Source organism: Corythoichthys intestinalis, chromosome 20 (genome assembly GCF_030265065.1).
Source record: "Corythoichthys intestinalis isolate RoL2023-P3 chromosome 20, ASM3026506v1, whole genome shotgun sequence".
In the NCBI taxonomy this organism is placed as follows: domain Eukaryota; kingdom Metazoa; phylum Chordata; class Actinopteri; order Syngnathiformes; family Syngnathidae; genus Corythoichthys; species Corythoichthys intestinalis.
The window spans coordinates 40,415,258-40,559,436 of NC_080414.1; positions in this window are offsets into that span (position 1 = coordinate 40,415,258).

Sequence of the window (144,179 nt, forward strand, 5' to 3'; positions counted from 1 at the left end):
GATCTCACTGTGAAAAGGCTTAAATGGCTTTTTTGACCTAAGTTTGAGGATTGCGCTCAAATCAAATGTCCTAGAACCAAATTTCCACATGTAACTACTAGATTGTGATACAATACATTAATGGGTGAAGTTTGGTTTACTTCTGCGCAGCGGTTTGGGAGTTAACATCAAAATTACATTTCTCGGCCATATCGCATAGATCTCACTGTGAAAAGGCTTAAATGACTTTTTTAATTAAGTTTGATGATTGCGTTCAAACAAAATGTCCTAGAACAAAATTTTCAAATGTAACTACTAGAATGTGATACAATACACTATTGGGTGAAGTTTGGTTTACTTCTGCGCAGCGGTTTGGGAGTTAACATCAAAATTACATTTCTCGGCCATATCGCATAGATCTCACTGTGAAAAGGCTTAAATGGCTTTTTTGACCTAAGTTTGAGGATTGCGCTCAAACAAAATGTCCTAGAACAAAATTTTCAAATGTAACTACTAGATTGTGATACAATACACTATTGGGTGAAGTTTGGTTGACTTCTGCGCAGCGGTTTGGGAGTTAACATCAAAATTACATTCCTCGGCCATATCGCATAGATCTCACTGTGAAAAGGCTTAAATGGCTTTTTTGACCTAAGTTTAATGATTGCGCTCAAACCAAATGTCCTAGAACGAAATTTTCAAATGTAACTACTAGAATGTGATACAATACACTATTGGGTGAAGTTTGGTTGACTTCTGCGCAGCGGTTTGGGAGTTAACATCAAAATTACATTTCTCGGCCATATCGCATAGATCTCACTGTGAAAAGGCTTAAATGACTTTTTTAATTAAGTTTGATGATTGCGTTCAAACAAAATGTCCTAGAACAAAATTTTCAAATGTAACTACTAGATTGTGATACAATACACTATTGGGTGAAGTTTGGTTGACTTCTGCGCAGCGGTTTGGGAGTTAACATCAAAATTACATTTCTCGGCCATATCGCATAGATCTCACTGTGAAAAGGCTTAAATGGCTTTTTTGACCTAAGTTTGAGGATTGCGCTCAAATCAAATGTCCTAGAACCAAATTTCCACATGTAACTACTAGATTGTGATACAATACATTAATGGGTGAAGTTTGGTTTACTTCTGCGCAGCGGTTTGGGAGTTAACATCAAAATTACATTTCTCGGCCATATCGCATAGATCTCACTGTGAAAAGGCTTAAATGACTTTTTTAATTAAGTTTGATGATGGCGTTCAAACAAAATGTCCTAGAACAAAATTTTCAAATGTAACTACTAGAATGTGATACAATACACTATTGGGTGAAGTTTGGTTTACTTCTGCGCAGCGGTTTGGGAGTTAACATCAAAATTACATTTCTCGGCCATATCGCATAGATCTCACTGTGAAAAGGCTTAAATGGCTTTTTTGACCTACGTTTGAGGATTGCGCTCAAACAAAATGTCCTAGAACAAAATTTTCAAATGTAACTACTAGATTGTGATACAATACACTATTGGGTGAAGTTTGGTTGACTTCTGCGCAGCGGTTTGGGAGTTAACATCAAAATTACATTCCTCGGCCATATCGCATAGATCTCACTGTGAAAAGGCTTAAATGGCTTTTTTGACCTAAGTTTAATGATTGCGCTCAAACCAAATGTCCTAGAACGAAATTTTCAAATGTAACTACTAGAATGTGATACAATACACTATTGGGTGAAATTTGGTTGACTTCTGCGCAGCGGTTTGGGAGTTAACATCAAAATTACATTTCTCGGCCATATCGCATAGATCTCACTGTGAAAAGGCTTAAATGACTTTATTAATTAAGTTTGATGATTGCGTTCAAACAAAATGTCCTAGAACAAAATTTTCAAATGTAACTACTAGATTGTGATACAATACACTATTGGGTGAAGTTTGGTTGACTTCTGCGCAGCGGTTTGGGAGTTAACATCAAAATTACATTTCTCGGCCATATCGCATAGATCTCACTGTGAAAAGGCTTAAATGGCTTTTTTGACCTAAGTTTGAGGATTGCGCTCAAATCAAATGTCCTAAAACCAAATTTCCTAATGTAACTACTAGATTGTGATACAATACACTAATGGTTGAAGTTTGGTTGACTTCTGCGTAGCGGTTTGGGAGTGAACATCAAAATTACATTTCTCGGCCATATCGCATAGATCTCACTGTGAAAAGGCTTAAATGACTTTTTTTAATTAAGTTTGAAGATTGCGCTCAAATCAAATGTCCTAGAACTAAATTTCCAAATGTAACTACTAGATTGTGATAAAATACACTATTGGGTGAAGTTTGGTTGACTTCTGCGCAGCGGTTTGGGAGTTAACATCAAAATTACATTTCTCGGCCATATCGCATAGATCTCACTGTGAAAAGGCTTAAATGACTTTTTTAATTAAGTTTAATGATTGCGCTCAAACCAAATGTCCTAGAACGAAATTTTCAAATGTAACTACTAGAATGTGATACAATACACTATTGGGTGAAGTTTGGTTAACTTCTGCGCAGCGGTTTGGGAGTTAACATCAAAATTACATTTCTCGGCCATATCGCATAGATCTCACTGTGAAAAGGCTTAAATGGCTTTTTTGACCTAAGTTTGAGGATTGCGCTCAAATCAAATGTCCTAGAACCAAATTTCCACATGTAACTACTAGATTGTGATACAATACACTAATGGGTGAAGTTTAATTGACTTCTGCGCAGCGGTTTGGGAGTTAACATCAAAATTACATTTCTCGGCCATATCGCATAGATCTCACTGTGAAAAGGCTTAAATGACTTTTTTAATTAAGTTTGATGATTGCGTTCAAACAAAATGTCCTAGAACAAAATTTTCAAATGTAACTACTAGATTGTGATACAATACACTATTGGGTGAAGTTTGGTTGACTTCTGCGCAGCGGTTTGGGAGTTAACATCAAAATTACATTTCTCGGCCATATCGCATAGATCTCACTGTGAAAAGGCTTAAATGACTTTTTTAATTAAGTTTGATGATTGCGTTCAAACAAAATGTCCTAGAACAAAATTTTCAAATGTAACTACTAGATTGTGATACAATACACTATTGGGTGAAGTTTGGTTGACTTCTGCGCAGCGGTTTGGGAGTTAACATCAAAATTACATTTCTCGGCCATATCGCATAGATCTCACTGTGAAAAGGCTTAAATGGCTTTTTTGACCTAAGTTTGAGGATTGCGCTCAAATCAAATGTCCTAGAACCAAATTTCCACATGTAACTACTAGATTGTGATACAATACACTATTGGGTGAAGTTTGGTTGACTTCTGCGCAGCGGTTTGGGAGTTAACATCAAAATTACATTCCTCGGCCATATCGCATAGATCTCACTGTGAAAAGGCTTAAATGGCTTTTTTGACCTAAGTTTAATGATTGCGCTCAAACCAAATGTCCTAGAACGAAATTTTCAAATGTAACTACTAGAATGTGATACAATACACTATTGGGTGAAGTTTGGTTGACTTCTGCGCAGCGGTTTGGGAGTTAACATCAAAATTACATTTCTCGGCCATATCGCATAGATCTCACTGTGAAAAGGCTTAAATGACTTTTTTAATTAAGTTTGATGATTGCGTTCAAACAAAATGTCCTAGAACAAAATTTTCAAATGTAACTACTAGAATGTGATACAATACACTAATGGTTGAAGTTTGGTTGACTTCTGCGCAGCGGTTTGGGAGTGAACATCAAAATTACATTTCTCGGCCATATCGCATAGATCTCACTGTGAAAAGGCTTAAATGACTTTTTTTAATTAAGTTTGAAGATTGCGCTCAAATCAAATGTCCTAGAACTAAATTTCCAAATGTAACTACTAGATTGTGATAAAATACACTATTGGGTGAAGTTTGGTTGACTTCTGCGCAGCGGTTTGGGAGTTAACATCAAAATTACATTTCTCGGCCATATCGCATAGATCTCACTGTGAAAAGGCTTAAATGACTTTTTTAATTAAGTTTAATGATTGCGCTCAAACCAAATGTCCTAGAACGAAATTTTCAAATGTAACTACTAGAATGTGATACAATACACTATTGGGTGAAGTTTGGTTAACTTCTGCGCAGCGGTTTGGGAGTTAACATCAAAATTACATTTCTCGGCCATATCGCATAGATCTCACTGTGAAAAGGCTTAAATGGCTTTTTTGACCTAAGTTTGAGGATTGCGCTCAAATCAAATGTCCTAGAACCAAATTTCCACATGTAACTACTAGATTGTGATACAATACACTAATGGGTGAAGTTTGGTTGACTTCTGCGCAGCGGTTTGGGAGTTAACATCAAAATTACATTTCTCGGCCATATCGCATAGATCTCACTGTGAAAAGGCTTAAATGACTTTTTTAATCAAGTTTGATGATTGCGTTCAAACAAAATGTCCTAGAACAAAATTTTCAAATGTAACTACTAGATTCTGATACAATACACTATTGGGTGAAGTTTGGTTGACTTCTGCGCAGCGGTTTGGGAGTTAACATCAAAATTACATTTCTCGGCCATATCGCATAGATCTCACTGTGAAAAGGCTTAAATGGCTTTTTTGACCTAAGTTTGAGGATTGCGCTCAAATCAAATGTCCTAGAACCAAATTTCCACATGTAACTACTAGATTGTGATACAATACACTATTGGGTGAAGTTTGGTTTACTTCTGCGCAGCGGTTTGGGAGTTAACATCAAAATTACATTTCTCGGCCATATCGCATAGATCTCACTGTGAAAAGGCTTAAATGGCTTTTTTGACCTAAGTTTGAGGATTGCGCTCAAATCAAATGTCCTAAAACCAAATTTCCACATGTAACTACTAGATTGTGATACAATACACTAATGGTTGAAGTTTGGTTGACTTCTGCGCAGCGGTTTGGGAGTTAACATCAAAATTACATTTCTCGGCCATATCGCATAGATCTCACTGTAAAAAGGCTTACATGACTTTTTTAATTAAGTTTAATGATTGCGCTCAAACCAAATGTCCTAGAACGAAATTTTCAAATGTAACTACTAGAATGTGATACAATACACTATTGGGTGAAGTTTGGTTGACTTCTGCGCAGCGGTTTGGGAGTTAACATCAAAATTACATTTCTCGGCCATATCGCATAGATCTCACTGTGAAAAGGCTTAAATGGCTTTTTTGACCTAAGTTTGAGGATTGCGCTCAAATCAAATGTCCTAGAACCAAATTTCCACATGTAACTACTAGATTGTGATACAATACACTAATGGGTGAAGTTTGGTTTACTTCTGCGCAGCGGTTTGGGAGTTAACATCAAAATTACATTTCTCGGCCATATCGCATAGATCTCACTGTGAAAAGGCTTAAATGGCTTTTTTGACCTAAGTTTAATAATTGCGCTCAAACCAAATGTTCTAGAACGAAATTTTTAAATGTAACTACTAGAATGTGATACAATACACTATTGGGTGAAGTTTAATTGACTTCTGCGCAGCGATTTGGGAGTTAACATCAAAATTACATTTCTCGGCCATATCGCATAGATCTCACTGTGAAAAGGCTTAAATGGCTTTTTTGACCTAAGTTTAATGATTGCGCTCAAACAAAATGTCCTAGAACAAAATTTTCAAATGTAACTACTAGATTGTGATACAATACACTATTGGGTGAAGTTTGGTTGACTTCTGCGCAGCGGTTTGGGAGTTAACATCAAAATTACATTTCTCGGCCATATCGCATAGATCTCACTGTGAAAAGGCTTAAATGGCTTTTTTGACCTAAGTTTGAGGATTGCGCTCAAATCAAATGTCCTAGAACCAAATTTCCACATGTAACTACTAGATTGTGATACAATACACTAATGGGTGAAGTTTGGTTTACTTCTGCGCAGCGGTTTGGGAGTTAACATCAAAATTACATTTCTCGGCCATATCGCATAGATCTCACTGTGAAAAGGCTTAAATGGCTTTTTTGACCTAAGTTTAATAATTGCGCTCAAACCAAATGTCCTAGAACGAAATTTTTAAATGTAACTACTAGAATGTGATACAATACACTATTGGGTGAAGTTTAATTGACTTCTGCGCAGCGGTTTGGGAGTTAACATCAAAATTACATTTCTCGGCCATATCGCATAGATCTCACTGTGAAAAGCCTTAAATGACTTTTTTAATTAAGTTTGAGGATTGCGCTCAAACAAAATGTCCTAGAACAAAATTTTCAAATGTAACTACTAGATTGTGATACAATACACTATTGGGTGAAGTTTGGTTGACTTCTGCGCAGCGGTTTGGGAGTTAACATCAAAATTACATTCCTCGGCCATATCGCATAGATCTCACTGTGAAAAGGCTTAAATGGCTTTTTTGACCTAAGTTTAATGATTGCGCTCAAACCAAATGTCCTAGAACGAAATTTTCAAATGTAACTACTAGAATGTGATACAATACACTATTGGGTGAAGTTTGGTTGACTTCTGCGCAGCGGTTTGGGAGTTAACATCAAAATTACATTTCTCGGCCATATCGCATAGATCTCACTGTGAAAAGGCTTAAATGACTTTTTTAATTAAGTTTGATGATTGCGTTCAAACAAAATGTCCTAGAACAAAATTTTCAAATGTAACTACTAGATTGTGATACAATACACTATTGGGTGAAGTTTGGTTGACTTCTGCGCAGCGGTTTGGGAGTTAACATCAAAATTACATTTCTCGGCCATATCGCATAGATCTCACTGTGAAAAGGCTTAAATGGCTTTTTTGACCTAAGTTTGAGGATTGCGCTCAAATCAAATGTCCTAGAACCAAATTTCCACATGTAACTACTAGATTGTGATACAATACATTAATGGGTGAAGTTTGGTTTACTTCTGCGCAGCGGTTTGGGAGTTAACATCAAAATTACATTTCTCGGCCATATCGCATAGATCTCACTGTGAAAAGGCTTAAATGACTTTTTTAATTAAGTTTGATGATTGCGTTCAAACAAAATGTCCTAGAACAAAATTTTCAAATGTAACTACTAGAATGTGATACAATACACTATTGGGTGAAGTTTGGTTTACTTCTGCGCAGCGGTTTGGGAGTTAACATCAAAATTACATTTCTCGGCCATATCGCATAGATCTCACTGTGAAAAGGCTTAAATGGCTTTTTTGACCTACGTTTGAGGATTGCGCTCAAACAAAATGTCCTAGAACAAAATTTTCAAATGTAACTACTAGATTGTGATACAATACACTATTGGGTGAAGTTTGGTTGACTTCTGCGCAGCGGTTTGGGAGTTAACATCAAAATTACATTCCTCGGCCATATCGCATAGATCTCACTGTGAAAAGGCTTAAATGGCTTTTTTGACCTAAGTTTAATGATTGCGCTCAAACCAAATGTCCTAGAACGAAATTTTCAAATGTAACTACTAGAATGTGATACAATACACTATTGGGTGAAATTTGGTTGACTTCTGCGCAGCGGTTTGGGAGTTAACATCAAAATTACATTTCTCGGCCATATCGCATAGATCTCACTGTGAAAAGGCTTAAATGACTTTATTAATTAAGTTTGATGATTGCGTTCAAACAAAATGTCCTAGAACAAAATTTTCAAATGTAACTACTAGATTGTGATACAATACACTATTGGGTGAAGTTTGGTTGACTTCTGCGCAGCGGTTTGGGAGTTAACATCAAAATTACATTTCTCGGCCATATCGCATAGATCTCACTGTGAAAAGGCTTAAATGGCTTTTTTGACCTAAGTTTGAGGATTGCGCTCAAATCAAATGTCCTAAAACCAAATTTCCTAATGTAACTACTAGATTGTGATACAATACACTAATGGTTGAAGTTTGGTTGACTTCTGCGCAGCGGTTTGGGAGTGAACATCAAAATTACATTTCTCGGCCATATCGCATAGATCTCACTGTGAAAAGGCTTAAATGACTTTTTTTAATTAAGTTTGAAGATTGCGCTCAAATCAAATGTCCTAGAACTAAATTTCCAAATGTAACTACTAGATTGTGATAAAATACACTATTGGGTGAAGTTTGGTTGACTTCTGCGCAGCGGTTTGGGAGTTAACATCAAAATTACATTTCTCGGCCATATCGCATAGATCTCACTGTGAAAAGGCTTAAATGACTTTTTTAATTAAGTTTAATGATTGCGCTCAAACCAAATGTCCTAGAACGAAATTTTCAAATGTAACTACTAGATTGTGATACAATACACTATTGGGTGAAGTTTGGTTAACTTCTGCGCAGCGGTTTGGGAGTTAACATCAAAATTACATTTCTCGGCCATATCGCATAGATCTCACTGTGAAAAGGCTTAAATGACTTTTTTAATTAAGTTTGATGATTGCGTTCAAACAAAATGTCCTAGAACAAAATTTTCAAATGTAACTACTAGATTGTGATACAATACACTATTGGGTGAAGTTTGGTTGACTTCTGCGCAGCGGTTTGGGAGTTAACATCAAAATTACATTTCTCGGCCATATCGCATAGATCTCACTGTGAAAAGGCTTAAATGGCTTTTTTGACCTAAGTTTGAGGATTGCGCTCAAATCAAATGTCCTAGAACCAAATTTCCACATGTAACTACTAGATTGTGATACAATACACTAATGGGTGAAGTTTGGTTTACTTCTGCGCAGCGGTTTGGGAGTTAACATCAAAATTACATTTCTCGGCCATATCGCATAGATCTCACTGTGAAAAGGCTTAAATGGCTTTTTTGACCTAAGTTTGAGAATTGCGCTCAAATCAAATGTCCTAGAACCAAATTTCCACATGTAACTACTAGATTGTGATACAATACATTAATGGGTGAAGTTTGGTTTACTTCTGCGCAGCGGTTTGGGAGTTAACATCAAAATTACATTTCTCGGCCATATCGCATAGATCTCACTGTGAAAAGGCTTAAATGACTTTTTTAATTAAGTTTGATGATTGCGTTCAAACAAAATGTCCTAGAACAAAATTTTCAAATGTAACTACTAGAATGTGATACAATACACTATTGGGTGAAGTTTGGTTTACTTCTGCGCAGCGGTTTGGGAGTGAACATCAAAATTACATTTCTCGGCCATATCGCATAGATCTCACTGTGAAAAGGCTTAAATGACTTTTTTAATTAAGTTTGATGATTGCGTTCAAACAAAATGTCCTAGAACAAAATTTTCAAATGTAACTACTAGATTGTGATACAATACACTATTGGGTGAAGTTTGGTTGACTTCTGCGCAGCGGTTTGGGAGTTAACATCAAAATTACATTTCTCGGCCATATCGCATAGATCTCACTGTGAAAAGGCTTAAATGGCTTTTTTGACCTAAGTTTGAGGATTGCGCTCAAATCAAATGTCCTAGAACCAAATTTCCACATGTAACTACTAGATTGTGATACAATACATTAATGGGTGAAGTTTGGTTTACTTCTGCGCAGCGGTTTGGGAGTTAACATCAAAATTACATTTCTCGGCCATATCGCATAGATCTCACTGTGAAAAGGCTTAAATGACTTTTTTAATTAAGTTTGATGATTGCGTTCAAACAAAATGTCCTAGAACAAAATTTTCAAATGTAACTACTAGAATGTGATACAATACACTATTGGGTGAAGTTTGGTTGACTTCTGCGCAGCGGTTTGGGAGTTAACATCAAAATTACATTTCTCGGCCATATCGCATAGATCTCACTGTGAAAAGGCTTAAATGGCTTTTTTGACCTAAGTTTGAGGATTGCGCTCAAATCAAATGTCCTAGAACCAAATTTCCACATGTAACTACTAGATTGTGATACAATACATTAATGGGTGAAGTTTGGTTTACTTCTGCGCAGCGGTTTGGGAGTTAACATCAAAATTACATTTCTCGGCCATATCGCATAGATCTCACTGTGAAAAGGCTTAAATGACTTTTTTAATTAAGTTTGATGATTGCGTTCAAACAAAATGTCCTAGAACAAAATTTTCAAATGTAACTACTAGAATGTGATACAATACACTATTGGGTGAAGTTTGGTTTACTTCTGCGCAGCGGTTTGGGAGTTAACATCAAAATTACATTTCTCGGCCATATCGCATAGATCTCACTGTGAAAAGGCTTAAATGGCTTTTTTGACCTAAGTTTGAGGATTGCGCTCAAACAAAATGTCCTAGAACAAAATTTTCAAATGTAACTACTAGATTGTGATACAATACACTATTGGGTGAAGTTTGGTTGACTTCTGCGCAGCGGTTTGGGAGTTAACATCAAAATTACATTCCTCGGCCATATCGCATAGATCTCACTGTGAAAAGGCTTAAATGGCTTTTTTGACCTAAGTTTAATGATTGCGCTCAAACCAAATGTCCTAGAACGAAATTTTCAAATGTAACTACTAGAATGTGATACAATACACTATTGGGTGAAGTTTGGTTGACTTCTGCGCAGCGGTTTGGGAGTTAACATCAAAATTACATTTCTCGGCCATATCGCATAGATCTCACTGTGAAAAGGCTTAAATGACTTTTTTAATTAAGTTTGATGATTGCGTTCAAACAAAATGTCCTAGAACAAAATTTTCAAATGTAACTACTAGATTGTGATACAATACACTATTGGGTGAAGTTTGGTTGACTTCTGCGCAGCGGTTTGGGAGTTAACATCAAAATTACATTTCTCGGCCATATCGCATAGATCTCACTGTGAAAAGGCTTAAATGGCTTTTTTGACCTAAGTTTGAGGATTGCGCTCAAATCAAATGTCCTAGAACCAAATTTCCACATGTAACTACTAGATTGTGATACAATACATTAATGGGTGAAGTTTGGTTTACTTCTGCGCAGCGGTTTGGGAGTTAACATCAAAATTACATTTCTCGGCCATATCGCATAGATCTCACTGTGAAAAGGCTTAAATGACTTTTTTAATTAAGTTTGATGATTGCGTTCAAACAAAATGTCCTAGAACAAAATTTTCAAATGTAACTACTAGAATGTGATACAATACACTATTGGGTGAAGTTTGGTTTACTTCTGCGCAGCGGTTTGGGAGTTAACATCAAAATTACATTTCTCGGCCATATCGCATAGATCTCACTGTGAAAAGGCTTAAATGGCTTTTTTGACCTACGTTTGAGGATTGCGCTCAAACAAAATGTCCTAGAACAAAATTTTCAAATGTAACTACTAGATTGTGATACAATACACTATTGGGTGAAGTTTGGTTGACTTCTGCGCAGCGGTTTGGGAGTTAACATCAAAATTACATTCCTCGGCCATATCGCATAGATCTCACTGTGAAAAGGCTTAAATGGCTTTTTTGACCTAAGTTTAATGATTGCGCTCAAACCAAATGTCCTAGAACAAAATTTTCAAATGTAACTACTAGAATGTGCTACAATACACTATTGGGTGAAGTTTGGTTTACTTCTGCGCAGCGGTTTGGGAGTTAACATCAAAATTACATTTCTCGGCCATATCGCATAGATCTCACTGTGAAAAGGCTTAAATGGCTTTTTTGACCTAAGTTTGAGGATTGCGCTCAAACAAAATGTCCTAGAACAAAATTTTCAAATGTAACTACTAGATTGTGATACAATACACTATTGGGTGAAGTTTGGTTGACTTCTGCGCAGCGGTTTGGGAGTTAACATCAAAATTACATTCCTCGGCCATATCGCATAGATCTCACTGTGAAAAGGCTTAAATGGCTTTTTTGACCTAAGTTTAATGATTGCGCTCAAACCAAATGTCCTAGAACGAAATTTTCAAATGTAACTACTAGAATGTGATACAATACACTATTGGGTGAAGTTTGGTTGACTTCTGCGCAGCGGTTTGGGAGTTAACATCAAAATTACATTTCTCGGCCATATCGCATAGATCTCACTGTGAAAAGGCTTAAATGACTTTTTTAATTAAGTTTGATGATTGCGTTCAAACAAAATGTCCTAGAACAAAATTTTCAAATGTAACTACTAGATTGTGATACAATACACTATTGGGTGAAGTTTGGTTGACTTCTGCGCAGCGGTTTGGGAGTTAACATCAAAATTACATTTCTCGGCCATATCGCATAGATCTCACTGTGAAAAGGCTTAAATGGCTTTTTTGACCTAAGTTTGAGGATTGCGCTCAAATCAAATGTCCTAGAACCAAATTTCCACATGTAACTACTAGATTGTGATACAATACATTAATGGGTGAAGTTTGGTTTACTTCTGCGCAGCGGTTTGGGAGTTAACATCAAAATTACATTTCTCGGCCATATCGCATAGATCTCACTGTGAAAAGGCTTAAATGACTTTTTTAATTAAGTTTGATGATTGCGTTCAAACAAAATGTCCTAGAACAAAATTTTCAAATGTAACTACTAGAATGTGATACAATACACTATTGGGTGAAGTTTGGTTTACTTCTGCGCAGCGGTTTGGGAGTTAACATCAAAATTACATTTCTCGGCCATATCGCATAGATCTCACTGTGAAAAGGCTTAAATGGCTTTTTTGACCTACGTTTGAGGATTGCGCTCAAACAAAATGTCCTAGAACAAAATTTTCAAATGTAACTACTAGATTGTGATACAATACACTATTGGGTGAAGTTTGGTTGACTTCTGCGCAGCGGTTTGGGAGTTAACATCAAAATTACATTCCTCGGCCATATCGCATAGATCTCACTGTGAAAAGGCTTAAATGGCTTTTTTGACCTAAGTTTAATGATTGCGCTCAAACCAAATGTCCTAGAACGAAATTTTCAAATGTAACTACTAGAATGTGATACAATACACTATTGGGTGAAATTTGGTTGACTTCTGCGCAGCGGTTTGGGAGTTAACATCAAAATTACATTTCTCGGCCATATCGCATAGATCTCACTGTGAAAAGGCTTAAATGACTTTATTAATTAAGTTTGATGATTGCGTTCAAACAAAATGTCCTAGAACAAAATTTTCAAATGTAACTACTAGATTGTGATACAATACACTATTGGGTGAAGTTTGGTTGACTTCTGCGCAGCGGTTTGGGAGTTAACATCAAAATTACATTTCTCGGCCATATCGCATAGATCTCACTGTGAAAAGGCTTAAATGGCTTTTTTGACCTAAGTTTGAGGATTGCGCTCAAATCAAATGTCCTAAAACCAAATTTCCTAATGTAACTACTAGATTGTGATACAATACACTAATGGTTGAAGTTTGGTTGACTTCTGCGCAGCGGTTTGGGAGTGAACATCAAAATTACATTTCTCGGCCATATCGCATAGATCTCACTGTGAAAAGGCTTAAATGACTTTTTTTAATTAAGTTTGAAGATTGCGCTCAAATCAAATGTCCTAGAACTAAATTTCCAAATGTAACTACTAGATTGTGATAAAATACACTATTGGGTGAAGTTTGGTTGACTTCTGCGCAGCGGTTTGGGAGTTAACATCAAAATTACATTTCTCGGCCATATCGCATAGATCTCACTGTGAAAAGGCTTAAATGACTTTTTTAATTAAGTTTAATGATTGCGCTCAAACCAAATGTCCTAGAACGAAATTTTCAAATGTAACTACTAGAATGTGATACAATACACTATTGGGTGAAGTTTGGTTAACTTCTGCGCAGCGGTTTGGGAGTTAACATCAAAATTACATTTCTCGGCCATATCGCATAGATCTCACTGTGAAAAGGCTTAAATGGCTTTTTTGACCTAAGTTTGAGGATTGCGCTCAAATCAAATGTCCTAGAACCAAATTTCCACATGTAACTACTAGATTGTGATACAATACACTAATGGGTGAAGTTTAATTGACTTCTGCGCAGCGGTTTGGGAGTTAACATCAAAATTACATTTCTCGGCCATATCGCATAGATCTCACTGTGAAAAGGCTTAAATGACTTTTTTAATTAAGTTTGATGATTGCGTTCAAACAAAATGTCCTAGAACAAAATTTTCAAATGTAACTACTAGATTGTGATACAATACACTATTGGGTGAAGTTTGGTTGACTTCTGCGCAGCGGTTTGGGAGTTAACATCAAAATTACATTTCTCGGCCATATCGCATAGATCTCACTGTGAAAAGGCTTAAATGACTTTTTTAATTAAGTTTGATGATTGCGTTCAAACAAAATGTCCTAGAACAAAATTTTCAAATGTAACTACTAGATTGTGATACAATACACTATTGGGTGAAGTTTGGTTGACTTCTGCGCAGCGGTTTGGGAGTTAACATCAAAATTACATTTCTCGGCCATATCGCATAGATCTCACTGTGAAAAGGCTTAAATGGCTTTTTTGACCTAAGTTTGAGGATTGCGCTCAAATCAAATGTCCTAGAACCAAATTTCCACATGTAACTACTAGATTGTGATACAATACACTATTGGGTGAAGTTTGGTTGACTTCTGCGCAGCGGTTTGGGAGTTAACATCAAAATTACATTCCTCGGCCATATCGCATAGATCTCACTGTGAAAAGGCTTAAATGGCTTTTTTGACCTAAGTTTAATGATTGCGCTCAAACCAAATGTCCTAGAACGAAATTTTCAAATGTAACTACTAGAATGTGATACAATACACTATTGGGTGAAGTTTGGTTGACTTCTGCGCAGCGGTTTGGGAGTTAACATCAAAATTACATTTCTCGGCCATATCGCATAGATCTCACTGTGAAAAGGCTTAAATGACTTTTTTAATTAAGTTTGATGATTGCGTTCAAACAAAATGTCCTAGAACAAAATTTTCAAATGTAACTACTAGAATGTGATACAATACACTAATGGTTGAAGTTTGGTTGACTTCTGCGCAGCGGTTTGGGAGTGAACATCAAAATTACATTTCTCGGCCATATCGCATAGATCTCACTGTGAAAAGGCTTAAATGACTTTTTTTAATTAAGTTTGAAGATTGCGCTCAAATCAAATGTCCTAGAACTAAATTTCCAAATGTAACTACTAGATTGTGATAAAATACACTATTGGGTGAAGTTTGGTTGACTTCTGCGCAGCGGTTTGGGAGTTAACATCAAAATTACATTTCTCGGCCATATCGCATAGATCTCACTGTGAAAAGGCTTAAATGACTTTTTTAATTAAGTTTAATGATTGCGCTCAAACCAAATGTCCTAGAACGAAATTTTCAAATGTAACTACTAGAATGTGATACAATACACTATTGGGTGAAGTTTGGTTAACTTCTGCGCAGCGGTTTGGGAGTTAACATCAAAATTACATTTCTCGGCCATATCGCATAGATCTCACTGTGAAAAGGCTTAAATGGCTTTTTTGACCTAAGTTTGAGGATTGCGCTCAAATCAAATGTCCTAGAACCAAATTTCCACATGTAACTACTAGATTGTGATACAATACACTAATGGGTGAAGTTTGGTTGACTTCTGCGCAGCGGTTTGGGAGTTAACATCAAAATTACATTTCTCGGCCATATCGCATAGATCTCACTGTGAAAAGGCTTAAATGACTTTTTTAATCAAGTTTGATGATTGCGTTCAAACAAAATGTCCTAGAACAAAATTTTCAAATGTAACTACTAGATTCTGATACAATACACTATTGGGTGAAGTTTGGTTGACTTCTGCGCAGCGGTTTGGGAGTTAACATCAAAATTACATTTCTCGGCCATATCGCATAGATCTCACTGTGAAAAGGCTTAAATGGCTTTTTTGACCTAAGTTTGAGGATTGCGCTCAAATCAAATGTCCTAGAACCAAATTTCCACATGTAACTACTAGATTGTGATACAATACACTATTGGGTGAAGTTTGGTTTACTTCTGCGCAGCGGTTTGGGAGTTAACATCAAAATTACATTTCTCGGCCATATCGCATAGATCTCACTGTGAAAAGGCTTAAATGGCTTTTTTGACCTAAGTTTGAGGATTGCGCTCAAATCAAATGTCCTAAAACCAAATTTCCACATGTAACTACTAGATTGTGATACAATACACTAATGGTTGAAGTTTGGTTGACTTCTGCGCAGCGGTTTGGGAGTTAACATCAAAATTACATTTCTCGGCCATATCGCATAGATCTCACTGTAAAAAGGCTTACATGACTTTTTTAATTAAGTTTAATGATTGCGCTCAAACCAAATGTCCTAGAACGAAATTTTCAAATGTAACTACTAGAATGTGATACAATACACTATTGGGTGAAGTTTGGTTGACTTCTGCGCAGCGGTTTGGGAGTTAACATCAAAATTACATTTCTCGGCCATATCGCATAGATCTCACTGTGAAAAGGCTTAAATGGCTTTTTTGACCTAAGTTTGAGGATTGCGCTCAAATCAAATGTCCTAGAACCAAATTTCCACATGTAACTACTAGATTGTGATACAATACACTAATGGGTGAAGTTTGGTTTACTTCTGCGCAGCGGTTTGGGAGTTAACATCAAAATTACATTTCTCGGCCATATCGCATAGATCTCACTGTGAAAAGGCTTAAATGGCTTTTTTGACCTAAGTTTAATAATTGCGCTCAAACCAAATGTTCTAGAACGAAATTTTTAAATGTAACTACTAGAATGTGATACAATACACTATTGGGTGAAGTTTAATTGACTTCTGCGCAGCGGTTTGGGAGTTAACATCAAAATTACATTTCTCGGCCATATCGCATAGATCTCACTGTGAAAAGGCTTAAATGGCTTTTTTGACCTAAGTTTAATGATTGCGCTCAAACAAAATGTCCTAGAACAAAATTTTCAAATGTAACTACTAGATTGTGATACAATACACTATTGGGTGAAGTTTGGTTGACTTCTGCGCAGCGGTTTGGGAGTTAACATCAAAATTACATTTCTCGGCCATATCGCATAGATCTCACTGTGAAAAGGCTTAAATGGCTTTTTTGACCTAAGTTTGAGGATTGCGCTCAAATCAAATGTCCTAGAACCAAATTTCCACATGTAACTACTAGATTGTGATACAATACACTAATGGGTGAAGTTTGGTTTACTTCTGCGCAGCGGTTTGGGAGTTAACATCAAAATTACATTTCTCGGCCATATCGCATAGATCTCACTGTGAAAAGGCTTAAATGGCTTTTTTGACCTAAGTTTAATAATTGCGCTCAAACCAAATGTCCTAGAACGAAATTTTTAAATGTAACTACTAGAATGTGATACAATACACTATTGGGTGAAGTTTAATTGACTTCTGCGCAGCGGTTTGGGAGTTAACATCAAAATTACATTTCTCGGCCATATCGCATAGATCTCACTGTGAAAAGCCTTAAATGACTTTTTTAATTAAGTTTGAGGATTGCGCTCAAACAAAATGTCCTAGAACAAAATTTTCAAATGTAACTACTAGATTGTGATACAATACACTATTGGGTGAAGTTTGGTTGACTTCTGCGCAGCGGTTTGGGAGTTAACATCAAAATTACATTTCTCGGCCATATCGCATAGATCTCACTGTGAAAAGGCTTAAATGGCTTTTTTGACCTAAGTTTAATGATTGCGCTCAAACCAAATGTCCTAGAACGAAATTTTCAAATGTAACTACTAGAATGTGATACAATACACTATTGGGTGAAGTTTGGTTGACTTCTGCGCAGCGGTTTGGGAGTTAACATCAAAATTACATTTCTCGGCCATATCGCATAGATCTCACTGTGAAAAGGCTTAAATGACTTTTTTAATTAAGTTTGATGATTGCGTTCAAACAAAATGTCCTAGAACAAAATTTTCAAATGTAACTACTAGATTGTGATACAATACACTATTGGGTGAAGTTTGGTTGACTTCTGCGCAGCGGTTTGGGAGTTAACATCAAAATTACATTTCTCGGCCATATCGCATAGATCTCACTGTGAAAAGGCTTAACTGGCTTTTTTGACCTAAGTTTGAGGATTGCGCTCAAATCAAATGTCCTAGAACCAAATTTCCACATGTAACTACTAGATTGTGATACAATACATTAATGGGTGAAGTTTGGTTTACTTCTGCGCAGCGGTTTGGGAGTTAACATCAAAATTACATTTCTCGGCCATATCGCATAGATCTCACTGTGAAAAGGCTTAAATGACTTTTTTAATTAAGTTTGATGATTGCGTTCAAACAAAATGTCCTAGAACAAAATTTTCAAATGTAACTACTAGAATGTGATACAATACACTATTGGGTGAAGTTTGGTTTACTTCTGCGCAGCGGTTTGGGAGTTAACATCAAAATTACATTTCTCGGCCATATCGCATAGATCTCACTGTGAAAAGGCTTAAATGGCTTTTTTGACCTACGTTTGAGGATTGCGCTCAAACAAAATGTCCTAGAACAAAATTTTCAAATGTAACTACTAGATTGTGATACAATACACTATTGGGTGAAGTTTGGTTGACTTCTGCGCAGCGGTTTGGGAGTTAACATCAAAATTACATTCCTCGGCCATATCGCATAGATCTCACTGTGAAAAGGCTTAAATGGCTTTTTTGACCTAAGTTTAATGATTGCGCTCAAACCAAATGTCCTAGAACGAAATTTTCAAATGTAACTACTAGAATGTGATACAATACACTATTGGGTGAAATTTGGTTGACTTCTGCGCAGCGGTTTGGGAGTTAACATCAAAATTACATTTCTCGGCCATATCGCATAGATCTCACTGTGAAAAGGCTTAAATGGCTTTTTTGACCTAAGTTTGAGGATTGCGCTCAAATCAAATGTCCTAGAACCAAATTTCCACATGTAACTACTAGATTGTGATACAATACATTAATGGGTGAAGTTTGGTTTACTTCTGCGCAGCGGTTTGGGAGTTAACATCAAAATTACATTTCTCGGCCATATCGCATAGATCTCACTGTGAAAAGGCTTAAATGACTTTTTTAATTAAGTTTGATGATTGCGTTCAAACAAAATGTCCTAGAACAAAATTTTCAAATGTAACTACTAGAATGTGATACAATACACTATTGGGTGAAGTTTGGTTGACTTCTGCGCAGCGGTTTGGGAGTTAACATCAAAATTACATTTCTCGGCCATATCGCATAGATCTCACTGTGAAAAGGCTTAAATGACTTTTTTAATTAAGTTTGATGATTGCGTTCAAACAAAATGTCCTAGAACAAAATTTTCAAATGTAACTACTAGATTGTGATACAATACACTATTGGGTGAAGTTTGGTTGACTTCTGCGCAGCGGTTTGGGAGTTAACATCAAAATTACATTTCTCGGCCATATCGCATAGATCTCACTGTGAAAAGGCTTAAATGGCTTTTTTGACCTAAGTTTGAGGATTGCGCTCAAATCAAATGTCCTAGAACCAAATTTCCACATGTAACTACTAGATTGTGATACAATACACTATTGGGTGAAGTTTGGTTGACTTCTGCGCAGCGGTTTGGGAGTTAACATCAAAATTACATTCCTCGGCCATATCGCATAGATCTCACTGTGAAAAGGCTTAAATGGCTTTTTTGACCTAAGTTTAATGATTGCGCTCAAACCAAATGTCCTAGAACGAAATTTTCAAATGTAACTACTAGAATGTGATACAATACACTATTGGGTGAAGTTTGGTTGACTTCTGCGCAGCGGTTTGGGAGTTAACATCAAAATTACATTTCTCGGCCATATCGCATAGATCTCACTGTGAAAAGGCTTAAATGACTTTTTTAATTAAGTTTGATGATTGCGTTCAAACAAAATGTCCTAGAACAAAATTTTCAAATGTAACTACTAGAATGTGATACAATACACTAATGGTTGAAGTTTGGTTGACTTCTGCGCAGCGGTTTGGGAGTGAACATCAAAATTACATTTCTCGGCCATATCGCATAGATCTCACTGTGAAAAGGCTTAAATGACTTTTTTTAATTAAGTTTGAAGATTGCGCTCAAATCAAATGTCCTAGAACTAAATTTCCAAATGTAACTACTAGATTGTGATAAAATACACTATTGGGTGAAGTTTGGTTGACTTCTGCGCAGCGGTTTGGGAGTTAACATCAAAATTACATTTCTCGGCCATATCGCATAGATCTCACTGTGAAAAGGCTTAAATGACTTTTTTAATTAAGTTTAATGATTGCGCTCAAACCAAATGTCCTAGAACGAAATTTTCAAATGTAACTACTAGAATGTGATACAATACACTATTGGGTGAAGTTTGGTTAACTTCTGCGCAGCGGTTTGGGAGTTAACATCAAAATTACATTTCTCGGCCATATCGCATAGATCTCACTGTGAAAAGGCTTAAATGGCTTTTTTGACCTAAGTTTGAGGATTGCGCTCAAATCAAATGTCCTAGAACCAAATTTCCACATGTAACTACTAGATTGTGATACAATACACTAATGGGTGAAATTTGGTTGACTTCTGCGCAGCGGTTTGGGAGTTAACATCAAAATTACATTTCTCGGCCATATCGCATAGATCTCACTGTGAAAAGGCTTAAATGACTTTTTTAATCAAGTTTGATGATTGCGTTCAAACAAAATGTCCTAGAACAAAATTTTCAAATGTAACTACTAGATTCTGATACAATACACTATTGGGTGAAGTTTGGTTGACTTCTGCGCAGCGGTTTGGGAGTTAACATCAAAATTACATTTCTCGGCCATATCGCATAGATCTCACTGTGAAAAGGCTTAAATGGCTTTTTTGACCTAAGTTTGAGGATTGCGCTCAAATCAAATGTCCTAGAACCAAATTTCCACATGTAACTACTAGATTGTGATACAATACACTATTGGGTGAAGTTTGGTTTACTTCTGCGCAGCGGTTTGGGAGTTAACATCAAAATTACATTTCTCGGCCATATCGCATAGATCTCACTGTGAAAAGGCTTAAATGGCTTTTTTGACCTAAGTTTGAGGATTGCGCTCAAATCAAATGTCCTAAAACCAAATTTCCACATGTAACTACTAGATTGTGATACAATACACTAATGGTTGAAGTTTGGTTGACTTCTGCGCAGCGGTTTGGGAGTTAACATCAAAATTACATTTCTCGGCCATATCGCATAGATCTCACTGTAAAAAGGCTTACATGACTTTTTTAATTAAGTTTAATGATTGCGCTCAAACCAAATGTCCTAGAACGAAATTTTCAAATGTAACTACTAGAATGTGATACAATACACTATTGGGTGAAGTTTGGTTGACTTCTGCGCAGCGGTTTGGGAGTTAACATCAAAATTACATTTCTCGGCCATATCGCATAGATCTCACTGTGAAAAGGCTTAAATGGCTTTTTTGACCTAAGTTTGAGGATTGCGCTCAAATCAAATGTCCTAGAACCAAATTTCCACATGTAACTACTAGATTGTGATACAATACACTAATGGGTGAAGTTTGGTTTACTTCTGCGCAGCGGTTTGGGAGTTAACATCAAAATTACATTTCTCGGCCATATCGCATAGATCTCACTGTGAAAAGGCTTAAATGACTTTTTTAATTAAGTTTGATGATTGCGTTCAAACAAAATGTCCTAGAACAAAATTTTCAAATGTAACTACTAGATTGTGATACAATACACTATTGGGTGAAGTTTGGTTGACTTCTGCGCAGCGGTTTGGGAGTTAACATCAAAATTACATTTCTCGGCCATATCGCATAGATCTCACTGTGAAAAGGCTTAAATGACTTTTTTAATTAAGTTTGATGATTGCGTTCAAACAAAATGTCCTAGAACAAAATTTTCAAATGTAACTACTAGATTGTGATACAATACACTATTGGGTGAAGTTTGGTTGACTTCTGCGCAGCGGTTTGGGAGTTAACATCAAAATTACATTTCTCGGCCATATCGCATAGATCTCACTGTGAAAAGGCTTAAATGGCTTTTTTGACCTAAGTTTGAGGATTGCGCTCAAATCAAATGTCCTAGAACCAAATTTCCACATGTAACTACTAGATTGTGATACAATACACTATTGGGTGAAGTTTGGTTGACTTCTGCGCAGCGGTTTGGGAGTTAACATCAAAATTACATTCCTCGGCCATATCGCATAGATCTCACTGTGAAAAGGCTTAAATGGCTTTTTTGACCTAAGTTTAATGATTGCGCTCAAACCAAATGTCCTAGAACGAAATTTTCAAATGTAACTACTAGAATGTGATACAATACACTATTGGGTGAAGTTTGGTTGACTTCTGCGCAGCGGTTTGGGAGTTAACATCAAAATTACATTTCTCGGCCATATCGCATAGATCTCACTGTGAAAAGGCTTAAATGACTTTTTTAATTAAGTTTGATGATTGCGTTCAAACAAAATGTCCTAGAACAAAATTTTCAAATGTAACTACTAGATTGTGATACAATACACTATTGGGTGAAGTTTGGTTGACTTCTGCGCAGCGGTTTGGGAGTTAACATCAAAATTACATTTCTCGGCCATATCGCATAGATCTCACTGTGAAAAGGCTTAAATGGCTTTTTTGACCTAAGTTTGAGGATTGCGCTCAAATCAAATGTCCTAGAACCAAATTTCCACATGTAACTACTAGATTGTGATACAATACACTAATGGGTGAAGTTTGGTTTACTTCTGCGCAGCGGTTTGGGAGTTAACATCAAAATTACATTTCTCGGCCATATCGCATAGATCTCACTGTGAAAAGGCTTAAATGACTTTTTTAATTAAGTTTGATGATTGCGTTCAAACAAAATGTCCTAGAACAAAATTTTCAAATGTAACTACTAGAATGTGATACAATACACTATTGGGTGAAGTTTGGTTTACTTCTGCGCAGCGGTTTGGGAGTTAACATCAAAATTACATTTCTCGGCCATATCGCATAGATCTCACTGTGAAAAGGCTTAAATGGCTTTTTTGACCTACGTTTGAGGATTGCGCTCAAACAAAATGTCCTAGAACAAAATTTTCAAATGTAACTACTAGATTGTGATACAATACACTATTGGGTGAAGTTTGGTTGACTTCTGCGCAGCGGTTTGGGAGTTAACATCAAAATTACATTCCTCGGCCATATCGCATAGATCTCACTGTGAAAAGGCTTAAATGGCTTTTTTGACCTAAGTTTAATGATTGCGCTCAAACCAAATGTCCTAGAACGAAATTTTCAAATGTAACTACTAGAATGTGATACAATACACTATTGGGTGAAGTTTGGTTGACTTCTGCGCAGCGGTTTGGGAGTTAACATCAAAATTACATTTCTCGGCCATATCGCATAGATCTCACTGTGAAAAGGCTTAAATGACTTTTTTAATTAAGTTTGATGATTGCGTTCAAACAAAATGTCCTAGAACAAAATTTTCAAATGTAACTACTAGAATGTGATACAATACACTATTGGTTGAAGTTTGGTTGACTTCTGCGCAGCGGTTTGGGAGTTAATATCAAAATTACATTTCTCGGCCATATCGCATAGATCTCACTGTGAAAAGGCTTAAATGGCTTTTTTGACCTAAGTTTGAGGATTGCGCTCAAATCAAATGTCCTAAAACCAAATTTCCACATGTAACTACTAGATTGTGATACAATACACTAATGGTTGAAGTTTGGTTGACTTCTGCGCAGCGGTTTGGGAGTGAACATCAAAATTACATTTCTCGGCCATATCGCATAGATCTCACTGTGAAAAGGCTTAAATGACTTTTTTTAATTAAGTTTGAAGATTGCGCTCAAATCAAATGTCCTAGAACTAAATTTCCAAATGTAACTACTAGATTGTGATAAAATACACTATTGGGTGAAGTTTGGTTGACTTCTGCGCAGCGGTTTGGGAGTTAACATCAAAATTACATTTCTCGGCCATATCGCATAGATCTCACTGTGAAAAGGCTTAAATGACTTTTTTAATTAAGTTTAATGATTGCGCTCAAACCAAATGTCCTAGAACGAAATTTTCAAATGTAACTACTAGAATGTGATACAATACACTATTGGGTGAAGTTTGGTTAACTTCTGCGCAGCGGTTTGGGAGTTAACATCAAAATTACATTTCTCGGCCATATCGCATAGATCTCACTGTGAAAAGGCTTAAATGGCTTTTTTGACCTAAGTTTGAGGATTGCGCTCAAATCAAATGTCCTAGAACCAAATTTCCACATGTAACTACTAGATTGTGATACAATACACTAATGGGTGAAGTTTGGTTGACTTCTGCGCAGCGGTTTGGGAGTTAACATCAAAATTACATTTCTCGGCCATATCGCATAGATCTCACTGTGAAAAGGCTTAAATGACTTTTTTAATTAAGTTTGATGATTGCGTTCAAACAAAATGTCCTAGAACAAAATTTTCAAATGTAACTACTAGATTCTGATACAATACACTATTGGGTGAAGTTTGGTTGACTTCTGCGCAGCGGTTTGGGAGTTAACATCAAAATTACATTTCTCGGCCATATCGCATAGATCTCACTGTGAAAAGGCTTAAATGGCTTTTTTGACCTAAGTTTGAGGATTGCGCTCAAATCAAATGTCCTAGAACCAAATTTCCACATGTAACTACTAGATTGTGATACAATACACTAATGGGTGAAGTTTGGTTTACTTCTGCGCAGCGGTTTGGGAGTTAACATCAAAATTACATTTCTCGGCCATATCGCATAGATCTCACTGTGAAAAGGCTTAAATGGCTTTTTTGACCTAAGTTTAATAATTGCGCTCAAACCAAATGTCCTAGAACGAAATTTTTAAATGTAACTACTAGAATGTGATACAATACACTATTGGGTGAAGTTTAATTGACTTCTGCGCAGCGGTTTGGGAGTTAACATCAAAATTACATTTCTCGGCCATATCGCATAGATCTCACTGTGAAAAGGCTTAAATGGCTTTTTGACCTAAGTTTAATGATTGCGCTCAAACAAAATGTCCTAGAACAAAATTTTCAAATGTAACTACTAGATTGTGATACAATAAACTATTGGGTGAAGTTTGGTTGACTTCTGCGCAGCGGTTTGGGAGTTAACATCAAAATTACATTTCTCGGCCATATCGCATAGATCTCACTGTGAAAAGGCTTAAATGGCTTTTTTGACCTAAGTTTGATGATTGCGCTCAAACAAAATTTCCTAGAACAAAATTTTCAAATGTAACTACTAGATTGTGATACAATACACTATTGGGTGAAGTTTGGTTGACTTCTGCGCAGCGGTTTGGGAGTTAACATCAAAATTACATTCCTCGGCCATATCGCATAGATCTCACTGTGAAAAGGCTTAAATGGCTTTTTTGACCTAAGTTTAATGATTGCGCTCAAACCAAATGTCCTAGAACGAAATTTTCAAATGTAACTACTAGAATGTGATACAATACACTATTGGGTGAAGTTTGGTTGACTTCTGCGCAGCGGTTTGGGAGTTAACATCAAAATTACATTTCTCGGCCATATCGCATAGATCTCACTGTGAAAAGGCTTAAATGACTTTTTTAATTAAGTTTGATGATTGCGTTCAAACAAAATGTCCTAGAACAAAATTTTCAAATGTAACTACTAGATTGTGATACAATACACTATTGGGTGAAGTTTGGTTGACTTCTGCGCAGCGGTTTGGGAGTTAACATCAAAATTACATTTCTCGGCCATATCGCATAGATCTCACTGTGAAAAGGCTTAAATGGCTTTTTTGACCTAAGTTTGAGGATTGCGCTCAAATCAAATGTCCTAGAACCAAATTTCCACATGTAACTACTAGATTGTGATACAATACACTATTGGGTGAAGTTTGGTTGACTTCTGCGCAGCGGTTTGGGAGTTAACATCAAAATTACATTCCTCGGCCATATCGCATAGATCTCACTGTGAAAAGGCTTAAATGGCTTTTTTGACCTAAGTTTAATGATTGCGCTCAAACCAAATGTCCTAGAACGAAATTTTCAAATGTAACTACTAGAATGTGATACAATACACTATTGGGTGAAGTTTGGTTGACTTCTGCGCAGCGGTTTGGGAGTTAACATCAAAATTACATTTCTCGGCCATATCGCATAGATCTCACTGTGAAAAGGCTTAAATGACTTTTTTAATTAAGTTTGATGATTGCGTTCAAACAAAATGTCCTAGAACAAAATTTTCAAATGTAACTACTAGATTGTGATACAATACACTATTGGGTGAAGTTTGGTTGACTTCTGCGCAGCGGTTTGGGAGTTAACATCAAAATTACATTTCTCGGCCATATCGCATAGATCTCACTGTGAAAAGGCTTAAATGGCTTTTTTGACCTAAGTTTGAGGATTGCGCTCAAATCAAATGTCCTAGAACCAAATTTCCACATGTAACTACTAGATTGTGATACAATACACTAATGGGTGAAGTTTGGTTTACTTCTGCGCAGCGGTTTGGGAGTTAACATCAAAATTACATTTCTCGGCCATATCGCATAGATCTCACTGTGAAAAGGCTTAAATGACTTTTTTAATTAAGTTTGATGATTGCGTTCAAACAAAATGTCCTAGAACAAAATTTTCAAATGTAACTACTAGAATGTGATACAATACACTATTGGGTGAAGTTTGGTTTACTTCTGCGCAGCGGTTTGGGAGTTAACATCAAAATTACATTTCTCGGCCATATCGCATAGATCTCACTGTGAAAAGGCTTAAATGGCTTTTTTGACCTACGTTTGAGGATTGCGCTCAAACAAAATGTCCTAGAACAAAATTTTCAAATGTAACTACTAGATTGTGATACAATACACTATTGGGTGAAGTTTGGTTGACTTCTGCGCAGCGGTTTGGGAGTTAACATCAAAATTACATTCCTCGGCCATATCGCATAGATCTCACTGTGAAAAGGCTTAAATGGCTTTTTTGACCTAAGTTTAATGATTGCGCTCAAACCAAATGTCCTAGAACGAAATTTTCAAATGTAACTACTAGAATGTGATACAATACACTATTGGGTGAAGTTTGGTTGACTTCTGCGCAGCGGTTTGGGAGTTAACATCAAAATTACATTTCTCGGCCATATCGCATAGATCTCACTGTGAAAAGGCTTAAATGACTTTTTTAATTAAGTTTGATGATTGCGTTCAAACAAAATGTCCTAGAACAAAATTTTCAAATGTAACTACTAGAATGTGATACAATACACTATTGGTTGAAGTTTGGTTGACTTCTGCGCAGCGGTTTGGGAGTTAATATCAAAATTACATTTCTCGGCCATATCGCATAGATCTCACTGTGAAAAGGCTTAAATGGCTTTTTTGACCTAAGTTTGAGGATTGCGCTCAAATCAAATGTCCTAAAACCAAATTTCCACATGTAACTACTAGATTGTGATACAATACACTAATGGTTGAAGTTTGGTTGACTTCTGCGCAGCGGTTTGGGAGTGAACATCAAAATTACATTTCTCGGCCATATCGCATAGATCTCACTGTGAAAAGGCTTAAATGACTTTTTTTAATTAAGTTTGAAGATTGCGCTCAAATCAAATGTCCTAGAACTAAATTTCCAAATGTAACTACTAGATTGTGATAAAATACACTATTGGGTGAAGTTTGGTTGACTTCTGCGCAGCGGTTTGGGAGTTAACATCAAAATTACATTTCTCGGCCATATCGCATAGATCTCACTGTGAAAAGGCTTAAATGACTTTTTTAATTAAGTTTAATGATTGCGCTCAAACCAAATGTCCTAGAACGAAATTTTCAAATGTAACTACTAGAATGTGATACAATACACTATTGGGTGAAGTTTGGTTAACTTCTGCGCAGCGGTTTGGGAGTTAACATCAAAATTACATTTCTCGGCCATATCGCATAGATCTCACTGTGAAAAGGCTTAAATGGCTTTTTTGACCTAAGTTTGAGGATTGCGCTCAAATCAAATGTCCTAGAACCAAATTTCCACATGTAACTACTAGATTGTGATACAATACACTAATGGGTGAAGTTTGGTTGACTTCTGCGCAGCGGTTTGGGAGTTAACATCAAAATTACATTTCTCGGCCATATCGCATAGATCTCACTGTGAAAAGGCTTAAATGACTTTTTTAATTAAGTTTGATGATTGCGTTCAAACAAAATGTCCTAGAACAAAATTTTCAAATGTAACTACTAGATTCTGATACAATACACTATTGGGTGAAGTTTGGTTGACTTCTGCGCAGCGGTTTGGGAGTTAACATCAAAATTACATTTCTCGGCCATATCGCATAGATCTCACTGTGAAAAGGCTTAAATGGCTTTTTTGACCTAAGTTTGAGGATTGCGCTCAAATCAAATGTCCTAGAACCAAATTTCCACATGTAACTACTAGATTGTGATACAATACACTAATGGGTGAAGTTTGGTTTACTTCTGCGCAGCGGTTTGGGAGTTAACATCAAAATTACATTTCTCGGCCATATCGCATAGATCTCACTGTGAAAAGGCTTAAATGGCTTTTTTGACCTAAGTTTAATAATTGCGCTCAAACCAAATGTCCTAGAACGAAATTTTTAAATGTAACTACTAGAATGTGATACAATACACTATTGGGTGAAGTTTAATTGACTTCTGCGCAGCGGTTTGGGAGTTAACATCAAAATTACATTTCTCGGCCATATCGCATAGATCTCACTGTGAAAAGGCTTAAATGGCTTTTTGACCTAAGTTTAATGATTGCGCTCAAACAAAATGTCCTAGAACAAAATTTTCAAATGTAACTACTAGATTGTGATACAATAAACTATTGGGTGAAGTTTGGTTGACTTCTGCGCAGCGGTTTGGGAGTTAACATCAAAATTACATTTCTCGGCCATATCGCATAGATCTCACTGTGAAAAGGCTTAAATGGCTTTTTTGACCTAAGTTTGATGATTGCGCTCAAACAAAATTTCCTAGAACAAAATTTTCAAATGTAACTACTAGATTGTGATACAATACACTATTGGGTGAAGTTTGGTTGACTTCTGCGCAGCGGTTTGGGAGTTAACATCAAAATTACATTCCTCGGCCATATCGCATAGATCTCACTGTGAAAAGGCTTAAATGGCTTTTTTGACCTAAGTTTAATGATTGCGCTCAAACCAAATGTCCTAGAACGAAATTTTCAAATGTAACTACTAGAATGTGATACAATACACTATTGGGTGAAGTTTGGTTGACTTCTGCGCAGCGGTTTGGGAGTTAACATCAAAATTACATTTCTCGGCCATATCGCATAGATCTCACTGTGAAAAGGCTTAAATGACTTTTTTAATTAAGTTTGATGATTGCGTTCAAACAAAATGTCCTAGAACAAAATTTTCAAATGTAACTACTAGAATGTGATACAATACACTATTGGTTGAAGTTTGGTTGACTTCTGCGCAGCGGTTTGGGAGTTAATATCAAAATTACATTTCTCGGCCATATCGCATAGATCTCACTGTGAAAAGGCTTAAATGGCTTTTTTGACCTAAGTTTGAGGATTGCGCTCAAATCAAATGTCCTAAAACCAAATTTCCACATGTAACTACTAGATTGTGATACAATACACTAATGGTTGAAGTTTGGTTGACTTCTGCGCAGCGGTTTGGGAGTGAACATCAAAATTACATTTCTCGGCCATATCGCATAGATCTCACTGTGAAAAGGCTTAAATGACTTTTTTTAATTAAGTTTGAAGATTGCGCTCAAATCAAATGTCCTAGAACTAAATTTCCAAATGTAACTACTAGATTGTGATAAAATACACTATTGGGTGAAGTTTGGTTGACTTCTGCGCAGCGGTTTGGGAGTTAACATCAAAATTACATTTCTCGGCCATATCGCATAGATCTCACTGTGAAAAGGCTTAAATGACTTTTTTAATTAAGTTTAATGATTGCGCTCAAACCAAATGTCCTAGAACGAAATTTTCAAATGTAACTACTAGAATGTGATACAATACACTATTGGGTGAAGTTTGGTTAACTTCTGCGCAGCGGTTTGGGAGTTAACATCAAAATTACATTTCTCGGCCATATCGCATAGATCTCACTGTGAAAAGGCTTAAATGGCTTTTTTGACCTAAGTTTGAGGATTGCGCTCAAATCAAATGTCCTAGAACCAAATTTCCACATGTAACTACTAGATTGTGATACAATACACTAATGGGTGAAGTTTGGTTGACTTCTGCGCAGCGGTTTGGGAGTTAACATCAAAATTACATTTCTCGGCCATATCGCATAGATCTCACTGTGAAAAGGCTTAAATGACTTTTTTAATTAAGTTTGATGATTGCGTTCAAACAAAATGTCCTAGAACAAAATTTTCAAATGTAACTACTAGATTCTGATACAATACACTATTGGGTGAAGTTTGGTTGACTTCTGCGCAGCGGTTTGGGAGTTAACATCAAAATTACATTTCTCGGCCATATCGCATAGATCTCACTGTGAAAAGGCTTAAATGGCTTTTTTGACCTAAGTTTGAGGATTGCGCTCAAATCAAATGTCCTAGAACCAAATTTCCACATGTAACTACTAGATTGTGATACAATACACTAATGGGTGAAGTTTGGTTTACTTCTGCGCAGCGGTTTGGGAGTTAACATCAAAATTACATTTCTCGGCCATATCGCATAGATCTCACTGTGAAAAGGCTTAAATGGCTTTTTTGACCTAAGTTTAATAATTGCGCTCAAACCAAATGTCCTAGAACGAAATTTTTAAATGTAACTACTAGAATGTGATACAATACACTATTGGGTGAAGTTTAATTGACTTCTGCGCAGCGGTTTGGGAGTTAACATCAAAATTACATTTCTCGGCCATATCGCATAGATCTCACTGTGAAAAGGCTTAAATGGCTTTTTGACCTAAGTTTAATGATTGCGCTCAAACAAAATGTCCTAGAACAAAATTTTCAAATGTAACTACTAGATTGTGATACAATAAACTATTGGGTGAAGTTTGGTTGACTTCTGCGCAGCGGTTTGGGAGTTAACATCAAAATTACATTTCTCGGCCATATCGCATAGATCTCACTGTGAAAAGGCTTAAATGGCTTTTTTGACCTAAGTTTGAGGATTGCGCTCAAATCAAATGTCCTAGAACCAAATTTCCACATGTAACTACTAGATTGTGATACAATACACTAATGGGTGAAGTTTGGTTTACTTCTGCGCAGCGGTTTGGGAGTTAACATCAAAATTACATTTCTCGGCCATATCGCATAGATCTCACTGTGAAAAGGCTTAAATGGCTTTTTTGACCTAAGTTTAATAATTGCGCTCAAACCAAATGTCCTAGAACGAAATTTTTAAATGTAACTACTAGAATGTGATACAATACACTATTGGGTGAAGTTTAATTGACTTCTGCGCAGCGGTTTGGGAGTTAACATCAAAATTACATTTCTCGGCCATATCGCATAGATCTCACTGTGAAAAGGCTTAAATGACTTTTTTAATTAAGTTTGATGATTGCGCTCAAACAAAATGTCCTAGAACAAAATTTTCAAATGTAACTACTAGATTGTGATACAATACACTATTGGGTGAAGTTTGGTTGACTTCTGCGCAGCGGTTTGGGAGTTAACATCAAAATTACATTCCTCGACCATATCGCATAGATCTCACTGTGAAAAGGCTTAAATGGCTTTTTTGACCTAAGTTTAATGATTGCGCTCAAACCAAATGTCCTAGAACGAAATTTTCAAATGTAACTACTAGATTGTGATACAATACACTAATGGGTGAAGTTTGGTTGACTTCTGCGCAGCGGTTTGGGAGTTAACATCAAAATTACATTTCTCGGCCATATCGCATAGATCTCACTGTGAAAAGGCTTAAATGACTTTTTTAATTAAGTTTGATGATTGCGTTCAAACAAAATGTCCTAGAACAAAATTTTCAAATGTAACTAATAGATTGTGATACAATACACTATTGGGTGAAGTTTGGTTGACTTCTGCGCAGCGGTTTGGGAGTTAACATCAAAATTACATTTCTCGGCCATATCGCATAGATCTCACTGTGAAAAGGCTTAAATGGCTTTTTTGACCTAAGTTTGAGGATTGCGCTCAAATCAAATGTCCTAGAACCAAATTTCCACATGTAACTACTAGATTGTGATACAATACACTAATGGTTGAAGTTTGGTTGACTTCTGCGCAGCGGTTTGGGAGTTAACATCAAAATTACATTTCTCGGCCATATCGCATAGATCTCACTGTGAAAAGGCTTAAATGACTTTTTTAATTAAGTTTAATGATTGCGCTCAAACCAAATGTCCTAGAACGAAATTTTCAAATGTAACTACTAGAATGTGATACAATACACTATTGGGTGAAGTTTGGTTAACTTCTGCGCAGCGGTTTGGGAGTTAACATCAAAATTACATTTCTCGGCCATATCGCATAGATCTCACTGTGAAAAGGCTTAAATGGCTTTTTTGACCTAAGTTTGAGGATTGCGCTCAAATCAAATGTCCTAGAACCAAATTTCCACATGTAACTACTAGATTGTGATACAATACACTAATGGGTGAAGTTTGGTTGACTTCTGCGCAGCGGTTTGGGAGTTAACATCAAAATTACATTTCTCGGCCATATCGCATAGATCTCACTGTGAAAAGGCTTAAATGACTTTTTTAATTAAGTTTGATGATTGCGTTCAAACAAAATGTCCTAGAACAAAATTTTCAAATGTAACTACTAGATTCTGGTACAATACACTATTGGGTGAAGTTTGGTTGACTTCTGCGCAGCGGTTTGGGAGTTAACATCAAAATTACATTTCTCGGCCATATCGCATAGATCTCACTGTGAAAAGGCTTAAATGGCTTTTTTGACCTAAGTTTGAGGATTGCGCTCAAATCAAATGTCCTAGAACCAAATTTCCACATGTAACTACTAGATTGTGATACAATACACTAATGGGTGAAGTTTGGTTTACTTCTGCGCAGCGGTTTGGGAGTTAACATCAAAATTACATTTCTCGGCCATATCGCATAGATCTCACTGTGAAAAGGCTTAAATGGCTTTTTTGACCTAAGTTTAATAATTGCGCTCAAACCAAATGTCCTAGAACGAAATTTTTAAATGTAACTACTAGAATGTGATACAATACACTATTGGGTGAAGTTTAATTGACTTCTGCGCAGCGGTTTGGGAGTTAACATCAAAATTACATTTCTCGGCCATATCGCATAGATCTCACTGTGAAAAGGCTTAAATGGCTTTTTTGACCTAAGTTTGAGGATTGCGCTCAAATCAAATGTCCTAGAACCAAATTTCCACATGTAACTACTAGATTGTGATACAATACACTAATGGGTGAAGTTTGGTTTACTTCTGCGCAGCGGTTTGGGAGTTAACATCAAAATTACATTTCTCGGCCATATCGCATAGATCTCACTGTGAAAAGGCTTAAATGGCTTTTTTGACCTAAGTTTAATAATTGCGCTCAAACCAAATGTCCTAGAACGAAATTTTTAAATGTAACTACTAGAATGTGATATAATACACTATTGGGTGGTTTAATTGACTTCTGCGCAGCGGTTTGGGAGTTAACATCAAAATTACATTTCTCGGCCATATCGCATAGATCTCACTGTGAAAAGGCTTAAATGACTTTTTTAATTAAGTTTGATGATTGCGTTCAAACAAAATGTCCTAGAACAAAATTTTCAAATGTAACTACTAGATTGTGATACAATACACTATTGGGTGAAGTTTGGTTGACTTCTGCGCAGCGGTTTGGGAGTTAACATCAAAATTACATTTCTCGGCCATATCGCATAGATCTCACTGTGAAAAGGCTTAAATGGCTTTTTTGACCTAAGTTTGAGGATTGCGCTCAAATCAAATGTCCTAGAACCAAATTTCCACATGTAACTACTAGATTGTGATACAATACATTAATGGGTGAAGTTTGGTTTACTTCTGCGCAGCGGTTTGGGAGTTAACATCAAAATTACATTTCTCGGCCATATCGCATAGATCTCACTGTGAAAAGGCTTAAATGACTTTTTTAATTAAGTTTGATGATTGCGTTCAAACAAAATGTCCTAGAACAAAATTTTCAAATGTAACTACTAGAATGTGATACAATACACTATTGGGTGAAGTTTGGTTTACTTCTGCGCAGCGGTTTGGAAGTTAACATCAAAATTACATTTCTCGGCCATATCGCATAGATCTCACTGTGAAAAGGCTTAAATGGCTTTTTTGACCTAAGTTTGAGGATTGCGCTCAAACAAAATGTCCTAGAACAAAATTTTCAAATGTAACTACTAGATTGTGATACAATACACTATTGGGTGAAGTTTGGTTGACTTCTGCGCAGCGGTTTGGGAGTTAACATCAAAATTACATTCCTCGGCCATATCGCATAGATCTCAATGTGAAAAGGCTTAAATGGCTTTTTTGACCTAAGTTTAATGATTGCGCTCAAACCAAATGTCCTAGAACGAAATTTTCAAATGTAACTACTAGAATGTGATACAATACACTATTGGGTGAAGTTTGGTTGACTTCTGCGCAGCGGTTTGGGAGTTAACATCAAAATTACATTTCTCGGCCATATCGCATAGATCTCACTGTGAAAAGGCTTAAATGACTTTTTTAATTAAGTTTGATGATTGCGCTCAAACAAAATGTCCTAGAACAAAATTTTCAAATGTAACTACTAGATTGTGATACAATACACTATTGGGTGAAGTTTGGTTGACTTCTGCGCAGCGGTTTGGGAGTTAACATCAAAATTACATTCCTCGGCCATATCGCATAGATCTCACTGTGAAAAGGCTTAAATGGCTTTTTTGACCTAAGTTTAATGATTGCGCTCAAACCAAATGTCCTAGAACGAAATTTTCAAATGTAACTACTAGAATGTGATACAATACACTATTGGGTGAAGTTTGGTTGACTTCTGCGCAGCGGTTTGGGAGTTAACATCAAAATTACATTTCTCGGCCATATCGCATAGATCTCACTGTGAAAAGGCTTAAATGACTTTTTTAATTAAGTTTGATGATTGCGTTCAAACAAAATGTCCTAGAACAAAATTTTCAAATGTAACTACTAGATTGTGATACAATACACTATTGGGTGAAGTTTGGTTGACTTCTGCGCAGCGGTTTGGGAGTTAACATCAAAATTACATTTCTCGGCCATATCGCATAGATCTCACTGTGAAAAGGCTTAAATGACTTTTTTAATTAAGTTTGAGGATTGCGCTCAAACAAAATGTCCTAGAACAAAATTTTCAAATGTAACTACTAGATTGTGATACAATACACTATTGGGTGAAGTTTGGTTGACTTCTGCGCAGCGGTTTGGGAGTTAACATCAAAATTACATTTCTCGGCCATATCGCATAGATCTCACTGTGAAAAGGCTTAAATGGCTTTTTTGACCTAAGTTTGAGGATTGCGCTCAAATCAAATGTCCTAGAACCAAATTTCCACATGTAACTACTAGATTGTGATACAATACACTATTGGGTGAAGTTTGGTTGACTTCTGCGCAGCGGTTTGGGAGTTAACATCAAAATTACATTCCTCGGCCATATCGCATAGATCTCACTGTGAAAAGGCTTAAATGGCTTTTTTGACCTAAGTTTAATGATTGCGCTCAAACCAAATGTCCTAGAACGAAATTTTCAAATGTAACTACTAGAATGTGATACAATACACTATTGGGTGAAGTTTGGTTGACTTCTGCGCAGCGGTTTGGGAGTTAACATCAAAATTACATTTCTCGGCCATATCGCATAGATCTCACTGTGAAAAGGCTTAAATGACTTTTTTAATTAAGTTTGATGATTGCGTTCAAACAAAATGTCCTAGAACAAAATTTTCAAATGTAACTACTAGAATGTGATACAATACACTATTGGTTTAAGTTTGGTTGACTTCTGCGCAGCGGTTTGGGAGTTAATATCAAAATTACATTTCTCGGCCATATCGCATAGATCTCACTGTGAAAAGGCTTAAATGGCTTTTTTGACCTAAGTTTGAGGATTGCGCTCAAATCAAATGTCCTAAAACCAAATTTCCACATGTAACTACTAGATTGTGATACAATACACTAATGGTTGAAGTTTGGTTGACTTCTGCGCAGCGGTTTGGGAGTGAACATCAAAATTACATTTCTCGGCCATATCGCATAGATCTCACTGTGAAAAGGCTTAAATGACTTTTTTTAATTAAGTTTGAAGATTGCGCTCAAATCAAATGTCCTAGAACTAAATTTCCAAATGTAACTACTAGATTGTGATAAAATACACTATTGGGTGAAGTTTGGTTGACTTCTGCGCAGCGGTTTGGGAGTTAACATCAAAATTACATTTCTCGGCCATATCGCATAGATCTCACTGTGAAAAGGCTTAAATGACTTTTTTAATTAAGTTTAATGATTGCGCTCAAACCAAATGTCCTAGAACGAAATTTTCAAATGTAACTACTAGAATGTGATACAATACACTATTGGGTGAAGTTTGGTTAACTTCTGCGCAGCGGTTTGGGAGTTAACATCAAAATTACATTTCTCGGCCATATCGCATAGATCTCACTGTGAAAAGGCTTAAATGGCTTTTTTGACCTAAGTTTGAGGATTGCGCTCAAATCAAATGTCCTAGAACCAAATTTCCACATGTAACTACTAGATTGTGATACAATACACTAATGGGTGAAGTTTGGTTGACTTCTGCGCAGCGGTTTGGGAGTTAACATCAAAATTACATTTCTCGGCCATATCGCATAGATCTCACTGTGAAAAGGCTTAAATGACTTTTTTAATTAAGTTTGATGATTGCGTTCAAACAAAATGTCCTAGAACAAAATTTTCAAATGTAACTACTAGATTCTGATACAATACACTATTGGGTGAAGTTTGGTTGACTTCTGCGCAGCGGTTTGGGAGTTAACATCAAAATTACATTTCTCGGCCATATCGCATAGATCTCACTGTGAAAAGGCTTAAATGGCTTTTTTGACCTAAGTTTGAGGATTGCGCTCAAATCAAATGTCCTAGAACCAAATTTCCACATGTAACTACTAGATTGTGATACAATACACTAATGGGTGAAGTTTGGTTTACTTCTGCGCAGCGGTTTGGGAGTTAACATCAAAATTACATTTCTCGGCCATATCGCATAGATCTCACTGTGAAAAGGCTTAAATGGCTTTTTTGACCTAAGTTTAATAATTGCGCTCAAACCAAATGTCCTAGAACGAAATTTTTAAATGTAACTACTAGAATGTGATACAATACACTATTGGGTGAAGTTTAATTGACTTCTGCGCAGCGGTTTGGGAGTTAACATCAAAATTACATTTCTCGGCCATATCGCATAGATCTCACTGTGAAAAGGCTTAAATGGCTTTTTGACCTAAGTTTAATGATTGCGCTCAAACAAAATGTCCTAGAACAAAATTTTCAAATGTAACTACTAGATTGTGATACAATAAACTATTGGGTGAAGTTTGGTTGACTTCTGCGCAGCGGTTTGGGAGTTAACATCAAAATTACATTTCTCGGCCATATCGCATAGATCTCACTGTGAAAAGGCTTAAATGGCTTTTTTGACCTAAGTTTGAGGATTGCGCTCAAATCAAATGTCCTAGAACCAAATTTCCACATGTAACTACTAGATTGTGATACAATACACTAATGGGTGAAGTTTGGTTTACTTCTGCGCAGCGGTTTGGGAGTTAACATCAAAATTACATTTCTCGGCCATATCGCATAGATCTCACTGTGAAAAGGCTTAAATGGCTTTTTTGACCTAAGTTTAATAATTGCGCTCAAACCAAATGTCCTAGAACGAAATTTTTAAATGTAACTACTAGAATGTGATACAATACACTATTGGGTGAAGTTTAATTGACTTCTGCGCAGCGGTTTGGGAGTTAACATCAAAATTACATTTCTCGGCCATATCGCATAGATCTCACTGTGAAAAGGCTTAAATAACTTTTTTAATTAAGTTTGATGATTGCGTTCAAACAAAATGTCCTAGAACAAAATTTTCAAATGTAACTACTAGATTGTGATACAATACACTATTGGGTGAAGTTTGGTTGACTTCTGCGCAGCGGTTTGGGAGTTAACATCAAAATTACATTTCTCGGCCATATCGCATAGATCTCACTGTGAAAAGGCTTAAATGGCTTTTTTGACCTAAGTTTGAGGATTGCGCTCAAATCAAATGTCCTAGAACCAAATTTCCACATGTAACTACTAGATTGTGATACAATACATTAATGGGTGAAGTTTGGTTTACTTCTGCGCAGCGGTTTGGGAGTTAACATCAAAATTACATTTCTCGGCCATATCGCATAGATCTCACTGTGAAAAGGCTTAAATGACTTTTTTAATTAAGTTTGATGATTGCGTTCAAACAAAATGTCCTAGAACAAAATTTTCAAATGTAACTACTAGAATGTGATACAATACACTATTGGGTGAAGTTTGGTTTACTTCTGCGCAGCGGTTTGGAAGTTAACATCAAAATTACATTTCTCGGCCATATCGCATAGATCTCACTGTGAAAAGGCTTAAATGGCTTTTTTGACCTAAGTTTGAGGATTGCGCTCAAACAAAATGTCCTAGAACAAAATTTTCAAATGTAACTACTAGATTGTGATACAATACACTATTGGGTGAAGTTTGGTTGACTTCTGCGCAGCGGTTTGGGAGTTAACATCAAAATTACATTCCTCGGCCATATCGCATAGATCTCACTGTGAAAAGGCTTAAATGGCTTTTTTGACCTAAGTTTAATGATTGCGCTCAAACCAAATGTCCTAGAACGAAATTTTCAAATGTAACTACTAGAATGTGATACAATACACTATTGGGTGAAGTTTGGTTGACTTCTGCGCAGCGGTTTGGGAGTTATCAAAATTACATTTCTCGGCCATATCGCATAGATCTCACTGTGAAAAGGCTTAAATGACTTTTTTAATTAAGTTTGATGATTGCGCTCAAACAAAATGTCCTAGAACAAAATTTTCAAATGTAACTACTAGATTGTGATACAATACACTATTGGGTGAAGTTTGGTTGACTTCTGCGCAGCGGTTTGGGAGTTAACATCAAAATTACATTCCTCGACCATATCGCATAGATCTCACTGTGAAAAGGCTTAAATGGCTTTTTTGACCTAAGTTTAATGATTGCGCTCAAACCAAATGTCCTAGAACGAAATTTTCAAATGTAACTACTAGATTGTGATACAATACACTAATGGGTGAAGTTTGGTTGACTTCTGCGCAGCGGTTTGGGAGTTAACATCAAAATTACATTTCTCGGCCATATCGCATAGATCTCACTGTGAAAAGGCTTAAATGACTTTTTTAATTAAGTTTGATGATTGCGTTCAAACAAAATGTCCTAGAACAAAATTTTCAAATGTAACTAATAGATTGTGATACAATACACTATTGGGTGAAGTTTGGTTGACTTCTGCGCAGCGGTTTGGGAGTTAACATCAAAATTACATTTCTCGGCCATATCGCATAGATCTCACTGTGAAAAGGCTTAAATGGCTTTTTTGACCTAAGTTTGAGGATTGCGCTCAAATCAAATGTCCTAGAACCAAATTTCCACATGTAACTACTAGATTGTGATACAATACACTAATGGTTGAAGTTTGGTTGACTTCTGCGCAGCGGTTTGGGAGTTAACATCAAAATTACATTTCTCGGCCATATCGCATAGATCTCACTGTGAAAAGGCTTAAATGACTTTTTTAATTAAGTTTAATGATTGCGCTCAAACCAAATGTCCTAGAACGAAATTTTCAAATGTAACTACTAGAATGTGATACAATACACTATTGGGTGAAGTTTGGTTAACTTCTGCGCAGCGGTTTGGGAGTTAACATCAAAATTACATTTCTCGGCCATATCGCATAGATCTCACTGTGAAAAGGCTTAAATGGCTTTTTTGACCTAAGTTTGAGGATTGCGCTCAAATCAAATGTCCTAGAACCAAATTTCCACATGTAACTACTAGATTGTGATACAATACACTAATGGGTGAAGTTTGGTTGACTTCTGCGCAGCGGTTTGGGAGTTAACATCAAAATTACATTTCTCGGCCATATCGCATAGATCTCACTGTGAAAAGGCTTAAATGACTTTTTTGACCTAAGTTTGAGGATTGCGCTCAAATCAAATGTCCTAGAACCAAATTTCCACATGTAACTACTAGATTGTGATACAATACACTAATGGGTGAAGTTTGGTTTACTTCTGCGCAGCGGTTTGGGAGTTAACATCAAAATTACATTTCTCGGCCATATCGCATAGATCTCACTGTGAAAAGGCTTAAATGGCTTTTTTGACCTAAGTTTAATAATTGCGCTCAAACCAAATGTCCTAGAACGAAATTTTTAAATGTAACTACTAGAATGTGATACAATACACTATTGGGTGAAGTTTAATTGACTTCTGCGCAGCGGTTTGGGAGTTAACATCAAAATTACATTTCTCGGCCATATCGCATAGATCTCACTGTGAAAAGGCTTAAATGGCTTTTTTGACCTAAGTTTGAGGATTGCGCTCAAATCAAATGTCCTAGAACCAAATTTCCACATGTAACTACTAGATTGTGATACAATACACTAATGGGTGAAGTTTGGTTTACTTCTGCGCAGCGGTTTGGGAGTTAACATCAAAATTACATTTCTCGGCCATATCGCATAGATCTCACTGTGAAAAGGCTTAAATGGCTTTTTTGACCTAAGTTTAATAATTGCGCTCAAACCAAATGTCCTAGAACGAAATTTTTAAATGTAACTACTAGAATGTGATATAATACACTATTGGGTGGTTTAATTGACTTCTGCGCAGCGGTTTGGGAGTTAACATCAAAATTACATTTCTCGGCCATATCGCATAGATCTCACTGTGAAAAGGCTTAAATGACTTTTTTAATTAAGTTTGATGATTGCGTTCAAACAAAATGTCCTAGAACAAAATTTTCAAATGTAACTACTAGATTGTGATACAATACACTATTGGGTGAAGTTTGGTTGACTTCTGCGCAGCGGTTTGGGAGTTAACATCAAAATTACATTTCTCGGCCATATCGCATAGATCTCACTGTGAAAAGGCTTAAATGGCTTTTTTGACCTAAGTTTGAGGATTGCGCTCAAATCAAATGTCCTAGAACCAAATTTCCACATGTAACTACTAGATTGTGATACAATACATTAATGGGTGAAGTTTGGTTTACTTCTGCGCAGCGGTTTGGGAGTTAACATCAAAATTACATTTCTCGGCCATATCGCATAGATCTCACTGTGAAAAGGCTTAAATGACTTTTTTAATTAAGTTTGATGATTGCGTTCAAACAAAATGTCCTAGAACAAAATTTTCAAATGTAACTACTAGAATGTGATACAATACACTATTGGGTGAAGTTTGGTTTACTTCTGCGCAGCGGTTTGGAAGTTAACATCAAAATTACATTTCTCGGCCATATCGCATAGATCTCACTGTGAAAAGGCTTAAATGGCTTTTTTGACCTAAGTTTGAGGATTGCGCTCAAACAAAATGTCCTAGAACAAAATTTTCAAATGTAACTACTAGATTGTGATACAATACACTATTGGGTGAAGTTTGGTTGACTTCTGCGCAGCGGTTTGGGAGTTAACATCAAAATTACATTCCTCGGCCATATCGCATAGATCTCAATGTGAAAAGGCTTAAATGGCTTTTTTGACCTAAGTTTAATGATTGCGCTCAAACCAAATGTCCTAGAACGAAATTTTCAAATGTAACTACTAGAATGTGATACAATACACTATTGGGTGAAGTTTGGTTGACTTCTGCGCAGCGGTTTGGGAGTTAACATCAAAATTACATTTCTCGGCCATATCGCATAGATCTCACTGTGAAAAGGCTTAAATGACTTTTTTAATTAAGTTTGATGATTGCGCTCAAACAAAATGTCCTAGAACAAAATTTTCAAATGTAACTACTAGATTGTGATACAATACACTATTGGGTGAAGTTTGGTTGACTTCTGCGCAGCGGTTTGGGAGTTAACATCAAAATTACATTCCTCGGCCATATCGCATAGATCTCACTGTGAAAAGGCTTAAATGGCTTTTTTGACCTAAGTTTAATGATTGCGCTCAAACCAAATGTCCTAGAACGAAATTTTCAAATGTAACTACTAGAATGTGATACAATACACTATTGGGTGAAGTTTGGTTGACTTCTGCGCAGCGGTTTGGGAGTTAACATCAAAATTACATTTCTCGGCCATATCGCATAGATCTCACTGTGAAAAGGCTTAAATGACTTTTTTAATTAAGTTTGATGATTGCGTTCAAACAAAATGTCCTAGAACAAAATTTTCAAATGTAACTACTAGATTGTGATACAATACACTATTGGGTGAAGTTTGGTTGACTTCTGCGCAGCGGTTTGGGAGTTAACATCAAAATTACATTTCTCGGCCATATCGCATAGATCTCACTGTGAAAAGGCTTAAATGACTTTTTTAATTAAGTTTGAGGATTGCGCTCAAACAAAATGTCCTAGAACAAAATTTTCAAATGTAACTACTAGATTGTGATACAATACACTATTGGGTGAAGTTTGGTTGACTTCTGCGCAGCGGTTTGGGAGTTAACATCAAAATTACATTTCTCGGCCATATCGCATAGATCTCACTGTGAAAAGGCTTAAATGGCTTTTTTGACCTAAGTTTGAGGATTGCGCTCAAATCAAATGTCCTAGAACCAAATTTCCACATGTAACTACTAGATTGTGATACAATACACTATTGGGTGAAGTTTGGTTGACTTCTGCGCAGCGGTTTGGGAGTTAACATCAAAATTACATTCCTCGGCCATATCGCATAGATCTCACTGTGAAAAGGCTTAAATGGCTTTTTTGACCTAAGTTTAATGATTGCGCTCAAACCAAATGTCCTAGAACGAAATTTTCAAATGTAACTACTAGAATGTGATACAATACACTATTGGGTGAAGTTTGGTTGACTTCTGCGCAGCGGTTTGGGAGTTAACATCAAAATTACATTTCTCGGCCATATCGCATAGATCTCACTGTGAAAAGGCTTAAATGACTTTTTTAATTAAGTTTGATGATTGCGTTCAAACAAAATGTCCTAGAACAAAATTTTCAAATGTAACTACTAGAATGTGATACAATACACTATTGGTTTAAGTTTGGTTGACTTCTGCGCAGCGGTTTGGGAGTTAATATCAAAATTACATTTCTCGGCCATATCGCATAGATCTCACTGTGAAAAGGCTTAAATGGCTTTTTTGACCTAAGTTTGAGGATTGCGCTCAAATCAAATGTCCTAAAACCAAATTTCCACATGTAACTACTAGATTGTGATACAATACACTAATGGTTGAAGTTTGGTTGACTTCTGCGCAGCGGTTTGGGAGTGAACATCAAAATTACATTTCTCGGCCATATCGCATAGATCTCACTGTGAAAAGGCTTAAATGACTTTTTTTAATTAAGTTTGAAGATTGCGCTCAAATCAAATGTCCTAGAACTAAATTTCCAAATGTAACTACTAGATTGTGATAAAATACACTATTGGGTGAAGTTTGGTTGACTTCTGCGCAGCGGTTTGGGAGTTAACATCAAAATTACATTTCTCGGCCATATCGCATAGATCTCACTGTGAAAAGGCTTAAATGACTTTTTTAATTAAGTTTAATGATTGCGCTCAAACCAAATGTCCTAGAACGAAATTTTCAAATGTAACTACTAGAATGTGATACAATACACTATTGGGTGAAGTTTGGTTAACTTCTGCGCAGCGGTTTGGGAGTTAACATCAAAATTACATTTCTCGGCCATATCGCATAGATCTCACTGTGAAAAGGCTTAAATGGCTTTTTTGACCTAAGTTTGAGGATTGCGCTCAAATCAAATGTCCTAGAACCAAATTTCCACATGTAACTACTAGATTGTGATACAATACACTAATGGGTGAAGTTTGGTTGACTTCTGCGCAGCGGTTTGGGAGTTAACATCAAAATTACATTTCTCGGCCATATCGCATAGATCTCACTGTGAAAAGGCTTAAATGACTTTTTTAATTAAGTTTGATGATTGCGTTCAAACAAAATGTCCTAGAACAAAATTTTCAAATGTAACTACTAGATTCTGATACAATACACTATTGGGTGAAGTTTGGTTGACTTCTGCGCAGCGGTTTGGGAGTTAACATCAAAATTACATTTCTCGGCCATATCGCATAGATCTCACTGTGAAAAGGCTTAAATGGCTTTTTTGACCTAAGTTTGAGGATTGCGCTCAAACCAAATGTCCTAGAACCAAATTTCCACATGTAACTACTAGATTGTGATACAATACACTAATGGGTGAAGTTTGGTTTACTTCTGCGCAGCGGTTTGGGAGTTAACATCAAAATTACATTTCTCGGCCATATCGCATAGATCTCACTGTGAAAAGGCTTAAATGGCTTTTTTGACCTAAGTTTAATAATTGCGCTCAAACCAAATGTCCTAGAACGAAATTTTTAAATGTAACTACTAGAATGTGATACAATACACTATTGGGTGAAGTTTAATTGACTTCTGCGCAGCGGTTTGGGAGTTAACATCAAAATTACATTTCTCGGCCATATCGCATAGATCTCACTGTGAAAAGGCTTAAATGGCTTTTTGACCTAAGTTTAATGATTGCGCTCAAACAAAATGTCCTAGAACAAAATTTTCAAATGTAACTACTAGATTGTGATACAATAAACTATTGGGTGAAGTTTGGTTGACTTCTGCGCAGCGGTTTGGGAGTTAACATCAAAATTACATTTCTCGGCCATATCGCATAGATCTCACTGTGAAAAGGCTTAAATGGCTTTTTTGACCTAAGTTTGAGGATTGCGCTCAAATCAAATGTCCTAGAACCAAATTTCCACATGTAACTACTAGATTGTGATACAATACACTAATGGGTGAAGTTTGGTTTACTTCTGCGCAGCGGTTTGGGAGTTAACATCAAAATTACATTTCTCGGCCATATCGCATAGATCTCACTGTGAAAAGGCTTAAATGGCTTTTTTGACCTAAGTTTAATAATTGCGCTCAAACCAAATGTCCTAGAACGAAATTTTTAAATGTAACTACTAGAATGTGATACAATACACTATTGGGTGAAGTTTAATTGACTTCTGCGCAGCGGTTTGGGAGTTAACATCAAAATTACATTTCTCGGCCATATCGCATAGATCTCACTGTGAAAAGGCTTAAATAACTTTTTTAATTAAGTTTGATGATTGCGTTCAAACAAAATGTCCTAGAACAAAATTTTCAAATGTAACTACTAGATTGTGATACAATACACTATTGGGTGAAGTTTGGTTGACTTCTGCGCAGCGGTTTGGGAGTTAACATCAAAATTACATTTCTCGGCCATATCGCATAGATCTCACTGTGAAAAGGCTTAAATGGCTTTTTTGACCTAAGTTTGAGGATTGCGCTCAAATCAAATGTCCTAGAACCAAATTTCCACATGTAACTACTAGATTGTGATACAATACATTAATGGGTGAAGTTTGGTTTACTTCTGCGCAGCGGTTTGGGAGTTAACATCAAAATTACATTTCTCGGCCATATCGCATAGATCTCACTGTGAAAAGGCTTAAATGACTTTTTTAATTAAGTTTGATGATTGCGTTCAAACAAAATGTCCTAGAACAAAATTTTCAAATGTAACTACTAGAATGTGATACAATACACTATTGGGTGAAGTTTGGTTTACTTCTGCGCAGCGGTTTGGAAGTTAACATCAAAATTACATTTCTCGGCCATATCGCATAGATCTCACTGTGAAAAGGCTTAAATGGCTTTTTTGACCTAAGTTTGAGGATTGCGCTCAAACAAAATGTCCTAGAACAAAATTTTCAAATGTAACTACTAGATTGTGATACAATACACTATTGGGTGAAGTTTGGTTGACTTCTGCGCAGCGGTTTGGGAGTTAACATCAAAATTACATTCCTCGGCCATATCGCATAGATCTCACTGTGAAAAGGCTTAAATGGCTTTTTTGACCTAAGTTTAATGATTGCGCTCAAACCAAATGTCCTAGAACGAAATTTTCAAATGTAACTACTAGAATGTGATACAATACACTATTGGGTGAAGTTTGGTTGACTTCTGCGCAGCGGTTTGGGAGTTATCAAAATTACATTTCTCGGCCATATCGCATAGATCTCACTGTGAAAAGGCTTAAATGACTTTTTTAATTAAGTTTGATGATTGCGCTCAAACAAAATGTCCTAGAACAAAATTTTCAAATGTAACTACTAGATTGTGATACAATACACTATTGGGTGAAGTTTGGTTGACTTCTGCGCAGCGGTTTGGGAGTTAACATCAAAATTACATTCCTCGACCATATCGCATAGATCTCACTGTGAAAAGGCTTAAATGGCTTTTTTGACCTAAGTTTAATGATTGCGCTCAAACCAAATGTCCTAGAACGAAATTTTCAAATGTAACTACTAGATTGTGATACAATACACTAATGGGTGAAGTTTGGTTGACTTCTGCGCAGCGGTTTGGGAGTTAACATCAAAATTACATTTCTCGGCCATATCGCATAGATCTCACTGTGAAAAGGCTTAAATGACTTTTTTAATTAAGTTTGATGATTGCGTTCAAACAAAATGTCCTAGAACAAAATTTTCAAATGTAACTAATAGATTGTGATACAATACACTATTGGGTGAAGTTTGGTTGACTTCTGCGCAGCGGTTTGGGAGTTAACATCAAAATTACATTTCTCGGCCATATCGCATAGATCTCACTGTGAAAAGGCTTAAATGGCTTTTTTGACCTAAGTTTGAGGATTGCGCTCAAATCAAATGTCCTAGAACCAAATTTCCACATGTAACTACTAGATTGTGATACAATACACTAATGGTTGAAGTTTGGTTGACTTCTGCGCAGCGGTTTGGGAGTTAACATCAAAATTACATTTCTCGGCCATATCGCATAGATCTCACTGTGAAAAGGCTTAAATGACTTTTTTAATTAAGTTTAATGATTGCGCTCAAACCAAATGTCCTAGAACGAAATTTTCAAATGTAACTACTAGAATGTGATACAATACACTATTGGGTGAAGTTTGGTTAACTTCTGCGCAGCGGTTTGGGAGTTAACATCAAAATTACATTTCTCGGCCATATCGCATAGATCTCACTGTGAAAAGGCTTAAATGGCTTTTTTGACCTAAGTTTGAGGATTGCGCTCAAATCAAATGTCCTAGAACCAAATTTCCACATGTAACTACTAGATTGTGATACAATACACTAATGGGTGAAGTTTGGTTGACTTCTGCGCAGCGGTTTGGGAGTTAACATCAAAATTACATTTCTCGGCCATATCGCATAGATCTCACTGTGAAAAGGCTTAAATGACTTTTTTAATTAAGTTTGATGATTGCGTTCAAACAAAATGTCCTAGAACAAAATTTTCAAATGTAACTACTAGATTCTGGTACAATACACTATTGGGTGAAGTTTGGTTGACTTCTGCGCAGCGGTTTGGGAGTTAACATCAAAATTACATTTCTCGGCCATATCGCATAGATCTCACTGTGAAAAGGCTTAAATGGCTTTTTTGACCTAAGTTTGAGGATTGCGCTCAAATCAAATGTCCTAGAACCAAATTTCCACATGTAACTACTAGATTGTGATACAATACACTAATGGGTGAAGTTTGGTTTACTTCTGCGCAGCGGTTTGGGAGTTAACATCAAAATTACATTTCTCGGCCATATCGCATAGATCTCACTGTGAAAAGGCTTAAATGGCTTTTTTGACCTAAGTTTAATAATTGCGCTCAAACCAAATGTCCTAGAACGAAATTTTTAAATGTAACTACTAGAATGTGATACAATACACTATTGGGTGAAGTTTAATTGACTTCTGCGCAGCGGTTTGGGAGTTAACATCAAAATTACATTTCTCGGCCATATCGCATAGATCTCACTGTGAAAAGGCTTAAATGGCTTTTTTGACCTAAGTTTGAGGATTGCGCTCAAATCAAATGTCCTAGAACCAAATTTCCACATGTAACTACTAGATTGTGATACAATACACTAATGGGTGAAGTTTGGTTTACTTCTGCGCAGCGGTTTGGGAGTTAACATCAAAATTACATTTCTCGGCCATATCGCATAGATCTCACTGTGAAAAGGCTTAAATGGCTTTTTTGACCTAAGTTTAATAATTGCGCTCAAACCAAATGTCCTAGAACGAAATTTTTAAATGTAACTACTAGAATGTGATATAATACACTATTGGGTGGTTTAATTGACTTCTGCGCAGCGGTTTGGGAGTTAACATCAAAATTACATTTCTCGGCCATATCGCATAGATCTCACTGTGAAAAGGCTTAAATGACTTTTTTAATTAAGTTTGATGATTGCGTTCAAACAAAATGTCCTAGAACAAAATTTTCAAATGTAACTACTAGATTGTGATACAATACACTATTGGGTGAAGTTTGGTTGACTTCTGCGCAGCGGTTTGGGAGTTAACATCAAAATTACATTTCTCGGCCATATCGCATAGATCTCACTGTGAAAAGGCTTAAATGGCTTTTTTGACCTAAGTTTGAGGATTGCGCTCAAATCAAATGTCCTAGAACCAAATTTCCACATGTAACTACTAGATTGTGATACAATACATTAATGGGTGAAGTTTGGTTTACTTCTGCGCAGCGGTTTGGGAGTTAACATCAAAATTACATTTCTCGGCCATATCGCATAGATCTCACTGTGAAAAGGCTTAAATGACTTTTTTAATTAAGTTTGATGATTGCGTTCAAACAAAATGTCCTAGAACAAAATTTTCAAATGTAACTACTAGAATGTGATACAATACACTATTGGGTGAAGTTTGGTTTACTTCTGCGCAGCGGTTTGGAAGTTAACATCAAAATTACATTTCTCGGCCATATCGCATAGATCTCACTGTGAAAAGGCTTAAATGGCTTTTTTGACCTAAGTTTGAGGATTGCGCTCAAACAAAATGTCCTAGAACAAAATTTTCAAATGTAACTACTAGATTGTGATACAATACACTATTGGGTGAAGTTTGGTTGACTTCTGCGCAGCGGTTTGGGAGTTAACATCAAAATTACATTCCTCGGCCATATCGCATAGATCTCAATGTGAAAAGGCTTAAATGGCTTTTTTGACCTAAGTTTAATGATTGCGCTCAAACCAAATGTCCTAGAACGAAATTTTCAAATGTAACTACTAGAATGTGATACAATACACTATTGGGTGAAGTTTGGTTGACTTCTGCGCAGCGGTTTGGGAGTTAACATCAAAATTACATTTCTCGGCCATATCGCATAGATCTCACTGTGAAAAGGCTTAAATGACTTTTTTAATTAAGTTTGATGATTGCGCTCAAACAAAATGTCCTAGAACAAAATTTTCAAATGTAACTACTAGATTGTGATACAATACACTATTGGGTGAAGTTTGGTTGACTTCTGCGCAGCGGTTTGGGAGTTAACATCAAAATTACATTCCTCGGCCATATCGCATAGATCTCACTGTGAAAAGGCTTAAATGGCTTTTTTGACCTAAGTTTAATGATTGCGCTCAAACCAAATGTCCTAGAACGAAATTTTCAAATGTAACTACTAGAATGTGATACAATACACTATTGGGTGAAGTTTGGTTGACTTCTGCGCAGCGGTTTGGGAGTTAACATCAAAATTACATTTCTCGGCCATATCGCATAGATCTCACTGTGAAAAGGCTTAAATGACTTTTTTAATTAAGTTTGATGATTGCGTTCAAACAAAATGTCCTAGAACAAAATTTTCAAATGTAACTACTAGATTGTGATACAATACACTATTGGGTGAAGTTTGGTTGACTTCTGCGCAGCGGTTTGGGAGTTAACATCAAAATTACATTTCTCGGCCATATCGCATAGATCTCACTGTGAAAAGGCTTAAATGACTTTTTTAATTAAGTTTGAGGATTGCGCTCAAACAAAATGTCCTAGAACAAAATTTTCAAATGTAACTACTAGATTGTGATACAATACACTATTGGGTGAAGTTTGGTTGACTTCTGCGCAGCGGTTTGGGAGTTAACATCAAAATTACATTTCTCGGCCATATCGCATAGATCTCACTGTGAAAAGGCTTAAATGGCTTTTTTGACCTAAGTTTGAGGATTGCGCTCAAATCAAATGTCCTAGAACCAAATTTCCACATGTAACTACTAGATTGTGATACAATACACTATTGGGTGAAGTTTGGTTGACTTCTGCGCAGCGGTTTGGGAGTTAACATCAAAATTACATTCCTCGGCCATATCGCATAGATCTCACTGTGAAAAGGCTTAAATGGCTTTTTTGACCTAAGTTTAATGATTGCGCTCAAACCAAATGTCCTAGAACGAAATTTTCAAATGTAACTACTAGAATGTGATACAATACACTATTGGGTGAAGTTTGGTTGACTTCTGCGCAGCGGTTTGGGAGTTAACATCAAAATTACATTTCTCGGCCATATCGCATAGATCTCACTGTGAAAAGGCTTAAATGACTTTTTTAATTAAGTTTGATGATTGCGTTCAAACAAAATGTCCTAGAACAAAATTTTCAAATGTAACTACTAGAATGTGATACAATACACTATTGGTTGAAGTTTGGTTGACTTCTGCGCAGCGGTTTGGGAGTTAATATCAAAATTACATTTCTCGGCCATATCGCATAGATCTCACTGTGAAAAGGCTTAAATGGCTTTTTTGACCTAAGTTTGAGGATTGCGCTCAAATCAAATGTCCTAAAACCAAATTTCCACATGTAACTACTAGATTGTGATACAATACACTAATGGTTGAAGTTTGGTTGACTTCTGCGCAGCGGTTTGGGAGTGAACATCAAAATTACATTTCTCGGCCATATCGCATAGATCTCACTGTGAAAAGGCTTAAATGACTTTTTTTAATTAAGTTTGAAGATTGCGCTCAAATCAAATGTCCTAGAACTAAATTTCCAAATGTAACTACTAGATTGTGATAAAATACACTATTGGGTGAAGTTTGGTTGACTTCTGCGCAGCGGTTTGGGAGTTAACATCAAAATTACATTTCTCGGCCATATCGCATAGATCTCACTGTGAAAAGGCTTAAATGACTTTTTTAATTAAGTTTAATGATTGCGCTCAAACCAAATGTCCTAGAACGAAATTTTCAAATGTAACTACTAGAATGTGATACAATACACTATTGGGTGAAGTTTGGTTAACTTCTGCGCAGCGGTTTGGGAGTTAACATCAAAATTACATTTCTCGGCCATATCGCATAGATCTCACTGTGAAAAGGCTTAAATGGCTTTTTTGACCTAAGTTTGAGGATTGCGCTCAAATCAAATGTCCTAGAACCAAATTTCCACATGTAACTACTAGATTGTGATACAATACACTAATGGGTGAAGTTTGGTTGACTTCTGCGCAGCGGTTTGGGAGTTAACATCAAAATTACATTTCTCGGCCATATCGCATAGATCTCACTGTGAAAAGGCTTAAATGACTTTTTTAATTAAGTTTGATGATTGCGTTCAAACAAAATGTCCTAGAACAAAATTTTCAAATGTAACTACTAGATTCTGATACAATACACTATTGGGTGAAGTTTGGTTGACTTCTGCGCAGCGGTTTGGGAGTTAACATCAAAATTACATTTCTCGGCCATATCGCATAGATCTCACTGTGAAAAGGCTTAAATGGCTTTTTTGACCTAAGTTTGAGGATTGCGCTCAAATCAAATGTCCTAGAACCAAATTTCCACATGTAACTACTAGATTGTGATACAATACACTAATGGGTGAAGTTTGGTTTACTTCTGCGCAGCGGTTTGGGAGTTAACATCAAAATTACATTTCTCGGCCATATCGCATAGATCTCACTGTGAAAAGGCTTAAATGGCTTTTTTGACCTAAGTTTAATAATTGCGCTCAAACCAAATGTCCTAGAACGAAATTTTTAAATGTAACTACTAGAATGTGATACAATACACTATTGGGTGAAGTTTAATTGACTTCTGCGCAGCGGTTTGGGAGTTAACATCAAAATTACATTTCTCGGCCATATCGCATAGATCTCACTGTGAAAAGGCTTAAATGGCTTTTTGACCTAAGTTTAATGATTGCGCTCAAACAAAATGTCCTAGAACAAAATTTTCAAATGTAACTACTAGATTGTGATACAATAAACTATTGGGTGAAGTTTGGTTGACTTCTGCGCAGCGGTTTGGGAGTTAACATCAAAATTACATTTCTCGGCCATATCGCATAGATCTCACTGTGAAAAGGCTTAAATGGCTTTTTTGACCTAAGTTTGAGGATTGCGCTCAAATCAAATGTCCTAGAACCAAATTTCCACATGTAACTACTAGATTGTGATACAATACACTAATGGTTGAAGTTTGGTTGACTTCTGCGCAGCGGTTTGGGAGTTAACATCAAAATTACATTTCTCGGCCATATCGCATAGATCTCACTGTGAAAAGGCTTAAATAACTTTTTTAATTAAGTTTGATGATTGCGTTCAAACAAAATGTCCTAGAACAAAATTTTCAAATGTAACTACTAGATTGTGATACAATACACTATTGGGTGAAGTTTGGTTGACTTCTGCGCAGCGGTTTGGGAGTTAACATCAAAATTACATTTCTCGGCCATATCGCATAGATCTCACTGTGAAAAGGCTTAAATGGCTTTTTTGACCTAAGTTTGAGGATTGCGCTCAAATCAAATGTCCTAGAACCAAATTTCCACATGTAACTACTAGATTGTGATACAATACATTAATGGGTGAAGTTTGGTTTACTTCTGCGCAGCGGTTTGGGAGTTAACATCAAAATTACATTTCTCGGCCATATCGCATAGATCTCACTGTGAAAAGGCTTAAATGACTTTTTTAATTAAGTTTGATGATTGCGTTCAAACAAAATGTCCTAGAACAAAATTTTCAAATGTAACTACTAGAATGTGATACAATACACTATTGGGTGAAGTTTGGTTTACTTCTGCGCAGCGGTTTGGAAGTTAACATCAAAATTACATTTCTCGGCCATATCGCATAGATCTCACTGTGAAAAGGCTTAAATGGCTTTTTTGACCTAAGTTTGAGGATTGCGCTCAAACAAAATGTCCTAGAACAAAATTTTCAAATGTAACTACTAGATTGTGATACAATACACTATTGGGTGAAGTTTGGTTGACTTCTGCGCAGCGGTTTGGGAGTTAACATCAAAATTACATTCCTCGGCCATATCGCATAGATCTCACTGTGAAAAGGCTTAAATGGCTTTTTTGACCTAAGTTTAATGATTGCGCTCAAACCAAATGTCCTAGAACGAAATTTTCAAATATAACTACTAGAATGTGATACAATACACTATTGGGTGAAGTTTGGTTGACTTCTGCGCAGCGGTTTGGGAGTTATCAAAATTACATTTCTCGGCCATATCGCATAGATCTCACTGTGAAAAGGCTTAAATGACTTTTTTAATTAAGTTTGATGATTGCGCTCAAACAAAATGTCCTAGAACAAAATTTTCAAATGTAACTACTAGATTGTGATACAATACACTATTGGGTGAAGTTTGGTTGACTTCTGCGCAGCGGTTTGGGAGTTAACATCAAAATTACATTCCTCGACCATATCGCATAGATCTCACTGTGAAAAGGCTTAAATGGCTTTTTTGACCTAAGTTTAATGATTGCGCTCAAACCAAATGTCCTAGAACGAAATTTTCAAATGTAACTACTAGATTGTGATACAATACACTAATGGGTGAAGTTTGGTTGACTTCTGCGCAGCGGTTTGGGAGTTAACATCAAAATTACATTTCTCGGCCATATCGCATAGATCTCACTGTGAAAAGGCTTAAATGACTTTTTTAATTAAGTTTGATGATTGCGTTCAAACAAAATGTCCTAGAACAAAATTTTCAAATGTAACTAATAGATTGTGATACAATACACTATTGGGTGAAGTTTGGTTGACTTCTGCGCAGCGGTTTGGGAGTTAACATCAAAATTACATTTCTCGGCCATATCGCATAGATCTCACTGTGAAAAGGCTTAAATGGCTTTTTTGACCTAAGTTTGAGGATTGCGCTCAAATCAAATGTCCTAGAACCAAATTTCCACATGTAACTACTAGATTGTGATACAATACACTAATGGTTGAAGTTTGGTTGACTTCTGCGCAGCGGTTTGGGAGTTAACATCAAAATTACATTTCTCGGCCATATCGCATAGATCTCACTGTGAAAAGGCTTAAATGACTTTTTTAATTAAGTTTAATGATTGCGCTCAAACCAAATGTCCTAGAACGAAATTTTCAAATGTAACTACTAGAATGTGATACAATACACTATTGGGTGAAGTTTGGTTAACTTCTGCGCAGCGGTTTGGGAGTTAACATCAAAATTACATTTCTCGGCCATATCGCATAGATCTCACTGTGAAAAGGCTTAAATGGCTTTTTTGACCTAAGTTTGAGGATTGCGCTCAAATCAAATGTCCTAGAACCAAATTTCCACATGTAACTACTAGATTGTGATACAATACACTAATGGGTGAAGTTTGGTTGACTTCTGCGCAGCGGTTTGGGAGTTAACATCAAAATTACATTTCTCGGCCATATCGCATAGATCTCACTGTGAAAAGGCTTAAATGACTTTTTTAATTAAGTTTGATGATTGCGTTCAAACAAAATGTCCTAGAACAAAATTTTCAAATGTAACTACTAGATTCTGGTACAATACACTATTGGGTGAAGTTTGGTTGACTTCTGCGCAGCGGTTTGGGAGTTAACATCAAAATTACATTTCTCGGCCATATCGCATAGATCTCACTGTGAAAAGGCTTAAATGGCTTTTTTGACCTAAGTTTGAGGATTGCGCTCAAATCAAATGTCCTAGAACCAAATTTCCACATGTAACTACTAGATTGTGATACAATACACTAATGGGTGAAGTTTGGTTTACTTCTGCGCAGCGGTTTGGGAGTTAACATCAAAATTACATTTCTCGGCCATATCGCATAGATCTCACTGTGAAAAGGCTTAAATGGCTTTTTTGACCTAAGTTTAATAATTGCGCTCAAACCAAATGTCCTAGAACGAAATTTTTAAATGTAACTACTAGAATGTGATACAATACACTATTGGGTGAAGTTTAATTGACTTCTGCGCAGCGGTTTGGGAGTTAACATCAAAATTACATTTCTCGGCCATATCGCATAGATCTCACTGTGAAAAGGCTTAAATGGCTTTTTTGACCTAAGTTTGAGGATTGCGCTCAAATCAAATGTCCTAGAACCAAATTTCCACATGTAACTACTAGATTGTGATACAATACACTAATGGGTGAAGTTTGGTTTACTTCTGCGCAGCGGTTTGGGAGTTAACATCAAAATTACATTTCTCGGCCATATCGCATAGATCTCACTGTGAAAAGGCTTAAATGGCTTTTTTGACCTAAGTTTAATAATTGCGCTCAAACCAAATGTCCTAGAACGAAATTTTTAAATGTAACTACTAGAATGTGATATAATACACTATTGGGTGAAGTTTAATTGACTTCTGCGCAGCGGTTTGGGAGTTAACATCAAAATTACATTTCTCGGCCATATCGCATAGATCTCACTGTGAAAAGGCTTAAATGACTTTTTTAATTAAGTTTGATGATTGCGTTCAAACAAAATGTCCTAGAACAAAATTTTCAAATGTAACTACTAGATTGTGATACAATACACTATTGGGTGAAGTTTGGTTGACTTCTGCGCAGCGGTTTGGGAGTTAACATCAAAATTACATTTCTCGGCCATATCGCATAGATCTCACTGTGAAAAGGCTTAAATGGCTTTTTTGACCTAAGTTTGAGGATTGCGCTCAAATCAAATGTCCTAGAACCAAATTTCCACATGTAACTACTAGATTGTGATACAATACATTAATGGGTGAAGTTTGGTTTACTTCTGCGCAGCGGTTTGGGAGTTAACATCAAAATTACATTTCTCGGCCATATCGCATAGATCTCACTGTGAAAAGGCTTAAATGACTTTTTTAATTAAGTTTGATGATTGCGTTCAAACAAAATGTCCTAGAACAAAATTTTCAAATGTAACTACTAGATTGTGATACAATACACTATTGGGTGAAGTTTGGTTGACTTCTGCGCAGCGGTTTGGGAGTTAACATCAAAATTACATTCCTCGACCATATCGCATAGATCTCACTGTGAAAAGGCTTAAATGGCTTTTTTGACCTAAGTTTAATGATTGCGCTCAAACCAAATGTCCTAGAACGAAATTTTCAAATGTAACTACTAGATTGTGATACAATACACTAATGGGTGAAGTTTGGTTGACTTCTGCGCAGCGGTTTGGGAGTTAACATCAAAATTACATTTCTCGGCCATATCGCATAGATCTCACTGTGAAAAGGCTTAAATGACTTTTTTAATTAAGTTTGATGATTGCGTTCAAACAAAATGTCCTAGAACAAAATTTTCAAATGTAACTAATAGATTGTGATACAATACACTATTGGGTGAAGTTTGGTTGACTTCTGCGCAGCGGTTTGGGAGTTAACATCAAAATTACATTTCTCGGCCATATCGCATAGATCTCACTGTGAAAAGGCTTAAATGGCTTTTTTGACCTAAGTTTGAGGATTGCGCTCAAATCAAATGTCCTAGAACCAAATTTCCACATGTAACTACTAGATTGTGATACAATACACTAATGGTTGAAGTTTGGTTGACTTCTGCGCAGCGGTTTGGGAGTTAACATCAAAATTACATTTCTCGGCCATATCGCATAGATCTCACTGTGAAAAGGCTTAAATGACTTTTTTAATTAAGTTTAATGATTGCGCTCAAACCAAATGTCCTAGAACGAAATTTTCAAATGTAACTACTAGAATGTGATACAATACACTATTGGGTGAAGTTTGGTTAACTTCTGCGCAGCGGTTTGGGAGTTAACATCAAAATTACATTTCTCGGCCATATCGCATAGATCTCACTGTGAAAAGGCTTAAATGGCTTTTTTGACCTAAGTTTGAGGATTGCGCTCAAATCAAATGTCCTAGAACCAAATTTCCACATGTAACTACTAGATTGTGATACAATACACTAATGGGTGAAGTTTGGTTGACTTCTGCGCAGCGGTTTGGGAGTTAACATCAAAATTACATTTCTCGGCCATATCGCATAGATCTCACTGTGAAAAGGCTTAAATGACTTTTTTAATTAAGTTTGATGATTGCGTTCAAACAAAATGTCCTAGAACAAAATTTTCAAATGTAACTACTAGATTCTGGTACAATACACTATTGGGTGAAGTTTGGTTGACTTCTGCGCAGCGGTTTGGGAGTTAACATCAAAATTACATTTCTCGGCCATATCGCATAGATCTCACTGTGAAAAGGCTTAAATGGCTTTTTTGACCTAAGTTTGAGGATTGCGCTCAAATCAAATGTCCTAGAACCAAATTTCCACATGTAACTACTAGATTGTGATACAATAAACTATTGGGTGAAGTTTGGTTTACTTCTGCGCAGCGGTTTGGGAGTTAACATCAAAATTACATTTCTCGGCCATATCGCATAGATCTCACTGTGAAAAGGCTTAAATGGCTTTTTTGACCTAAGTTTAATAATTGCGCTCAAACCAAATGTCCTAGAACGAAATTTTTAAATGTAACTACTAGAATGTGATACAATACACTATTGGGTGAAGTTTAATTGACTTCTGCGCAGCGGTTTGGGAGTTAACATCAAAATTACATTTCTCGGCCATATCGCATAGATCTCACTGTGAAAAGGCTTAAATGGCTTTTTTGACCTAAGTTTGAGGATTGCGCTCAAATCAAATGTCCTAGAACCAAATTTCCACATGTAACTACTAGATTGTGATACAATACACTAATGGGTGAAGTTTGGTTTACTTCTGCGCAGCGGTTTGGGAGTTAACATCAAAATTACATTTCTCGGCCATATCGCATAGATCTCACTGTGAAAAGGCTTAAATGGCTTTTTTGACCTAAGTTTAATAATTGCGCTCAAACCAAATGTCCTAGAACGAAATTTTTAAATGTAACTACTAGAATGTGATATAATACACTATTGGGTGAAGTTTAATTGACTTCTGCGCAGCGGTTTGGGAGTTAACATCAAAATTACATTTCTCGGCCATATCGCATAGATCTCACTGTGAAAAGGCTTAAATGACTTTTTTAATTAAGTTTGATGATTGCGTTCAAACAAAATGTCCTAGAACAAAATTTTCAAATGTAACTACTAGATTGTGATACAATACACTATTGGGTGAAGTTTGGTTGACTTCTGCGCAGCGGTTTGGGAGTTAACATCAAAATTACATTTCTCGGCCATATCGCATAGATCTCACTGTGAAAAGGCTTAAATGGCTTTTTTGACCTAAGTTTGAGGATTGCGCTCAAATCAAATGTCCTAGAACCAAATTTCCACATGTAACTACTAGATTGTGATACAATACATTAATGGGTGAAGTTTGGTTTACTTCTGCGCAGCGGTTTGGGAGTTAACATCAAAATTACATTTCTCGGCCATATCGCATAGATCTCACTGTGAAAAGGCTTAAATGACTTTTTTAATTAAGTTTGATGATTGCGTTCAAACAAAATGTCCTAGAACAAAATTTTCAAATGTAACTACTAGAATGTGATACAATACACTATTGGGTGAAGTTTGGTTTACTTCTGCGCAGCGGTTTGGAAGTTAACATCAAAATTACATTTCTCGGCCATATCGCATAGATCTCACTGTGAAAAGGCTTAAATGGCTTTTTTGACCTAAGTTTGAGGATTGCGCTCAAACAAAATGTCCTAGAACAAAATTTTCAAATGTAACTACTAGATTGTGATACAATACACTATTGGGTGAAGTTTGGTTGACTTCTGCGCAGCGGTTTGGGAGTTAACATCAAAATTACATTCCTCGGCCATATCGCATAGATCTCAATGTGAAAAGGCTTAAATGGCTTTTTTGACCTAAGTTTAATGATTGCGCTCAAACCAAATGTCCTAGAACGAAATTTTCAAATGTAACTACTAGAATGTGATACAATACACTATTGGGTGAAGTTTGGTTGACTTCTGCGCAGCGGTTTGGGAGTTAACATCAAAATTACATTTCTCGGCCATATCGCATAGATCTCACTGTGAAAAGGCTTAAATGACTTTTTTAATTAAGTTTGATGATTGCGCTCAAACAAAATGTCCTAGAACAAAATTTTCAAATGTAACTACTAGATTGTGATACAATACACTATTGGGTGAAGTTTGGTTGACTTCTGCGCAGCGGTTTGGGAGTTAACATCAAAATTACATTCCTCGGCCATATCGCATAGATCTCACTGTGAAAAGGCTTAAATGGCTTTTTTGACCTAAGTTTAATGATTGCGCTCAAACCAAATGTCCTAGAACGAAATTTTCAAATGTAACTACTAGAATGTGATACAATACACTATTGGGTGAAGTTTGGTTGACTTCTGCGCAGCGGTTTGGGAGTTAACATCAAAATTACATTTCTCGGCCATATCGCATAGATCTCACTGTGAAAAGGCTTAAATGACTTTTTTAATTAAGTTTGATGATTGCGTTCAAACAAAATGTCCTAGAACAAAATTTTCAAATGTAACTACTAGATTGTGATACAATACACTATTGGGTGAAGTTTGGTTGACTTCTGCGCAGCGGTTTGGGAGTTAACATCAAAATTACATTTCTCGGCCATATCGCATAGATCTCACTGTGAAAAGGCTTAAATGGCTTTTTTTACCTAAGTTTGAGGATTGCGCTCAAATCAAATGTCCTAAAACCAAATTTCCACATGTAACTACTAGATTGTGATACAATACACTAATGGTTGAAGTTTGGTTGACTTCTGCGCAGCGGTTTGGGAGTGAACATCAAAATTACATTTCTCGGCCATATCGCATAGATCTCACTGTGAAAAGGCTTAAATGACTTTTTTTAATTAAGTTTGAAGATTGCGCTCAAATCAAATGTCCTAGAACTAAATTTCCAAATGTAACTACTAGATTGTGATAAAATACACTATTGGGTGAAGTTTGGTTGACTTCTGCGCAGCGGTTTGGGAGTTAACATCAAAATTACATTTCTCGGCCATATCGCATAGATCTCACTGTGAAAAGGCTTAAATGACTTTTTTAATTAAGTTTAATGATTGCGCTCAAACCAAATGTCCTAGAACGAAATTTTCAAATGTAACTACTAGAATGTGATACAATACACTATTGGGTGAAGTTTGGTTGACTTCTGCGCAGCGGTTTGGGAGTTAACATCAAAATTACATTTCTCGGCCATATCGCATAGATCTCACTGTGAAAAGGCTTAAATGGCTTTTTTGACCTAAGTTTGAGGATTGCGCTCAAATCAAATGTCCTAGAACCAAATTTCCACATGTAACTACTAGATTGTGATACAATACACTAATGGGTGAAGTTTGGTTGACTTCTGCGCAGCGGTTTGGGAGTTAACATCAAAATTACATTTCTCGGCCATATCGCATAGATCTCACTGTGAAAAGGCTTAAATGACTTTTTTAATTAAGTTTGATGATTGCGTTCAAACAAAATGTCCTAGAACAAAATTTTCAAATGTAACTACTAGATTGTGATACAATACACTATTGGGTGAAGTTTGGTTGACTTCTGCGCAGCGGTTTGGGAGTTAACATCAAAATTACATTTCTCGGCCATATCGCATAGATCTCACTGTGAAAAGGCTTAAATGGCTTTTTTGACCTAAGTTTGAGGATTGCGCTCAAATCAAATGTCCTAGAACCAAATTTCCACATGTAACTACTAGATTGTGATACAATACACTATTGGGTGAAGTTTGGTTGACTTCTGCGCAGCGGTTTGGGAGTTAACATCAAAATTACATTCCTCGGCCATATCGCATAGATCTCACTGTGAAAAGGCTTAAATGGCTTTTTTGACCTAAGTTTAATGATTGCGCTCAAACCAAATGTCCTAGAACGAAATTTTCAAATGTAACTACTAGAATGTGATACAATACACTATTGGGTGAAGTTTGGTTGACTTCTGCGCAGCGGTTTGGGAGTTAACATCAAAATTACATTTCTCGGCCATATCGCATAGATCTCACTGTGAAAAGGCTTAAATGACTTTTTTAATTAAGTTTGATGATTGCGTTCAAACAAAATGTCCTAGAACAAAATTTTCAAATGTAACTACTAGATTGTGATACAATACACTATTGGGTGAAGTTTGGTTGACTTCTGCGCAGCGGTTTGGGAGTTAACATCAAAATTACATTTCTCGGCCATATCGCATAGATCTCACTGTGAAAAGGCTTAAATGGCTTTTTTGACCTAAGTTTGAGGATTGCGCTCAAATCAAATGTCCTAAAACCAAATTTCCACATGTAACTACTAGATTGTGATACAATACACTAATGGTTGAAGTTTGGTTGACTTCTGCGCAGCGGTTTGGGAGTGAACATCAAAATTACATTTCTCGGCCATATCGCATAGATCTCACTGTGAAAAGGCTTAAATGACTTTTTTTAATTAAGTTTGAAGATTGCGCTCAAATCAAATGTCCTAGAACTAAATTTCCAAATGTAACTACTAGATTGTGATAAAATACACTATTGGGTGAAGTTTGGTTGACTTCTGCGCAGCGGTTTGGGAGTTAACATCAAAATTACATTTCTCGGCCATATCGCATAGATCTCACTGTGAAAAGGCTTAAATGACTTTTTTAATTAAGTTTAATGATTGCGCTCAAACCAAATGTCCTAGAACGAAATTTTCAAATGTAACTACTAGAATGTGATACAATACACTATTGGGTGAAGTTTGGTTAACTTCTGCGCAGCGGTTTGGGAGTTAACATCAAAATTACATTTCTCGGCCATATCGCATAGATCTCACTGTGAAAAGGCTTAAATGGCTTTTTTGACCTAAGTTTGAGGATTGCGCTCAAATCAAATGTCCTAGAACCAAATTTCCACATGTAACTACTAGATTGTGATACAATACACTAATGGGTGAAGTTTGGTTGACTTCTGCGCAGCGGTTTGGGAGTTAACATCAAAATTACATTTCTCGGCCATATCGCATAGATCTCACTGTGAAAAGGCTTAAATGACTTTTTTAATTAAGTTTGATGATTGCGTTCAAACAAAATGTCCTAGAACAAGATTTTCAAATGTAACTACTAGATTCTGATACAATACACTATTGGGTGAAGTTTGGTTGACTTCTGCGCAGCGGTTTGGGAGTTAACATCAAAATTACATTTCTCGGCCATATCGCATAGATCTCACTGTGAAAAGGCTTAAATGGCTTTTTTGACCTAAGTTTGAGGATTGCGCTCAAATCAAATGTCCTAGAACCAAATTTCCACATGTAACTACTAGATTGTGATACAATACACTAATGGGTGAAGTTTGGTTTACTTCTGCGCAGCGGTTTGGGAGTTAACATCAAAATTACATTTCTCGGCCATATCGCATAGATCTCACTGTGAAAAGGCTTAAATGGCTTTTTTGACCTAAGTTTAATAATTGCGCTCAAACCAAATGTCCTAGAACGAAATTTTTAAATGTAACTACTAGAATGTGATACAATACACTATTGGGTGAAGTTTAATTGACTTCTGCGCAGCGGTTTGGGAGTTAACATCAAAATTACATTTCTCGGCCATATCGCATAGATCTCACTGTGAAAAGGCTTAAATGGCTTTTTTGACCTAAGTTTGAGGATTGCGCTCAAATCAAATGTCCTAGAACCAAATTTCCACATGTAACTACTAGATTGTGATACAATACACTAATGGGTGAAGTTTGGTTTACTTCTGCGCAGCGGTTTGGGAGTTAACATCAAAATTACATTTCTCGGCCATATCGCATAGATCTCACTGTGAAAAGGCTTAAATGGCTTTTTTGACCTAAGTTTAATAATTGCGCTCAAACCAAATGTCCTAGAACAAAATTTTCAAATGTAACTACTAGATTGTGATACAATACACTATTGGGTGAAGTTTGGTTGACTTCTGCGCATCGGTTTGGGAGTTAACATCAAAATTACATTTCTCGGCCATATCGCATAGATCTCACTGTGAAAAGGCTTAAATGGCTTTTTTGACCTAAGTTTGAGGATTGCGCTCAAATCAAATGTCCTAGAACCAAATTTCCACATGTAACTACTAGATTGTGATACAATACACTATTGGGTGAAGTTTGGTTGACTTCTGCGCAGCGGTTTGGGAGTTAACATCAAAATTACATTCCTCGGCCATATCGCATAGATCTCACTGTGAAAAGGCTTAAATGGCTTTTTTGACCTAAGTTTAATGATTGCGCTCAAACCAAATGTCCTAGAACGAAATTTTCAAATGTAACTACTAGAATGTGATACAATACACTATTGGGTGAAGTTTGGTTGACTTCTGCGCAGCGGTTTGGGAGTTAACATCAAAATTACATTTCTCGGCCATATCGCATAGATCTCACTGTGAAAAGGCTTAAATGACTTTTTTAATTAAGTTTGATGATTGCGTTCAAACAAAATGTCCTAGAACAAAATTTTCAAATGTAACTACTAGAATGTGATACAATACACTATTGGGTGAAGTTTGGTTGACTTCTGCGCAGCGGTTTGGGAGTTAACATCAAAATTACATTTCTCGGCCATATCGCATAGATCTCACTGTGAAAAGGCTTAAATGGCTTTTTTGACCTAAGTTTGAGGATTGCGCTCAAATCAAATGTCCTAAAACCAAATTTCCACATGTAACTACTAGATTGTGATACAATACACTAATGGTTGAAGTTTGGTTGACTTCTGCGCAGCGGTTTGGGAGTGAACATCAAAATTACATTTCTCGGCCATATCGCATAGATCTCACTGTGAAAAGGCTTAAATGACTTTTTTTAATTAAGTTTGAAGATTGCGCTCAAATCAAATGTCCTAGAACTAAATTTCCAAATGTAACTACTAGATTGTGATAAAATACACTATTGGGTGAAGTTTGGTTGACTTCTGCGCAGCGGTTTGGGAGTTAACATCAAAATTACATTTCTCGGCCATATCGCATAGATCTCACTGTGAAAAGGCTTAAATGACTTTTTTAATTAAGTTTAATGATTGCGCTCAAACCAAATGTCCTAGAACGAAATTTTCAAATGTAACTACTAGATTGTGATACAATACACTATTGGGTGAAGTTTGGTTGACTTCTGCGCAGCGGTTTGGGAGTTAACATCAAAATTACATTCCTCGGCCATATCGCATAGATCTCACTGTGAAAAGGCTTAAATGGCTTTTTTGACCTAAGTTTGAGGATTGCGCTCAAATCAAATGTCCTAGAACCAAATTTCCACATGTAACTACTAGATTGTGATACAATACACTAATGGGTGAAGTTTGGTTGACTTCTGCGCAGCGGTTTGGGAGTTAACATCAAAATTACATTTCTCGGCCATATCGCATAGATCTCACTGTGAAAAGGCTTAAATGACTTTTTTAATTAAGTTTGATGATTGCGTTCAAACAAAATGTCCTAGAACAAAATTTTCAAATGTAACTACTAGATTGTGATACAATACACTATTGGGTGAAGTTTGGTTGACTTCTGCGCAGCGGTTTGGGAGTTAACATCAAAATTACATTTCTCGGCCATATCGCATAGATCTCACTGTGAAAAGGCTTAAATGGCTTTTTTGACCTAAGTTTGAGGATTGCGCTCAAATCAAATGTCCTAAAACCAAATTTCCACATGTAACTACTAGATTGTGATACAATACACTAATGGGTGAAGTTTGGTTGACTTCTGCGCAGCGGTTTGGGAGTGAACATCAAAATTACATTTCTCGGCCATATCGCATAGATCTCACTGTGAAAAGGCTTAAATGGCTTTTTTGACCTAAGTTTAATAATTGCGCTCAAACCAAATGTCCTAGAACGAAATTTTTAAATGTAACTACTAGAATGTGATACAATACACTATTGGGTGAAGTTTAATTGACTTCTGCGCAGCGGTTTGGGAGTTAACATCAAAATTACATTTCTCGGCCATATCGCATAGATCTCACTGTGAAAAGGCTTAAATGACTTTTTTAATTAAGTTTGATGATTGCGTTCAAACAAAATGTCCTAGAACAAAATTTTCAAATGTAACTACTAGATTGTGATAGAATACACTATTGGGTGAAGTTTGGTTAACTTCTGCGCAGCGGTTTGGGAGTTAACATCAAAATTACATTTCTCGGCCATATCGCATAGATCTCACTGTGAAAAGGCTTAAATGGCTTTTTTGACCTAAGTTTAATGATTGCGCTCAAACCAAATGTCCTAGAACGAAATTTTCAAATGTAACTACTAGAATGTGATACAATACACTATTGGGTGAAGTTTGGTTGACTTCTGCGCAGCGGTTTGGGAGTTAACATCAAAATTACATTTCTCGGCCATATCGCATAAATCTCACTGTGAAAAGGCTTAAATGACTTTTTTAATTAAGTTTGATGATTGCGTTCAAACAAAATGTCCTAGAACAAAATTTTCAAATGTAACTACTAGATTGTGATACAATACACTATTGGGTGAAGTTTGGTTGACTTCTGCGCAGCGGTTTGGGAGTTAACATCAAAATTACATTTCTCGGCCATATCGCATAGATCTCACTGTGAAAAGGCTTAAATGGCTTTTTTGACCTAAGTTTGAGGATTGCGCTCAAATCAAATGTCCTAGAACCAAATTTCCACATGTAACTACTAGATTGTGATACAATACACTAATGGGTGAAGTTTGGTTGACTTCTGCGCAGCGGTTTGGGAGTTAACATCAAAATTACATTTCTCGGCCATATCGCATAGATCTCACTGTGAAAAGGCTTAAATGACTTTTTTAATTAAGTTTGATGATTGCGTTCAAACAAAATGTCCTAGAACAAAATTTTCAAATGTAACTACTAGATTGTGATACAATACACTATTGGGTGAAGTTTGGTTGACTTCTGCGCAGCGGTTTGGGAGTTAACATCAAAATTACATTTCTCGGCCATATCGCATAGATCTCACTGTGAAAAGGCTTAAATGACTTTTTTAATTAAGTTTGATGATTGCGTTCAAACAAAATGTCCTAGAACAAAATTTTCAAATGTAACTACTAGATTGTGATACAATACACTATTGGGTGAAGTTTGGTTGACTTCTGCGCAGCGGTTTGGGAGTTAACATCAAAATTACATTTCTCGGCCATATCGCATAGATCTCACTGTGAAAAGGCTTAAATGGCTTTTTTGACCTAAGTTTGAGGATTGCGCTCAAATCAAATGTCCTAGAACCAAATTTCCACATGTAACTACTAGATTGTGATACAATACACTAATGGGTGAAGTTTGGTTTACTTCTGCGCAGCGGTTTGGGAGTTAACATCAAAATTACATTTCTCGGCCATATCGCATAGATCTCACTGTGAAAAGGCTTAAATGGCTTTTTTGACCTAAGTTTAATAATTGCGCTCAAACCAAATGTCCTAGAACGAAATTTTTAAATGTAACTACTAGAATGTGATACAATACACTATTGGGTGAAGTTTAATTGACTTCTGCGCAGCGGTTTGGGAGTTAACATCAAAATTACATTTCTCGGCCATATCGCATAGATCTCACTGTGAAAAGGCTTAAATGACTTTTTTAATTAAGTTTGATGATTGCGTTCAAACAAAATGTCCTAGAACAAAATTTTCAAATGTAACTACTAGATTGTGATAGAATACACTATTGGATGAAGTTTGGTTGACTTCTGCGCAGCGGTTTGGGAGTTAACATCAAAATTACATTTCTCGGCCATATCGCATAGATCTCACTGTGAAAAGGCTTAAATGGCTTTTTTGACCTACGTTTGAGGATTGCGCTCAAACCAAATGTCCTAGAACGAAATTTTCAAATGTAACTACTAGAATGTCATACAATACACTAATGGGTGAAGTTTGGTTTACTTCTGCGCAGCGGTTTGGGAGTTAACATCAAAATTACATTTCTCGGCCATATCGCATAGATCTCACTGTGAAAAGGCTTAAATGACTTTTTTAATTAAGTTTGATGTTTGCGCTCAAACAAAATGTCCTAGAACAAAATTTTCAAATGTAACTACTAGATTGTGATACAATACACTATTGGGTGAAGTTTGGTTGACTTCTGCGCAGCGGTTTGGGAGTTAACATCAAAATTACATTTCTCGGCCATATCGCATAGATCTCACTGTGAAAAGGCTTAAATGGCTTTTTTGACCTAAGTTTGAGGATTGCGCTCAAATCAAATGTCCTAGAACCAAATTTCCACATGTAACTACTAGATTGTGATACAATACACTAATGGGTGAAGTTTGGTTGACTTCTGCGCAGCGGTTTGGGAGTTAACATCAAAATTACATTTCTCGGCCATATCGCATAGATCTCACTGTGAAAAGGCTTAAATGACTTTTTTAATTAAGTTTGATGATTGCGTTCAAACAAAATGTCCTAGAACAAAATTTTCAAATGTAACTACTAGATTGTGATACAATACACTATTGGGTGAAGTTTGGTTGACTTCTGCGCAGCGGTTTGGGAGTTAACATCAAAATTACATTTCTCGGCCATATCGCATAGATCTCACTGTGAAAAGGCTTAAATGACTTTTTTAATTAAGTTTGATGATTGCGTTCAAACAAAATGTCCTAGAACAAAATTTTCAAATGTAACTACTAGATTGTGATACAATACACTATTGGGTGAAGTTTGGTTGACTTCTGCGCAGCGGTTTGGGAGTTAACATCAAAATTACATTTCTCGGCCATATCGCATAGATCTCACTGTGAAAAGGCTTAAATGGCTTTTTTGACCTAAGTTTGAGGATTGCGCTCAAATCAAATGTCCTAGAACCAAATTTCCACATGTAACTACTAGATTGTGATACAATACACTAATGGGTGAAGTTTGGTTTACTTCTGCGCAGCGGTTTGGGAGTTAACATCAAAATTACATTTCTCGGCCATATCGCATAGATCTCACTGTGAAAAGGCTTAAATGGCTTTTTTGACCTAAGTTTAATAATTGCGCTCAAACCAAATGTCCTAGAACGAAATTTTTAAATGTAACTACTAGATTGTGATACAATACACTATTGGGTGAAGTTTGGTTGACTTCTGCGCAGCGGTTTGGGAGTTAACATCAAAATTACATTTCTCGGCCATATCGCATAGATCTCACTGTGAAAAGGCTTAAATGGCTTTTTTGACCTAAGTTTGAGGATTGCGCTCAAATCAAATGTCCTAGAACCAAATTTCCACATGTAACTACTAGATTGTGATACAATACACTAATGGGTGAAGTTTGGTTGACTTCTGCGCAGCGGTTTGGGAGTTAACATCAAAATTACATTTCTCGGCCATATCGCATAGATCTCACTGTGAAAAGGCTTAAATGACTTTTTTAATTAAGTTTGATGATTGCGTTCAAACAAAATGTCCTAGAACAAAATTTTCAAATGTAACTACTAGATTGTGATACAATACACTATTGGGTGAAGTTTGGTTGACTTCTGCGCAGCGGTTTGGGAGTTAACATCAAAATTACATTTCTCGGCCATATCGCATAGATCTCACTGTGAAAAGGCTTAAATGACTTTTTTAATTAAGTTTGATGATTGCGTTCAAACAAAATGTCCTAGAACAAAATTTTCAAATGTAACTACTAGATTGTGATACAATACACTATTGGGTGAAGTTTGGTTGACTTCTGCGCAGCGGTTTGGGAGTTAACATCAAAATTACATTTCTCGGCCATATCGCATAGATCTCACTGTGAAAAGGCTTAAATGGCTTTTTTGACCTAAGTTTGAGGATTGCGCTCAAATCAAATGTCCTAGAACCAAATTTCCACATGTAACTACTAGATTGTGATACAATACACTAATGGGTGAAGTTTGGTTTACTTCTGCGCAGCGGTTTGGGAGTTAACATCAAAATTACATTTCTCGGCCATATCGCATAGATCTCACTGTGAAAAGGCTTAAATGGCTTTTTTGACCTAAGTTTAATAATTGCGCTCAAACCAAATGTCCTAGAACGAAATTTTTAAATGTAACTACTAGAATGTGATACAATACACTATTGGGTGAAGTTTAATTGACTTCTGCGCAGCGGTTTGGGAGTTAACATCAAAATTACATTTCTCGGCCATATCGCATAGATCTCACTGTGAAAAGGCTTAAATGACTTTTTTAATTAAGTTTGATGATTGCGTTCAAACAAAATGTCCTAGAACAAAATTTTCAAATGTAACTACTAGATTGTGATAGAATACACTATTGGATGAAGTTTGGTTGACTTCTGCGCAGCGGTTTGGGAGTTAACATCAAAATTACATTTCTCGGCCATATCGCATAGATCTCACTGTGAAAAGGCTTAAATGGCTTTTTTGACCTACGTTTGAGGATTGCGCTCAAACCAAATGTCCTAGAACGAAATTTTCAAATGTAACTACTAGAATGTCATACAATACACTAATGGGTGAAGTTTGGTTTACTTCTGCGCAGCGGTTTGGGAGTTAACATCAAAATTACATTTCTCGGCCATATCGCATAGATCTCACTGTGAAAAGGCTTAAATGACTTTTTTAATTAAGTTTGATGTTTGCGCTCAAACAAAATGTCCTAGAACAAAATTTTCAAATGTAACTACTAGATTGTGATACAATACACTATTGGGTGAAGTTTGGTTGACTTCTGCGCAGCGGTTTGGGAGTTAACATCAAAATTACATTTCTCGGCCATATCGCATAGATCTCACTGTGAAAAGGCTTAAATGGCTTTTTTGACCTAAGTTTGAGGATTGCGCTCAAATCAAATGTCCTAGAACCAAATTTCCACATGTAACTACTAGATTGTGATACAATACACTAATGGGTGAAGTTTGGTTGACTTCTGCGCAGCGGTTTGGGAGTTAACATCAAAATTACATTTCTCGGCCATATCGCATAGATCTCACTGTGAAAAGGCTTAAATGACTTTTTTAATTAAGTTTGATGATTGCGTTCAAACAAAATGTCCTAGAACAAAATTTTCAAATGTAACTACTAGATTGTGATACAATACACTATTGGGTGAAGTTTGGTTGACTTCTGCGCAGCGGTTTGGGAGTTAACATCAAAATTACATTTCTCGGCCATATCGCATAGATCTCACTGTGAAAAGGCTTAAATGACTTTTTTAATTAAGTTTGATGATTGCGTTCAAACAAAATGTCCTAGAACAAAATTTTCAAATGTAACTACTAGATTGTGATACAATACACTATTGGGTGAAGTTTGGTTGACTTCTGCGCAGCGGTTTGGGAGTTAACATCAAAATTACATTTCTCGGCCATATCGCATAGATCTCACTGTGAAAAGGCTTAAATGGCTTTTTTGACCTAAGTTTGAGGATTGCGCTCAAATCAAATGTCCTAGAACCAAATTTCCACATGTAACTACTAGATTGTGATACAATACACTAATGGGTGAAGTTTGGTTTACTTCTGCGCAGCGGTTTGGGAGTTAACATCAAAATTACATTTCTCGGCCATATCGCATAGATCTCACTGTGAAAAGGCTTAAATGGCTTTTTTGACCTAAGTTTAATAATTGCGCTCAAACCAAATGTCCTAGAACGAAATTTTTAAATGTAACTACTAGAATGTGATACAATACACTATTGGGTGAAGTTTAATTGACTTCTGCGCAGCGGTTTGGGAGTTAACATCAAAATTACATTTCTCGGCCATATCGCATAGATCTCACTGTGAAAAGGCTTAAATGACTTTTTTAATTAAGTTTGATGATTGCGTTCAAACAAAATGTCCTAGAACAAAATTTTCAAATGTAACTACTAGATTGTGATAGAATACACTATTGGGTGAAGTTTGGTTGACTTCTGCGCAGCGGTTTGGGAGTTAACATCAAAATTACATTTCTCGGCCATATCGCATAGATCTCACTGTGAAAAGGCTTAAATGGCTTTTTTGACCTAAGTTTAATGATTGCGCTCAAACCAAATGTCCTAGAACGAAATTTTCAAATGTAACTACTAGAATGTGATACAATACACTATTGGGTGAAGTTTGGTTGACTTCTGCGCAGCGGTTTGGGAGTTAACATCAAAATTACATTTCTCGGCCATATCGCATAAATCTCACTGTGAAAAGGCTTAAATGACTTTTTTAATTAAGTTTGATGATTGCGTTCAAACAAAATGTCCTAGAACAAAATTTTCAAATGTAACTACTAGATTGTGATACAATACACTATTGGGTGAAGTTTGGTTGACTTCTGCGCAGCGGTTTGGGAGTTAACATCAAAATTACATTTCTCGGCCATATCGCATAGATCTCACTGTGAAAAGGCTTAAATGGCTTTTTTGACCTAAGTTTGAGGATTGCGCTCAAATCAAATGTCCTAGAACCAAATTTCCACATGTAACTACTAGATTGTGATACAACACATTAATGGGTGAAGTTTGGTTTACTTCTGCGCAGCGGTTTGGGAGTTAACATCAAAATTACATTTCTCGGCCATATCGCATAGATCTCACTGTGAAAAGGCTTAAATGACTTTTTTAATTAAGTTTGATGATTGCGTTCAAACAAAATGTCCTAGAACAAAATTTTCAAATGTAACTACTAGAATGTGATACAATACACTATTGGGTGAAGTTTGGTTTACTTCTGCGCAGCGGTTTGGGAGTTAACATCAAAATTACATTTCTCGGCCATATCGCATAGATCTCACTGTGAAAAGGCTTAAATGGCTTTTTTGACCTACGTTTGAGGATTGCGCTCAAACCAAATGTCCTAGAACGAAATTTTCAAATGTAACTACTAGAATGTCATACAATACACTATTGGGTGAAGTTTGGTTGACTTCTGCGCAGCGGTTTGGGAGTTAACATCAAAATTACATTTCTCGGCCATATCGCATAGATCTCACTGTGAAAAGGCTTAAATGGCTTTTTTGACCTAAGTTTAATGATTGCGCTCAAACCAAATGTCCTAGAACGAAATTTTCAAATGTAACTACTAGAATGTGATACAATACACTATTGGGTGAAGTTTGGTTGACTTCTGCGCAGCGGTTTGGGAGTTAACATCAAAATTACATTTCTCGGCCATATCGCATAGATCTCACTGTGAAAAGGCTTAAATGACTTTATTAATTAAGTTTGATGATTGCGTTCAAACAAAATGTCCTAGAACAAAATTTTCAAATGTAACTACTAGATTGTGATACAATACACTATTGGGTGAAGTTTGGTTGACTTCTGCGCAGCGGTTTGGGAGTTAACATCAAAATTACATTTCTCGGCCATATCGCATAGATCTCACTGTGAAAAGGCTTAAATGGCTTTTTTGACCTAAGTTTGAGGATTGCGCTCAAATCAAATGTCCTAAAACCAAATTTCCACATGTAACTACTAGATTGTGATACAATACACTAATGGTTGAAGTTTGGTTGACTTCTGCGCAGCGGTTTGGGAGTGAACATCAAAATTACATTTCTCGGCCATATCGCATAGATCTCACTGTGAAAAGGCTTAAATGACTTTTTTTAATTAAGTTTGAAGATTGCGCTCAAATCACATGTCCTAGAACTAAATTTCCAAATGTAACTACTAGATTGTGATAAAATACACTATTGGGTGAAGTTTGGTTGACTTCTGCGCAGCGGTTTGGGAGTTAACATCAAAATTACATTTCTCGGCCATATCGCATAGATCTCACTGTGAAAAGGCTTAAATGACTTTTTTAATTAAGTTTAATGATTGCGCTCAAACCAAATGTCCTAGAACGAAATTTTCAAATGTAACTACTAGAATGTGATACAATACACTATTGGGTGAAGTTTGGTTAACTTCTGCGCAGCGGTTTGGGAGTTAACATCAAAATTACATTTCTCGGCCATATCGCATAGATCTCACTGTGAAAAGGCTTAAATGGCTTTTTTGACCTAAGTTTGAGGATTGCGCTCAAATCAAATGTCCTAGAACCAAATTTCCACATGTAACTACTAGATTGTGATACAATACACTAATGGGTGAAGTTTGGTTGACTTCTGCGCAGCGGTTTGGGAGTTAACATCAAAATTACATTTCTCGGCCATATCGCATAGATCTCACTGTGAAAAGGCTTAAATGACTTTTTTAATTAAGTTTGATGTTTGCGCTCAAACAAAATGTCCTAGAACAAAATTTTCAAATGTAACTACTAGATTGTGATACAATACACTATTGGGTGAAGTTTGGTTGACTTCTGCGCAGCGGTTTGGGAGTTAACATCAAAATTACATTTCTCGGCCATATCGCATAGATCTCACTGTGAAAAGGCTTAAATGGCTTTTTTGACCTAAGTTTGAGGATTGCGCTCAAATCAAATGTCCTAGAACCAAATTTCCACATGTAACTACTAGATTGTGATACAATACACTAATGGGTGAAGTTTGGTTGACTTCTGCGCAGCGGTTTGGGAGTTAACATCAAAATTACATTTCTCGGCCATATCGCATAGATCTCACTGTGAAAAGGCTTAAATGACTTTTTTAATTAAGTTTGATGATTGCGTTCAAACAAAATGTCCTAGAACAAAATTTTCAAATGTAACTACTAGATTGTGATACAATACACTATTGGGTGAAGTTTGGTTGACTTCTGCGCAGCGGTTTGGGAGTTAACATCAAAATTACATTTCTCGGCCATATCGCATAGATCTCACTGTGAAAAGGCTTAAATGACTTTTTTAATTAAGTTTGATGATTGCGTTCAAACAAAATGTCCTAGAACAAAATTTTCAAATATAACTACTAGATTGTGATACAATACACTATTGGGTGAAGTTTGGTTGACTTCTGCGCAGCGGTTTGGGAGTTAACATCAAAATTACATTTCTCGGCCATATCGCATAGATCTCACTGTGAAAAGGCTTAAATGGCTTTTTTGACCTAAGTTTGAGGATTGCGCTCAAATCAAATGTCCTAGAACCAAATTTCCACATGTAACTACTAGATTGTGATACAATACACTAATGGGTGAAGTTTGGTTTACTTCTGCGCAGCGGTTTGGGAGTTAACATCAAAATTACATTTCTCGGCCATATCGCATAGATCTCACTGTGAAAAGGCTTAAATGGCTTTTTTGACCTAAGTTTGAGGATTGCGCTCAAATCAAATGTCCTAGAACCAAATTTCCACATGTAACTACTAGATTGTGATACAATACATTAATGGGTGAAGTTTGGTTTACTTCTGCGCAGCGGTTTGGGAGTTAACATCAAAATTACATTTCTCGGCCATATCGCATAGATCTCACTGTGAAAAGGCTTAAATGACTTTTTTAATTAAGTTTGATGATTGCGTTCAAACAAAATGTCCTAGAACAAAATTTTCAAATGTAACTACTAGAATGTGATACAATACACTATTGGGTGAAGTTTGGTTTACTTCTGCGCAGCGGTTTGGGAGTTAACATCAAAATTACATTTCTCGGCCATATCGCATAGATCTCACTGTGAAAAGGCTTAAATGACTTTTTTAATTAAGTTTGATGATTGCGTTCAAACAAAATGTCCTAGAACAAAATTTTCAAATGTAACTACTAGATTGTGATACAATACACTATTGGGTGAAGTTTGGTTGACTTCTGCGCAGCGGTTTGGGAGTTAACATCAAAATTACATTTCTCGGCCATATCGCATAGATCTCACTGTGAAAAGGCTTAAATGGCTTTTTTGACCTAAGTTTGAGGATTGCGCTCAAATCAAATGTCCTAGAACCAAATTTCCACATGTAACTACTAGATTGTGATACAATACATTAATGGGTGAAGTTTGGTTTACTTCTGCGCAGCGGTTTGGGAGTTAACATCAAAATTACATTTCTCGGCCATATCGCATAGATCTCACTGTGAAAAGGCTTAAATGACTTTTTTAATTAAGTTTGATGATTGCGTTCAAACAAAATGTCCTAGAACAAAATTTTCAAATGTAACTACTAGAATGTGATACAATACACTATTGGGTGAAGTTTGGTTTACTTCTGCGCAGCGGTTTGGGAGTTAACATCAAAATTACATTTCTCGGCCATATCGCATAGATCTCACTGTGAAAAGGCTTAAATGGCTTTTTTGACCTAAGTTTGAGGATTGCGCTCAAACAAAATGTCCTAGAACAAAATTTTCAAATGTAACTACTAGATTGTGATACAATACACTATTGGGTGAAGTTTGGTTGACTTCTGCGCAGCGGTTTGGGAGTTAACATCAAAATTACATTCCTCGGCCATATCGCATAGATCTCACTGTGAAAAGGCTTAAATGGCTTTTTTGACCTAAGTTTAATGATTGCGCTCAAACCAAATGTCCTAGAACGAAATTTTCAAATGTAACTACTAGAATGTGATACAATACACTATTGGGTGAAGTTTGGTTGACTTCTGCGCAGCGGTTTGGGAGTTAACATCAAAATTACATTTCTCGGCCATATCGCATAGATCTCACTGTGAAAAGGCTTAAATGACTTTTTTAATTAAGTTTGATGATTGCGTTCAAACAAAATGTCCTAGAACAAAATTTTCAAATGTAACTACTAGATTGTGATACAATACACTATTGGGTGAAGTTTGGTTGACTTCTGCGCAGCGGTTTGGGAGTTAACATCAAAATTACATTTCTCGGCCATATCGCATAGATCTCACTGTGAAAAGGCTTAAATGGCTTTTTTGACCTAAGTTTGAGGATTGCGCTCAAATCAAATGTCCTAGAACCAAATTTCCACATGTAACTACTAGATTGTGATACAATACATTAATGGGTGAAGTTTGGTTTACTTCTGCGCAGCGGTTTGGGAGTTAACATCAAAATTACATTTCTCGGCCATATCGCATAGATCTCACTGTGAAAAGGCTTAAATGACTTTTTTAATTAAGTTTGATGATTGCGTTCAAACAAAATGTCCTAGAACAAAATTTTCAAATGTAACTACTAGAATGTGATACAATACACTATTGGGTGAAGTTTGGTTTACTTCTGCGCAGCGGTTTGGGAGTTAACATCAAAATTACATTTCTCGGCCATATCGCATAGATCTCACTGTGAAAAGGCTTAAATGGCTTTTTTGACCTACGTTTGAGGATTGCGCTCAAACAAAATGTCCTAGAACAAAATTTTCAAATGTAACTACTAGATTGTGATACAATACACTATTGGGTGAAGTTTGGTTGACTTCTGCGCAGCGGTTTGGGAGTTAACATCAAAATTACATTCCTCGGCCATATCGCATAGATCTCACTGTGAAAAGGCTTAAATGGCTTTTTTGACCTAAGTTTAATGATTGCGCTCAAACCAAATGTCCTAGAACAAAATTTTCAAATGTAACTACTAGAATGTGATACAATACACTATTGGGTGAAGTTTGGTTTACTTCTGCGCAGCGGTTTGGGAGTTAACATCAAAATTACATTTCTCGGCCATATCGCATAGATCTCACTGTGAAAAGGCTTAAATGGCTTTTTTGACCTAAGTTTGAGGATTGCGCTCAAACAAAATGTCCTAGAACAAAATTTTCAAATGTAACTACTAGATTGTGATACAATACACTATTGGGTGAAGTTTGGTTGACTTCTGCGCAGCGGTTTGGGAGTTAACATCAAAATTACATTCCTCGGCCATATCGCATAGATCTCACTGTGAAAAGGCTTAAATGGCTTTTTTGACCTAAGTTTAATGACTGCGCTCAAACCAAATGTCCTAGAACGAAATTTTCAAATGTAACTACTAGAATGTGATACAATACACTATTGGGTGAAGTTTGGTTGACTTCTGCGCAGCGGTTTGGGAGTTAACATCAAAATTACATTTCTCGGCCATATCGCATAGATCTCACTGTGAAAAGGCTTAAATGACTTTTTTAATTAAGTTTGATGATTGCGTTCAAACAAAATGTCCTAGAACAAAATTTTCAAATGTAACTACTAGATTGTGATACAATACACTATTGGGTGAAGTTTGGTTGACTTCTGCGCAGCGGTTTGGGAGTTAACATCAAAATTACATTTCTCGGCCATATCGCATAGATCTCACTGTGAAAAGGCTTAAATGGCTTTTTTGACCTAAGTTTGAGGATTGCGCTCAAACAAAATGTCCTAGAACAAAATTTTCAAATGTAACTACTAGATTGTGATACAATACACTATTGGGTGAAGTTTGGTTGACTTCTGCGCAGCGGTTTGGGAGTTAACATCAAAATTACATTCCTCGGCCATATCGCATAGATCTCACTGTGAAAAGGCTTAAATGGCTTTTTTGACCTAAGTTTAATGATTGCGCTCAAACCAAATGTCCTAGAACGAAATTTTCAAATGTAACTACTAGAATGTGATACAATACACTATTGGGTGAAGTTTGGTTGACTTCTGCGCAGCGGTTTGGGAGTTAACATCAAAATTACATTTCTCGGCCATATCGCATAGATCTCACTGTGAAAAGGCTTAAATGACTTTTTTAATTAAGTTTGATGATTGCGTTCAAACAAAATGTCCTAGAACAAAATTTTCAAATGTAACTACTAGATTGTGATACAATACACTATTGGGTGAAGTTTGGTTGACTTCTGCGCAGCGGTTTGGGAGTTAACATCAAAATTACATTTCTCGGCCATATCGCATAGATCTCACTGTGAAAAGGCTTAAATGGCTTTTTTGACCTAAGTTTGAGGATTGCGCTCAAATCAAATGTCCTAGAACCAAATTTCCACATGTAACTACTAGATTGTGATACAATACATTAATGGGTGAAGTTTGGTTTACTTCTGCGCAGCGGTTTGGGAGTTAACATCAAAATTACATTTCTCGGCCATATCGCATAGATCTCACTGTGAAAAGGCTTAAATGACTTTTTTAATTAAGTTTGATGATTGCGTTCAAACAAAATGTCCTAGAACAAAATTTTCAAATGTAACTACTAGAATGTGATACAATACACTATTGGGTGAAGTTTGGTTTACTTCTGCGCAGCGGTTTGGAAGTTAACATCAAAATTACATTTCTCGGCCATATCGCATAGATCTCACTGTGAAAAGGCTTAAATGGCTTTTTTGACCTAAGTTTGAGGATTGCGCTCAAACAAAATGTCCTAGAACAAAATTTTCAAATGTAACTACTAGATTGTGATACAATACACTATTGGGTGAAGTTTGGTTGACTTCTGCGCAGCGGTTTGGGAGTTAACATCAAAATTACATTCCTCGGCCATATCGCATAGATCTCAATGTGAAAAGGCTTAAATGGCTTTTTTGACCTAAGTTTAATGATTGCGCTCAAACCAAATGTCCTAGAACGAAATTTTCAAATGTAACTACTAGAATGTGATACAATACACTATTGGGTGAAGTTTGGTTGACTTCTGCGCAGCGGTTTGGGAGTTAACATCAAAATTACATTTCTCGGCCATATCGCATAGATCTCACTGTGAAAAGGCTTAAATGACTTTTTTAATTAAGTTTGATGATTGCGCTCAAACAAAATGTCCTAGAACAAAATTTTCAAATGTAACTACTAGATTGTGATACAATACACTATTGGGTGAAGTTTGGTTGACTTCTGCGCAGCGGTTTGGGAGTTAACATCAAAATTACATTCCTCGGCCATATCGCATAGATCTCACTGTGAAAAGGCTTAAATGGCTTTTTTGACCTAAGTTTAATGATTGCGCTCAAACCAAATGTCCTAGAACTAAATTTCCAAATGTAACTACTAGATTGTGATAAAATACACTATTGGGTGAAGTTTGGTTGACTTCTGCGCAGCGGTTTGGGAGTTAACATCAAAATTACATTTCTCGGCCATATCGCATAGATCTCACTGTGAAAAGGCTTAAATGACTTTTTTAATTAAGTTTAATGATTGCGCTCAAACCAAATGTCCTAGAACGAAATTTTCAAATGTAACTACTAGAATGTGATACAATACACTATTGGGTGAAGTTTGGTTAACTTCTGCGCAGCGGTTTGGGAGTTAACATCAAAATTACATTTCTCGGCCATATCGCATAGATCTCACTGTGAAAAGGCTTAAATGGCTTTTTTGACCTAAGTTTGAGGATTGCGCTCAAATCAAATGTCCTAGAACCAAATTTCCACATGTAACTACTAGATTGTGATACAATACACTAATGGGTGAAGTTTGGTTGACTTCTGCGCAGCGGTTTGGGAGTTAACATCAAAATTACATTTCTCGGCCATATCGCATAGATCTCACTGTGAAAAGGCTTAAATGACTTTTTTAATTAAGTTTGATGATTGCGTTCAAACAAAATGTCCTAGAACAAGATTTTCAAATGTAACTACTAGATTCTGATACAATACACTATTGGGTGAAGTTTGGTTGACTTCTGCGCAGCGGTTTGGGAGTTAACATCAAAATTACATTTCTCGGCCATATCGCATAGATCTCACTGTGAAAAGGCTTAAATGGCTTTTTTGACCTAAGTTTGAGGATTGCGCTCAAATCAAATGTCCTAGAACCAAATTTCCACATGTAACTACTAGATTGTGATACAATACACTAATGGGTGAAGTTTGGTTTACTTCTGCGCAGCGGTTTGGGAGTTAACATCAAAATTACATTTCTCGGCCATATCGCATAGATCTCACTGTGAAAAGGCTTAAATGGCTTTTTTGACCTAAGTTTAATAATTGCGCTCAAACCAAATGTCCTAGAACGAAATTTTTAAATGTAACTACTAGAATGTGATACAATACACTATTGGGTGAAGTTTAATTGACTTCTGCGCAGCGGTTTGGGAGTTAACATCAAAATTACATTTCTCGGCCATATCGCATAGATCTCACTGTGAAAAGGCTTAAATGGCTTTTTTGACCTAAGTTTGAGGATTGCGCTCAAATCAAATGTCCTAGAACCAAATTTCCACATGTAACTACTAGATTGTGATACAATACACTAATGGGTGAAGTTTGGTTTACTTCTGCGCAGCGGTTTGGGAGTTAACATCAAAATTACATTTCTCGGCCATATCGCATAGATCTCACTGTGAAAAGGCTTAAATGGCTTTTTTGACCTAAGTTTAATAATTGCGCTCAAACCAAATGTCCTAGAACAAAATTTTCAAATGTAACTACTAGATTGTGATACAATACACTATTGGGTGAAGTTTGGTTGACTTCTGCGCATCGGTTTGGGAGTTAACATCAAAATTACATTTCTCGGCCATATCGCATAGATCTCACTGTGAAAAGGCTTAAATGGCTTTTTTGACCTAAGTTTGAGGATTGCGCTCAAATCAAATGTCCTAGAACCAAATTTCCACATGTAACTACTAGATTGTGATACAATACACTATTGGGTGAAGTTTGGTTGACTTCTGCGCAGCGGTTTGGGAGTTAACATCAAAATTACATTCCTCGGCCATATCGCATAGATCTCACTGTGAAAAGGCTTAAATGGCTTTTTTGACCTAAGTTTAATGATTGCGCTCAAACCAAATGTCCTAGAACGAAATTTTCAAATGTAACTACTAGAATGTGATACAATACACTATTGGGTGAAGTTTGGTTGACTTCTGCGCAGCGGTTTGGGAGTTAACATCAAAATTACATTTCTCGGCCATATCGCATAGATCTCACTGTGAAAAGGCTTAAATGACTTTTTTAATTAAGTTTGATGATTGCGTTCAAACAAAATGTCCTAGAACAAAATTTTCAAATGTAACTACTAGAATGTGATACAATACACTATTGGGTGAAGTTTGGTTGACTTCTGCGCAGCGGTTTGGGAGTTAACATCAAAATTACATTTCTCGGCCATATCGCATAGATCTCACTGTGAAAAGGCTTAAATGGCTTTTTTGACCTAAGTTTGAGGATTGCGCTCAAATCAAATGTCCTAAAACCAAATTTCCACATGTAACTACTAGATTGTGATACAATACACTAATGGTTGAAGTTTGGTTGACTTCTGCGCAGCGGTTTGGGAGTGAACATCAAAATTACATTTCTCGGCCATATCGCATAGATCTCACTGTGAAAAGGCTTAAATGACTTTTTTTAATTAAGTTTGAAGATTGCGCTCAAATCAAATGTCCTAGAACTAAATTTCCAAATGTAACTACTAGATTGTGATAAAATACACTATTGGGTGAAGTTTGGTTGACTTCTGCGCAGCGGTTTGGGAGTTAACATCAAAATTACATTTCTCGGCCATATCGCATAGATCTCACTGTGAAAAGGCTTAAATGACTTTTTTAATTAAGTTTAATGATTGCGCTCAAACCAAATGTCCTAGAACGAAATTTTCAAATGTAACTACTAGATTGTGATACAATACACTATTGGGTGAAGTTTGGTTGACTTCTGCGCAGCGGTTTGGGAGTTAACATCAAAATTACATTCCTCGGCCATATCGCATAGATCTCACTGTGAAAAGGCTTAAATGGCTTTTTTGACCTAAGTTTGAGGATTGCGCTCAAATCAAATGTCCTAGAACCAAATTTCCACATGTAACTACTAGATTGTGATACAATACACTAATGGGTGAAGTTTGGTTGACTTCTGCGCAGCGGTTTGGGAGTTAACATCAAAATTACATTTCTCGGCCATATCGCATAGATCTCACTGTGAAAAGGCTTAAATGACTTTTTTAATTAAGTTTGATGATTGCGTTCAAACAAAATGTCCTAGAACAAAATTTTCAAATGTAACTACTAGATTGTGATACAATACACTATTGGGTGAAGTTTGGTTGACTTCTGCGCAGCGGTTTGGGAGTTAACATCAAAATTACATTTCTCGGCCATATCGCATAGATCTCACTGTGAAAAGGCTTAAATGGCTTTTTTGACCTAAGTTTGAGGATTGCGCTCAAATCAAATGTCCTAAAACCAAATTTCCACATGTAACTACTAGATTGTGATACAATACACTAATGGGTGAAGTTTGGTTGACTTCTGCGCAGCGGTTTGGGAGTGAACATCAAAATTACATTTCTCGGCCATATCGCATAGATCTCACTGTGAAAAGGCTTAAATGGCTTTTTTGACCTAAGTTTAATAATTGCGCTCAAACCAAATGTCCTAGAACGAAATTTTTAAATGTAACTACTAGAATGTGATACAATACACTATTGGGTGAAGTTTAATTGACTTCTGCGCAGCGGTTTGGGAGTTAACATCAAAATTACATTTCTCGGCCATATCGCATAGATCTCACTGTGAAAAGGCTTAAATGACTTTTTTAATTAAGTTTGATGATTGCGTTCAAACAAAATGTCCTAGAACAAAATTTTCAAATGTAACTACTAGATTGTGATAGAATACACTATTGGGTGAAGTTTGGTTAACTTCTGCGCAGCGGTTTGGGAGTTAACATCAAAATTACATTTCTCGGCCATATCGCATAGATCTCACTGTGAAAAGGCTTAAATGGCTTTTTTGACCTAAGTTTAATGATTGCGCTCAAACCAAATGTCCTAGAACGAAATTTTCAAATGTAACTACTAGAATGTGATACAATACACTATTGGGTGAAGTTTGGTTGACTTCTGCGCAGCGGTTTGGGAGTTAACATCAAAATTACATTTCTCGGCCATATCGCATAAATCTCACTGTGAAAAGGCTTAAATGACTTTTTTAATTAAGTTTGATGATTGCGTTCAAACAAAATGTCCTAGAACAAAATTTTCAAATGTAACTACTAGATTGTGATACAATACACTATTGGGTGAAGTTTGGTTGACTTCTGCGCAGCGGTTTGGGAGTTAACATCAAAATTACATTTCTCGGCCATATCGCATAGATCTCACTGTGAAAAGGCTTAAATGGCTTTTTTGACCTAAGTTTGAGGATTGCGCTCAAATCAAATGTCCTAGAACCAAATTTCCACATGTAACTACTAGATTGTGATACAATACACTAATGGGTGAAGTTTGGTTGACTTCTGCGCAGCGGTTTGGGAGTTAACATCAAAATTACATTTCTCGGCCATATCGCATAGATCTCACTGTGAAAAGGCTTAAATGACTTTTTTAATTAAGTTTGATGATTGCGTTCAAACAAAATGTCCTAGAACAAAATTTTCAAATGTAACTACTAGATTGTGATACAATACACTATTGGGTGAAGTTTGGTTGACTTCTGCGCAGCGGTTTGGGAGTTAACATCAAAATTACATTTCTCGGCCATATCGCATAGATCTCACTGTGAAAAGGCTTAAATGACTTTTTTAATTAAGTTTGATGATTGCGTTCAAACAAAATGTCCTAGAACAAAATTTTCAAATGTAACTACTAGATTGTGATACAATACACTATTGGGTGAAGTTTGGTTGACTTCTGCGCAGCGGTTTGGGAGTTAACATCAAAATTACATTTCTCGGCCATATCGCATAGATCTCACTGTGAAAAGGCTTAAATGGCTTTTTTGACCTAAGTTTGAGGATTGCGCTCAAATCAAATGTCCTAGAACCAAATTTCCACATGTAACTACTAGATTGTGATACAATACACTAATGGGTGAAGTTTGGTTTACTTCTGCGCAGCGGTTTGGGAGTTAACATCAAAATTACATTTCTCGGCCATATCGCATAGATCTCACTGTGAAAAGGCTTAAATGGCTTTTTTGACCTAAGTTTAATAATTGCGCTCAAACCAAATGTCCTAGAACGAAATTTTTAAATGTAACTACTAGAATGTGATACAATACACTATTGGGTGAAGTTTAATTGACTTCTGCGCAGCGGTTTGGGAGTTAACATCAAAATTACATTTCTCGGCCATATCGCATAGATCTCACTGTGAAAAGGCTTAAATGACTTTTTTAATTAAGTTTGATGATTGCGTTCAAACAAAATGTCCTAGAACAAAATTTTCAAATGTAACTACTAGATTGTGATAGAATACACTATTGGATGAAGTTTGGTTGACTTCTGCGCAGCGGTTTGGGAGTTAACATCAAAATTACATTTCTCGGCCATATCGCATAGATCTCACTGTGAAAAGGCTTAAATGGCTTTTTTGACCTACGTTTGAGGATTGCGCTCAAACCAAATGTCCTAGAACGAAATTTTCAAATGTAACTACTAGAATGTCATACAATACACTAATGGGTGAAGTTTGGTTTACTTCTGCGCAGCGGTTTGGGAGTTAACATCAAAATTACATTTCTCGGCCATATCGCATAGATCTCACTGTGAAAAGGCTTAAATGACTTTTTTAATTAAGTTTGATGTTTGCGCTCAAACAAAATGTCCTAGAACAAAATTTTCAAATGTAACTACTAGATTGTGATACAATACACTATTGGGTGAAGTTTGGTTGACTTCTGCGCAGCGGTTTGGGAGTTAACATCAAAATTACATTTCTCGGCCATATCGCATAGATCTCACTGTGAAAAGGCTTAAATGGCTTTTTTGACCTAAGTTTGAGGATTGCGCTCAAATCAAATGTCCTAGAACCAAATTTCCACATGTAACTACTAGATTGTGATACAATACACTAATGGGTGAAGTTTGGTTGACTTCTGCGCAGCGGTTTGGGAGTTAACATCAAAATTACATTTCTCGGCCATATCGCATAGATCTCACTGTGAAAAGGCTTAAATGACTTTTTTAATTAAGTTTGATGATTGCGTTCAAACAAAATGTCCTAGAACAAAATTTTCAAATGTAACTACTAGATTGTGATACAATACACTATTGGGTGAAGTTTGGTTGACTTCTGCGCAGCGGTTTGGGAGTTAACATCAAAATTACATTTCTCGGCCATATCGCATAGATCTCACTGTGAAAAGGCTTAAATGACTTTTTTAATTAAGTTTGATGATTGCGTTCAAACAAAATGTCCTAGAACAAAATTTTCAAATGTAACTACTAGATTGTGATACAATACACTATTGGGTGAAGTTTGGTTGACTTCTGCGCAGCGGTTTGGGAGTTAACATCAAAATTACATTTCTCGGCCATATCGCATAGATCTCACTGTGAAAAGGCTTAAATGGCTTTTTTGACCTAAGTTTGAGGATTGCGCTCAAATCAAATGTCCTAGAACCAAATTTCCACATGTAACTACTAGATTGTGATACAATACACTAATGGGTGAAGTTTGGTTTACTTCTGCGCAGCGGTTTGGGAGTTAACATCAAAATTACATTTCTCGGCCATATCGCATAGATCTCACTGTGAAAAGGCTTAAATGGCTTTTTTGACCTAAGTTTAATAATTGCGCTCAAACCAAATGTCTTAGAACGAAATTTTTAAATGTAACTACTAGATTGTGATACAATACACTATTGGGTGAAGTTTGGTTGACTTCTGCGCAGCGGTTTGGGAGTTAACATCAAAATTACATTTCTCGGCCATATCGCATAGATCTCACTGTGAAAAGGCTTAAATGGCTTTTTTGACCTAAGTTTGAGGATTGCGCTCAAATCAAATGTCCTAGAACCAAATTTCCACATGTAACTACTAGATTGTGATACAATACACTAATGGGTGAAGTTTGGTTGACTTCTGCGCAGCGGTTTGGGAGTTAACATCAAAATTACATTTCTCGGCCATATCGCATAGATCTCACTGTGAAAAGGCTTAAATGACTTTTTTAATTAAGTTTGATGATTGCGTTCAAACAAAATGTCCTAGAACAAAATTTTCAAATGTAACTACTAGATTGTGATACAATACACTATTGGGTGAAGTTTGGTTGACTTCTGCGCAGCGGTTTGGGAGTTAACATCAAAATTACATTTCTCGGCCATATCGCATAGATCTCACTGTGAAAAGGCTTAAATGACTTTTTTAATTAAGTTTGATGATTGCGTTCAAACAAAATGTCCTAGAACAAAATTTTCAAATGTAACTACTAGATTGTGATACAATACACTATTGGGTGAAGTTTGGTTGACTTCTGCGCAGCGGTTTGGGAGTTAACATCAAAATTACATTTCTCGGCCATATCGCATAGATCTCACTGTGAAAAGGCTTAAATGGCTTTTTTGACCTAAGTTTGAGGATTGCGCTCAAATCAAATGTCCTAGAACCAAATTTCCACATGTAACTACTAGATTGTGATACAATACACTAATGGGTGAAGTTTGGTTTACTTCTGCGCAGCGGTTTGGGAGTTAACATCAAAATTACATTTCTCGGCCATATCGCATAGATCTCACTGTGAAAAGGCTTAAATGGCTTTTTTGACCTAAGTTTAATAATTGCGCTCAAACCAAATGTCCTAGAACGAAATTTTTAAATGTAACTACTAGAATGTGATACAATACACTATTGGGTGAAGTTTAATTGACTTCTGCGCAGCGGTTTGGGAGTTAACATCAAAATTACATTTCTCGGCCATATCGCATAGATCTCACTGTGAAAAGGCTTAAATGACTTTTTTAATTAAGTTTGATGATTGCGTTCAAACAAAATGTCCTAGAACAAAATTTTCAAATGTAACTACTAGATTGTGATAGAATACACTATTGGATGAAGTTTGGTTGACTTCTGCGCAGCGGTTTGGGAGTTAACATCAAAATTACATTTCTCGGCCATATCGCATAGATCTCACTGTGAAAAGGCTTAAATGGCTTTTTTGACCTACGTTTGAGGATTGCGCTCAAACCAAATGTCCTAGAACGAAATTTTCAAATGTAACTACTAGAATGTCATACAATACACTAATGGGTGAAGTTTGGTTTACTTCTGCGCAGCGGTTTGGGAGTTAACATCAAAATTACATTTCTCGGCCATATCGCATAGATCTCACTGTGAAAAGGCTTAAATGACTTTTTTAATTAAGTTTGATGTTTGCGCTCAAACAAAATGTCCTAGAACAAAATTTTCAAATGTAACTACTAGATTGTGATACAATACACTATTGGGTGAAGTTTGGTTGACTTCTGCGCAGCGGTTTGGGAGTTAACATCAAAATTACATTTCTCGGCCATATCGCATAGATCTCACTGTGAAAAGGCTTAAATGGCTTTTTTGACCTAAGTTTGAGGATTGCGCTCAAATCAAATGTCCTAGAACCAAATTTCCACATGTAACTACTAGATTGTGATACAATACACTAATGGGTGAAGTTTGGTTGACTTCTGCGCAGCGGTTTGGGAGTTAACATCAAAATTACATTTCTCGGCCATATCGCATAGATCTCACTGTGAAAAGGCTTAAATGACTTTTTTAATTAAGTTTGATGATTGCGTTCAAACAAAATGTCCTAGAACAAAATTTTCAAATGTAACTACTAGATTGTGATACAATACACTATTGGGTGAAGTTTGGTTGACTTCTGCGCAGCGGTTTGGGAGTTAACATCAAAATTACATTTCTCGGCCATATCGCATAGATCTCACTGTGAAAAGGCTTAAATGACTTTTTTAATTAAGTTTGATGATTGCGTTCAAACAAAATGTCCTAGAACAAAATTTTCAAATGTAACTACTAGATTGTGATACAATACACTATTGGGTGAAGTTTGGTTGACTTCTGCGCAGCGGTTTGGGAGTTAACATCAAAATTACATTTCTCGGCCATATCGCATAGATCTCACTGTGAAAAGGCTTAAATGGCTTTTTTGACCTAAGTTTGAGGATTGCGCTCAAATCAAATGTCCTAGAACCAAATTTCCACATGTAACTACTAGATTGTGATACAATACACTAATGGGTGAAGTTTGGTTTACTTCTGCGCAGCGGTTTGGGAGTTAACATCAAAATTACATTTCTCGGCCATATCGCATAGATCTCACTGTGAAAAGGCTTAAATGGCTTTTTTGACCTAAGTTTAATAATTGCGCTCAAACCAAATGTCCTAGAACGAAATTTTTAAATGTAACTACTAGAATGTGATACAATACACTATTGGGTGAAGTTTAATTGACTTCTGCGCAGCGGTTTGGGAGTTAACATCAAAATTACATTTCTCGGCCATATCGCATAGATCTCACTGTGAAAAGGCTTAAATGACTTTTTTAATTAAGTTTGATGATTGCGTTCAAACAAAATGTCCTAGAACAAAATTTTCAAATGTAACTACTAGATTGTGATAGAATACACTATTGGGTGAAGTTTGGTTGACTTCTGCGCAGCGGTTTGGGAGTTAACATCAAAATTACATTTCTCGGCCATATCGCATAGATCTCACTGTGAAAAGGCTTAAATGGCTTTTTTGACCTAAGTTTGAGGATTGCGCTCAAATCAAATGTCCTAGAACCAAATTTCCACATGTAACTACTAGATTGTGATACAACACATTAATGGGTGAAGTTTGGTTTACTTCTGCGCAGCGGTTTGGGAGTTAACATCAAAATTACATTTCTCGGCCATATCGCATAGATCTCACTGTGAAAAGGCTTAAATGACTTTTTTAATTAAGTTTGATGATTGCGTTCAAACAAAATGTCCTAGAACAAAATTTTCAAATGTAACTACTAGAATGTGATACAATACACTATTGGGTGAAGTTTGGTTTACTTCTGCGCAGCGGTTTGGGAGTTAACATCAAAATTACATTTCTCGGCCATATCGCATAGATCTCACTGTGAAAAGGCTTAAATGGCTTTTTTGACCTACGTTTGAGGATTGCGCTCAAACCAAATGTCCTAGAACGAAATTTTCAAATGTAACTACTAGAATGTCATACAATACACTATTGGGTGAAGTTTGGTTGACTTCTGCGCAGCGGTTTGGGAGTTAACATCAAAATTACATTTCTCGGCCATATCGCATAGATCTCACTGTGAAAAGGCTTAAATGGCTTTTTTGACCTAAGTTTAATGATTGCGCTCAAACCAAATGTCCTAGAACGAAATTTTCAAATGTAACTACTAGAATGTGATACAATACACTATTGGGTGAAGTTTGGTTGACTTCTGCGCAGCGGTTTGGGAGTTAACATCAAAATTACATTTCTCGGCCATATCGCATAGATCTCACTGTGAAAAGGCTTAAATGACTTTATTAATTAAGTTTGATGATTGCGTTCAAACAAAATGTCCTAGAACAAAATTTTCAAATGTAACTACTAGATTGTGATACAATACACTATTGGGTGAAGTTTGGTTGACTTCTGCGCAGCGGTTTGGGAGTTAACATCAAAATTACATTTCTCGGCCATATCGCATAGATCTCACTGTGAAAAGGCTTAAATGGCTTTTTTGACCTAAGTTTGAGGATTGCGCTCAAATCAAATGTCCTAAAACCAAATTTCCACATGTAACTACTAGATTGTGATACAATACACTAATGGTTGAAGTTTGGTTGACTTCTGCGCAGCGGTTTGGGAGTGAACATCAAAATTACATTTCTCGGCCATATCGCATAGATCTCACTGTGAAAAGGCTTAAATGACTTTTTTTAATTAAGTTTGAAGATTGCGCTCAAATCACATGTCCTAGAACTAAATTTCCAAATGTAACTACTAGATTGTGATAAAATACACTATTGGGTGAAGTTTGGTTGACTTCTGCGCAGCGGTTTGGGAGTTAACATCAAAATTACATTTCTCGGCCATATCGCATAGATCTCACTGTGAAAAGGCTTAAATGACTTTTTTAATTAAGTTTAATGATTGCGCTCAAACCAAATGTCCTAGAACGAAATTTTCAAATGTAACTACTAGAATGTGATACAATACACTATTGGGTGAAGTTTGGTTAACTTCTGCGCAGCGGTTTGGGAGTTAACATCAAAATTACATTTCTCGGCCATATCGCATAGATCTCACTGTGAAAAGGCTTAAATGGCTTTTTTGACCTAAGTTTGAGGATTGCGCTCAAATCAAATGTCCTAGAACCAAATTTCCACATGTAACTACTAGATTGTGATACAATACACTAATGGGTGAAGTTTGGTTGACTTCTGCGCAGCGGTTTGGGAGTTAACATCAAAATTACATTTCTCGGCCATATCGCATAGATCTCACTGTGAAAAGGCTTAAATGACTTTTTTAATTAAGTTTGATGTTTGCGCTCAAACAAAATGTCCTAGAACAAAATTTTCAAATGTAACTACTAGATTGTGATACAATACACTATTGGGTGAAGTTTGGTTGACTTCTGCGCAGCGGTTTGGGAGTTAACATCAAAATTACATTTCTCGGCCATATCGCATAGATCTCACTGTGAAAAGGCTTAAATGGCTTTTTTGACCTAAGTTTGAGGATTGCGCTCAAATCAAATGTCCTAGAACCAAATTTCCACATGTAACTACTAGATTGTGATACAATACACTAATGGGTGAAGTTTGGTTGACTTCTGCGCAGCGGTTTGGGAGTTAACATCAAAATTACATTTCTCGGCCATATCGCATAGATCTCACTGTGAAAAGGCTTAAATGACTTTTTTAATTAAGTTTGATGATTGCGTTCAAACAAAATGTCCTAGAACAAAATTTTCAAATGTAACTACTAGATTGTGATACAATACACTATTGGGTGAAGTTTGGTTGACTTCTGCGCAGCGGTTTGGGAGTTAACATCAAAATTACATTTCTCGGCCATATCGCATAGATCTCACTGTGAAAAGGCTTAAATGACTTTTTTAATTAAGTTTGATGATTGCGTTCAAACAAAATGTCCTAGAACAAAATTTTCAAATATAACTACTAGATTGTGATACAATACACTATTGGGTGAAGTTTGGTTGACTTCTGCGCAGCGGTTTGGGAGTTAACATCAAAATTACATTTCTCGGCCATATCGCATAGATCTCACTGTGAAAAGGCTTAAATGGCTTTTTTGACCTAAGTTTGAGGATTGCGCTCAAATCAAATGTCCTAGAACCAAATTTCCACATGTAACTACTAGATTGTGATACAATACACTAATGGGTGAAGTTTGGTTTACTTCTGCGCAGCGGTTTGGGAGTTAACATCAAAATTACATTTCTCGGCCATATCGCATAGATCTCACTGTGAAAAGGCTTAAATGGCTTTTTTGACCTAAGTTTGAGGATTGCGCTCAAATCAAATGTCCTAGAACCAAATTTCCACATGTAACTACTAGATTGTGATACAATACATTAATGGGTGAAGTTTGGTTTACTTCTGCGCAGCGGTTTGGGAGTTAACATCAAAATTACATTTCTCGGCCATATCGCATAGATCTCACTGTGAAAAGGCTTAAATGACTTTTTTAATTAAGTTTGATGATTGCGTTCAAACAAAATGTCCTAGAACAAAATTTTCAAATGTAACTACTAGAATGTGATACAATACACTATTGGGTGAAGTTTGGTTTACTTCTGCGCAGCGGTTTGGGAGTTAACATCAAAATTACATTTCTCGGCCATATCGCATAGATCTCACTGTGAAAAGGCTTAAATGACTTTTTTAATTAAGTTTGATGATTGCGTTCAAACAAAATGTCCTAGAACAAAATTTTCAAATGTAACTACTAGATTGTGATACAATACACTATTGGGTGAAGTTTGGTTGACTTCTGCGCAGCGGTTTGGGAGTTAACATCAAAATTACATTTCTCGGCCATATCGCATAGATCTCACTGTGAAAAGGCTTAAATGGCTTTTTTGACCTAAGTTTGAGGATTGCGCTCAAATCAAATGTCCTAGAACCAAATTTCCACATGTAACTACTAGATTGTGATACAATACATTAATGGGTGAAGTTTGGTTTACTTCTGCGCAGCGGTTTGGGAGTTAACATCAAAATTACATTTCTCGGCCATATCGCATAGATCTCACTGTGAAAAGGCTTAAATGACTTTTTTAATTAAGTTTGATGATTGCGTTCAAACAAAATGTCCTAGAACAAAATTTTCAAATGTAACTACTAGAATGTGATACAATACACTATTGGGTGAAGTTTGGTTTACTTCTGCGCAGCGGTTTGGGAGTTAACATCAAAATTACATTTCTCGGCCATATCGCATAGATCTCACTGTGAAAAGGCTTAAATGGCTTTTTTGACCTAAGTTTGAGGATTGCGCTCAAACAAAATGTCCTAGAACAAAATTTTCAAATGTAACTACTAGATTGTGATACAATACACTATTGGGTGAAGTTTGGTTGACTTCTGCGCAGCGGTTTGGGAGTTAACATCAAAATTACATTCCTCGGCCATATCGCATAGATCTCACTGTGAAAAGGCTTAAATGGCTTTTTTGACCTAAGTTTAATGATTGCGCTCAAACCAAATGTCCTAGAACGAAATTTTCAAATGTAACTACTAGAATGTGATACAATACACTATTGGGTGAAGTTTGGTTGACTTCTGCGCAGCGGTTTGGGAGTTAACATCAAAATTACATTTCTCGGCCATATCGCATAGATCTCACTGTGAAAAGGCTTAAATGACTTTTTTAATTAAGTTTGATGATTGCGTTCAAACAAAATGTCCTAGAACAAAATTTTCAAATGTAACTACTAGATTGTGATACAATACACTATTGGGTGAAGTTTGGTTGACTTCTGCGCAGCGGTTTGGGAGTTAACATCAAAATTACATTTCTCGGCCATATCGCATAGATCTCACTGTGAAAAGGCTTAAATGGCTTTTTTGACCTAAGTTTGAGGATTGCGCTCAAATCAAATGTCCTAGAACCAAATTTCCACATGTAACTACTAGATTGTGATACAATACATTAATGGGTGAAGTTTGGTTTACTTCTGCGCAGCGGTTTGGGAGTTAACATCAAAATTACATTTCTCGGCCATATCGCATAGATCTCACTGTGAAAAGGCTTAAATGACTTTTTTAATTAAGTTTGATGATTGCGTTCAAACAAAATGTCCTAGAACAAAATTTTCAAATGTAACTACTAGAATGTGATACAATACACTATTGGGTGAAGTTTGGTTTACTTCTGCGCAGCGGTTTGGGAGTTAACATCAAAATTACATTTCTCGGCCATATCGCATAGATCTCACTGTGAAAAGGCTTAAATGGCTTTTTTGACCTACGTTTGAGGATTGCGCTCAAACAAAATGTCCTAGAACAAAATTTTCAAATGTAACTACTAGATTGTGATACAATACACTATTGGGTGAAGTTTGGTTGACTTCTGCGCAGCGGTTTGGGAGTTAACATCAAAATTACATTCCTCGGCCATATCGCATAGATCTCACTGTGAAAAGGCTTAAATGGCTTTTTTGACCTAAGTTTAATGATTGCGCTCAAACCAAATGTCCTAGAACAAAATTTTCAAATGTAACTACTAGAATGTGATACAATACACTATTGGGTGAAGTTTGGTTTACTTCTGCGCAGCGGTTTGGGAGTTAACATCAAAATTACATTTCTCGGCCATATCGCATAGATCTCACTGTGAAAAGGCTTAAATGGCTTTTTTGACCTAAGTTTGAGGATTGCGCTCAAACAAAATGTCCTAGAACAAAATTTTCAAATGTAACTACTAGATTGTGATACAATACACTATTGGGTGAAGTTTGGTTGACTTCTGCGCAGCGGTTTGGGAGTTAACATCAAAATTACATTCCTCGGCCATATCGCATAGATCTCACTGTGAAAAGGCTTAAATGGCTTTTTTGACCTAAGTTTAATGACTGCGCTCAAACCAAATGTCCTAGAACGAAATTTTCAAATGTAACTACTAGAATGTGATACAATACACTATTGGGTGAAGTTTGGTTGACTTCTGCGCAGCGGTTTGGGAGTTAACATCAAAATTACATTTCTCGGCCATATCGCATAGATCTCACTGTGAAAAGGCTTAAATGACTTTTTTAATTAAGTTTGATGATTGCGTTCAAACAAAATGTCCTAGAACAAAATTTTCAAATGTAACTACTAGATTGTGATACAATACACTATTGGGTGAAGTTTGGTTGACTTCTGCGCAGCGGTTTGGGAGTTAACATCAAAATTACATTTCTCGGCCATATCGCATAGATCTCACTGTGAAAAGGCTTAAATGGCTTTTTTGACCTAAGTTTGAGGATTGCGCTCAAACAAAATGTCCTAGAACAAAATTTTCAAATGTAACTACTAGATTGTGATACAATACACTATTGGGTGAAGTTTGGTTGACTTCTGCGCAGCGGTTTGGGAGTTAACATCAAAATTACATTCCTCGGCCATATCGCATAGATCTCACTGTGAAAAGGCTTAAATGGCTTTTTTGACCTAAGTTTAATGATTGCGCTCAAACCAAATGTCCTAGAACGAAATTTTCAAATGTAACTACTAGAATGTGATACAATACACTATTGGGTGAAGTTTGGTTGACTTCTGCGCAGCGGTTTGGGAGTTAACATCAAAATTACATTTCTCGGCCATATCGCATAGATCTCACTGTGAAAAGGCTTAAATGACTTTTTTAATTAAGTTTGATGATTGCGTTCAAACAAAATGTCCTAGAACAAAATTTTCAAATGTAACTACTAGATTGTGATACAATACACTATTGGGTGAAGTTTGGTTGACTTCTGCGCAGCGGTTTGGGAGTTAACATCAAAATTACATTTCTCGGCCATATCGCATAGATCTCACTGTGAAAAGGCTTAAATGGCTTTTTTGACCTAAGTTTGAGGATTGCGCTCAAATCAAATGTCCTAGAACCAAATTTCCACATGTAACTACTAGATTGTGATACAATACATTAATGGGTGAAGTTTGGTTTACTTCTGCGCAGCGGTTTGGGAGTTAACATCAAAATTACATTTCTCGGCCATATCGCATAGATCTCACTGTGAAAAGGCTTAAATGACTTTTTTAATTAAGTTTGATGATTGCGTTCAAACAAAATGTCCTAGAACAAAATTTTCAAATGTAACTACTAGAATGTGATACAATACACTATTGGGTGAAGTTTGGTTTACTTCTGCGCAGCGGTTTGGGAGTTAACATCAAAATTACATTTCTCGGCCATATCGCATAGATCTCACTGTGAAAAGGCTTAAATGACTTTTTTAATTAAGTTTGATGATTGCGTTCAAACAAAATGTCCTAGAACAAAATTTTCAAATGTAACTACTAGATTGTGATACAATACACTATTGGGTGAAGTTTGGTTGACTTCTGCGCAGCGGTTTGGGAGTTAACATCAAAATTACATTTCTCGGCCATATCGCATAGATCTCACTGTGAAAAGGCTTAAATGGCTTTTTTGACCTAAGTTTGAGGATTGCGCTCAAATCAAATGTCCTAGAACCAAATTTCCACATGTAACTACTAGATTGTGATACAATACATTAATGGGTGAAGTTTGGTTTACTTCTGCGCAGCGGTTTGGGAGTTAACATCAAAATTACATTTCTCGGCCATATCGCATAGATCTCACTGTGAAAAGGCTTAAATGACTTTTTTAATTAAGTTTGATGATTGCGTTCAAACAAAATGTCCTAGAACAAAATTTTCAAATGTAACTACTAGAATGTGATACAATACACTATTGGGTGAAGTTTGGTTGACTTCTGCGCAGCGGTTTGGGAGTTAACATCAAAATTACATTTCTCGGCCATATCGCATAGATCTCACTGTGAAAAGGCTTAAATGGCTTTTTTGACCTAAGTTTGAGGATTGCGCTCAAATCAAATGTCCTAGAACCAAATTTCCACATGTAACTACTAGATTGTGATACAATACATTAATGGGTGAAGTTTGGTTTACTTCTGCGCAGCGGTTTGGGAGTTAACATCAAAATTACATTTCTCGGCCATATCGCATAGATCTCACTGTGAAAAGGCTTAAATGACTTTTTTAATTAAGTTTGATGATTGCGTTCAAACAAAATGTCCTAGAACAAAATTTTCAAATGTAACTACTAGAATGTGATACAATACACTATTGGGTGAAGTTTGGTTTACTTCTGCGCAGCGGTTTGGGAGTTAACATCAAAATTACATTTCTCGGCCATATCGCATAGATCTCACTGTGAAAAGGCTTAAATGGCTTTTTTGACCTAAGTTTAATGATTGCGCTCAAACCAAATGTCCTAGAACGAAATTTTCAAATGTAACTACTAGAATGTGATACAATACACTATTGGGTGAAGTTTGGTTGACTTCTGCGCAGCGGTTTGGGAGTTAACATCAAAATTACATTTCTCGGCCATATCGCATAGATCTCACTGTGAAAAGGCTTAAATGACTTTATTAATTAAGTTTGATGATTGCGTTCAAACAAAATGTCCTAGAACAAAATTTTCAAATGTAACTACTAGATTGTGATACAATACACTATTGGGTGAAGTTTGGTTGACTTCTGCGCAGCGGTTTGGGAGTTAACATCAAAATTACATTTCTCGGCCATATCGCATAGATCTCACTGTGAAAAGGCTTAAATGGCTTTTTTGACCTAAGTTTGAGGATTGCGCTCAAATCAAATGTCCTAAAACCAAATTTCCTAATGTAACTACTAGATTGTGATACAATACACTAATGGTTGAAGTTTGGTTGACTTCTGCGCAGCGGTTTGGGAGTGAACATCAAAATTACATTTCTCGGCCATATCGCATAGATCTCACTGTGAAAAGGCTTAAATGACTTTTTTTAATTAAGTTTTTTAGATTGCGCTCAAATCAAATGTCCTAGAACTAAATTTCCAAATGTAACTACTAGATTGTGATAAAATACACTATTGGGTGAAGTTTGGTTGACTTCTGCGCAGCGGTTTGGGAGTTAACATCAAAATTACATTTCTCGGCCATATCGCATAGATCTCACTGTGAAAAGGCTTAAATGACTTTTTTAATTAAGTTTAATGATTGCGCTCAAACCAAATGTCCTAGAACGAAATTTTCAAATGTAACTACTAGAATGTGATACAATACACTATTGGGTGAAGTTTGGTTAACTTCTGCGCAGCGGTTTGGGAGTTAACATCAAAATTACATTTCTCGGCCATATCGCATAGATCTCACTGTGAAAAGGCTTAAATGGCTTTTTTGACCTAAGTTTGAGGATTGCGCTCAAATCAAATGTCCTAGAACCAAATTTCCACATGTAACTACTAGATTGTGATACAATACACTAATGGGTGAAGTTTGGTTGACTTCTGCGCAGCGGTTTGGGAGTTAACATCAAAATTACATTTCTCGGCCATATCGCATAGATCTCACTGTGAAAAGGCTTAAATGACTTTTTTAATTAAGTTTGATGATTGCGTTCAAACAAAATGTCCTAGAACAAAATTTTCAAATGTAACTACTAGAATGTGATACAATACACTATTGGGTGAAATTTGGTTGACTTCTGCGCAGCGGTTTGGGAGTTAACATCAAAATTACATTTCTCGGCCATATCGCATAGATCTCACTGTGAAAAGGCTTAAATGGCTTTTTTGACCTAAGTTTGAGGATTGCGCTCAAATCAAATGTCCTAGAACCAAATTTCCACATGTAACTACTAGATTGTGATACAATACATTAATGGGTGAAGTTTGGTTTACTTCTGCGCAGCGGTTTGGGAGTTAACATCAAAATTACATTTCTCGGCCATATCGCATAGATCTCACTGTGAAAAGGCTTAAATGACTTTTTTAATTAAGTTTGATGATTGCGTTCAAACAAAATGTCCTAGAACAAAATTTTCAAATGTAACTACTAGAATGTGATACAATACACTATTGGGTGAAGTTTGGTTTACTTCTGCGCAGCGGTTTGGGAGTTAACATCAAAATTACATTTCTCGGCCATATCGCATAGATCTCACTGTGAAAAGGCTTAAATGGCTTTTTTGACCTAAGTTTGAGGATTGCGCTCAAACAAAATGTCCTAGAACAAAATTTTCAAATGTAACTACTAGATTGTGATACAATACACTATTGGGTGAAGTTTGGTTGACTTCTGCGCAGCGGTTTGGGAGTTAACATCAAAATTACATTCCTCGGCCATATCGCATAGATCTCACTGTGAAAAGGCTTAAATGGCTTTTTTGACCTAAGTTTAATGATTGCGCTCAAACCAAATGTCCTAGAACGAAATTTTCAAATGTAACTACTAGAATGTGATACAATACACTATTGGGTGAAGTTTGGTTGACTTCTGCGCAGCGGTTTGGGAGTTAACATCAAAATTACATTTCTCGGCCATATCGCATAGATCTCACTGTGAAAAGGCTTAAATGACTTTTTTAATTAAGTTTGATGATTGCGTTCAAACAAAATGTCCTAGAACAAAATTTTCAAATGTAACTACTAGAATGTGATACAATACACTATTGGGTGAAGTTTGGTTTACTTCTGCGCAGCGGTTTGGGAGTTAACATCAAAATTACATTTCTCGGCCATATCGCATAGATCTCACTGTGAAAAGGCTTAAATGGCTTTTTTGACCTACGTTTGAGGATTGCGCTCAAACAAAATGTCCTAGAACAAAATTTTCAAATGTAACTACTAGATTGTGATACAATACACTATTGGGTGAAGTTTGGTTGACTTCTGCGCAGCGGTTTGGGAGTTAACATCAAAATTACATTCCTCGGCCATATCGCATAGATCTCACTGTGAAAAGGCTTAAATGGCTTTTTTGACCTAAGTTTAATGATTGCGCTCAAACCAAATGTCCTAGAACGAAATTTTCAAATGTAACTACTAGAATGTGATACAATACACTATTGGGTGAAATTTGGTTGACTTCTGCGCAGCGGTTTGGGAGTTAACATCAAAATTACATTTCTCGGCCATATCGCATAGATCTCACTGTGAAAAGGCTTAAATGACTTTATTAATTAAGTTTGATGATTGCGTTCAAACAAAATGTCCTAGAACAAAATTTTCAAATGTAACTACTAGATTGTGATAAAATACACTATTGGGTGAAGTTTGGTTGACTTCTGCGCAGCGGTTTGGGAGTTAACATCAAAATTACATTTCTCGGCCATATCGCATAGATCTCACTGTGAAAAGGCTTAAATGGCTTTTTTGACCTAAGTTTGAGGATTGCGCTCAAATCAAATGTCCTAAAACCAAATTTCCTAATGTAACTACTAGATTGTGATACAATACACTAATGGTTGAAGTTTGGTTGACTTCTGCGCAGCGGTTTGGGAGTGAACATCAAAATTACATTTCTCGGCCATATCGCATAGATCTCACTGTGAAAAGGCTTAAATGACTTTTTTTAATTAAGTTTGAAGATTGCGCTCAAATCAAATGTCCTAGAACTAAATTTCCAAATGTAACTACTAGATTGTGATAAAATACACTATTGGGTGAAGTTTGGTTGACTTCTGCGCAGCGGTTTGGGAGTTAACATCAAAATTACATTTCTCGGCCATATCGCATAGATCTCACTGTGAAAAGGCTTAAATGACTTTTTTAATTAAGTTTAATGATTGCGCTCAAACCAAATGTCCTAGAACGAAATTTTCAAATGTAACTACTAGAATGTGATACAATACACTATTGGGTGAAGTTTAGTTGACTTCTGCGCAGCGGTTTGGGAGTTAACATCAAAATTACATTTCTCGGCCATATCGCATAGATCTCACTGTGAAAAGGCTTAAATGGCTTTTTTGACCTAAGTTTGAGGATTGCGCTCAAATCAAATGTCCTAGAACCAAATTTCCACATGTAACTACTAGATTGTGATACAATACACTAATGGGTGAAGTTTGGTTTACTTCTGCGCAGCGGTTTGGGAGTTAACATCAAAATTACATTTCTCGGCCATATCGCATAGATCTCACTGTGAAAAGGCTTAAATGGCTTTTTTGACCTAAGTTTGAGGATTGCGCTCAAATCAAATGTCCTAGAACCAAATTTCCACATGTAACTACTAGATTGTGATACAATACATTAATGGGTGAAGTTTGGTTTACTTCTGCGCAGCGGTTTGGGAGTTAACATCAAAATTACATTTCTCGGCCATATCGCATAGATCTCACTGTGAAAAGGCTTAAATGACTTTTTTAATTAAGTTTGATGATTGCGTTCAAACAAAATGTCCTAGAACAAAATTTTCAAATGTAACTACTAGAATGTGATACAATACACTATTGGGTGAAGTTTGGTTGACTTCTGCGCAGCGGTTTGGGAGTTAACATCAAAATTACATTTCTCGGCCATATCGCATAGATCTCACTGTGAAAAGGCTTAAATGACTTTTTTAATTAAGTTTGATGATTGCGTTCAAACAAAATGTCCTAGAACAAAATATTCAAATGTAACTACTAGATTGTGATACAATACACTATTGGGTGAAGTTTGGTTGACTTCTGCGCAGCGGTTTGGGAGTTAACATCAAAATTACATTTCTCGGCCATATCGCATAGATCTCACTGTGAAAAGGCTTAAATGACTTTTTTAATTAAGTTTGATGATTGCGTTCAAACAAAATGTCCTAGAACAAAATTTTCAAATGTAACTACTAGAATGTGATACAATACACTATTGGGTGAAGTTTGGTTTACTTCTGCGCAGCGGTTTGGGAGTTAACATCAAAATTACATTTCTCGGCCATATCGCATAGATCTCACTGTGAAAAGGCTTAAATGGCTTTTTTGACCTACGTTTGAGGATTGCGCTCAAACAAAATGTCCTAGAACAAAATTTTCAAATGTAACTACTAGATTGTGATACAATACACTATTGGGTGAAGTTTGGTTGACTTCTGCGCAGCGGTTTGGGAGTTAACATCAAAATTACATTTCTCGGCCATATCGCATAGATCTCACTGTGAAAAGGCTTAAATGACTTTATTAATTAAGTTTGATGATTGCGTTCAAACAAAATGTCCTAGAACAAAATTTTCAAATGTAACTACTAGATTGTGATACAATACACTATTGGGTGAAGTTTGGTTGACTTCTGCGCAGCGGTTTGGGAGTTAACATCAAAATTACATTTCTCGGCCATATCGCATAGATCTCACTGTGAAAAGGCTTAAATGGCTTTTTTGACCTAAGTTTGAGGATTGCGCTCAAATCAAATGTCCTAAAACCAAATTTCCTAATGTAACTACTAGATTGTGATACAATACACTAATGGTTGAAGTTTGGTTGACTTCTGCGCAGCGGTTTGGGAGTGAACATCAAAATTACATTTCTCGGCCATATCGCATAGATCTCACTGTGAAAAGGCTTAAATGACTTTTTTTAATTAAGTTTGAAGATTGCGCTCAAATCAAATGTCCTAGAACTAAATTTCCAAATGTAACTACTAGATTGTGATAAAATACACTATTGGATGAAGTTTGGTTGACTTCTGCGCAGCGGTTTGGGAGTTAACATCAAAATTACATTTCTCGGCCATATCGCATAGATCTCACTGTGAAAAGGCTTAAATGACTTTTTTAATTAAGTTTAATGATTGCGCTCAAACCAAATGTCCTAGAACGAAATTTTCAAATGTAACTACTAGAATGTGATACAATACACTATTGGGTGAAGTTTGGTTAACTTCTGCGCAGCGGTTTGGGAGTTAACATCAAAATTACATTTCTCGGCCATATCGCATAGATCTCACTGTGAAAAGGCTTAAATGGCTTTTTTGACCTAAGTTTGAGGATTGCGCTCAAATCAAATGTCCTAGAACCAAATTTCCACATGTAACTACTAGATTGTGATACAATACACTAATGGGTGAAGTTTGGTTGACTTCTGCGCAGCGGTTTGGGAGTTAACATCAAAATTACATTTCTCGGCCATATCGCATAGATCTCACTGTGAAAAGGCTTAAATGACTTTTTTAATTAAGTTTGATGATTGCGTTCAAACAAAATGTCCTAGAACAAAATTTTCAAATGTAACTACTAGAATGTGATACAATACACTATTGGGTGAAGTTTGGTTGACTTCTGCGCAGCGGTTTGGGAGTTAACATCAAAATTACATTTCTCGGCCATATCGCATAGATCTCACTGTGAAAAGGCTTAAATGGCTTTTTTGACCTAAGTTTGAGGATTGCGCTCAAATCAAATGTCCTAGAACCAAATTTCCACATGTAACTACTAGATTGTGATACAATACATTTATGGGTGAAGTTTGGTTTACTTCTGCGCAGCGGTTTGGGAGTTAACATCAAAATTACATTTCTCGGCCATATCGCATAGATCTCACTGTGAAAAGGCTTAAATGACTTTTTTAATTAAGTTTGATGATTGCGTTCAAACAAAATGTCCTAGAACAAAATTTTCAAATGTAACTACTAGAATGTGATACAATACACTATTGGGTGAAGTTTGGTTTACTTCTGCGCAGCGGTTTGGGAGTTAACATCAAAATTACATTTCTCGGCCATATCGCATAGATCTCACTGTGAAAAGGCTTAAATGGCTTTTTTGACCTAAGTTTGAGGATTGCGCTCAAACAAAATGTCCTAGAACAAAATTTTCAAATGTAACTACTAGATTGTGATACAATACACTATTGGGTGAAGTTTGGTTGACTTCTGCGCAGCGGTTTGGGAGTTAACATCAAAATTACATTCCTCGGCCATATCGCATAGATCTCACTGTGAAAAGGCTTAAATGGCTTTTTTGACCTAAGTTTAATGATTGCGCTCAAACCAAATGTCCTAGAACGAAATTTTCAAATGTAACTACTAGAATGTGATACAATACACTATTGGGTGAAGTTTGGTTGACTTCTGCGCAGCGGTTTGGGAGTTAACATCAAAATTACATTTCTCGGCCATATCGCATAGATCTCACTGTGAAAAGGCTTAAATGACTTTTTTAATTAAGTTTGATGATTGCGTTCAAACAAAATGTCCTAGAACAAAATTTTCAAATGTAACTACTAGATTGTGATACAATACACTATTGGGTGAAGTTTGGTTGACTTCTGCGCAGCGGTTTGGGAGTTAACATCAAAATTACATTTCTCGGCCATATCGCATAGATCTCACTGTGAAAAGGCTTAAATGGCTTTTTTGACATAAGTTTGAGGATTGCGCTCAAATCAAATGTCCTAGAACCAAATTTCCACATGTAACTACTAGATTGTGATACAATACATTAATGGGTGAAGTTTGGTTTACTTCTGCGCAGCGGTTTGGGAGTTAACATCAAAATTACATTTCTCGGCCATATCGCATAGATCTCACTGTGAAAAGGCTTAAATGACTTTTTTAATTAAGTTTGATGATTGCGTTCAAACAAAATGTCCTAGAACAAAATTTTCAAATGTAACTACTAGAATGTGATACAATACACTATTGGGTGAAGTTTGGTTTACTTCTGCGCAGCGGTTTGGGAGTTAACATCAAAATTACATTTCTCGGCCATATCGCATAGATCTCACTGTGAAAAGGCTTAAATGGCTTTTTTGACCTACGTTTGAGGATTGCGCTCAAACAAAATGTCCTAGAACAAAATTTTCAAATGTAACTACTAGATTGTGATACAATACACTATTGGGTGAAGTTTGGTTGACTTCTGCGCAGCGGTTTGGGAGTTAACATCAAAATTACATTCCTCGGCCATATCGCATAGATCTCACTGTGAAAAGGCTTAAATGGCTTTTTTGACTTAAGTTTAATGATTGCGCTCAAACCAAATGTCCTAGAACGAAATTTTCAAATGTAACTACTAGAATGTGATACAATACACTATTGGGTGAAATTTGGTTGACTTCTGCGCAGCGGTTTGGGAGTTAACATCAAAATTACATTTCTCGGCCATATCGCATAGATCTCACTGTGAAAAGGCTTAAATGACTTTATTAATTAAGTTTGATGATTGCGTTCAAACAAAATGTCCTAGAACAAAATTTTCAAATGTAACTACTAGATTGTGATACAATACACTATTGGGTGAAGTTTGGTTGACTTCTGCGCAGCGGTTTGGGAGTTAACATCAAAATTACATTTCTCGGCCATATCGCATAGATCTCACTGTGAAAAGGCTTAAATGGCTTTTTTGACCTAAGTTTGAGGATTGCGCTCAAATCAAATGTCCTAAAACCAAATTTCCTAATGTAACTACTAGATTGTGATACAATACACTAATGGTTGAAGTTTGGTTGACTTCTGCGCAGCGGTTTGGGAGTGAACATCAAAATTACATTTCTCGGCCATATCGCATAGATCTCACTGTGAAAAGGCTTAAATGACTTTTTTTAATTAAGTTTGAAGATTGCGCTCAAATCAAATGTCCTAGAACTAAATTTCCAAATGTAACTACTAGATTGTGATAAAATACACTATTGGGTGAAGTTTGGTTGACTTCTGCGCAGCGGTTTGGGAGTTAACATCAAAATTACATTTCTCGGCCATATCGCATAGATCTCACTGTGAAAAGGCTTAAATGACTTTTTTAATTAAGTTTAATGATTGCGCTCAAACCAAATGTCCTAGAACGAAATTTTCAAATGTAACTACTAGAATGTGATACAATACACTATTGGGTGAAGTTTGGTTAACTTCTGCGCAGCGGTTTGGGAGTTAACATCAAAATTACATTTCTCGGCCATATCGCATAGATCTCACTGTGAAAAGGCTTAAATGGCTTTTTTGACCTAAGTTTGAGGATTGCGCTCAAATCAAATGTCCTAGAACCAAATTTCCACATGTAACTACTAGATTGTGATACAATACACTAATGGGTGAAGTTTGGTTGACTTCTGCGCAGCGGTTTGGGAGTTAACATCAAAATTACATTTCTCGGCCATATCGCATAGATCTCACTGTGAAAAGGCTTAAATGACTTTTTTAATTAAGTTTGATGTTTGCGCTCAAACAAAATGTCCTAGAACAAAATTTTTAAATGTAACTACTAGATTGTGATACAATACACTATTGGGTGAAGTTTGGTTGACTTCTGCGCAGCGGTTTGGGAGTTAACATCAAAATTACATTTCTCGGCCATATCGCATAGATCTCACTGTGAAAAGGCTTAAATGACTTTTTTAATTAAGTTTGATGATTGCGTTCAAACAAAATGTCCTAGAACAAAATTTTCAAATGTAACTACTAGATTGTGATACAATACACTATTGGGTGAAGTTTGGTTGACTTCTGCGCAGCGGTTTGGGAGTTAACATCAAAATTACATTTCTCGGCCATATCGCATAGATCTCACTGTGAAAAGGCTTAAATGGCTTTTTTGACCTAAGTTTGAGGATTGCGCTCAAATCAAATGTCCTAGAACCAAATTTCCACATGTAACTACTAGATTGTGATACAATACATTAATGGGTGAAGTTTGGTTTACTTCTGCGCAGCGGTTTGGGAGTTAACATCAAAATTACATTTCTCGGCCATATCGCATAGATCTCACTGTGAAAAGGCTTAAATGACTTTTTTAATTAAGTTTGATGATTGCGTTCAAACAAAATGTCCTAGAACAAAATTTTCAAATGTAACTACTAGAATGTGATACAATACACTATTGGGTGAAGTTTGGTTGACTTCTGCGCAGCGGTTTGGGAGTTAACATCAAAATTACATTTCTCGGCCATATCGCATAGATCTCACTGTGAAAAGGCTTAAATGACTTTTTTAATTAAGTTTGATGATTGCGTTCAAACAAAATGTCCTAGAACAAAATTTTCAAATGTAACTACTAGATTGTGATACAATACACTATTGGGTGAAGTTTGGTTGACTTCTGCGCAGCGGTTTGGGAGTTAACATCAAAATTACATTTATCGGCCATATCGCATAGATCTCACTGTGAAAAGGCTTAAATGGCTTTTTTGACCTAAGTTTGAGAATTGCGCTCAAATCAAATGTCCTAGAACCAAATTTCCACATGTAACTACTAGATTGTGATACAATACATTAATGGGTGAAGTTTGGTTTACTTCTGCGCAGCGGTTTGGGAGTTAACATCAAAATTACATTTCTCGGCCATATCGCATAGATCTCACTGTGAAAAGGCTTAAATGACTTTTTTAATTAAGTTTGATGATTGCGTTCAAACAAAATGTCCTAGAACAAAATTTTCAAATGTAACTACTAGAATGTGATACAATACACTATTGGGTGAAGTTTGGTTTACTTCTGCGCAGCGGTTTGGGAGTTAACATCAAAATTACATTTCTCGGCCATATCGCATAGATCTCACTGTGAAAAGGCTTAAATGGCTTTTTTGACCTAAGTTTGAGGATTGCGCTCAAACAAAATGTCCTAGAACAAAATTTTCAAATGTAACTACTAGAATGTGATACAATACACTATTGGGTGAAGTTTGGTTAACTTCTGCGCAGCGGTTTGGGAGTTAACATCAAAATTACATTTCTCGGCCATATCGCATAGATCTCACTGTGAAAAGGCTTAAATGGCTTTTTTGACCTAAGTTTGAGGATTGCGCTCAAATCAAATGTCCTAGAACCAAATTTCCACATGTAACTACTAGATTGTGATACAATACACTAATGGGTGAAGTTTGGTTGACTTCTGCGCAGCGGTTTGGGAGTTAACATCAAAATTACATTTCTCGGCCATATCGCATAGATCTCACTGTGAAAAGGCTTAAATGACTTTTTTAATTAAGTTTGATGTTTGCGCTCAAACAAAATGTCCTAGAACAAAATTTTCAAATGTAACTACTAGATTGTGATACAATACACTATTGGGTGAAGTTTGGTTGACTTCTGCGCAGCGGTTTGGGAGTTAACATCAAAATTACATTTCTCGGCCATATCGCATAGATCTCACTGTGAAAAGGCTTAAATGGCTTTTTTGACCTAAGTTTGAGGATTGCGCTCAAATCAAATGTCCTAGAACCAAATTTCCACATGTAACTACTAGATTGTGATACAATACACTAATGGGTGAAGTTTGGTTGACTTCTGCGCAGCGGTTTGGGAGTTAACATCAAAATTACATTTCTCGGCCATATCGCATAGATCTCACTGTGAAAAGGCTTAAATGACTTTTTTAATTAAGTTTGATGATTGCGTTCAAACAAAATGTCCTAGAACAAAATTTTCAAATGTAACTACTAGATTGTGATACAATACACTATTGGGTGAAGTTTGGTTGACTTCTGCGCAGCGGTTTGGGAGTTAACATCAAAATTACATTTCTCGGCCATATCGCATAGATCTCACTGTGAAAAGGCTTAAATGGCTTTTTTGACCTAAGTTTGAGGATTGCGCTCAAATCAAATGTCCTAGAACCAAATTTCCACATGTAACTACTAGATTGTGATACAATACATTAATGGGTGAAGTTTGGTTTACTTCTGCGCAGCGGTTTGGGAGTTAACATCAAAATTACATTTCTCGGCCATATCGCATAGATCTCACTGTGAAAAGGCTTAAATGACTTTTTTAATTAAGTTTGATGATTGCGTTCAAACAAAATGTCCTAGAACAAAATTTTCAAATGTAACTACTAGAATGTGATACAATACACTATTGGGTGAAGTTTGGTTTACTTCTGCGCAGCGGTTTGGGAGTTAACATCAAAATTACATTTCTCGGCCATATCGCATAGATCTCACTGTGAAAAGGCTTAAATGGCTTTTTTGACCTACGTTTGAGGATTGCGCTCAAACCAAATGTCCTAGAACGAAATTTTCAAATGTAACTACTAGAATGTCATACAATACACTATTGGGTGAAGTTTGGTTGACTTCTGCGCAGCGGTTTGGGAGTTAACATCAAAATTACATTTCTCGGCCATATCGCATAGATCTCACTGTGAAAAGGCTTAAATGGCTTTTTTGACCTAAGTTTAATGATTGCGCTCAAACCAAATGTCCTAGAACGAAATTTTCAAATGTAACTACTAGAATGTGATACAATACACTATTGGGTGAAGTTTGGTTGACTTCTGCGCAGCGGTTTGGGAGTTAACATCAAAATTACATTTCTCGGCCATATCGCATAGATCTCACTGTGAAAAGGCTTAAATGACTTTATTAATTAAGTTTGATGATTGCGTTCAAACAAAATGTCCTAGAACAAAATTTTCAAATGTAACTACTAGATTGTGATACAATACACTATTGGGTGAAGTTTGGTTGACTTCTGCGCAGCGGTTTGGGAGTTAACATCAAAATTACATTTCTCGGCCATATCGCATAGATCTCACTGTGAAAAGGCTTAAATGGCTTTTTTGACCTAAGTTTGAGGATTGCGCTCAAATCAAATGTCCTAAAACCAAATTTCCACATGTAACTACTAGATTGTGATACAATACACTAATGGTTGAAGTTTGGTTGACTTCTGCGCAGCGGTTTGGGAGTGAACATCAAAATTACATTTCTCGGCCATATCGCATAGATCTCACTGTGAAAAGGCTTAAATGACTTTTTTTAATTAAGTTTGAAGATTGCGCTCAAATCAAATGTCCTAGAACTAAATTTCCAAATGTAACTACTAGATTGTGATAAAATACACTATTGGGTGAAGTTTGGTTGACTTCTGCGCAGCGGTTTGGGAGTTAACATCAAAATTACATTTCTCGGCCATATCGCATAGATCTCACTGTGAAAAGGCTTAAATGACTTTTTTAATTAAGTTTAATGATTGCGCTCAAACCAAATGTCCTAGAACGAAATTTTCAAATGTAACTACTAGAATGTGATACAATACACTATTGGGTGAAGTTTGGTTAACTTCTGCGCAGCGGTTTGGGAGTTAACATCAAAATTACATTTCTCGGCCATATCGCATAGATCTCACTGTGAAAAGGCTTAAATGGCTTTTTTGACCTAAGTTTGAGGATTGCGCTCAAATCAAATGTCCTAGAACCAAATTTCCACATGTAACTACTAGATTGTGATACAATACACTAATGGGTGAAGTTTGGTTGACTTCTGCGCAGCGGTTTAGGAGTTAACATCAAAATTACATTTCTCGGCCATATCGCATAGATCTCACTGTGAAAAGGCTTAAATGACTTTTTTAATTAAGTTTGATGTTTGCGCTCAAACAAAATGTCCTAGAACAAAATTTTCAAATGTAACTACTAGATTGTGATACAATACACTATTGGGTGAAGTTTGGTTGACTTCTGCGCAGCGGTTTGGGAGTTAACATCAAAATTACATTTCTCGGCCATATCGCATAGATCTCACTGTGAAAAGGCTTAAATGGCTTTTTTGACCTAAGTTTGAGGATTGCGCTCAAATCAAATGTCCTAGAACCAAATTTCCACATGTAACTACTAGATTGTGATACAATACACTAATGGGTGAAGTTTGGTTGACTTCTGCGCAGCGGTTTGGGAGTTAACATCAAAATTACATTTCTCGGCCATATCGCATAGATCTCACTGTGAAAAGGCTTAAATGACTTTTTTAATTAAGTTTGATGATTGCGTTCAAACAAAATGTCCTAGAACAAAATTTTCAAATGTAACTACTAGATTGTGATACAATACACTATTGGGTGAAGTTTGGTTGACTTCTGCGCAGCGGTTTGGGAGTTAACATCAAAATTACATTTCTCGGCCATATCGCATAGATCTCACTGTGAAAAGGCTTAAATGACTTTTTTAATTAAGTTTGATGATTGCGTTCAAACAAAATGTCCTAGAACAAAATTTTCAAATGTAACTACTAGATTGTGATACAATACACTATTGGGTGAAGTTTGGTTGACTTCTGCGCAGCGGTTTGGGAGTTAACATCAAAATTACATTTCTCGGCCATATCGCATAGATCTCACTGTGAAAAGGCTTAAATGACTTTTTTAATTAAGTTTGATGTTTGCGCTCAAACAAAATGTCCTAGAACAAAATTTTCAAATGTAACTACTAGATTGTGATACAATACACTATTGGGTGAAGTTTGGTTGACTTCTGCGCAGCGGTTTGGGAGTTAACATCAAAATTACATTTCTCGGCCATATCGCATAGATCTCACTGTGAAAAGGCTTAAATGGCTTTTTTGACCTAAGTTTGAGGATTGCGCTCAAATCAAATGTCCTAGAACCAAATTTCCACATGTAACTACTAGATTGTGATACAATACACTAATGGGTGAAGTTTGGTTGACTTCTGCGCAGCGGTTTGGGAGTTAACATCAAAATTACATTTCTCGGCCATATCGCATAGATCTCACTGTGAAAAGGCTTAAATGACTTTTTTAATTAAGTTTGATGATTGCGTTCAAACAAAATGTCCTAGAACAAAATTTTCAAATGTAACTACTAGATTGTGATACAATACACTATTGGGTGAAGTTTGGTTGACTTCTGCGCAGCGGTTTGGGAGTTAACATCAAAATTACATTTCTCGGCCATATCGCATAGATCTCACTGTGAAAAGGCTTAAATGACTTTTTTAATTAAGTTTGATGATTGCGTTCAAACAAAATGTCCTAGAACAAAATTTTCAAATGTAACTACTAGATTGTGATACAATACACTATTGGGTGAAGTTTGGTTGACTTCTGCGCAGCGGTTTGGGAGTTAACATCAAAATTACATTTCTCGGCCATATCGCATAGATCTCACTGTGAAAAGGCTTAAATGGCTTTTTTGACCTAAGTTTGAGGATTGCGCTCAAATCAAATGTCCTAGAACCAAATTTCCACATGTAACTACTAGATTGTGATACAATACACTAATGGGTGAAGTTTGGTTTACTTCTGCGCAGCGGTTTGGGAGTTAACATCAAAATTACATTTCTCGGCCATATCGCATAGATCTCACTGTGAAAAGGCTTAAATGGCTTTTTTGACCTAAGTTTGAGGATTGCGCTCAAATCAAATGTCCTAGAACCAAATTTCCACATGTAACTACTAGATTGTGATACAATACATTAATGGGTGAAGTTTGGTTTACTTCTGCGCAGCGGTTTGGGAGTTAACATCAAAATTACATTTCTCGGCCATATCGCATAGATCTCACTGTGAAAAGGCTTAAATGACTTTTTTAATTAAGTTTGATGATTGCGTTCAAACAAAATGTCCTAGAACAAAATTTTCAAATGTAACTACTAGAATGTGATACAATACACTATTGGGTGAAGTTTGGTTTACTTCTGCGCAGCGGTTTGGGAGTTAACATCAAAATTACATTTCTCGGCCATATCGCATAGATCTCACTGTGAAAAGGCTTAAATGACTTTTTTAATTAAGTTTGATGATTGCGTTCAAACAAAATGTCCTAGAACAAAATTTTCAAATGTAACTACTAGATTGTGATACAATACACTATTGGGTGAAGTTTGGTTGACTTCTGCGCAGCGGTTTGGGAGTTAACATCAAAATTACATTTCTCGGCCATATCGCATAGATCTCACTGTGAAAAGGCTTAAATGGCTTTTTTGACCTAAGTTTGAGGATTGCGCTCAAATCAAATGTCCTAGAACCAAATTTCCACATGTAACTACTAGATTGTGATACAATACATTAATGGGTGAAGTTTGGTTTACTTCTGCGCAGCGGTTTGGGAGTTAACATCAAAATTACATTTCTCGGCCATATCGCATAGATCTCACTGTGAAAAGGCTTAAATGACTTTTTTAATTAAGTTTGATGATTGCGTTCAAACAAAATGTCCTAGAACAAAATTTTCAAATGTAACTACTAGAATGTGATACAATACACTATTGGGTGAAGTTTGGTTGACTTCTGCGCAGCGGTTTGGGAGTTAACATCAAAATTACATTTCTCGGCCATATCGCATAGATCTCACTGTGAAAAGGCTTAAATGGCTTTTTTGACCTAAGTTTGAGGATTGCGCTCAAATCAAATGTCCTAGAACCAAATTTCCACATGTAACTACTAGATTGTGATACAATACATTAATGGGTGAAGTTTGGTTTACTTCTGCGCAGCGGTTTGGGAGTTAACATCAAAATTACATTTCTCGGCCATATCGCATAGATCTCACTGTGAAAAGGCTTAAATGACTTTTTTAATTAAGTTTGATGATTGCGTTCAAACAAAATGTCCTAGAACAAAATTTTCAAATGTAACTACTAGATTGTGATACAATACACTATTGGGTGAAGTTTGGTTGACTTCTGCGCAGCGGTTTGGGAGTTAACATCAAAATTACATTTCTCGGCCATATCGCATAGATCTCACTGTGAAAAGGCTTAAATGGCTTTTTTGACCTAAGTTTGAGGATTGCGCTCAAATCAAATGTCCTAGAACCAAATTTCCACATGTAACTACTAGATTGTGATACAATACATTAATGGGTGAAGTTTGGTTTACTTCTGCGCAGCGGTTTGGGAGTTAACATCAAAATTACATTTCTCGGCCATATCGCATAGATCTCACTGTGAAAAGGCTTAAATGACTTTTTTAATTAAGTTTGATGATTGCGTTCAAACAAAATGTCCTAGAACAAAATTTTCAAATGTAACTACTAGAATGTGATACAATACACTATTGGGTGAAGTTTGGTTGACTTCTGCGCAGCGGTTTGGGAGTTAACATCAAAATTACATTTCTCGGCCATATCGCATAGATCTCACTGTGAAAAGGCTTAAATGGCTTTTTTGACCTAAGTTTGAGGATTGCGCTCAAATCAAATGTCCTAGAACCAAATTTCCACATGTAACTACTAGATTGTGATACAATACATTAATGGGTGAAGTTTGGTTTACTTCTGCGCAGCGGTTTGGGAGTTAACATCAAAATTACATTTCTCGGCCATATCGCATAGATCTCACTGTGAAAAGGCTTAAATGACTTTTTTAATTAAGTTTGATGATTGCGTTCAAACAAAATGTCCTAGAACAAAATTTTCAAATGTAACTACTAGAATGTGATACAATACACTATTGGGTGAAGTTTGGTTTACTTCTGCGCAGCGGTTTGGGAGTTAACATCAAAATTACATTTCTCGGCCATATCGCATAGATCTCACTGTGAAAAGGCTTAAATGGCTTTTTTGACCTAAGTTTGAGGATTGCGCTCAAACAAAATGTCCTAGAACAAAATTTTCAAATGTAACTACTAGATTGTGATACAATACACTATTGGGTGAAGTTTGGTTGACTTCTGCGCAGCGGTTTGGGAGTTAACATCAAAATTACATTCCTCGGCCATATCGCATAGATCTCACTGTGAAAAGGCTTAAATGGCTTTTTTGACCTAAGTTTAATGATTGCGCTCAAACCAAATGTCCTAGAACGAAATTTTCAAATGTAACTACTAGAATGTGATACAATACACTATTGGGTGAAGTTTGGTTGACTTCTGCGCAGCGGTTTGGGAGTTAACATCAAAATTACATTTCTCGGCCATATCGCATAGATCTCACTGTGAAAAGGCTTAAATGACTTTTTTAATTAAGTTTGATGATTGCGTTCAAACAAAATGTCCTAGAACAAAATTTTCAAATGTAACTACTAGATTGTGATACAATACACTATTGGGTGAAGTTTGGTTGACTTCTGCGCAGCGGTTTGGGAGTTAACATCAAAATTACATTTCTCGGCCATATCGCATAGATCTCACTGTGAAAAGGCTTAAATGGCTTTTTTGACCTAAGTTTGAGGATTGCGCTCAAATCAAATGTCCTAGAACCAAATTTCCACATGTAACTACTAGATTGTGATACAATACATTAATGGGTGAAGTTTGGTTTACTTCTGCGCAGCGGTTTGGGAGTTAACATCAAAATTACATTTCTCGGCCATATCGCATAGATCTCACTGTGAAAAGGCTTAAATGACTTTTTTAATTAAGTTTGATGATTGCGTTCAAACAAAATGTCCTAGAACAAAATTTTCAAATGTAACTACTAGAATGTGATACAATACACTATTGGGTGAAGTTTGGTTTACTTCTGCGCAGCGGTTTGGGAGTTAACATCAAAATTACATTTCTCGGCCATATCGCATAGATCTCACTGTGAAAAGGCTTAAATGGCTTTTTTGACCTACGTTTGAGGATTGCGCTCAAACAAAATGTCCTAGAACAAAATTTTCAAATGTAACTACTAGATTGTGATACAATACACTATTGGGTGAAGTTTGGTTGACTTCTGCGCAGCGGTTTGGGAGTTAACATCAAAATTACATTCCTCGGCCATATCGCATAGATCTCACTGTGAAAAGGCTTAAATGGCTTTTTTGACCTAAGTTTAATGATTGCGCTCAAACCAAATGTCCTAGAACAAAATTTTCAAATGTAACTACTAGAATGTGATACAATACACTATTGGGTGAAGTTTGGTTTACTTCTGCGCAGCGGTTTGGGAGTTAACATCAAAATTACATTTCTCGGCCATATCGCATAGATCTCACTGTGAAAAGGCTTAAATGGCTTTTTTGACCTAAGTTTGAGGATTGCGCTCAAACAAAATGTCCTAGAACAAAATTTTCAAATGTAACTACTAGATTGTGATACAATACACTATTGGGTGAAGTTTGGTTGACTTCTGCGCAGCGGTTTGGGAGTTAACATCAAAATTACATTCCTCGGCCATATCGCATAGATCTCACTGTGAAAAGGCTTAAATGGCTTTTTTGACCTAAGTTTAATGATTGCGCTCAAACCAAATGTCCTAGAACGAAATTTTCAAATGTAACTACTAGAATGTGATACAATACACTATTGGGTGAAGTTTGGTTGACTTCTGCGCAGCGGTTTGGGAGTTAACATCAAAATTACATTTCTCGGCCATATCGCATAGATCTCACTGTGAAAAGGCTTAAATGACTTTTTTAATTAAGTTTGATGATTGCGTTCAAACAAAATGTCCTAGAACAAAATTTTCAAATGTAACTACTAGATTGTGATACAATACACTATTGGGTGAAGTTTGGTTGACTTCTGCGCAGCGGTTTGGGAGTTAACATCAAAATTACATTTCTCGGCCATATCGCATAGATCTCACTGTGAAAAGGCTTAAATGGCTTTTTTGACCTAAGTTTGAGGATTGCGCTCAAACAAAATGTCCTAGAACAAAATTTTCAAATGTAACTACTAGATTGTGATACAATACACTATTGGGTGAAGTTTGGTTGACTTCTGCGCAGCGGTTTGGGAGTTAACATCAAAATTACATTCCTCGGCCATATCGCATAGATCTCACTGTGAAAAGGCTTAAATGGCTTTTTTGACCTAAGTTTAATGATTGCGCTCAAACCAAATGTCCTAGAACGAAATTTTTAAATGTAACTACTAGAATGTGATACAATACACTATTGGGTGAAGTTTGGTTGACTTCTGCGCAGCGGTTTGGGAGTTAACATCAAAATTACATTTCTCGGCCATATCGCATAGATCTCACTGTGAAAAGGCTTAAATGACTTTTTTAATTAAGTTTGATGATTGCGTTCAAACAAAATGTCCTAGAACAAAATTTTCAAATGTAACTACTAGATTGTGATACAATACACTATTGGGTGAAGTTTGGTTGACTTCTGCGCAGCGGTTTGGGAGTTAACATCAAAATTACATTTCTCGGCCATATCGCATAGATCTCACTGTGAAAAGGCTTAAATGGCTTTTTTGACCTAAGTTTGAGGATTGCGCTCAAATCAAATGTCCTAGAACCAAATTTCCACATGTAACTACTAGATTGTGATACAATACATTAATGGGTGAAGTTTGGTTTACTTCTGCGCAGCGGTTTGGGAGTTAACATCAAAATTACATTTCTCGGCCATATCGCATAGATCTCACTGTGAAAAGGCTTAAATGACTTTTTTAATTAAGTTTGATGATTGCGTTCAAACAAAATGTCCTAGAACAAAATTTTCAAATGTAACTACTAGAATGTGATACAATACACTATTGGGTGAAGTTTGGTTTACTTCTGCGCAGCGGTTTGGGAGTTAACATCAAAATTACATTTCTCGGCCATATCGCATAGATCTCACTGTGAAAAGGCTTAAATGACTTTTTTAATTAAGTTTGATGATTGCGTTCAAACAAAATGTCCTAGAACAAAATTTTCAAATGTAACTACTAGATTGTGATACAATACACTATTGGGTGAAGTTTGGTTGACTTCTGCGCAGCGGTTTGGGAGTTAACATCAAAATTACATTTCTCGGCCATATCGCATAGATCTCACTGTGAAAAGGCTTAAATGGCTTTTTTGACCTAAGTTTGAGGATTGCGCTCAAATCAAATGTCCTAGAACCAAATTTCCACATGTAACTACTAGATTGTGATACAATACATTAATGGGTGAAGTTTGGTTTACTTCTGCGCAGCGGTTTGGGAGTTAACATCAAAATTACATTTCTCGGCCATATCGCATAGATCTCACTGTGAAAAGGCTTAAATGACTTTTTTAATTAAGTTTGATGATTGCGTTCAAACAAAATGTCCTAGAACAAAATTTTCAAATGTAACTACTAGAATGTGATACAATACACTATTGGGTGAAGTTTGGTTGACTTCTGCGCAGCGGTTTGGGAGTTAACATCAAAATTACATTTCTCGGCCATATCGCATAGATCTCACTGTGAAAAGGCTTAAATGGCTTTTTTGACCTAAGTTTGAGGATTGCGCTCAAATCAAATGTCCTAGAACCAAATTTCCACATGTAACTACTAGATTGTGATACAATACATTAATGGGTGAAGTTTGGTTTACTTCTGCGCAGCGGTTTGGGAGTTAACATCAAAATTACATTTCTCGGCCATATCGCATAGATCTCACTGTGAAAAGGCTTAAATGACTTTTTTAATTAAGTTTGATGATTGCGTTCAAACAAAATGTCCTAGAACAAAATTTTCAAATGTAACTACTAGAATGTGATACAATACACTATTGGGTGAAGTTTGGTTTACTTCTGCGCAGCGGTTTGGGAGTTAACATCAAAATTACATTTCTCGGCCATATCGCATAGATCTCACTGTGAAAAGGCTTAAATGGCTTTTTTGACCTAAGTTTGAGGATTGCGCTCAAACAAAATGTCCTAGAACAAAATTTTCAAATGTAACTACTAGATTGTGATACAATACACTATTGGGTGAAGTTTGGTTGACTTCTGCGCAGCGGTTTGGGAGTTAACATCAAAATTACATTCCTCGGCCATATCGCATAGATCTCACTGTGAAAAGGCTTAAATGGCTTTTTTGACCTAAGTTTAATGATTGCGCTCAAACCAAATGTCCTAGAACGAAATTTTCAAATGTAACTACTAGAATGTGATACAATACACTATTGGGTGAAGTTTGGTTGACTTCTGCGCAGCGGTTTGGAGTTAACATCAAAATTACATTTCTCGGCCATATCGCATAGATCTCACTGTGAAAAGGCTTAAATGACTTTTTTAATTAAGTTTGATGATTGCGTTCAAACAAAATGTCCTAGAACAAAATTTTCAAATGTAACTACTAGATTGTGATACAATACACTATTGGGTGAAGTTTGGTTGACTTCTGCGCAGCGGTTTGGGAGTTAACATCAAAATTACATTTCTCGGCCATATCGCATAGATCTCACTGTGAAAAGGCTTAAATGGCTTTTTTGACCTAAGTTTGAGGATTGCGCTCAAATCAAATGTCCTAGAACCAAATTTCCACATGTAACTACTAGATTGTGATACAATACATTAATGGGTGAAGTTTGGTTTACTTCTGCGCAGCGGTTTGGGAGTTAACATCAAAATTACATTTCTCGGCCATATCGCATAGATCTCACTGTGAAAAGGCTTAAATGACTTTTTTAATTAAGTTTGATGATTGCGTTCAAACAAAATGTCCTAGAACAAAATTTTCAAATGTAACTACTAGAATGTGATACAATACACTATTGGGTGAAGTTTGGTTTATTTCTGCGCAGCGGTTTGGGAGTTAACATCAAAATTACATTTCTCGGCCATATCGCATAGATCTCACTGTGAAAAGGCTTAAATGGCTTTTTTGACCTACGTTTGAGGATTGCGCTCAAACAAAATGTCCTAGAACAAAATTTTCAAATGTAACTACTAGATTGTGATACAATACACTATTGGGTGAAGTTTGGTTGACTTCTGCGCAGCGGTTTGGGAGTTAACATCAAAATTACATTCCTCGGCCATATCGCATAGATCTCACTGTGAAAAGGCTTAAATGGCTTTTTTGACCTAAGTTTAATGATTGCGCTCAAACCAAATGTCCTAGAACAAAATTTTCAAATGTAACTACTAGAATGTGATACAATACACTATTGGGTGAAGTTTGGTTTACTTCTGCGCAGCGGTTTGGGAGTTAACATCAAAATTACATTTCTCGGCCATATCGCATAGATCTCACTGTGAAAAGGCTTAAATGGCTTTTTTGACCTAAGTTTGAGGATTGCGCTCAAACAAAATGTCCTAGAACAAAATTTTAAAATGTAACTACTAGATTGTGATACAATACACTATTGGGTGAAGTTTGGTTGACTTCTGCGCAGCGGTTTGGGAGTTAACATCAAAATTACATTCCTCGGCCATATCGCATAGATCTCACTGTGAAAAGGCTTAAATGGCTTTTTTGACCTAAGTTTAATGATTGCGCTCAAACCAAATGTCCTAGAACGAAATTTTCAAATGTAACTACTAGAATGTGATACAATACACTATTGGGTGAAATTTGGTTGACTTCTGCGCAGCGGTTTGGGAGTTAACATCAAAATTACATTTCTCGGCCATATCGCATAGATCTCACTGTGAAAAGGCTTAAATGACTTTATTAATTAAGTTTGATGATTGCGTTCAAACAAAATGTCCTAGAACAAAATTTTCAAATGTAACTACTAGATTGTGATACAATACACTATTGGGTGAAGTTTGGTTGACTTCTGCGCAGCGGTTTGGGAGTTAACATCAAAATTACATTTCTCGGCCATATCGCATAGATCTCACTGTGAAAAGGCTTAAATGGCTTTTTTGACCTAAGTTTGAGGATTGCGCTCAAATCAAATGTCCTAAAACCAAATTTCCTAATGTAACTACTAGATTGTGATACAATACACTAATGGTTGAAGTTTGGTTGACTTCTGCGCAGCGGTTTGGGAGTGAACATCAAAATTACATTTCTCGGCCATATCGCATAGATCTCACTGTGAAAAGGCTTAAATGACTTTTTTTAATTAAGTTTGAAGATTTATCTCAAATCAAATGTCCTAGAACTAAATTTCCAAATGTAACTACTAGATTGTGATAAAATACACTATTGGGTGAAGTCTGGTTGACTTCTGCGCAGCGGTTTGGGAGTTAACATCAAAATTACATTTCTCGGCCATATCGCATAGATCTCACTGTGAAAAGGCTTAAATGACTTTTTTAATTAAGTTTAATGATTGCGCTCAAACCAAATGTCCTAGAACGAAATTTTCAAATGTAACTACTAGAATGTGATACAATACACTATTGGGTGAAGTTTGGTTAACTTCTGCGCAGCGGTTTGGGAGTTAACATCAAAATTACATTTCTCGGCCATATCGCATAGATCTCACTGTGAAAAGGCTTAAATGGCTTTTTTGACCTAAGTTTGAGGATTGCGCTCAAATCAAATGTCCTAGAACCAAATTTCCACATGTAACTACTAGATTGTGATACAATACACTAATGGGTGAAGTTTGGTTGACTTCTGCGCAGCGGTTTGGGAGTTAACATCAAAATTACATTTCTCGGCCATATCGCATAGATCTCACTGTGAAAAGGCTTAAATGACTTTTTTAATTAAGTTTGATGATTGCGTTCAAACAAAATGTCCTAGAACAAAATTTTCAAATGTAACTACTAGAATGTGATACAATACACTATTGGGTGAAGTTTGGTTGACTTCTGCGCAGCGGTTTGGGAGTTAACATCAAAATTACATTTCTCGGCCATATCGCATAGATCTCACTGTGAAAAGGCTTAAATGGCTTTTTTGACCTAAGTTTGAGGATTGCGCTCAAATCAAATGTCCTAGAACCAAATTTCCACATGTAACTACTAGATTGTGATACAATACATTAATGGGTGAAGTTTGGTTTACTTCTGCGCAGCGGTTTGGGAGTTAACATCAAAATTACATTTCTCGGCCATATCGCATAGATCTCACTGTGAAAAGGCTTAAATGACTTTTTTAATTAAGTTTGATGATTGCGTTCAAACAAAATGTCCTAGAACAAAATTTTCAAATGTAACTACTAGAATGTGATACAATACACTATTGGGTGAAGTTTGGTTTACTTCTGCGCAGCGGTTTGGGAGTTAACATCAAAATTACATTTCTCGGCCATATCGCATAGATCTCACTGTGAAAAGGCTTAAATGGCTTTTTTGACCTAAGTTTGAGGATTGCGCTCAAACAAAATGTCCTAGAACAAAATTTTCAAATGTAACTACTAGATTGTGATACAATACACTATTGGGTGAAGTTTGGTTGACTTCTGCGCAGCGGTTTGGGAGTTAACATAAAAATTACATTCCTCGGCCATATCGCATAGATCTCACTGTGAAAAGGCTTAAATGGCTTTTTTGACCTAAGTTTAATGATTTCGCTCAAACCAAATGTCCTAGAACGAAATTTTCAAATGTAACTACTAGAATGTGATACAATACACTATTGGGTGAAGTTTGGTTGACTTCTGCGCAGCGGTTTGGGAGTTAACATCAAAATTACATTTCTCGGCCATATCGCATAGATCTCACTGTGAAAAGGCTTAAATGACTTTTTTAATTAAGTTTGATGATTGCGTTCAAACAAAATGTCCTAGAACAAAATTTTCAAATGTAACTACTAGATTGTGATACAATACACTATTGGGTGAAGTTTGGTTGACTTCTGCGCAGCGGTTTGGGAGTTAACATCAAAATTACATTTCTCGGCCATATCGCATAGATCTCACTGTGAAAAGGCTTAAATGGCTTTTTTGACCTAAGTTTGAGGATTGCGCTCAAATCAAATGTCCTAGAACCAAATTTCCACATGTAACTACTAGATTGTGATACAATACATTAATGGGTGAAGTTTGGTTTACTTCTGCGCAGCGGTTTGGGAGTTAACATCAAAATTACATTTCTCGGCCATATCGCATAGATCTCACTGTGAAAAGGCTTAAATGACTTTTTTAATTAAGTTTGATGATTGCGTTCAAACAAAATGTCCTAGAACAAAATTTTCAAATGTAACTACTAGAATGTGATACAATACACTATTGGGTGAAGTTTGGTTTACTTCTGCGCAGCGGTTTGGGAGTTAACATCAAAATTACATTTCTCGGCCATATCGCATAGATCTCACTGTGAAAAGGCTTAAATGGCTTTTTTGACCTACGTTTGAGGATTGCGCTCAAACAAAATGTCCTAGAACAAAATTTTCAAATGTAACTACTAGATTGTGATACAATACACTATTGGGTGAAGTTTGGTTGACTTCTGCGCAGCGGTTTGGGAGTTAACATCAAAATTACATTCCTCGGCCATATCGCATAGATCTCACTGTGAAAAGGCTTAAATGGCTTTTTTGACCTAAGTTTAATGATTGCGCTCAAACCAAATGTCCTAGAACGAAATTTTCAAATGTAACTACTAGAATGTGATACAATACACTATTGGGTGAAATTTGGTTGACTTCTGCGCAGCGGTTTGGGAGTTAACATCAAAATTACATTTCTCGGCCATATCGCATAGATCTCACTGTGAAAAGGCTTAAATGACTTTATTAATTAAGTTTGATGATTGCGTTCAAACAAAATGTCCTAGAACAAAATTTTCAAATGTAACTACTAGATTGTGATACAATACACTATTGGGTGAAGTTTGGTTGACTTCTGCGCAGCGGTTTGGGAGTTAACATCAAAATTACATTTCTCGGCCATATCGCATAGATCTCACTGTGAAAAGGCTTAAATGGCTTTTTTGACCTAAGTTTGAGGATTGCGCTCAAATCAAATGTCCTAAAACCAAATTTCCTAATGTAACTACTAGATTGTGATACAATACACTAATGTTTGAAGTTTGGTTGACTTCTGCGCAGCGGTTTGGGAGTGAACATCAAAATTACATTTCTCGGCCATATCGCATAGATCTCACTGTGAAAAGGCTTAAATGACTTTTTTTAATTAAGTTTGAAGATTGCGCTCAAATCAAATGTCCTAGAACTAAATTTCCAAATGTAACTACTAGATTGTGATAAAATACACTATTGGGTGAAGTTTGGTTGACTTCTGCGCAGCGGTTTGGGAGTTAACATCAAAATTACATTTCTCGGCCATATCGCATAGATCTCACTGTGAAAAGGCTTAAATGACTTTTTTAATTAAGTTTAATGATTGCGCTCAAACCAAATGTCCTAGAACGAAATTTTCAAATGTAACTACTAGAATGTGATACAATACACTATTGGGTGAAGTTTAGTTGACTTCTGCGCAGCGGTTTGGGAGTTAACATCAAAATTACATTTCTCGGCCATATCGCATAGATCTCACTGTGAAAAGGCTTAAATGACTTTTTTAATTAAGTTTAATGATTGCGCTCAAACCAAATGTCCTAGAACGAAATTTTCAAATGTAACTACTAGAATGTGATACAATACACTATTGGGTGAAGTTTAGTTGACTTCTGCGCAGCGGTTTGGGAGTTAACATCAAAATTACATTTCTCGGCCATATCGCATAGATCTCACTGTGAAAAGGCTTAAATGGCTTTTTTGACCTAAGTTTGAGGATTGCGCTCAAATCAAATGTCCTAGAACCAAATTTCCACATGTAACTACTAGATTGTGATACAATACACTAATGGGTGAAGTTTGGTTTACTTCTGCGCAGCGGTTTGGGAGTTAACATCAAAATTACATTTCTCGGCCATATCGCATAGATCTCACTGTGAAAAGGCTTAAATGGCTTTTTTGACCTAAGTTTGAGGATTGCGCTCAAATCAAATGTCCTAGAACCAAATTTCCACATGTAACTACTAGATTGTGATACAATACATTAATGGGTGAAATTTGGTTTACTTCTGCGCAGCGGTTTGGGAGTTAACATCAAAATTACATTTCTCGGCCATATCGCATAGATCTCACTGTGAAAAGGCTTAAATGACTTTTTTAATTAAGTTTGATGATTGCGTTCAAACAAAATGTCCTAGAACAAAATTTTCAAATGTAACTACTAGAATGTGATACAATACACTATTGGGTGAAGTTTGGTTGACTTCTGCGCAGCGGTTTGGGAGTTAACATCAAAATTACATTTCTCGGCCATATCGCATAGATCTCACTGTGAAAAGGCTTAAATGACTTTATTAATTAAGTTTGATGATTGCGTTCAAACAAAATGTCCTAGAACAAAATTTTCAAATGTAACTACTAGATTGTGATACAATACACTATTGGGTGAAGTTTGGTTGACTTCTGCGCAGCGGTTTGGGAGTTAACATCAAAATTACATTTCTCGGCCATATCGCATAGATCTCACTGTGAAAAGGCTTAAATGGCTTTTTTGACCTAAGTTTGAGGATTGCGCTCAAATCAAATGTCCTAAAACCAAATTTCCTAATGTAACTACTAGATTGTGATACAATACACTAATGGTTGAAGTTTGGTTGACTTCTGCGCAGCGGTTTGGGAGTGAACATCAAAATTACATTTCTCGGCCATATCGCATAGATCTCACTGTGAAAAGGCTTAAATGACTTTTTTTAATTAAGTTTGAAGATTGCGCTCAAATCAAATGTCCTAGAACTAAATTTCCAAATGTAACTACTAGATTGTGATAAAATACACTATTGGGTGAAGTTTGGTTGACTTCTGCGCAGCGGTTTGGGAGTTAACATCAAAATTACATTTCTCGGCCATATCGCATAGATCTCACTGTGAAAAGGCTTAAATGACTTTTTTAATTAAGTTTAATGATTGCGCTCAAACCAAATGTCCTAGAACGAAATTTTCAAATGTAACTACTAGAATGTGATACAATACACTATTGGGTGAAGTTTGGTTAACTTCTGCACAGCGGTTTGGGAGTTAACATCAAAATTACATTTCTCGGCCATATCGCATAGATCTCACTGTGAAAAGGCTTAAATGGCTTTTTTGACCTAAGTTTGAGGATTGCGCTCAAATCAAATGTCCTAGAACCAAATTTCCACATGTAACTACTAGATTGTGATACAATACACTAATGGGTGAAGTTTGGTTGACTTCTGCGCAGCGGTTTGGGAGTTAACATCAAAATTACATTTCTCGGCCATATCGCATAGATCTCACTGTGAAAAGGCTTAAATGACTTTTTTAATTAAGTTTGATGATTGCGTTCAAACAAAATGTCCTAGAACAAAATTTTCAAATGTAACTACTAGAATGTGATACAATACACTATTGGGTGAAGTTTGGTTGACTTCTGCGCAGCGGTTTGGGAGTTAACATCAAAATTACATTTCTCGGCCATATCGCATAGATCTCACTGTGAAAAGGCTTAAATGGCTTTTTTGACCTAAGTTTGAGGATTGCGCTCAAATCAAATGTCCTAGAACCAAATTTCCACATGTAACTACTAGATTGTGATACAATACATTAATGGGTGAAGTTTGGTTTACTTCTGCGCAGCGGTTTGGGAGTTAACATCAAAATTACATTTCTCGGCCATATCGCATAGATCTCACTGTGAAAAGGCTTAAATGACTTTTTTAATTAAGTTTGATGATTGCGTTCAAACAAAATGTCCTAGAACAAAATTTTCAAATGTAACTACTAGAATGTGATACAATACACTATTGGGTGAAGTTTGGTTTACTTCTGCGCAGCGGTTTGGGAGTTAACATCAAAATTACATTTCTCGGCCATATCGCATAGATCTCACTGTGAAAAGGCTTAAATGGCTTTTTTGACCTAAGTTTGAGGATTGCGCTCAAACAAAATGTCCTAGAACAAAATTTTCAAATGTAACTACTAGATTGTGATACAATACACTATTGGGTGAAGTTTGGTTGACTTCTGCGCAGCGGTTTGGGAGTTAACATCAAAATTACATTCCTCGGCCATATCGCATAGATCTCACTGTGAAAAGGCTTAAATGGCTTTTTTGACCTAAGTTTAATGATTGCGCTCAAACCAAATGTCCTAGAACGAAATTTTCAAATGTAACTACTAGAATGTGATACAATACACTATTGGGTGAAGTTTGGTTGACTTCTGCGCAGCGGTTTGGGAGTTAACATCAAAATTACATTTCTCGGCCATATCGCATAGATCTCACTGTGAAAAGGCTTAAATGACTTTTTTAATTAAGTTTGATGATTGCGTTCAAACAAAATGTCCTAGAACAAAATTTTCAAATGTAACTACTAGATTGTGATACAATACACTATTGGGTGAAGTTTGGTTGACTTCTGCGCAGCGGTTTGGGAGTTAACATCAAAATTACATTTCTCGGCCATATCGCATAGATCTCACTGTGAAAAGGCTTAAATGGCTTTTTTGACCTAAGTTTGAGGATTGCGCTCAAATCAAATGTCCTAGAACCAAATTTCCACATGTAACTACTAGATTGTGATACAATACATTAATGGGTGAAGTTTGGTTTACTTCTGCGCAGCGGTTTGGGAGTTAACATCAAAATTACATTTCTCGGCCATATCGCATAGATCTCACTGTGAAAAGGCTTAAATGACTTTTTTAATTAAGTTTGATGATTGCGTTCAAACAAAATGTCCTAGAACAAAATTTTCAAATGTAACTACTAGAATGTGATACAATACACTATTGGGTGAAATTTGGTTTACTTCTGCGCAGCGGTTTGGGAGTTAACATCAAAATTACATTTCTCGGCCATATCGCATAGATCTCACTGTGAAAAGGCTTAAATGGCTTTTTTGACCTACGTTTGAGGATTGCGCTCAAACAAAATGTCCTAGAACAAAATTTTCAAATGTAACTACTAGATTGTGATACAATACACTATTGGGTGAAGTTTGGTTGACTTCTGCGCAGCGGTTTGGGAGTTAACATCAAAATTACATTCCTCGGCCATATCGCATAGATCTCACTGTGAAAAGGCTTAAATGGCTTTTTTGACCTAAGTTTAATGATTGCGCTCAAACCAAATGTCCTAGAACGAAATTTTCAAATGTAACTACTAGAATGTGATACAATACACTATTGGGTGAAATTTGGTTGACTTCTGCGCAGCGGTTTGGGAGTTAACATCAAAATTACATTTCTCGGCCATATCGCATAGATCTCACTGTGAAAAGGCTTAAATGACTTTATTAATTAAGTTTGATGATTGCGTTCAAACAAAATGTCCTAGAACAAAATTTTCAAATGTAACTACTAGATTGTGATACAATACACTATTGGGTGAAGTTTGGTTGACTTCTGCGCAGCGGTTTGGGAGTTAACATCAAAATTACATTTCTCGGCCATATCGCATAGATCTCACTGTGAAAAGGCTTAAATGGCTTTTTTGACCTAAGTTTGAGGATTGCGCTCAAATCAAATGTCCTAAAACCAAATTTCCTAATGTAACTACTAGATTGTGATACAATACACTAATGGTTGAAGTTTGGTTGACTTCTGCGCAGCGGTTTGGGAGTGAACATCAAAATTACATTTCTCGGCCATATCGCATAGATCTCACTGTGAAAAGGCTTAAATGACTTTTTTTAATTAAGTTTGAAGATTGCGCTCAAATCAAATGTCCTAGAACTAAATTTCCAAATGTAACTACTAGATTGTGATAAAATACACTATTGGGTGAAGTTTGGTTGACTTCTGCGCAGCGGTTTGGGAGTTAACATCAAAATTACATTTCTCGGCCATATCGCATAGATCTCACTGTGAAAAGGCTTAAATGACTTTTTTAATTAAGTTTAATGATTGCGCTCAAACCAAATGTCCTAGAACGAAATTTTCAAATGTAACTACTAGAATGTGATACAATACACTATTGGGTGAAGTTTGGTTAACTTCTGCGCAGCGGTTTGGGAGTTAACATCAAAATTACATTTCTCGGCCATATCGCATAGATCTCACTGTGAAAAGGCTTAAATGGCTTTTTTGACCTAAGTTTGAGGATTGCGCTCAAATCAAATGTCCTAGAACCAAATTTCCACATGTAACTACTAGATTGTGATACAATACACTAATGGGTGAAGTTTGGTTGACTTCTGCGCAGCGGTTTGGGAGTTAACATCAAAATTACATTTCTCGGCCATATCGCATAGATCTCACTGTGAAAAGGCTTAAATGACTTTTTTAATTAAGTTTGATGTTTGCGCTCAAACAAAATGTCCTAGAACAAAATTTTCAAATGTAACTACTAGATTGTGATACAATACACTATTGGGTGAAGTTTGGTTGACTTCTGCGCAGCGGTTTGGGAGTTAACATCAAAATTACATTTCTCGGCCATATCGCATAGATCTCACTGTGAAAAGGCTTAAATGACTTTTTTAATTAAGTTTGATGATTGCGTTCAAACAAAATGTCCTAGAACAAAATTTTCAAATGTAACTACTAGATTGTGATACAATACACTATTGGGTGAAGTTTGGTTGACTTCTGCGCAGCGGTTTGGGAGTTAACATCAAAATTACATTTCTCGGCCATATCGCATAGATCTCACTGTGAAAAGGCTTAAATGGCTTTTTTGACCTAAGTTTGAGGATTGCGCTCAAATCAAATGTCCTAGAACCAAATTTCCACATGTAACTACTAGATTGTGATACAATACACTAATGGGTGAAGTTTGGTTTACTTCTGCGCAGCGGTTTGGGAGTTAACATCAAAATTACATTTCTCGGCCATATCGCATAGATCTCACTGTGAAAAGGCTTAAATGGCTTTTTTGACCTAAGTTTGAGGATTGCGCTCAAATCAAATGTCCTAGAACCAAATTTCCACATGTAACTACTAGATTGTGATACAATACATTAATGGGTGAAGTTTGGTTTACTTCTGCGCAGCGGTTTGGGAGTTAACATCAAAATTACATTTCTCGGCCATATCGCATAGATCTCACTGTGAAAAGGCTTAAATGACTTTTTTAATTAAGTTTGATGATTGCGTTCAAACAAAATGTCCTAGAACAAAATTTTCAAATGTAACTACTAGAATGTGATACAATACACTATTGGGTGAAGTTTGGTTGACTTCTGCGCAGCGGTTTGGGAGTTAACATCAAAATTACATTTCTCGGCCATATCGCATAGATCTCACTGTGAAAAGGCTTAAATGACTTTTTTAATTAAGTTTGATGATTGCGTTCAAACAAAATGTCCTAGAACAAAATTTTCAAATGTAACTACTAGATTGTGATACAATACACTATTGGGTGAAGTTTGGTTGACTTCTGCGCAGCGGTTTGGGAGTTAACATCAAAATTACATTTCTCGGCCATATCGCATAGATCTCACTGTGAAAAGGCTTAAATGGCTTTTTTGACCTAAGTTTGAGGATTGCGCTCAAATCAAATGTCCTAGAACCAAATTTCCACATGTAACTACTAGATTGTGATACAATACATTAATGGGTGAAGTTTGGTTTACTTCTGCGCAGCGGTTTGGGAGTTAACATCAAAATTACATTTCTCGGCCATATCGCATAGATCTCACTGTGAAAAGGCTTAAATGACTTTTTTAATTAAGTTTGATGATTGCGTTCAAACAAAATGTCCTAGAACAAAATTTTCAAATGTAACTACTAGAATGTGATACAATACACTATTGGGTGAAGTTTGGTTTACTTCTGCGCAGCGGTTTGGGAGTTAACATCAAAATTACATTTCTCGGCCATATCGCATAGATCTCACTGTGAAAAGGCTTAAATGGCTTTTTTGACCTAAGTTTGAGGATTGCGCTCAAACAAAATGTCCTAGAACAAAATTTTCAAATGTAACTACTAGAATGTGATACAATACACTATTGGGTGAAGTTTGGTTAACTTCTGCGCAGCGGTTTGGGAGTTAACATCAAAATTACATTTCTCGGCCATATCGCATAGATCTCACTGTGAAAAGGCTTAAATGGCTTTTTTGACCTAAGTTTGAGGATTGCGCTCAAATCAAATGTCCTAGAACCAAATTTCCACATGTAACTACTAGATTGTGATACAATACACTAATGGGTGAAGTTTGGTTGACTTCTGCGCAGCGGTTTGGGAGTTAACATCAAAATTACATTTCTCGGCCATATCGCATAGATCTCACTGTGAAAAGGCTTAAATGACTTTTTTAATTAAGTTTGATGTTTGCGCTCAAACAAAATGTCCTAGAACAAAATTTTCAAATGTAACTACTAGATTGTGATACAATACACTATTGGGTGAAGTTTGGTTGACTTCTGCGCAGCGGTTTGGGAGTTAACATCAAAATTACATTTCTCGGCCATATCGCATAGATCTCACTGTGAAAAGGCTTAAATGGCTTTTTTGACCTAAGTTTGAGGATTGCGCTCAAATCAAATGTCCTAGAACCAAATTTCCACATGTAACTACTAGATTGTGATACAATACACTAATGGGTGAAGTTTGGTTGACTTCTGCGCAGCGGTTTGGGAGTTAACATCAAAATTACATTTCTCGGCCATATCGCATAGATCTCACTGTGAAAAGGCTTAAATGACTTTTTTAATTAAGTTTGATGATTGCGTTCAAACAAAATGTCCTAGAACAAAATTTTCAAATGTAACTACTAGATTGTGATACAATACACTATTGGGTGAAGTTTGGTTGACTTCTGCGCAGCGGTTTGGGAGTTAACATCAAAATTACATTTCTCGGCCATATCGCATAGATCTCACTGTGAAAAGGCTTAAATGACTTTTTTAATTAAGTTTGATGATTGCGTTCAAACAAAATGTCCTAGAACAAAATTTTCAAATGTAACTACTAGATTGTGATACAATACACTATTGGGTGAAGTTTGGTTGACTTCTGCGCAGCGGTTTGGGAGTTAACATCAAAATTACATTTCTCGGCCATATCGCATAGATCTCACTGTGAAAAGGCTTAAATGGCTTTTTTGACCTAAGTTTGAGGATTGCGCTCAAATCAAATGTCCTAGAACCAAATTTCCACATGTAACTACTAGATTGTGATACAATACACTAATGGGTGAAGTTTGGTTTTCTTCTGCGCAGCGGTTTGGGAGTTAACATCAAAATTACATTTCTCGGCCATATCGCATAGATCTCACTGTGAAAAGGCTTAAATGGCTTTTTTGACCTAAGTTTGAGGATTGCGCTCAAATCAAATGTCCTAGAACCAAATTTCCACATGTAACTACTAGATTGTGATACAATACATTAATGGGTGAAGTTTGGTTTACTTCTGCGCAGCGGTTTGGGAGTTAACATCAAAATTACATTTCTCGGCCATATCGCATAGATCTCACTGTGAAAAGGCTTAAATGACTTTTTTAATTAAGTTTGATGATTGCGTTCAAACAAAATGTCCTAGAACAAAATTTTCAAATGTAACTACTAGAATGTGATACAATACACTATTGGGTGAAGTTTGGTTGACTTCTGCGCAGCGGTTTGGGAGTTAACATCAAAATTACATTTCTCGGCCATATCGCATAGATCTCACTGTGAAAAGGCTTAAATGACTTTTTTAATTAAGTTTGATGATTGCGTTCAAACAAAATGTCCTAGAACAAAATTTTCAAATGTAACTACTAGATTGTGATACAATACACTATTGGGTGAAGTTTGGTTGACTTCTGCGCAGCGGTTTGGGAGTTAACATCAAAATTACATTTCTCGGCCATATCGCATAGATCTCACTGTGAAAAGGCTTAAATGGCTTTTTTGACCTAAGTTTGAGGATTGCGCTCAAATCAAATGTCCTAGAACCAAATTTCCACATGTAACTACTAGATTGTGATACAATACATTAATGGGTGAAGTTTGGTTTACTTCTGCGCAGCGGTTTGGGAGTTAACATCAAAATTACATTTCTCGGCCATATCGCATAGATCTCACTGTGAAAAGGCTTAAATGACTTTTTTAATTAAGTTTGATGATTGCGTTCAAACAAAATGTCCTAGAACAAAATTTTCAAATGTAACTACTAGAATGTGATACAATACACTATTGGGTGAAGTTTGGTTTACTTCTGCGCAGCGGTTTGGGAGTTAACATCAAAATTACATTTCTCGGCCATATCGCATAGATCTCACTGTGAAAAGGCTTAAATGGCTTTTTTGACCTAAGTTTGAGGATTGCGCTCAAACAAAATGTCCTAGAACAAAATTTTCAAATGTAACTACTAGATTGTGATACAATACACTATTGGGTGAAGTTTGGTTGACTTCTGCGCAGCGGTTTGGGAGTTAACATCAAAATTACATTTCTCGGCCATATCGCATAGATCTCACTGTGAAAAGGCTTAAATGGCTTTTTTGACCTAAGTTTGAGGATTGCGCTCAAATCAAATGTCCTAGAACCAAATTTCCACATGTAACTACTAGATTGTGATACAATACACTAATGGGTGAAGTTTGGTTTACTTCTGCGCAGCGGTTTGGGAGTTAACATCAAAATTACATTTCTCGGCCATATCGCATAGATCTCACTGTGAAAAGGCTTAAATGGCTTTTTTGACCTAAGTTTAATAATTGCGCTCAAACCAAATGTCCTAGAACGAAATTTTTAAATGTAACTACTAGAATGTGATACAATACACTATTGGGTGAAGTTTAATTGACTTCTGCGCAGCGGTTTGGGAGTTAACATCAAAATTACATTTCTCGGCCATATCGCATAGATCTCACTGTGAAAAGGCTTAAATGACTTTTTTAATTAAGTTTGATGATTGCGTTCAAACAAAATGTCCTAGAACAAAATTTTCAAATGTAACTACTAGATTGTGATACAATACACTATTGGGTGAAGTTTGGTTGACTTCTGCGCAGCGGTTTGGGAGTTAACATCAAAATTACATTTCTCGGCCATATCGCATAGATCTCACTGTGAAAAGGCTTAAATGGCTTTTTTGACCTAAGTTTGAGGATTGCGCTCAAATCAAATGTCCTAGAACCAAATTTCCACATGTAACTACTAGATTGATATACAATACATTAATGGGTGAAGTTTGGTTTACTTCTGCGCAGCGGTTTGGGAGTTAACATCAAAATTACATTTCTCGGCCATATCGCATAGATCTCACTGTGAAAAGGCTTAAATGACTTTTTTAATTAAGTTTGATGATTGCGTTCAAACAAAATGTCCTAGAACAAAATTGTCAAATGTAACTACTAGAATGTGATACAATACACTATTGGGTGAAGTTTGGTTTACTTCTGCGCAGCGGTTTGGGAGTTAACATCAAAATTACATTTCTCGGCCATATCGCATAGATCTCACTGTGAAAAGGCTTAAATGGCTTTTTTGACCTAAGTTTGAGGATTGCGCTCAAACAAAATGTCCTAGAACAAAATTTTCAAATGTAACTACTAGATTGTGATACAATACACTATTGGGTGAAGTTTGGTTGACTTCTGCGCAGCGGTTTGGGAGTTAACATCAAAATTACATTCCTCGGCCATATCGCATAGATCTCACTGTGAAAAGGCTTAAATGGCTTTTTTGACCTAAGTTTAATGATTGCGCTCAAACCAAATGTCCTAGAACGAAATTTTTAAATGTAACTACTAGAATGTGATACAATACACTATTGGGTGAAGTTTGGTTGACTTCTGCGCAGCGGTTTGGGAGTTAACATCAAAATTACATTTCTCGGCCATATCGCATAGATCTCACTGTGAAAAGGCTTAAATGACTTTTTTAATTAAGTTTGATGATTGCGTTCAAACAAAATGTCCTAGAACAAAATTTTCAAATGTAACTACTAGATTGTGATACAATACACTATTGGGTGAAGTTTGGTTGACTTCTGCGCAGCGGTTTGGGAGTTAACATCAAAATTACATTTCTCGGCCATATCGCATAGATCTCACTGTGAAAAGGCTTAAATGGCTTTTTTGACCTAAGTTTGAGGATTGCGCTGAAATCAAATGTCCTAGAACCAAATTTCCACATGTAACTACTAGATTGATATACAATACATTAATGGGTGAAGTTTGGTTTACTTCTGCGCAGCGGTTTGGGAGTTAACATCAAAATTACATTTCTCGGCCATATCGCATAGATCTCACTGTGAAAAGGCTTAAATGACTTTTTTAATTAAGTTTGATGATTGCGTTCAAACAAAATGTCCTAGAACAAAATTGTCAAATGTAACTACTAGAATGTGATACAATACACTATTGGGTGAAGTTTGGTTTACTTCTGCGCAGCGGTTTGGGAGTTAACATCAAAATTACATTTCTCGGCCATATCGCATAGATCTCACTGTGAAAAGGCTTAAATGGCTTTTTTGACCTAAGTTTGAGGATTGCGCTCAAACAAAATGTCCTAGAACAAAATTTTCAAATGTAACTACTAGATTGTGATACAATACACTATTGGGTGAAGTTTGGTTGACTTCTGCGCAGCGGTTTGGGAGTTAACATCAAAATTACATTCCTCGGCCATATCGCATAGATCTCACTGTGAAAAGGCTTAAATGGCTTTTTTGACCTAAGTTTAATGATTGCGCTCAAACCAAATGTCCTAGAACGAAATTTTCAAATGTAACTACTAGAATGTGATACAATACACTATTGGGTGAAGTTTGGTTGACTTCTGCGCAGCGGTTTGGGAGTTAACATCAAAATTACATTTCTCGGCCATATCGCATAGATCTCACTGTGAAAAGGCTTAAATGACTTTTTTAATTAAGTTTAATGATTGCGCTCAAACCAAATGTCCTAGAACGAAATTTTCAAAAGTAACTACTAGAATGTGATACAATACACTATTGGGTGAAGTTTGGTTAACTTCTGCGCAGCGGTTTGGGAGTTAACATCAAAATTACATTTCTCGGCCATATCGCATAGATCTCACTGTGAAAAGGCTTAAATGGCTTTTTTGACCTAAGTTTGAGGATTGCGCTCAAATCAAATGTCCTAGAACCAAATTTTCACATGTAACTACTAGATTGTGATACAATACACTAATGGGTGAAGTTTGGTTGACTTCTGCGCAGCGGTTTGGGAGTTAACATCAAAATTACATTTCTCGGCCATATCGCATAGATCTCACTGTGAAAAGGCTTAAATGACTTTTTTAATTAAGTTTGATGTTTGCGCTCAAACAAAATGTCCTAGAACAAAATTTTCAAATGTAACTACTAGATTGTGATACAATACACTATTGGGTGAAGTTTGGTTGACTTCTGCGCAGCGGTTTGGGAGTTAACATCAAAATTACATTTCTCGGCCATATCGCATAGATCTCACTGTGAAAAGGCTTAAATGGCTTTTTTGACCTAAGTTTGAGGATTGCGCTCAAATCAAATGTCCTAGAACCAAATTTCCACATGTAACTACTAGATTGTGATACAATACACTAATGGGTGAAGTTTGGTTGACTTCTGCGCAGCGGTTTGGGAGTTAACATCAAAATTACATTTCTCGGCCATATCGCATAGATCTCACTGTGAAAAGGCTTAAATGACTTTTTTAATTAAGTTTGATGATTGCGTTCAAACAAAATGTCCTAGAACAAAATTTTCAAATGTAACTACTAGATTGTGATACAATACACTATTGGGTGAAGTTTGGTTGACTTCTGCGCAGCGGTTTGGGAGTTAACATCAAAATTACATTTCTCGGCCATATCGCATAGATCTCACTGTGAAAAGGCTTAAATGACTTTTTTAATTAAGTTTGATGATTGCGTTCAAACAAAATGTCCTAGAACAAAATTTTCAAATGTAACTACTAGATTGTGATACAATACACTATTGGGTGAAGTTTGGTTGACTTCTGCGCAGCGGTTTGGGAGTTAACATCAAAATTACATTTCTCGGCCATATCGCGTAGATCTCACTGCGAAAAGGCTTAAATGACTTTTTTTATCTAAGTTTGAGGATTGCGCTCAAACCAAATGTCCTAGAACCAAATTTCCAAATGTAACTACTAGATTGTGATACAATACACTATTGGGTGAAGTTTGGTTGACTTCTGCGCAGCGGTTTGGGAGTTAACATCAAAATTACATTTCTCGGCCATATCGCGTAGATCTCACTGTGAAAAGGCTTAAATGACTTTTTGTAACTAAGTTTGATGATTGCGCTCAAACCAAATGTCCTAGAACCAAATTTCCAAATGTAACTACTAGATTGTGATACAATACACTATTGGGTGAAGTTTGGTTGACTTCTGCGCAGCGGTTTGGGAGTTATCAAAATTACATTTCTCGGCCATATCGCGTAGATCTCACTGTGAAAAGGCGTAAATGACTTTTTTTAACTAAGTTTGATGATTGCGCTCAAACCAAATGTCCTAGAACCAAATTTCCAAATGTAACTACTAAATTGTGATATAATACACTATTGGGTGAAGTTTGGTTGACTTCTGCGCAGCGGTTTTGGAGTCATCAAAATTACATTTCTCGGCCATATCGCGTAGATCTCACTGAGAAAAGGCTTAAATGACTTTTTTTTAACTAAGTTTGAGGATTGCGCTCAAACCAAATGTCCTAGAACCAAATTTCCAAATGTAACTACTAGATTGTGATACAATACACTATTGGGTGAAGTTTGGTTGACTTCTGCGCAGCGGTTTGGGAGTTAACATCAAAATTACATTTCTCGGCCATATCGCGTATATCTCACTGCGAAAAGGCTTAAATGACTTTTTTTAACTAAGTTTGAGGATTGCGCTCAAACCAAATGTCCTAGAACCAAATTTCCAAATGTAACTACTAGATTGTGTTACAATACACTATTGGGTGAAGTTTGGTTGACTTCTGCGCAGCGGTTTGGGAGTTAACATCAAAATTACATTCCTCGGCCATATCGCATAGATCTCACTGTGAAAAGGCTTAAATGGCTTTTTTGACCTAAGTTTAATGATTGCGCTCAAACCAAATGTCCTAGAACGAAATTTTCAAATGTAACTACTAGAATGTGATACAATACACTATTGGGTGAAGTTTGGTTGACTTCTGCGCAGCGGTTTGGGAGTTAACATCAAAATTACATTTCTCGGCCATATCGCATAGATCTCACTGTGAAAAGGCTTAAATGACTTTTTTAATTAAGTTTAATGATTGCGCTCAAACCAAATGTCCTAGAACGAAATTTTCAAAAGTAACTACTAGAATGTGATACAATACACTATTGGGTGAAGTTTGGTTAACTTCTGCGCAGCGGTTTGGGAGTTAACATCAAAATTACATTTCTCGGCCATATCGCATAGATCTCACTGTGAAAAGGCTTAAATGGCTTTTTTGACCTAAGTTTGAGGATTGCGCTCAAATCAAATGTCCTAGAACCAAATTTTCACATGTAACTACTAGATTGTGATACAATACACTAATGGGTGAAGTTTGGTTGACTTCTGCGCAGCGGTTTGGGAGTTAACATCAAAATTACATTTCTCGGCCATATCGCATAGATCTCACTGTGAAAAGGCTTAAATGACTTTTTTAATTAAGTTTGATGTTTGCGCTCAAACAAAATGTCCTAGAACAAAATTTTCAAATGTAACTACTAGATTGTGATACAATACACTATTGGGTGAAGTTTGGTTGACTTCTGCGCAGCGGTTTGGGAGTTAACATCAAAATTACATTTCTCGGCCATATCGCATAGATCTCACTGTGAAAAGGCTTAAATGGCTTTTTTGACCTAAGTTTGAGGATTGCGCTCAAATCAAATGTCCTAGAACCAAATTTCCACATGTAACTACTAGATTGTGATACAATACACTAATGGGTGAAGTTTGGTTGACTTCTGCGCAGCGGTTTGGGAGTTAACATCAAAATTACATTTCTCGGCCATATCGCATAGATCTCACTGTGAAAAGGCTTAAATGACTTTTTTAATTAAGTTTGATGATTGCGTTCAAACAAAATGTCCTAGAACAAAATTTTCAAATGTAACTACTAGATTGTGATACAATACACTATTGGGTGAAGTTTGGTTGACTTCTGCGCAGCGGTTTGGGAGTTAACATCAAAATTACATTTCTCGGCCATATCGCATAGATCTCACTGTGAAAAGGCTTAAATGACTTTTTTAATTAAGTTTGATGATTGCGTTCAAACAAAATGTCCTAGAACAAAATTTTCAAATGTAACTACTAGATTGTGATACAATACACTATTGGGTGAAGTTTGGTTGACTTCTGCGCAGCGGTTTGGGAGTTAACATCAAAATTACATTTCTCGGCCATATCGCGTAGATCTCACTGCGAAAAGGCTTAAATGACTTTTTTTATCTAAGTTTGAGGATTGCGCTCAAACCAAATGTCCTAGAACCAAATTTCCAAATGTAACTACTAGATTGTGATACAATACACTATTGGGTGAAGTTTGGTTGACTTCTGCGCAGCGGTTTGGGAGTTAACATCAAAATTACATTTCTCGGCCATATCGCGTAGATCTCACTGTGAAAAGGCTTAAATGACTTTTTGTAACTAAGTTTGATGATTGCGCTCAAACCAAATGTCCTAGAACCAAATTTCCAAATGTAACTACTAGATTGTGATACAATACACTATTGGGTGAAGTTTGGTTGACTTCTGCGCAGCGGTTTGGGAGTTATCAAAATTACATTTCTCGGCCATATCGCGTAGATCTCACTGTGAAAAGGCGTAAATGACTTTTTTTAACTAAGTTTGATGATTGCGCTCAAACCAAATGTCCTAGAACCAAATTTCCAAATGTAACTACTAAATTGTGATATAATACACTATTGGGTGAAGTTTGGTTGACTTCTGCGCAGCGGTTTTGGAGTCATCAAAATTACATTTCTCGGCCATATCGCGTAGATCTCACTGAGAAAAGGCTTAAATGACTTTTTTTTAACTAAGTTTGAGGATTGCGCTCAAACCAAATGTCCTAGAACCAAATTTCCAAATGTAACTACTAGATTGTGATACAATACACTATTGGGTGAAGTTTGGTTGACTTCTGCGCAGCGGTTTGGGAGTTAACATCAAAATTACATTTCTCGGCCATATCGCGTATATCTCACTGCGAAAAGGCTTAAATGACTTTTTTTAACTAAGTTTGAGGATTGCGCTCAAACCAAATGTCCTAGAACCAAATTTCCAAATGTAACTACTAGATTGTGTTACAATACACTATTGGGTGAAGTTTGGTTGACTTCTGCGCAGCGGTTTGGGAGTTATCAAAATTACATTTCTCGGCCATATCGCGTAGATCTCACTGTGAAAAGGCTTAAATGACTTTTTTTAACTAAGTTTGATGATTGCGCTCAAACCAAATGTCCTAGAACCAAATTTCCAAATGTAACTACTAGATTGTGATACAATACATTATTGGGTGAAGTTTGACTTCTGCGCAGCGGTTTGGGAGTTAATATCAAAATTACATTTCTCGGCCATATCGCGTAGATCTCACTGTGAAAAGGCTTAAATGACTTTTTTTAACTAAGTTTGATGATTGCGCTCAAACCAAATGTCCTAGAACCAAATTTCCAAATGTAACTACTAGATTGTGATACAATACACTATTAGGTGAAGTTTGGTTGACTTCTGCGCAGCGGTTTTGGAGTCATCAAAATTACATTTCTCGGCCATATCGCGTAGATCTCACTGTGAAAAGGCTTAAATGACTTTTTTTTAACTAAGTTTGATGATTGCGCTCAAACCAAATGTCCTAGAACCAAATTTCCAAATGTAACTACTAGATTGTGATACAATACACTATTGGGTGAAGTTTGGTTGACTTCTGCCTAGCGGTTTGGGAGTTAACATCAAAATTACATTTCTCGGCCATATCGCATAGATCTCACTGTGAAAAGGCTTAAATGACTTTTTTTAACTAAGTTTGATGATTGCGCTCAAACCAAATGTCCTAGAACCAAATTTCCAAATGTAACTACTAGATTGTGATACAATACACTATTGGGTGAAGTTTGGTTGACTTCTGCGCAGCGGTTTGGGAGTTAACATCAAAATTACATTTCTCGGCCATATCGCATAGATCTCACTGTGAAAAGGCTTAAATGACTTTTTTAATTAAGTTTGATGATTGCGTTCAAACAAAATGTCCTAGAACAAAATTTTCAAATGTAACTACTAGATTGTGATACAATACACTATTGGTTGAAGTTTGGTTGACTTCTGCGCAGCGGTTTGGGAGTGAACATCAAAATTACATTTCTCGGCCATATCGCATAGATCTCACTGTGAAAAGGCTTAAATGACTTTTTTTAATTAAGTTTGAAGATTGCGCTCAAATCAAATGTCCTAGAACTAAATTTCCAAATGTAACTACTAGATTGTGATAAAATACACTATTGGGTGAAGTTTGGTTGACTTCTGCGCAGCGGTTTGGGAGTTAACATCAAAATTACATTTCTCGGCCATATCGCATAGATCTCACTGTGAAAAGGCTTAAATGACTTTTTTAATTAAGTTTAATGATTGCGCTCAAACCAAATGTCCTAGAACGAAATTTTCAAAAGTAACTACTAGAATGTGATACAATACACTATTGGGTGAAGTTTGGTTAACTTCTGCGCAGCGGTTTGGGAGTTAACATCAAAATTACATTTCTCGGCCATATCGCATAGATCTCACTGTGAAAAGGCTTAAATGGCTTTTTTGACCTAAGTTTGAGGATTGCGCTCAAATCAAATGTCCTAGAACCAAATTTTCACATGTAACTACTAGATTGTGATACAATACACTAATGGGTGAAGTTTGGTTGACTTCTGCGCAGCGGTTTGGGAGTTAACATCAAAATTACATTTCTCGGCCATATCGCATAGATCTCACTGTGAAAAGGCTTAAATGACTTTTTTAATTAAGTTTGATGTTTGCGCTCAAACAAAATGTCCTAGAACAAAATTTTCAAATGTAACTACTAGATTGTGATACAATACACTATTGGGTAAAGTTTGGTTGACTTCTGCGCAGCGGTTTGGGAGTTAACATCAAAATTACATTTCTCGGCCATATCGCATAGATCTCACTGTGAAAAGGCTTAAATGGCTTTTTTGACCTAAGTTTGAGGATTGCGCTCAAATCAAATGTCCTAGAACCAAATTTCCACATGTAACTACTAGATTGTGATACAATACACTAATGGGTGAAGTTTGGTTGACTTCTGCGCAGCGGTTTGGGAGTTAACATCAAAATTACATTTCTCGGCCATATCGCATAGATCTCACTGTGAAAAGGCTTAAATGACTTTTTTAATTAAGTTTGATGATTGCGTTCAAACAAAATGTCCTAGAACAAAATTTTCAAATGTAACTACTAGATTGTGATACAATACACTATTGGGTGAAGTTTGGTTGACTTCTGCGCAGCGGTTTGGGAGTTAACATCAAAATTACATTTCTCGGCCATATCGCATAGATCTCACTGTGAAAAGGCTTAAATGACTTTTTTAATTAAGTTTGATGATTGCGTTCAAACAAAATGTCCTAGAACAAAATTTTCAAATGTAACTACTAGATTGTGATACAATACACTATTGGGTGAAGTTTGGTTGACTTCTGCGCAGCGGTTTGGGAGTTAACATCAAAATTACATTTCTCGGCCATATCGCATAGATCTCACTGTGAAAAGGCTTAAATGGCTTTTTTGACCTAAGTTTGAGGATTGCGCTCAAATCAAATGTCCTAGAACCAAATTTCCACATGTAACTACTAGATTGTGATACAATACACTAATGGGTGAAGTTTGGTTTACTTCTGCGCAGCGGTTTGGGAGTTAACATCAAAATTACATTTCTCGGCCATATCGCATAGATCTCACTGTGAAAAGGCTTAAATGGCTTTTTTGACCTAAGTTTAATAATTGCGCTCAAACCAAATGTCCTAGAACGAAATTTTTAAATGTAACTACTAGAATGTGATACAATACACTATTGGGTGAAGTTTAATTGACTTCTTCGCAGCGGTTTGGGAGTTAACATCAAAATTACATTTCTCGGCCATATCGCATAGATCTCACTGTGAAAAGGCTTAAATGGCTTTTTTGACCTAAGTTTAATGATTGCGCTCAAACCAAATGTCCTAGAACGAAATTTTCAAATGTAACTACTAGAATGTGATACAATACACTATTGGGTGAAGTTTGGTTGACATCTGCGCAGCGGTTTGGGAGTTAACATCAAAATTACATTTCTCGGCCATATCGCATAGATCTCACTGTGAAAAGGCTTAAATGGCTTTTTTGACCTAAGTTTGAGGATTGCGCTCAAATCAAATGTTCTAGAACCAAATTTCCACATGTAACTACTAGATTGTGATACAATACACTAATGGGTGAAGTTTAATTGACTTCTTCGCAGCGGTTTGGGAGTTAACATCAAAATTACATTTCTCGGCCATATCGCATAGATCTCACTGTGAAAAGGCTTAAATGGCTTTTTTGACCTAAGTTTAATGATTGCGCTCAAACCAAATGTCCTAGAACGAAATTTTCAAATGTAACTACTAGAATGTGATACAATACACTATTGGGTGAAGTTTGGTTGACATCTGCGCAGCGGTTTGGGAGTTAACATCAAAATTACATTTCTCGGCCATATCGCATAGATCTCACTGTGAAAAGGCTTAAATGGCTTTTTTGACCTAAGTTTGAGGATTGCGCTCAAATCAAATGTCCTAGAACCAAATTTCCACATGTAACTACTAGATTGTGATACAATACACTTATGGGTGAAGTTTGGTTGACTTCTGCGCAGCGGTTTGGGAGTTAACATCAAAATTACATTTCTCGGCCATATCGCATAGATCTCACTGTGAAAAGGCTTAAATGACTTTTTTAATTAAGTTTGATGATTGCGTTCAAACAAAATGTCCTAGAACAAAATTTTCAAATGTAACTACTAGATTGTGATACAATACACTATTGGGTGAAGTTTGGTTGACTTCTGCGCAGCGGTTTGGGAGTTAACATCAAAATTACATTTCTCGGCCATATCGCATAGATCTCACTGTGAAAAGGCTTAAATGACTTTTTTAATTAAGTTTGATGATTGCGTTCAAACAAAATGTCCTAGAACAAAATTTTCAAAAGTAACTACTAGATTGTGATACAATACACTATTGGGTGAAGTTTGGTTGACTTCTGCGCAGCGGTTTGGGAGTTAACATCAAAATTACATTTCTCGGCCATATCGCATAGATCTCACTGTGAAAAGGCTTAAATGGCTTTTTTGACCTAAGTTTGAGGATTGCGCTCAAATCAAATGTCCTAGAACCAAATTTCCACATGTAACTACTAGATTGTGATACAATACACTAATGGGTGAAGTTTAATTGACTTCTTCGCAGCGGTTTGGGAGTTAACATCAAAATTACATTTCTCGGCCATATCGCATAGATCTCACTGTGAAAAGGCTTAAATGGCTTTTTTGACCTAAGTTTAATGATTGCGCTCAAACCAAATGTCCTAGAACGAAATTTTCAAATGTAACTACTAGAATGTGATACAATACACTATTGGGTGAAGTTTGGTTGACATCTGCGCAGCGGTTTGGGAGTTAACATCAAAATTACATTTCTCGGCCATATCGCATAGATCTCACTGTGAAAAGGCTTAAATGGCTTTTTTGACCTAAGTTTGAGGATTGCGCTCAAATCAAATGTCCTAGAACCAAATTTCCACATGTAACTACTAGATTGTGATACAATACACTTATGGGTGAAGTTTGGTTGACTTCTGCGCAGCGGTTTGGGAGTTAACATCAAAATTACATTTCTCGGCCATATCGCATAGATCTCACTGTGAAAAGGCTTAAATGACTTTTTTAATTAAGTTTGATGATTGCGTTCAAACAAAATGTCCTAGAACAAAATTTTCAAATGTAACTACTAGATTGTGATACAATACACTATTGGGTGAAGTTTGGTTGACTTCTGCGCAGCGGTTTGGGAGTTAACATCAAAATTACATTTCTCGGCCATATCGCATAGATCTCACTGTGAAAAGGCTTAAATGACTTTTTTAATTAAGTTTGATGATTGCGTTCAAACAAAATGTCCTAGAACAAAATTTTCAAAAGTAACTACTAGATTGTGATACAATACACTATTGGGTGAAGTTTGGTTGACTTCTGCGCAGCGGTTTGGGAGTTAACATCAAAATTACATTTCTCGGCCATATCGCATAGATCTCACTGTGAAAAGGCTTAAATGGCTTTTTTGACCTAAGTTTGAGGATTGCGCTCAAATCAAATGTCCTAGAACCAAATTTCCACATGTAACTACTAGATTGTGATACAATACATTAATGGGTGAAGTTTGGTTTACTTCTGCGCAGCGGTTTGGGAGTTAACATCAAAATTACATTTCTCGGCCATATCGCATAGATCTCACTGTGAAAAGGCTTAAATGACTTTTTTAATTAAGTTTGATGATTGCGTTCAAACAAAATGTCCTAGAACAAAATTTTCAAATGTAACTACTAGAATGTGATACAATACACTATTGGGTGAAGTTTGGTTTACTTCTGCGCAGCGGTTTGGGAGTTAACATCAAAATTACATTTCTCGGCCATATCGCATAGATCTCACTGTGAAAAGGCTTAAATGGCTTTTTTGACCTAAGTTTGAGGATTGCGCTCAAACAAAATGTCCTAGAACAAAATTTTCAAATGTAACTACTAGATTGTGATACAATACACTATTGGGTGAAGTTTGGTTGACTTCTGCGCAGCGGTTTGGGAGTTAACATCAAAATTACATTCCTCGGCCATATCGCATAGATCTCACTGTGAAAAGGCTTAAATGGCTTTTTTGACCTAAGTTTAATGATTGCGCTCAAACCAAATGTCCTAGAACGAAATTTTCAAATGTAACTACTAGAATGTGATACAATACACTATTGGGTGAAGTTTGGTTGACTTCTGCGCAGCGGTTTGGGAGTTAACATCAAAATTACATTTCTCGGCCATATCGCATAGATCTCACTGTGAAAAGGCTTAAATGACTTTTTTAATTAAGTTTGATGATTGCGTTCAAACAAAATGTCCTAGAACAAAATTTTCAAATGTAACTACTAGATTGTGATACAATACACTATTGGGTGAAGTTTGGTTGACTTCTGCGCAGCGGTTTGGGAGTTAACATCAAAATTACATTTCTCGGCCATATCGCATAGATCTCACTGTGAAAAGGCTTAAATGACTTTTTTAATTAAGTTTGATGATTGCGTTCAAACAAAATGTCCTAGAACAAAATTTTCAAATGTAACTACTAGATTGTGATACAATACACTATTGGGTGAAGTTTGGTTGACTTCTGCGCAGCGGTTTGGGAGTTAACATCAAAATTACATTCCTCGGCCATATCGCATAGATCTCACTGTGAAAAGGCTTAAATGGCTTTTTTGACCTAAGTTTAATGATTGCGCTCAAACCAAATGTCCTAGAACGAAATTTTCAAATGTAACTACTAGAATGTGATACAATACACTATTGGGTGAAGTTTGGTTGACTTCTGCGCAGCGGTTTGGGAGTTAACAT